The sequence below is a fragment of the Eschrichtius robustus genome, chromosome 13 (assembly GCF_028021215.1).
Source record: "Eschrichtius robustus isolate mEscRob2 chromosome 13, mEscRob2.pri, whole genome shotgun sequence".
NCBI lineage: Eukaryota > Metazoa > Chordata > Mammalia > Artiodactyla > Eschrichtiidae > Eschrichtius > Eschrichtius robustus.
Window position 1 is genome coordinate 8,409,728 of NC_090836.1, and position 144,179 is coordinate 8,553,906.

The 144,179-nt window shown below is 37.4% G+C and overlaps 3 protein-coding genes and 3 pseudogenes across 6 annotated transcripts; 3 read left to right on the forward strand and 3 right to left on the reverse strand.

The window, feature by feature from the left end:
• Window positions 1-20,193: 20,193 nt before the first annotated feature.
• CLEC2D (C-type lectin domain family 2 member D) lies at window positions 20,194-44,967 on the forward strand. Of its 3 annotated transcripts, none has more exons than XM_068561458.1 (6): window positions 20,194-20,261; window positions 29,767-29,902; window positions 37,415-37,534; window positions 39,974-40,149; window positions 40,723-40,829; window positions 42,334-44,967. In XM_068561458.1, exons 2-6 carry the CDS (start codon window positions 29,824-29,826, stop codon window positions 42,476-42,478), a joined length of 627 nt encoding a protein of 208 aa, XP_068417559.1. In that variant the 5' UTR covers window positions 20,194-20,261; window positions 29,767-29,823; the 3' UTR covers window positions 42,479-44,967. The 3 variants fall into 3 exon arrangements, with proteins under 3 accessions (XP_068417559.1, XP_068417558.1, XP_068417560.1); XM_068561457.1 differs by lacking the exon at window positions 20,194-20,261 and adding an exon at window positions 20,814-20,917; XM_068561459.1 differs by lacking the exons at window positions 20,194-20,261; window positions 37,415-37,534 and adding an exon at window positions 20,814-20,917.
• Window positions 44,968-68,668: 23,701 nt separating this feature from the next.
• Window positions 68,669-69,264, reverse strand: LOC137775534 (male-enhanced antigen 1-like; annotated as a pseudogene).
• Window positions 69,265-70,308: 1,044 nt separating this feature from the next.
• Window positions 70,309-72,514, forward strand: LOC137775245 (cordon-bleu protein-like 1; annotated as a pseudogene).
• Window positions 72,515-72,694: 180 nt separating this feature from the next.
• Window positions 72,695-73,282, forward strand: LOC137775246 (cordon-bleu protein-like 1; annotated as a pseudogene).
• A 15,726-nt stretch (window positions 73,283-89,008) lies between these two features.
• LOC137775324 (killer cell lectin-like receptor subfamily B member 1B allele A) lies at window positions 89,009-105,955 on the reverse strand. The gene is made up of 6 exons (XM_068561099.1): window positions 105,680-105,955; window positions 102,595-102,681; window positions 100,795-100,893; window positions 96,382-96,551; window positions 89,948-90,060; window positions 89,009-89,356 (listed from the first exon to the last, which is right to left on the reverse strand). The coding sequence occupies exons 1-6, from the start codon at window positions 105,750-105,752 to the stop codon at window positions 89,239-89,241; spliced, it is 660 nt and encodes a 219-aa protein (XP_068417200.1). The 5' UTR covers window positions 105,753-105,955; the 3' UTR covers window positions 89,009-89,238.
• Window positions 105,956-128,401: 22,446 nt separating this feature from the next.
• On the reverse strand, window positions 128,402-135,861 carry LOC137775508 (early activation antigen CD69-like). 2 transcript variants are annotated; one of them, XM_068561439.1, is made up of 5 exons: window positions 135,728-135,861; window positions 131,878-132,000; window positions 130,580-130,779; window positions 130,117-130,220; window positions 128,402-128,777 (listed from the first exon to the last, which is right to left on the reverse strand). In XM_068561439.1, the coding sequence occupies exons 1-5, from the start codon at window positions 135,789-135,791 to the stop codon at window positions 128,666-128,668; spliced, it is 603 nt and encodes a 200-aa protein (XP_068417540.1). In that variant the 5' UTR covers window positions 135,792-135,861; the 3' UTR covers window positions 128,402-128,665. The 2 variants fall into 2 exon arrangements, with proteins under 2 accessions (XP_068417540.1, XP_068417541.1); XM_068561440.1 differs by lacking the exon at window positions 131,878-132,000 and having other exon boundaries at window positions 135,728-135,842.
• Window positions 135,862-144,179: the final 8,318 nt, after the last annotated feature.

The window sequence follows — 144,179 nt, forward strand, 5'->3', positions numbered from 1 at the left end:
TATGCTTCACATTTGCAGTGGGGAGCAGATCATACCGCAAAAATTAAAGACTTCTGAACACCAACTGAACCTACTGATTAACACCAGACCAAATACAAACTCTTCCAAAGAGTAAATGTACTTTCTCTAGCTTGTTCCATAATGGATTATACCAATATTCAGAACATTTTCAACATTTTGATGAGAAAAAGATATTGCACAGAAATTTTTTGTGTTTAAGGTTCAGAAATTTCCACTGCAAACAAAATTAGGTCAGTTGCCTTTATGCACAGGAAATACTTACCACAAATATCTCCCTAGAGACATTTAAGTATTTACACCTATGGTCAGTAAGTGTGTCAGCTAGCAGAATCCCAATTTAGCATTTGCCTGAAGTTCAGTCACTAAAATGTGTATCAATAGTGTTAAAACTAACTTTTATAATCTAAGAATTGCATTTATTTTTAGAGTTCACAGTTCTCCTATTGTTTCTGTGTTGTTAAATACAGAGCATGTAAATGGAAGATAAGGCAGCTGCTAGAAGTTAAATTCTCAAAGTCCTTTTATAAAGTGCTATGATCACCTTCTCATGAGGTTACTCATACAGTCATTCAGTCTGTGTTCATAAAACATCTACTAGGTTACATTCCATATTATTTGTTGGGAGGGTTTTGTAAGTAAAATTCAAATATAAAGTGCATATACACAATACAAACTTAGCAACAAAAAATGTAAAGTACAATCTAGGTCTTCAGAAAATAATAAAAGGGTGGGGTGAATTTCCAGCTAATATTGTGTGGCTGCTGTGTTGGGGATGGTGGTAAAAATAAGAGAATTTATCTAAAGTGGAAAAAAAAAAGTCTTAAAGCTAGAGGCCAAGAGACTTGGGTTTTGAGCATCATGCAATGTCAAAGATTACATAAAACAATTCTCTGTGTTGTTTATCAATAAATATTTATAGTGAATGCATAAAAAGAATGCATGTAAGTTATCTGTACCAATCTCAGATTAGATGTTACTTCTGGGAGAGAAGAAAGGAGAAAAATGGCTTTAGTTGTATCTGTGAATTTTATTTGTTTATTTTTTAACTTGATATGAAGAAACTATGGGCAAAATTGTCAATATACGTTATATGTGAGTCACATTGTTTTGAATCACTTTATCTGATTTTTTTCATTTTAAGTCTCAAATATGCTCTTGGCCATAATTTTATTTTCAATATCTTTAGTCATTTTGCTTACATGAATTTCATGATTAGCAATTTTTATTTTATACAAGCATCAACTTCAACTAATGTGATCTTATCCCATTTATTTTAGTTGTATAACATATTACCCATTATTTTATCTCCTTATGTGTGTGTGTGTGTGTGTGTGTGTGTGTGTGTGTGTGTGTGTGTGTGTTAGACTTAACTTTTGCTATATCTTCTATATTTTCTTTGTGTACTATATAGATGTGCATTCTTCTTTTGGAAATTTGAAAGTTTTATAATCTTATTAAGGTCTTTAGTGGTAACTATTTATTTACTTATTTACATTTTTGGATTAAAATTTACATTGCTTTTATTCTGAGTGAGGTTGAGTATCTGTTCAATGCTTTAGAGCCATTTGTAGATCATTCCAGTAAATTTTCTGCTTTTGTCATTTGACTATTTTTACATTGAATATAGAGGAGTTCTTAATGAATTTAGTCCAAATGTATTTCTAAGAGTTTTTTGGTATGTACTCAAAACTGTTGAGTGTTATTATTTGACTCAAGCTCATACGGCACCTTTCTCCCAATTTATAACCTTTACATCAGGAATCAGCAAATATAGGTCAGTGGATTAAATCTATCCAGCTACCTGCTTTTTTGTAGCCTGCAAACTAAAAATATTTTTTAAATTTTTACATTTTTAATTGTTGAAAAAAATCAAAAGAAAAGTACCTTGTGATATAAGAAATCTATATGCAATTCAAATTTAATGTTTGCAAATAAAATTTTTTTGTTAGAGTTTAATTGAGGTAACACTGGTTTATAACATTATATATGTTTCACATGTACATTATATTTTGACTTCTGTATATACTAACAGTGTGCTCACCACCAAAAGTTTAGTTTCCATCCATCACCATACAGTTGACTCACTTTACCCATTTTGCCCTCCCCACCACACCCCTTTACCTCTGGTAACTATTATTCTGTTCTGTGTATCCATGTGTTTGTCTTGTTTGGTTTGGTTTGTTCACTTATTTTTATATTCTACATATGAATGAAACCATATGGTATCTGTCTTTCTATGTTCGACTTATTTCTCTTGGTTTAATACCCTCAAGGTTCATCCATGTCATCGCAAATGGCAAGGTTTCATCTTTTTTATGGCTGAGTAATATTCCATTTTGTGTGTGTGTGTGTGTGTGTGTGTGTGTGTGTGTACCATATCTTTAACCATTCATCTATCGTTGCGCAGTTAGGTTGTTTCCATACCTTGGCTATTGTAAATAATGTTGCAATGAACGTAGGAGTACATATATCTTTTTGAATTAGTGTTTTAGTATTCTTTGGATAAATATCCTGAAATGGATTAGCTGTATCATATGGTACTTCTATTCTTAATTTTTTGAGAAATCTCCATACTGTTATCCATAGAGATTAAATCAATTTACCTTTTCACCAACAGCATATGAACGTTTCCTTTTCTCCACATCCCTGCCAGCATTTGTTATTTCTGCCTTTTTGGTAATAGCCATCCTAATGATTGTGAGGTGATATCTCACTGTGGTTTTGATTTGCATTGTCCTAATAATTAGTGATGTTGAACATCTTTTCATGTACCTATTGGTCATCTATATGTCTTCTTGGGAAAAATGTCTATTCAGTTCCTCTGCCCATTTTTTAATTGGGTTGTTTGTTTTTTTGTTGTTGAGTTGTATGAATTCTTTATATATTTTTGGATATTAACCATGCATCAGATATATCATTTGCAAATGTCTTCAATTCAGTAGGTTTTCTTTTTTTTTTTAATTTTGTTGATGGTTTCCTTTGCTGTTCAGAAGCATTTTAGTTTGATGTAGTCCCAATTGTTTAGTTTTGCTTTTGTTTCCCTAGCTTGAGAAGACCTATCCAGAAAGATATTGCTAAAAGTGATGCCAAAGAACATACTGCCTATGTTTCTTCTATGGTTTTATGTTTTTGAGTCTTACATTCAAGTCTTTAATTAATTTTTAGTTGATTTTTGTGTATGGTGTAAGATAAGGTCTAGTTTCATTCTTTTGCATGTGGCTGTCCAGTTTTCCCAACAGCATTTATTGAGGAGGCTATCCTTTTCCACTGTATATTCTTTGCTTCTTTATTGTAAATGAATTATCCATATACCTGTGGATTTATTTCTGGGTTCTCAATTCTGTTCCATTGATCTGTGGGTCTGTTCTTCTGCCAATACTATGCTGTTTTGATTACTATAGTTTTGTAGTATAATTTGAAATCAGGTCATGTGTTGCCTAAAGTTTTGTTCTTTTTTCTTTCCATGAGCATGCTATATCTTTCCATTTCTTTGTGTCTTCTTCAATTTCTTTCAACAATGTCACAGTTTTCTTTTCTTTTCTTTTCTTTTTTTGGTCATGCAGCACGACCTGTGGGATCTTAGTTCCCTGACCAGGGATTGAACTCGGGCCCTCGGCAGTGAGAGTGTGGAGTCCTAACCACTGGACCACCAGGGAATTCCCAGTGTGACAGTTTTCAATGTACAGGTATTTTACCTCCTTGGTTAAATTTCTTCCTAGGTATTTTATTCTTTTTGTTGCAATTGTAAATGGGACTGTTTTCTCTTTCTACTTCATTGTTAAGTATAGAAACACAACAGATTTTTGTATATTGATTTTGTACACTGAACTTTACTGAAGGCATTTATTATTTCTAATAGTTTTTTGGTAGATTCTTTAGGGTTTTCTATATATAAAATATTTCATCCACTAATAGTGACAGTTTTACTTCTTTCCTTATCAGTTTGGATGACTTTTATTTCTTTTTCTTGCCTAATTTCTCTACCTAGTGCTTCCAATATGATGTTAATTAAAAGTGGTAAGAATGGACATGCTTGTCTTATTCCTAATCTTAGAGGGATAAATTTCAGTTTTTCACTGTTGAGTATGATGTTAGCTGTGGGTTTGTCATATATGGCCTATACTATGTTGAGTTAAATTTCTTCTATACCCATCTTATTGTTAGTTTTCATCATATATGGGTGTCAAATGATTTTCATTGATCTTTTCTATTGCTTTTCTAGTCTCTATTTCATTTATTTCTGCTCTCATCTGTTATTTCCTTTTTTTCTGCTAACCTTGGGCTTAGTTTGTCTTTCTTTTTCTAGCTCCTTGAGCTGTGAAGTTAGGTTGTTTGTTTGAGATCTTTCTTCTGTCTTAGTATATGCATTTATCACTAAAATGTCTCTCTAAGAACAGCTTTTGCAGCATCCCATTGATTTTTGTGTGTTGTTTCCATTTTCATTTTTTCAAGATACTTTAAAATTTCCCCTTTGAGTTCTTTTCTCATTAATTGTTTGTTTGGGAGTGTTGTTTAACTCCCAAATGTTTGTAATTTTTCCAGCTTTCCTCATGTTGTTGATTTCTCTTTTCACACTCTTGTGGTTGGAAAAGAAACTTGGTATGATTTCAATCTTTTTAAATTTGCCAAGACTTGTTTGGTGACCTGTCATATGATCTATCCTGGAGAATGTTCCATGTGCATTTGAGAAGAATGTATGTTCTGCTGCTGTTGGATGGAATGCTCTATAAGTGTCTGTTAGGTCCATTTGGTCTAAAGTATGGTTCAAGTTCAACTTTTCCCTGTTGATTCAGCAATCTGTCCATTGCTGAAAGTGGGGTTTGAAGTCCCCTACTATTATTTTACTGTCCCTGTTTCTCCCTTCAGATCTGGTATTTGCTTAATATATTAAGTGCTATTGATGCTTTCTACTGCGTTCTTCTTTTTATTCATTGAATTCTTCAGGTTCAGAATTTCTGTTTGATTTTGTGTTTTCTATCTCTTTGTTAAATTTCGCACTTTGTTCATATATTGTTTTTCTGATTTCACTGAGTTTCCTTTCTGTGCTTTCTTGTAGCTCATTGAATTTCTTCAAAACAGCTATTTTGAATTTTTTATATGGTAAATAATAAATCTCTGTGTCTTTGACTTTTATTATTGAAGGATTACTATGACTTTTGCTGATGTCATGTGTCTTTGATTCTTTTTTTTTTTTTAATAAAAAAATAAGAGTTATTAGCTTGCGTTCTGAAGATGCAGGCCAAAATCTGTTGAATGTTATAAAGCAAGTTTAAAGATTCCTAAAGGAGATATAAACTCTTATTCTTTTAAGTTGCTCAGTATACATCCTTACATGAAAAAAAGAAAAACTTCTATAATTGTGCAGTATCCATAATCTACTCATAAACACCCAATGTAATTTACAAAAATAATGCTTTTGAAACAAATAACCAAATCTTACTTAAGATACTCAACAGTAAATCTCTAATAAAAACTCTCAGCTTAATTAAGTGGCTATATCACCAAGGAACTCTTTCCATCACCGAACAAATTATACCCAATTCTACAATTTGCCCTCTATATTAAATAATAATCTTAAACAAGGAGAATCATAGGACATTGAAAAAAACAAAACAAAACAGAACAAAAAATCCTCTGTGAAATATCTTGTTTAGCATGTTAATGCTGCATTTGGAGATATAATCATCTTTCTTGAACTATAACGAGTAAACTGACACCTTCTAAATGTCTTTACACTTCTTAAAATCAAAGGCATAATTGACAATTAAGTATTTTTCCAAATTTGCAACTCACTGTTTCAGGCAGAGTTGCATTGATTAGGCTGGTAGAAGTACTGGTTTTTGCATGGACTGGTTCCTTGGCCACAACCAGACACAAAGATCTAGTGGTTTGTTGTAACAGTGCAATTGCTTGCTGTTGGGAAATGTTCTGACCCAGTGGCATGTATGTGATTAATAGCCAATATTTGGTCATTTTCCTTCAACCTTTGATCCATGCCAGCTATACTCCCTGGCTTCACTTCCTTCACGAAGATGTCAACTTCTCCCAGATTTTGACCTCTGAGGGTCACCACACTGAATCCAAGGCCTCCAGCTGAGGGCTGTTCTATATCTATATATTCAATTTGGCAGCCCTGAGCCATCTGTTGCATGATTGAGTTAAAATCTTCATTTCCCGACTTTGGGGTCCAAGGAAATAACCCAGACCCAGTCAAGTTATTAGAGGACCTTTGGGCATTCCCATTAGTAATGGCACCATCCATGATCATCAATAAGCCTTTCCTAGAAAAATCAAAGTTGGCTGAACAATCTGAGGGTATATGGCTGAGCTGCCCCTTCAGTTGTTTGATGGACTGTTGAAGTGTGAGTATCTGGATGAAGAGAGGACTAGTGTTTTATAAAACATAGATAGCTTCTCATTCTGCAAAGTGTCACCCTTCTCCTGCAATTTCATTTTCGAGCGATCAAGAACTTGCAGGACCTGCAGTTTATCTGTAACAGGATTTTCAGGCACTTTGAATTGCTGTCTTCAATCACTTTTAAAGAAACCTGGTCGGGCGGAGGCACCGGTGAGAGGGCAGGTGGCGGCGGGGGGGGGGTTCAGCGTCAGTCCTCCCTCCCGTCTTTGATTCTATGTTGCTCGGAGGTTTGCATTAGTGTTTTCACATTTGAAGTAGCAGTCACCCTCTCCAATCTTTACTAGCTGCCTTCAAGTGAGAGATACTTTTGGTTGGTCCTGCTTATATGTTGAGGCTTTCTCCCATCTTGTATGGACACACTTCCTCCACACTTCCTGCTCCCTCTTTTGGCAGAATTCTTAAGCTTCTATGCCTTCTCTCCACCTTACAACACACCAGGCTGACTGTTGGTAACCTCCTTTTTCTCTTCTAGAAGGTGGTGCTGTAGCTCAAGATTGTGGTTTCTCCCTTGTGCTCAGACCATGCCCTGTTTTCTGTGCATCCTCTCTGTCTATCTAAGCTTGCTTCCAACACCGCCCTCAGGAACACACACAAAGGACCAGGCACAGAGTGGGAGAAGGTGTGGGTTTGGCACCTGGGGCATTGAGGGTGCCCACAGGCAGTTGGGGGCATCCTCAAGTGAAGTTCTCCCAGCAGCTGTTGGGTGGGTCTCCTGCTCGAGTCTAGACCACAGTCAGTAGGCATCCCTTTAATGCCCTCTGATATTCTTATCTGCCTCTTGCTTTCATACTCTGTGTCAAGAGCCATCACGGCTGGGGAACCCCGGTGCTCACTCACCACTGTCTCTTTTCCCCTTGGGAGGGATTCTCAGCCTCCTTCTTATCTAAGCTGTGCCACCTTGAGGGAGGGGTGATGCTTGTAAAGTTCCTCTTACCCATTTCAGTGGTTTTTGTTGTTGTTGTTGTTTGTTTTTTGCTCCTACGGAGTTCTAGAACTTCTTTAGAAACCTGAACATCTATAAAGGCTCTCTTGTCCAGATGTATCTGTGCAAGTCAGCTTTTTCCAGAAGTTGGAGCCTGTTCATAGGCTCCTGCCTGTTCCACAGTTTTATTGGGGTATATCTGCCTGTTACCCAATGCAGAGGTAGTCTTCCTGAGTACCTTGGTGTGTGGTGCTGGGTACCACAGCTCCCACAGAGGCACTTTTGCTCACGTATAGATGCCAAATTTTAGAAGTTAAAGAGGGGACAGAGATCACGGGTGTCTTATGGCACCACAATATCACTCTGTAAGTTTTATAATTTAAATTAATGTTCTTAATTTTTATATTTGTTGGTTGATCAAAAGTCTATCAAATGAATTCCTGCTTTTGTCAGAGGAAGAACTTAGTCACATTTATATTTCTTATATTTGCATCCTTTTTGGGGGGTAATAATTTCAACTGTGGTTTAGCCTCAGGTCTATACTTCATCATATACAGTGTAATATTAATTATGTGTTTACTTAAACTTCAATATTAAGTAGAGTCATTAGCCCTAGTGGAGAATCTATAGTTCCAGTAATTTTGTACAATGTCTTTACATTTTTTGAGATTCTTATTTCCAACTATCCATTGGTTGTCGGATTTCTTTGTTAAGTAGTTTATTTTCAGAACGAGTCTATATATGTTGTATTCAGTAAGTTCCTAATGTTAGGTTTTGATTTTACATTTGCATGAGAACAGGAGGGTTGTAAGAGCTTGGCTCATTTACTGTTTTCCTCAGACAGGGTAGACATTATTCTTTTATTTTCAGCCATTGATGGGGCTGTGACAAAGTCTAAGGTGAGGTTGATATTCCTCATTAGAAGCAGGATACTTGTTCTTTATACCTAAAAATAAGGGACAGCACCAGGATGCGCTATTTTTTCTATTAATGCTCAGATTTAGTTGTCCTCTTATTTGGGTAGAGTTATCTTCTATTAATGCTTAACTTTTTTCTGTGGTGTTCTAGTCTTCAGAAATACTGATTTTATACTTGTCAGATCTCCTTATTCCTTCTTTCATAACAATCACCTTTTAAAGTGCTTTTACTTGTTTGGCAGAGTCAATTTTACTTCATGATGTTTCTACAGAATATCAGAAGGCATTCCTTTGTTTCTGATAAGGGACTTAGCAGAAGTTCCTTCAACTTTCACCTTCCTTTTCTGTGCTGAGTGATGCCAGCTCATTTTTCATCTCTCTCTTATGTCTTATCCTTTTAATTTCATCTGTTATAAGCATTTTTTTCAGTCTAAGTTGTCCATGATTTCTTAAAGAACGAAGAAGTATTTTTATGAAATTATCTTATTTTTCCTGAAACATTTATTCAAATAAAAATTCTTGATCTGCTTTTGGATTCTTTTTATCCTAATTGTGGTGGGGATGGCAGTAAAATGGTGCAAAGGGAGCATCTATGCATAGGTCCCCTGTAAATTATTTCTGGAAATTTGTTGTGTGTGGGGGAAGCTTTCTAAGCCAGTCATTTGTTCAAAGATAGTTTTGGAAGTGATGGGTATAGTAATATGGATGGGTCAGGAATTTTCAATTTTACACCAGGTGTAATATGAAACTGTCAAAGGGTTTTGAGGAATAGGTAAACTCTATATGCACACATGAAGAACAATGCAAGTAGAATCTGGGTGGAATACAAAAAAAGCGATTATATAAATAAATGTAATACCATTTTCAAATAATTGATAAGAAGAATCATTTGTCTGCTCTAAACACCCATGTAGAACTCTTTAATATCAGCTGATTTTCAGAAAATATTTTTCCGATGGTATTTAAACAGACTCCACCTTCAGATCCCTGAGTGAATTTTTAAAATACATAATATATCATTTACGAGAAAAATATTTTAAGCACTAACAATAATAATATTCTAATTCAGAAATTTCAGCAGTCTAGCTCAGTATTATCTACGTTTAATCCTCTCCTAACTGCACTCTACATTTTCCCTGTATTTGTTGACCCATGTTTGATGGTTTTATTGGCTTTATTGCTGTTTCAAAAATTACATCCAAAATTTCACAGCTTAAAACAGCAAGAATTTATTATATCACAGCATCTGTGGCTCAGGAACCTGGGTGCAACTTAGCTGGACACTCTGATGTAAGGTTTCTCAATCAAGGTGCTGGCCAGGAATGCAGTCATTTCAAGGTTTAACTGGAGGAAAATCTGTTTCTAACCTCACTCACACGGCTGTTAGTTGGCCTCAGACCCCTGATGGTTGTTGGCTGTAGACAGCAGTTGTTTCACACATGGACCTCTTCATAAGGTTCCAGGAAATAAAGAGTAAGAGAGTTCACACAAGACAGGATTCACAGTTTTTTTGGTAACTTAATCTCAAAAGTGGCATGTATTCATTTTGCTGCATTATATTCATCAGAAATTAGTTACTAGGGCCAGTACAGACTCAAGTAGAGGGGATTACACGAAGGCATGAACATAAGGACGCAGGATCATTGGGGACCCCTAGAGGCTGTCTAGTGCAATTCATTCTCTGACGTGCAATAATTCACATCTCTCCTACATGCAAAGTACATTCACCCTCCCAAGATTCCCAAGCATCTAATACCACTAAAACATTAGCTCAAAGTGCAGAATCTTATCAAATAAATCAGATTCATAAGTGGATGTTTCTTTGGATGTAGTTCTCTGAGCACAGTTTCTGTAGGAATATAGATCAGAGAAACTAAAGAGACAAGCTATCTGCTCCCCACACACTCAACATACAAGGGTGGGATATAGAATAAGAACCATAGACATTCTTGTTGAAAAAGGGATAAAGTGGTAGGCACACAGGAGTGACTGGTCCATAGCAATTCTAATATCCAGCCAGACAAACACCTGAAGCTCTTTGATTATGTTTCAAGATGTGGGAATGATGCTCTGTGTCTCTCACCTCCACCCTCTGTGTTCTTTGTTCACCTGCTATGTCATCCTTCTCTTATCACAAAAGGTAGCACATATTTATAGCTGAGAAATGTTCGCAGCCTACTTCACCAGAGTAATAATTTGGGGGTCCAACTTTATTGTCAAGAGGCAATAAAATGCCTCTTTCATTTTATATTGTCTCTGACCTTTCAATCCAAATTGGCAGTGTTTCTGCTGATACCATTCTCTCAAAAACGTTGTGCATCTCCTGTGACTTTCATTAGGGCAATTGCCATTAAACAACAAAAACAACTCAAACCTTTTTCTAACTTGGACCCCTGCTGACACACTGAGGGACAATGCTGTAAGCATCCTAGAAGTCCTGTTGTTTGGTTGAGAATATCTGTGGGTTATAGCCTTAAGCTCATTGAAGGACATTTAGTGTGACTATAGTTCTCTTTAGTGTGACTATAGTTCTATAGAACTATAGTTCTACAGTTCTCTAAACTAATTAAAATTAGTTTTAATTTTTCTGATATCTAAACAGTAGTTTTTACAGTAATATCCTAAGCTTCATTGTTAGCCCACAGTACTCCTGGTATTACCATTGACTTGGTCTTTGTGCAGAAACCATTTGTTAATGTTACCATCCTGTGCCATACGGAGAGGCTGGGAGTTTTAAAATCCATAAAGCCCTGGCTCCATTTTGTTTAAAACATGCCTTCCTCCATTTCTGTCTCTCTTCTCTCATTTCACTCAAAACAGCGAGAAGGAACGAGACTGTGCCTTCAACATTTTGCTTGGAAATTCCCTTAGCTAGATCAATCCATTCAATTTAGGAGATTTTCTGCTTTCCACATAACTGCAGATAACAGAATTGCTAAACTTTCTGACAGTATTTAACAGGAATCTTCTTTCCTCCAGTTTCCAATAACATGTTCTTCACTTTCTTTTAAACGCTCACTAACAGCCTCCACAAAATCCAGATCTCTATTAAAAGTCTGTTCAAGGGAATCTGGACATTCTCTAACACATTCCTCAAAACCCGTCCAGTTTCTGTTCATTCCCAGTTCTAAAACTACTCCCACGTTTTTAGGTCTTTGTTATGGCAACACATCCTGCTGCATACCCAAATATGTATAAATTACCAACTGCTGCCTAACCAATTACCCCAACCACAGCATAACAAAACAAACATTTATCGTCTCAGTTTCTATGGCTCAGGAATCTGGGCACAGAGTAATTAGGTGCCTCCGGCTCTTTTATAAGTCTGCAATCAAGGTGTTGACCGGGGTTAGTGATCTCAAGGTTGGCTGGAAAAGGATTTGTTGCCCAGCTCACTCATCTGGAAGTCGGGAGCCGTCAGGTGGCCAGAAACATCAATTCCTTGTCAGTGGGACACTCCATACAGCTATTCACAACATGGCATCTTGCTTCCCCTACAGTAAGGGCTCCTATAGTGTTATGGGTTGAATTGTGTCCCCCTAAAAGATATGTTGAATTCCTAATCCCCAACACCTCGGAATTTAATCTCATTCAGGAATGGGAGCATTGTAGATATAATTCATTAAGACAAGGTCATCCTGGAGCAGGTTGGGCCCTTAATCCAAAATGACTGGTATCCATATAAGAAGAGGGAAAACTGGACACTGACACAGACACAGAGAGAAGAATACCATGTGAGGAATTACACTGGTACAGGCCAAGGAATGCCAAGGATTCCTGGTGATATCAGAAGTTAAGAGAAAGGCAGGGAACAGACTCTCCTTGATAGACTTCAATAGAACATCATCTTCCTGACAACTTGATCTCAGAATTTTAACCTCCATAACTGTGTGAAAATAAATTTCTGCTGCCACCCAGTTTGTGCTAATTTGTTATGGCAGCCCTAGGCAGAAAATAAAAAGAGAAAAAGAAAAAACAATAAAAACAACAAGAAACCCAGCAATCCCACTCCTGGGCATATACCTGGAGAAAACCATAATTCAAAAAGATACACGCACCCCAATGTTCATTGCAACACTATTTACAATAGCCAGGATGTGGAAACAACTTAAATGTCCATCAACAGAGGAATGGAGAAGAAGATATGGTACATATATACAATGGAATATCACTCAGCCATAAAAAGGAATGAAATTGTGCCATTTACAGAGACATGGATAGACCTAGAGACTGTTATACAGAGTGAAGTCAGAAAGAGAAAAACAAATATCGTATAATATCACTTATATGTGGAGTCTAGAAAAATGGTGCAGATGAACTTATTTGCAAAGCAGAAATAGAGAGACAGATGCAGAGAACAAACTTATGGATACCAAGGGGAGAAGGGGGGTGTGGGATGACTTGGGAGATTGGGATTGACAAGTATACACTACTATGTATAAAATAGATAACTAATGAGAACCTACTGTACAGCACAGGGAACTCTACTCAGTGCTCTGTGGTGACCTAAATAGGAAGGAAATCTAAAAAAGAGGAGACATATGTGTATGTATAACTGATTCACTTTGCTGTACAGCAGAAACTAACACATTGTAAAGCAAATAAAGTCCAACAAAAATGAATTTAAAAAAAAGAACAAGAAAGAAAACATAGTCTTCTAACCTAATCTCAAAAGTGACATTCAAGATTTTTGCCCACAGCTTCTGGCTGGTGAAAGGCTCACTCCGTGGTAGTCCCAATATGTGTTGCCTACACTCTGTGTTACAGCCACTATAAAATAAATAATAAATAATGCGTACAAAGTAGGTATATAGCATTCTTTAGTCATTCAAAAATCATTGAAAAAAGTGTTATTATTTATTTTAAGTAATTTGTGAAGGAGGAAGAAAAATCATTATTCCTTATGTCGGGTTTTTGACCTGGAAGGGATTCTTATTTTTAGTTTTGCACAGGAAACACTAAGCTTTATCACAGCGTATAAGGCCTGATCTGCTCAGTCAACAACTTGGTTTTTGTCTGTATGATATAAAGGGAGGTAGTTAAGTGGACTTGTCATCTTGGCCACTAAAATTCCTACCTTCTCCTGTGACCTGCTCTCTGCAGACATTGTCTTACTGTTAAAAGATAAACTGAGGAATATTAAAAATTTAAAGAGTTTATTTGAGCAAAAATTGATTCGAACCGGGCAGCATCCAATCTAGCAGACAGAAAGGAGCTCCAAGGCACTGTACAGAATGAAAAACTTTCAGACAGAGGGGAGTAGCATCAAGGAACGTATACCAGGCAAAAAAAGTGGATTGGTTAATGCAAAGTTACTTTCCTTTAGGTGATGGCAAGATTACATAGCTATTGCTGGTCAGGTAATTCTTGATCAACTCGTGTAAGATTCCATTTCTGGGGGAATCAAAACTATAGTTAAGTCTCAGTTTGGTGAAATGGTTGCTAGTGACTTAGCACAAGCGACTGCATTTTGGGCTCATCTTGTTTTTAACACCATGAACACCATTCCATGAACCCCTAATTCCCTCCACCTACTCCTGAAGTGCATTTCCCTTTATTCACCTCCCAGATACACGAGAGGCGGGAGGGAAGTACCCAGAGCATGTAGCCATCCCTTTCCAAATCAAGGAAGTCACTTCCCGGGTCTCCCTAAGTCACTTTCAAAGCCACTAAGTTGTTCCTCTCCCCTTTCCACAAGGGCAGGCTCAGAAGAAGTGGAGTTTTAGGAAGACTATTTCCTTGGGCTTTGAAGAAGTCTGAGTAGAAATTCTGAAATCTGTCCCAGGTGAGTGGTCTGCCTCCCTTCTTATACCTGAGTTTTGCAAAATTAGGGTGGGGGAGGGGTGGGGGTGATGATACCTGAAAACAAGATCTGCTTGCTCCTGGGGGCTGGTCCCCTCTTTATGTTGTGTGGCACCCTCTTCTTTACCCGAAGCAAACTTCCCCTGATCACCTCCACGACCTCCTGCTCTGGGAGGAGACTCTTCTAAGGACTTCACGAACCTGCTTCTTTTACTGACCTGGCAGTGAGTGTTTCTGCCTGCACAGATGCCAGGGCTGGAAGTTGTTGGATGTCCTGTCACCAGCAGCAGAGGCCTTGCCTGGGAGATTGTTAAAAATACAGGACCTCAGGTCCTACCTCGGACCCAGTGAATTCCAACCTGCAGTTAACAGGATCTCCAGATGATTCTCAGGCAGCCATATTAAAGTGTTTAAGCCATGGCTGTAAATGACACAGCCAGAATCAGTTATTTCGAGGCTTTTATTCCAAAGCCCCCCTGGATATGTGTGTGTGTGTGTGTGTGTGTGTGTGTGTGTGTGTGTGTGTGTGTGTGTGTGTGTGTGTGCGCGCGCATGTGCACAGGCTGTGGGAGTGGGAAAGGGAAGGAGGTGAACATTGGGGCTGCTCATTAAGAGTTTGCATTTGATGTTTGTCTGCACATTTGAGGGTATTTGTACATAAAGAAATGGAATAGTGATTGCTAGAGTGAAACTTGTGTAGCTGCTCCAAAAACCCAAGGGTTTTTTTGGTTTGTGTTTTTTTTGTTTTGTTGTTGTTGTTTGTTTGTTTGCTTTACCTGAGTTCATTTACTAAGAGTTCCTACCAGGGGGCGCTGCAGTCCTTTCTTTTTTTTGTCCTTAAAACTTCTGTATACTTAAGTCAGAAAGCTCAAATTATTGGTAAATGCTTCAATCCACATTATTTCATTTGATACATCAATACCTGCATTATCCAGGTATTGGGTCTTTTGACTTTATGGATGAGGAAAGAGCAAGACTGATCATCTGTTTCCAATCTCCAAAACCCAGACTCCCTTTGCAGCCTACCGCACCACTTGTCGCTCTTATGATAACTTCAATACCAAGTTATACAGAGAAAGAAGAACTAAAATAAAATTTTGCCCAAGGCTGGGTAAGTAGTCTGTCTAAATTCGAGTGGATGAAAACAATATTTATTGTGTTGCTCTCCTAAGAGTCTTTTAATTGTTTGCAACACAAAATGCAACCCATATTGCAAACTCATATAAAATATTCTGTTAGGTCTTCTGCTAGAGATTTAAAGGGTATCAGGGTACCTCTGAACAAGATTGATGTCTGTATATGATGAACTGGACAGCCCTGATATTTCCCTAAATTTGTATAAACTTTAGATAGGTGTCTACCTAACTATAGATCCCTCACTTCCCTTTTCTTAGAGCATTTACTTTAGAAAACTTGCAATTGTAAATTCTTTCTTTCAGCCTGTTTGAGAGGTAAATCTCATAGCCTCTTGCCTGAGTCTTTGGGAAAGATCCAGGAACGTCTTTCCCAGAGACTTGGGAGCCATCTCTTTGAAATATAATCATCAAGAGAGACAGTTTCCCTTTCACCCCAGTCTCAGTTGGAGAATAGGAGTCTGATTTCCATAAAATATAAAAGAGCTATATATATATCTTTTGTTTTTTCCTGTAATGGTAAAGTTTTGTTTGCTTTATCAAGTGCGATAATCTGGATGGTCAGGATACTATTGTTACCTCTAATTAGGTACCTTCAAGAAAAGGAAGTCAGTTTTCCTTGCTCATGAAGATAATCTGTTCATTCTTCTCCTGACCTTCTCCTTCACATTATCTGTTGTCTGGGAACAGCCGTGTTGGTGCTTCTTCTGCTGCTGTTTGTTCGTTTACCCCACAGGTAATTCTGATACACTGCTTTGTAAGCTGGGCCTGTGTTGTAAAATAAACATCTGTAAAATTATATTTACCCTTCAACAAGCGTAGATGGATGGGTAAAAATTCTCTTTCAAAAGTTACTGTGGTCAAAGCAAAGCAAAAATACAGATTCCAGCCTCAATCTTTTTCTCTTGATGGGTTAGTGCTTTAATTTGTTCAGCAGTGTCTCCAGCAGTTTCTAAAGTGCCTTTTTCAGGGACTTCCCTGGTGGTGCCGTGGTTAAGAATCCACCTGCCAATGCAGGGGACACGGGTTCGATCCCTGGTCCAGGAAGATCCCACATGCCGTGGAGCAACTAAGCCCATGAGCCACAACTACTGAGCCCACGCACTGCAACCACTGAAGCCCGTGCACCTAGAGCCCATGCTCCACAACAAGAGAAGCCCCTGCAATGAGAAGCCTGCGCACCTCAACGAAGAGCAGCCCCCCCCCCCACACAACTTGCTGCAGCTAGAGAAAGCCTGCGCTCGGCAATGAAGATCCAACGCAGCCAAAAATAAATAAATAAATAACTTTAAAAAGTAAAAAAATAAAGTGCCTTTTTCTGATTTTCGTTTAAAGGATTGTGGCAGCAAATGATCTTTGACCCTTAACTCATGTCACGCGTACAGAGCACGCTCACTGGAGCTCTGTCCGTGTAACATGTATAACTTTCAGTTCTAGGTTAAGGATGAGTGTGGGGGTTCTTAGGTCACTGTGCGAAAAACAGTTATAATGCTGACTAAAAGTCATCTGCTTTTTAAAATTAACAGACTTCATTTTAGCTTTATGAGAAAAAAAGCAGTTTCGGTTTGCAGAAAACTTTAGCAGAAAATACAGAGAGTTCCCATATGCATTTCTTCCTCTTAACGTACCTTCCCCTATTTTTAACACCTTCCATTATTGTGTTACATCGGTTACAGCTGATGAACAAATTTTGCTACATTATTATTAACTCAAGTCCATAGTCTAAATGAGGGTTCACTCTTTGTGTTCTATATGCTATGGATTTTGAAAAATGTATAACGACATGAATCTGAAAGGGACAGAGTAAAGGGACAAAGTCGGTAATTAAATAGTTAATCCCACTAGGGGATTGTAAGTAAGAAAAGTATGGGAGACGCCTGTAAGTTAACGATCACTTAAGAAAGCAGGTTTGCTTAACCACAAAATGAAGCAGGCTTGTGTATCAACAAAACCATGCAACCGAAGCATGAGACGTGCCCCAAAACAATAAAACAATGGTGGCATGAGGCCCACATCCTGCTCAGTGAGCTCAGTAAGTTAATGACCTCTAGGACATGCTCTCTGCACATAAAAACAATGATTTATGGAAAGGTGACATTGCATTGCAAAGTGAAAGACTCTCATTGTACTGAGACCTGAAATAATTTTTCCACTGTGCCATGACAGTCCTGGATTAACCACGTAGGGACAAGAAAACTCCCCAGCTGGATGTGGAGGAGGAGCTGATGATGGAAGCTTGACATCTGCTCAGGAATGAGGAACAAGGTGGTCTTTTCCTTTGATTATAAAACTGTAGCCCACTAAGTTCTTGGACGCGACCTCCACTTGACAGCCCACTTGTAAGCCTCACAAGCACCCTGTTCTAATGAATCATTTCTTATCCATCACTTTTCCTTGCTGAATTCTTTCTGTGCTGAGACATAAAGAACTGGAGCTCTTCGGAGTTCCCCTGAAACACCACAGAGCGGTTTCAAATCCATCACTGCAGTATCATACAGCACAGTTTCACTGCCTTAAAAATCCCCCGGGCTCCACCTATTCATCCCTCCCAACCTTCCCACTTTGGCCCCTTAGACAGACCTTTTCATTGTCTCCATAGTTTTGCCTTTTCCTGAATGTCAAATCGTTGGAATTTTACAGTACGTAGCCTTTTCAGATTGCCTTCTTTCACTTAGTAACCTGCATTAAAGGTCCTTTTACGTCTTTTCTTGATTTGAGAACTTTTTTTTAAGTCTGTTTTGCCAGAAGTTTTACTTTTGTTTTAGTTTCGAAGAATTCGTTAACAAAGAGACACCACTGGTCACACAAATAGACAATTTCAACTTAACTTTAATAGAAAATCATTAAAAAGAAAGAACTAGAAATGAAAAGGGAGAGAACAGTAAAAGCGTGTACCTCACCAAACTGGGCCGACACCTACATCCAGACTCGAACGGCCCTGGGGAATCCCGAAAACAGCAATCTGGAGTCCCAACTGGGCAAGGTCCCGGGCAGTGCGTCCACTCCACGGGTGAGACTTTAAATTGCAGTTTAGGAGAGTCCTGCTTATAATACCAGGCCGCAAACTGATATCATCAGTTTGCCTGCAAATACGCAGCTTTGGGTTTCTTCAACGATGCTGTTTATCTCATTTTGTGCATCATAAGAATTTCTAGATGCCGGGGAACTGGCCAGGTCCCTGAGGCTCAAAAAATTGCACAATCCACTCCCTTCTTTGTCTTAAGTGCCGTCGGACTTGCTGGCCACAGCTCACAAACAGGCACGTAGTCCAGGCAAGGTCACAAATCAGTTGGAGGCCTAATATCGCCTCTGAAGCCTGAACAAGATGACTTCCATTTCAGTCCTCCTAACAAAGTCCCTGAATATTATACCATTGTTTGGAGAGTCTACAGTGTGTTTAGCCATGTATATATTGACAGGCATCTTGGTTGCTTCCAAGTTTTGGCAGTCATGAATATAGCTGCTATAAACACACCTGTGTAGGTTTTGCATAAACTTCAGTTTTCAACTCATTTGAGTAAATGCCAAAAAGTGAGATTGTTGGATCATATGATGAGTATATTAATTTCTTAAGAAACTGCCAAGCTGTCTTCTAACGAGTCATCTGCTTTTTATTATCACCCCTTGATGAAACTTCTAAACCATTTTAGGGATTAAAATAATCCACCAGAAAAAAAAAATTGTTGCTCAAAGACCGATTTCTGTATTGTTTTGAGAACATGTTCATAAACTCCTTTCCAACTGGACCAATCTCACTGTGGACAGGTCCTCAGCTTTGAAATCTGATCACCCCAAGAAAGTCCAAGAAAGTGTGATGGAGACAGGTGATGATATATTTAAGATCGTTTAAAAATCAAAATGGAGTAACTATGGTTCACACATCCAAAATGGAGCCAGGTGGCCATCGGTAGATGTGGTTTCAGATGCAGTCTTGCATCACTGAGAACTTGAACTTTCTCAACTGTATCTAATTCAAGAATACCACCAGCCATTTTCACAATATCTGCAAGCAGCTGCCAGCTGCAAACATTGTTTCAAAGTGTCCCCCTCCCCGACCTGCAACTGTATAACCATTTTGAACCCCAACAAATTCTTGTTTAAACAAGCACCCTTATTTCTTGCCAGCTCCAATCCTAATTCTTGACAATTTATGTAACCTTGCAGTTTTTTGCCTTTGTGAGCTTTCCCCATTTTGTAGTCCTGGAACACATGCAACTCAATGCATTTTGATCTGTGCCTCCTGAGAGCTGAGGTCCGAACAAACCACAAATCAACACTTTTTGTGTGTGTGTGGCCACAACCAGGGTTTTCTGTTCTCAAAAGTCTTGGTTAACACAGCTTGAACTCCAAGGAGACAGAGCCTCGTCCCCACCTCTGGTAGGCCAGGGTGCCAACCAGGCTGCAGAGCCTGCTGCAGACTTTCCCCCCCTTTGCCAGGAAGGCACCCGGTTTGCGAGACAGCCCGAGCAGCGGGCAGTCTTCTTTGATCCGCTGTTAGCCCACCAGGACCCCATCAGGCGCTCCGCAAGTTTCAGTGTCCTCGGGTGACTTTGGAAAGGAACCAAAGACCCCTAACCTGAAGGCATCCTGTTTACAACGGTTCTGACTTCCTCTTCTAACTGGAAGCCCTGGGAAATGAATAACAGGAAGCAAAACTGGGTTTAAAAAAAGCCGGGCGTGTGACATCGGGTCGTGGGATATCTATTGCCTTCTGGTCTACTGCCAGGGCCTGCTTCCTGGCCCCTACATCTGGCGCCTGCCCCAGGCGTTGGCAGAAGGTTGAGGCCCCAGAAGCCAAGAGACCGCCCAGGAGGGGCCGCGGATGGAGAGGGATGTGGGCGCGGACCCGGAAGCTGGAGCCGCCTGGAGAGCGCGTGCGCATCGCGGGGCAGAGCGTTCGCAGCCCTGAGACCAGCCGTCCCCACTGGGCAGCCACTGCTCCAGCACCAGGTCGCAGTGAAGAGAGGAACCGCCTGAGAAGAGGAAGAAGAAAACGCCTTCCTTGGTTTCACCCAGGCTGTGAACTCTCCAGGGCTTTCCCAACAGGGGTGAGCGTCTGGTCTAGACAGATGATTGCAAAAATTCTGACCTGATTTCTCCCCAGATGCCTGGGCCCCTAAGCCGCCCTCTTCGTGGGAGTTTGCTCAACTTTAGGGAGTGAGTGGGAGATTCCTTAGGACAGGCCCTGTGGTCTGGGGATTAAGGGCTTTGAAAGGCTGGGAGACTGCGGCAGGCGTTCCTAGTGACCTGGTTCAGGGTCCCTCCCTCTTTTTATGTCTCAGTGCACCGCGACCCCAGGTTGGTATCTTAACTGGAAAATAGAGATCCCTTTGGAACTGGCATGGCCCCCTCTGGGACTGGCCCCCTCCTTTCCAGGAACACACATTTCCCAACTTTCTTGGGGAGAATTGCCTTTAAGCTGGGTTTGAATATCCTCAAGTTCCCTCTGGCAGAACACGGGTATGTTAAAACAAAAAGTTCCCATCCAGGTGTCATACAGGTTAATTGTGCCACTGTTTTCTTAACATACTGCTCTTATTAACTGAAATTTCAGAAACAAAGACCTGGTTGAGATCAAGAGGCATTTACTGGGGAATTGTTAGAGCTAAAGCCTGGAGACACAGATTCAGGAAGCTCTGGAGTTGTGACCTGCCAGGCTAAAAAAATGGAGGAAGTTTATAAAAGACAAAAACAAGAAGCCACGGTTAGTTACAAAACTTGTTTGTCAAGAATTATCATTGGAGAAGTTGAGAGTGCTTGTTAAGCAAGGATTGGTTGAATTTGAAATAGTTGCATAACCACAAGGCCACAAGGCGGGAGGGGGAAACTTGAAACCAAAAGGAAGCAAGGGGGGGAGGGGGACCCTTGAAACCAAAGGAGCTGGCAGTTGTTGCTGTGTCCTTGGATCTGGTACAATACAAAGAAAGTTCAAGTTCTTTAGTTCTGAAATCAGGCCCTCAATGGCCTCCCAATTCCATTTTTGTATGCTGAACTGTGATTACTCCATTATAATTTCTTTTCTTTTTTTTAACATAAATTTATTTATTTACTTTATTTACTTTTGGCTACGTGGGTTCTTCTGTTGCTGCGCGGGGCCTTCTGTAGTTGTGGCGAGCAGGGCTAACTCTCTGTTGTGGTGCGTGATTGGATGATAAATGATTAGGAATACAAAAAACATGAAAAAATGGGGCTGCCACTCTAACTAGATGTGTTACACAGCTGCTGCAGTAAGTAACTCCCTAAATTTCATTGATAGCACAGTATATATTTACTTATAACTCATGGAGCTGTGGAATATAGGAGTTCCTGGTCAGAATGCAGCTTTCTTCCCTGGAAATTCAGGGACAAAGTTTTCTTTTCTCTTGAGGCTGTGCCACCTCTAAGACCTCCTTGATATTTTCACCTAAATAGAGAAAGGGGAAAGCTTTTGTGAAGACATGTCTGAGTGTCCTCAGCCTACAGCGGCTTGAAGCAGGATTTTGGTTCCTGACCAGAGAGTGAAGTCAGGTCGTGGCAATGAGAGCGCTGAATCCTAACCACTAGACCAGTGGCCGGTGACGAGGCCCTGGTCAGTACGGCTTTGCAGAAAATGAATTTCCACAAAGAAACGGGAAGTAGTGAAACACGTGAAGTGTTTATTAGGAGGAAAAAGAGTACATGTGAATACGCACACACGGGCGGGCTCAGAGGGAGAGTTGCGCCCTCGTGGTGGTTTTAATCACTTTTATGGGGCATTTCTTCTGGGTTTCCTTTGGCCAATCATCTTGCTTTGCCTGGTTCTGAGTCCATATTTGGTACACCTCAGGGCCCTCCCATGTGTGTGTGTGTGCATCTCTTAGCCAAGATGGATTCTAGCCAAGAGGCCTATGGGTAGGTTGACATCGCTCCCCTTTTTGACCTCCAAAGAGCCTCTCTGAGCATGTATAGTCGGGAAGGTCTCCTTGACCTTGAAAATGAGAAATGTATGGTCTCTTATCTAGGCAGGGCTGAGCTCCTTCTCCTCTTCATCTTGGGGTATCTGTCCACAGGGGACAAACTCCAGCTGTTCAGCCTGGGGCCCATCTGTCTCCTGCCTCAAGTCCATTTCCGGAAGGTCTGTGCCCAGTGACATAGCGACATACCTCACCTTGATTCACATTCACATTAGTGAGAATTATTTCTGTGGCCACACCTAGATGAAAGGGTTGGTGGAAATGTATATTTATAGTGTAGAAAAAATCCTCAAAACCCAAGAGCAAATATGCAAAGACTCTAATTACAAAATGGGCAAAAATCATAAAGATACATTTCACTGAAGAGGATAAACAGAACAAATAAACACATGAAAAGATGCTCAACATCTTTAGCCATTACGGAAATGCTAATTAAAATCACAGTGAGGCACTACTCCACAACCCTCAGTACAGCTAAATTAAAAAACCCTGGCATCAAATGCAGGGAAGATGTGGAGAACCTGATTCACTCATATGTTGCCGGTGGGAACGTAAAATAGTATAGTGACTATGGAAAAGTTTGGCTTTGTTTTTGTAAGTAAATGTACAATTACCATACAACCCAATCGTAATTCTGAGTATTTATCCCAGAGAAATGAACATGTATTTCACACAAATACCTCTACACAAATGTTTGTAGCCATTTTATACATGATAATCCAAAACTGGAAAAAAGAAAGAGATGGCCTTTAATAGAGGAATGGTTAAGCAAACTAGCATACATCCACACCATGGAATACTACTCAGCAATAAAAAGGAGTGAAGTCTTAATACACATAACAGTTTGGATGAATCGCAAGAGAACTATGCTGAGTTAAAAAAAGCTAATCACAATTTCCTATTCTCTTATCTTTCAGAGATGCCTTCTGCTGGCAGTCATTAGAATGACCAGCATTCCAAGTGTAAACGCCAAAAGAAAAAATGGACTTGAGAAGTTTAAAACTTAAAATATAGAAAAAGAAAAGAACATATGAAAATTTTTTGTTTTACAAATGAAGTATGCTTTCATTAACTTACGTCTAGTTCCTTCCACCTCTATTCCATCTTACAAGCCACTGCCATACTAGATCTCAAAGCACCATTCTGATTATTGATGCCCCATTGCATGACTGCCTTTCAACGGTCCCCAGTGGCTATATCCATGGCCATTTACTGTCTCTAATCTACCTTTATAGCACCAAACACCATTGTTATCAATATTTTAACTTCCCTTGTTGATGCACTCTACACCAGCGATTCCCAATATAGGCTCCCTTTTAGAATCATTTTGGTCGGGGGGGAACATCTCAGAAAATATGGATGCTCAAATACCACCCCCCAGAGATCCTGATTTAATTAGGCTCTCCTGGTGCATTAGAATCATTTTTAAAAAGCCTCCTAGTGATTCAAATGTGTAGGCAGGGTATGGAATCATAATTCTACCTCATTCCCTATAGCTGAAATAACAAGTTCAACTTTGTCTAAATCCTATCTTTCCTTTAAGGCTCAGTGTAAGTGCCGTCAACCCCCATGAAGTCTTTTCCCAAAGAGAAACACTCCCTGGCCCTTGGGCCACAAGCAGTGTAGTTGGTAAGTTAGTTACAGACCAAGTTGATGTCATACGGTCATTATTGACCTTTTAAAGCCTCTCCGGTTTCATTTATCCTCCTTTAAGTCCCATTTCTGTCCCTCCATAGGCACCTATTCTTGCGCATTTGATGTGCACTATTTTTTTAAACTGATACTGTTTTTCACACAAATATATTTAATAAATATTATTATTTTAGTATAGTGAACAGGTACGTATCACAATATTATACTTAATTTTCATGTAGCGATCACCACCACCCTAATCGTTAAATATTACCGGCCGCACTCAAGCCTTCTTGGGTTCCTGCCAATCACTATTCCCTTCTTGCTGCCAAAAGAATCTTCTTAACCTCAGAGATTATTTTTGCTTGTTTCAGAGCTTTTTATAAATTGAACAGTTCAAGGTGTATTCTATTATGCCTGTTTTCTTGTACTGAACATTATGTTTTTGAGATTCACCCATGTCGTTGCCTACAGCAAGAGTTTGTTCATGCTCATTGCTGAATAGTATCCCATTGTATTAATATACCACAATATTTTTCCATTCTCCTATTAATGGGCATTTGAGTTTTCGGCTGTTGGCTATTACAAATAATGCTGCTATAACGATTTTGTGTGTGTCTTTTTATGCACATATGTGTTTTTTTGGTGGGGGGCAATGTGAGTAAAATTTCTGGATCGTGGTTTAGTTATGATCAACTTTAGCTGTTATGTCAAAGAGTGTTCCAAAATTTCTATAAATACTTATACTCCCACCAACAGTGTATAAGTGTTCCAGTTGTTTTATATCATCCCTAAGAAATTATATACTGATCTTTTTCATTTTATCCATTATAGTAGATGTTTAGTGATATCTGTGGAATATTTTCCCTGCTAAATTTTTTTTTTCTATATCAAGGTAAAGTAAATATCATTCATGTTGTCTGGTATGGCAAAATTCTGGACGTTTCACAAAATAATACTAAGGAGTAATGCTTAATAATAAAGTTACTAATAGTAACTTCTGTCAACAGGGAATGATCTTCTCCTTAGGGATTCGGTGACAATTTGTTATGGAATTTATTCAAACATCTATTGCTATGTTTTCAAGGTCACCAGTCTTTTCTTCTGCAAGTCTAACCTGCCATTAATCTAGCCAGTGAATTTTTCATCACAAGAAATTGCAGTTTTTGTCACTAGAAGTTGGGTTTGTATCTTTTCTTAAATATCTTCTGTGACTGTACTTAATAGTTATAGAAACATTTTGATTTCCTTATCTGCTATTTGTAATATCTGTATTATTCCTGATGCTGAAAGCTCAGCCCTTTGTGCACTGGTGCCTAATCAAATCTCAGAGACAGAATTTTGGGTGCAGTAGAAAAGAATAGCTTTATTGCTTTGCCAGGCAAAGGGGGACACAGCGGGCCCATGCCCTGAAAAACTGTGTGTCCCAATCCAGGGGAATTTGGTGTGGAGTTTTAGCAATGGTTCAAGAACGGGGTTGCTGATAAGATTAGGGTGTGTGCAGGGACTGCACTCCTTTAATCTGGTCTCAGGTAATCTAATGAGTTTCTGTGGTTCCTTAAATCTGGCCTCAGGTTGTCTGCTTGAAGAGCTTCTCTGGTTACTTTAATCTGGAATGAAGAATGCTGACATCTTTCACTTGTTGGGGGTTTTAGTTCTATAAAGACCTTACAGATATTGTTGTGTGTATCCCTTGAGGCAGAACCAGGACCCTGCCCCAAGGCTGCACTATTGTTTCTTGACTGCTCCTCCCTTGTCTCCGCCTCCCCTCCTTTCCCTGATTAGCAACTGTTCTAATCTGCCTTTAGAACTCAGGGAAGGTCATGGAGGCTGGAGTCTATTCCCTACAAACAAGAAATGGGGCACAGAAAGACTTCCATGCCCAGGCGCCCCACAGGATCCTGCTCGGTTTCACTCCTGGGCCTGTTTGTATTGGCTCATTTTCTTCACATCATGGGTCATACTTTTCTGCTTCTTTGAAATCTTTGATAGCATTCCAGAGATTGTGAGTTTTTGCCTTGTTGGGTATTGGATATTTTTGCATTTCTCTAAGTATTCTCGAATTTGTTCTGAGACACAGTTAAATTATTTGGAAATGGTTCTAGCCTTTTGGGTCTCCCTTTTAAGATTTGTGTAAAGGAAAAGTCTACAGTCCTTCCTAATTGGTGTTTCTTCCCCGTGAATCTCCTTTACTATGCACACAGAACTCTTCACTTCTGTCACTTCTAGTCACCAAATGCACGAGATTTTTCCCCTAAACAAGCAATTCTCTATGACACTAGCCTGGTGTCCCATGATTTAACTCAATTCTAACACCATCAACCTGGAGATAGCATCAGATCCCACAGGTTAAGGGCTCAGTCCCACAAGATTGCTCCCCACTTCAGATGCCAGTGCAAGTAGTAGGCCCCCAGGTTACCCATAACTTCTGTTCAATTTGACTACAAATCGGAGATTACCATGACCCCCCTCCTCGATATTGATTAATTTGCCAGAGTGGCTCATAGAGTTCAGGGAAACCCTTATGCTTACCAGTTTATTAGAGGGTGTGATAAAGGATACAGATAAACAGCTTGATGAAGAGATTATATAGGGTGAGATCTGGGAGGGTCTTGAGGGCAGGAGCCTCTATCCCCAGGAAGTTGGGGGGCACCACCCTCCTCATGTGAATGTGTTCATCAATTTGGAAGCTCTCTGAATGCCATGCAATTGAGATTTTACGGAGGCTTCCTTGCATAGGCATGATCAGTGATTAACTCCATTTCCAGCTCCTCTCCCCCCTCTGGAGGATGGGGAGGATGGCTGATAGTTCCAAACTTCTAATCATGGCATGGTCTTGCTGTGACCAACCCCCTCCAGGAGCCCACCCAAAGTCACCTCATTCGAACAAAAGATGCTCCTAAGTGCTCTTATCACTTAGGAATTTACAAGGGTTTTAGGAGCTTTGTGCCAGGAACAGGAGCATTTTATATATATAAAAGATATATGTATTTTTCCTATTATCTCAATTTGTTAGAAGCAATCAGGTCACCATTTAGTCTATGGTTAATCATTCTCCACCACTGAAGCAAGATATTTATGAGTACTCTTTTTTTTCCCCCCAAGTGCAGTTTTTATTACAATTAAACAAAGACAGATAGTAAACTACCAGAAAGAACTTAAATCAAGGACCTAGGATTTTTTTCTCCATTCTTTTTTTTTTTCTAACTTTTTATTTTATATTGGAGTACAGCCGATTAACAATGTTGTGATAGTTCCAGGTGCACAGCAAAGTGACTAAGCCATACATATACATGTATCCATTCTAACCCCAAATTCCCCTCCCATCCAGCCTGCCACATAACACTGAGCAGAGTTCCCTGTGCTATACACTAGGTCCCTGTTTGTTATCCATTCTAAACATAGCAGTGTGTACATGTCAATCCCAAAGTCCCGAACTATCCCTTCCCCTCATTCTTCCCCCCTGGTAACCATAAGTTCGTCCTCTAAGTCTGTGAGTCTGTTTCTGTTTTGTAAATAAGTTCATTTGTATCATTTCTTTTTTAGATCCTGCATATAAGTGATATACAATTTTCCTCTTTCTCTGTCTGACTTACTTCACTCAGTATGACAAGCTCTAGGTCCATCCATGCTGCTGGAAATGGCATTATTTCATTCTTTTTAATGACTGAGTAATATTCCATTGCATATATGTACCACATCTTCCTTATCCATTCCACTGTCGATGGACATTTAAGTTGCTTCCATGTCTTCACCACTGTAAACAGTGCTGCAATGAACATTGGGGTGCAGTTATCCTTTTGGACTATATTTTTCTCCAGATATATGCCCAGGAGTGGGATTGCAGGGTCTTATGGTAGCACGATTTTTAGTTTTTTAAGGAACCTCCATACTGTTCTGCATAGTGGCTGTACCAATTTACATTGCCACCAACAGTGCAAGAGGGTTCCTTTCTCTCCACACCCTCTCCAGCATTTATTGTTTGTGGATTTTTTGATGATGGCCATTCTGACTGGTGTGAGGTGATATCCCACTGTAGTTTTGATTTGCACTTCTCTAATAATTAGCGATGTTGAGCATCTTTTCACGTGCCTCTTGGCTATCTGTATGTCTTCTTTGGAGAAATGTCTATTTATGTCTTCTGCCCATTTTTTGATTGGGCTGTTTGTTTTGATGATATTGAGCCGCATGAGCTATTTGTAAATTTTGGAGACTAATCCCTTGTTGGTCACATCATTTGGAAATATTTTCTCCCAATCTGTGGGATGTCTTTTCGTTTTCTTTATGATTTCCTTTGCCGTACAAAGCTTTTGAGTTTAATTAGGTCCCATTTGTTTATTTTTGCTTTTTATTTCCATTACTCTGGGAGATGGATGGAAAAAGATATTGCTGCAATTTATGTCAGAGAGTGTTCTGCCTATGTTTTCCTCTAGGAGTTTTATAGCGTCCAGTCTCACATTTAGATCTTTAATCCATTTTGGGCTTATTTTTGTGTATGGTGTTAAAGAATGATCTAATTTCATTTTTTTACATGTAGCTGTCCAGTTTTCCTAGCACCATTTGTTGAACAGACTGTCTTTCCACCATTTTATTGTTTTGCCTCCTTTGTTGTAGATTAATTGACCATTTGTGCTTGGGTTTATCTCTGGGCTTTCTATCCCATTCCATTGACCTATATTTCTATTTTTGTGCCAGTACCATACTGTTCTGATGACTATAGCTTTGTAGTATAGTCTGAAGTCAGGGAGCCTGATTCCTCCAGCTCCGTTTTTCTTTCTCAAGATTGCTTTGGCTACTTGGGGTCTTTTGTGTCTCCATACAAATTTTAAGATTTTTTGTTCTAGTTCTGTGAAAAATGCCATTGGTAATTTGATAGGGATTGCATTGAATCTGTAAATTTCCTTGGGTGGTACAGTCATTTTGACAATATTGATTCTTCCAACCCAAGAACATGGTATCTTTCCATCTGTTTGTGTCATCTTTCATTTCTTTCTTCAGCATCCTATAGTTTTTGGAGTACAGGTCTTTTGTCTCCTTATGTAGGTTCATTCCTAGGTGTTTTATTCTTTTTGATGCGATGGTAAATGGGATTGTTTCTTGAATTTCTCTTTCTGATCTTTGTTATTAGTGTATAGAAATGCAACAGATTTCTGTGTATTAATTTTCTAACCTGCAACTTTACCAAATTCATTTTATGTATATAAAAGATATATGTATTTTTCCTATTATCTCAATTTGTTCTAGGCAATCAGGTCACTATTTAGTCTATGGCTAATCTTTCCCCACCACTGAAGCAAGATATTTATGAGTACTCTTAAAAAGCCCCATAAATGATGAGGTTTCCCAGTCTGGCTGGTCTGAACAGGCACTATTCCCATCTGGATGGGAACACTGGATACTGCTTCCTCTAGTCATTTCATATGTTTTGTTCCCTCCATCCTCATACACAAGTGCTGATCAGTACACTGCTGAATACCCGAGGGGAACACTCTGTACATCCCCAGAATCCTCTCTCTGTGTGTCTCTTTCTTTTCTGATACTCTATCTGCATAGGCCTTGTCTCTGAGCTTCCCCTCTTCACCTCAGGGAATCTCTTGGCATTTCTCTGGTTTTCCCCTGCTTAGATCACACCTACAAAACTATCTCTGGGCAGTAGCTGGGGCAATTGCAGGACTCACCAAATTTGTTTTCAGAGGATCACTGCCCTTCATTGATTGATGCCCAGTGATTGAAAAGGATTTTTTTTCCACACATTTTCTTTTTTTTCTTTTTAGTTGATTCAGGCAAGAAAGTAAATCTGGTCCCTGTTATTCCATTTTGACAGGGAACAGAAGTCTGTGGAGTTGATCTTTCTAAGTTAAAAGCACTTTGCATTTTAAAATTCTAAAGGACTTAACTTCATTTATTTCCTTTACAGCCCACTTACTGGGCGGGGGTTTTGCTTCTCTTTTAGCTGATCGTTCAGATTAAAACTGTTTTCACTTCCCAGTTCCTGCTGTTGCAACTACTTAGAGACAGTGCCGAGTGTTCCTGTTGAAGCAGAAACATGACTCTGGAGGAGGCTTCTTCGAAAATCTTAAAGACAGACCCTACATCCAGAGAAAGCATGGAGGAGGGACGATCTGGTAAGGTAAAATTGATCAGCTTTGACAAAACGAAACAGCTCTTAATCCACTAACCACTGACAGCAGGATAGAAATTGCACTGCAGGAATATAATTCTTCACAGTTCATCTCCATAGAAGGAGAGGTGTTTTGAGGGACTAGAGGTGGGTGAGAGGACAAGTGTGTAATTGTTGCATCGGTGATTGTGTTACTGTGTATGTTACTTAAATATTTCTGCACAGTGAGTTAGGTTGCAGGAGGTTAAGAGAAAAATGTTGTTTGGGTTTATTTTATTAGTCCTTGTATTTCTCCCAGGTTGCTGGCAACTTGCACCCTGGCAAGTCACATTATGATATTAAATAACAGATCATTATATCCCAGAGTCATGGCAAACAGACAACAATAGTTTTGTTTCTTTGTTTTTATTTATTTATTTATTTATTTATTTAATATATCTTTATTGGAGTATAATTGCTTTACAGTGTTGTGTTAGCTTCTGTTGTACAACAAAGTGAATCAGCTATAAATATACGTATATCCGCATATCCCCTCCCTCTTGAGCTTCTCTCCCATCCTCCCTATCCCACCCCTTTATTTATTTATTTATTTATTGAGGGTTTTTTTTTTTTATATGTAACAATTTTGAAATACATATACTAATAAAAGTTGCCAGTACCTACTGTATAGACAGGGAACTCAGCTCAATATTAGGTAACAACCTAAATGGGAAAAGAATTTGAAAAAGAATAGATACATGTATATGTAAAAAAAAAAATTAACCATGACACCTATTCTATAGTCTGACTGAATCTAATAATCATATATTTAGAATCTGTTATTTGTTAGACACAGGGCTACAAAGACAAATTATATTTAGACCCTGATTTCTGGGTTTCATCATCTCAAGGACAGCCAAATGAGTTACTACAATTTGATGTGATTAGTGCTACAATATATTTAATGAAACCTAGGGAGTTGGAGATGGCTTCACTTCTGAAGTGACTTTTGACCTGGTGTCACATTTTCTGGAAGAAATAGGATTAAAACTCACAATTTTAAAAGAAATATTTATTGGAGTACGGTTGCTTTACAGTGTTGTGTTAGTTTTTGCTGTGCAGCAAAGTGAATCAGTTCTACATATACATATATCCCCTCTTTCTTAGTTTTCCTTCCCAGTTAGTTCACCACAGAGCACTGAGTAGAGATCCCTGTGGTATACAGTAGGTTCTCATTAGTTATCTCTTTTATACATAGTAGTGTGTATATGTCAATCCCAATCTCCCAATTCATGCCACCTCTCCCTTCCCCCCTTGGCATCCGTAAGTTTGTTCTCTACATCTGTGTCTCTATTTCTGCTTTGAGAATAAGTTCATCTGTACCATTTTTCTAGATTCTACATATAAGTGATATTATACGATATTTGTTTTTCTCTTTCTGACTTACTTCACTCTGTATGACAGTCTCTAGGTCTATCCATGTCTCTGCAAATGGCACTATTTCGTTCCTTTTTATGGCTGAGTAATATTCCATTGTATATTTGTAACACATCTTCTTTATCCATTCCTCTGTTGATGGACATTTACGTTGCTTCCATGTCCTGGCTATTGTAAATAGTGCTGCAATGAACATTAGGGTACATGTATCTTTTTGAATTAGGGTTTTCTCCAGGTATATGCCCAGGAGAGGGATTGTAGTTCTGTTTTTAGTTTTTTGAGGAGCTTCCATACTGTTTTCCATAGTGGCTGTACCAGTTTACATACCCACCAACAGTGTAGGAAGGTTTCCTTTTCTCCACACCTTCTCCAGCATTTATTGTTTGTAGATTTTTTGATGACGGTCATTCTGACCGGTGTGAGGTGATACCTCATTGTAGTTTTGATTTGCGTTTCTCTAATAATTAGTGATGTTGAGCATCTTTTCATGTGTTTTTTGGCCATCTGTGTGTCTACTTTGGAGAAATAAAAGTCATAATTTTTTGTTCAAAAAGTAATTCTAACTAAATACAAAAGTATATTTTCTTTCCCTTGGGTACAAAAGTGCCCCACAGAATTTCCTTTTGGAATCAAGGGTAGATCTGATATTCAGTGATATCATTAAATATTTCAGCTAAAATCTATTGAGGCTCATTTATGTGTCCAAATGATTTTCTCTTTGCTTCCCCCTTTGTCTCTCTCCCTCTTTATGTCTCTCTCTCTCTGTCTCACAGGCTCTGGTGTACTTTTGTGTTCTCTCTCTCTCTCTCTCTTCCTCTCTCTCTTTCTCTCTTTCCTATTCACTCCCTGGCCCTTTGATTATGGTGGGTCTTCAGCTAGCCTTATGTCATCCTATTTAGAGTACCTTACCAAAGTAGTTTATAAAATGTGTCTTACCAGAAATTTTCAGGAGTGATCATAAGAATGATATGAGCATCTTTTAAACATAACCATTTTAGTTAAAGAGTTTTGATTTAATGAGAACATCAGAGTATTAAAACAACATAGTGATTGATTAGTAAAAGCATTTGTTGAAATATAGTATCTATGTGTTTAATTTTGTTATTTATCAACATCCATGCATTAAAAAAAAATTGTAACCTCCTTCCCCTCTCCCCAGTTGATGTTAGCTGAGAATTAATTTCTTACTGTTCTCTAAAGAGACTTTTGTTTAATAAAACCGTGAATAGTTATTGACTCAAAAAGAAAGTCCCTGCAGAAACTGGGACTATTGGTATATAGATCCTTTGTCATTTAAAAACCGATGTGGGTGTTTGAGGGTGGGAGTTGGAGGCTAAACCTAACCACCAGCAAACCCTTTAGCATTCGTAGTTTATAGAAAATTTGATGAGAAAGAAAAAGAACATAGCTCACACGTGTTTGTATTTCAGTCCAGCAGAAAGAATACCTTTTACTGAACCTCTATTTTCTGCTAAAAACAAGCATTTCCTTCTTTCTTCTTTCCTTCTCCCCTCCCTGCATTTTATTTTTTATCAACAGGATATTGTAGTTCCTGAAACACAGGGTTCATGCTTAATGAAAAAGAAAGTTCTTAAAGAACGTTAATGTTTTTCTAGCTAAGTCAAGTGCTTACATAACTGAAATTATTTGACCAGTGCAAATGTGAAACCAATTTTTTTGAAATTTAAACTGTTCCTGTAAGTTAACTAAGTTTTCTAGAACATGAAAATAAAAGTTAAAACCAGTAGACCAGTAATATGGTTCATTTCTCTGTTCTTCTGTGAGATAATTCCTGACACCATTTTTCAAACTAGAAATTTGAAGGTGGTTGTGTTCAGAGTGTAATACAAGAGGCATATGAATTTAGAGGGAGACAAAAAGAGGACACACCAGAGGAGAGTGTCAGGAAGGAAGAAATTTTCCTCTGCTCTTCTGGCTGGTTTAAGAATTAAATTGACATGAGATAAATAACAGGAGAAAATTAAACAAAGGTTTAATAACATGTATACATGGGAGAGACACAGGAAAACTGAGTAACTGACTAAAATGGCCAAAAACTTCACCTTAAATACTGTCTCCAGCTAATGACAAAAGATGTTGGGGGTAGTGGCTTGGGACTTAAAAGGGGACGAAGGTCATTGACGTGGAAATGGAAAAGCAAATGTTTGGTGAATAAATGTTTGCTGGGCCACACAGAGACAAGGGACACAAGAGCGGACTCTGATCTTTAGGCCATTTCCAGTTTCCCCCATCACGCTCACCTCCTAATCTGCAGAGATCTCTGGTGATAGCTCTATTCCAGGAACAGGCCTTCTATCTAAATTCTTTTAGGCAGTTAGGGGGATGGTCAAAGATTCTTCCTGAGTCTTTGGGGTCTTGATGGTTTTCAGCTTGAAATAATCCACATGCCAAAGAGACATTTTGGGGTGGGAAATTTTATTCCCCTACAAAAAAGGAGAAGAGAAGTATTAATAAGTAAGCAAGAAAGAGAAATGGAACATGAAACAAGGGAGGGTGTTAGGAGCTAGATATAGGGAAATAAAGGAGAAGAAAAAGGGGGGACTTTTAGAAGATTAGTAAGGGGGCAAATAGGAGATTTATTGGAGAGGTGGAAGGGGAGATGTACGTCTTACTCTTCTAACAATGAAAAAAATGATGCAAGTCATAACATACTGAGTTTCTAAGACAGTTTTGCTTTAATGTAGAACCAGAAAGAATGAAGGTCGAGATTTTCTTATGGAGCCCAAATCCAAATGTCATTGTATACTGTTTAAACAAGGCAATTCGATATTTTTTTTCCCTGCCTAGCATTTAAACTGAGGCTTCCTATCATTCTGGAAGATATACGTGAAGTGAGTGAAATGTAGTGGTTAAAAGAAAGTCAGCAGGAACTTTTTCAAAGTATAGTTGACATTCAGTAAAATTCACTCTTTTGGGTTACATTTCTATGAGTTTTGACAAATACATATAATCATGTAACCACATCACAATCAAGATATAGAACAGTTCCACCCCCCCCCCACGCCCATGCCCTTTGTAAACATTTCTTTCCCATTCCCGCACCCTTTGGCAACCACTGATCTGTTTTCTACTCTTGCTTTAGAAGAATGTGTACGGAGTCTGACTGTTTTTCACTTGGCATAATGCATTTAAATTCATCCATATTGTACTGTGTATCAATAGTGTGGACTTAGTAAAGGGAGACATTATTCACAAGGACTCTTGCAATAGGAAAAGTGCTGTAGAAAGGTTCTCATGTTATAAATAGGGCAAGAAGGGGAACAGAACACGTGTGGGGAAAGAGAGCATGAGTGTGAAGAGCAGGTGTCACTTCCAGAGTTAATACTTCTCACTTGTGTTCCAGGGACACGTGGTCATGAGCATGCACGAGCTGTTACTCATCTCAGTGCTTTCTTTAGTGCTTGTTTGCATTTTCAGGCAAGCCAGAGTTTGGGGGTCTTTGGGAAGGAGAGGGGCTCACTAAAATTTATCAAGCCAAAGCCAAATAAGAAATGAAGAATTTTGAACATGTTACCGGGTGCCAGCTCGCTTAGCTTGCCGCATGACAGGCCAATGAATTGGAGAGGGGGTGCTGAGGCAGAGAGTACAACTATACTCGGAAAGCCGGCAGACCGAGAAGATGACCTGCAAGGTTTAATCAGTCCTGTTTTCAAAAACTTCTCCAGGATTGGCTGAATTCCCTTTTGGGCCTCTTGTCTCAGAGGATGCTGTTTTAGATTAGGCGTCCCAGCGTCCCTTTTTAATGGGATTTGCGTTGGTGTTGCATTTTTGGTCTTCCCTGGAGTGCCATCAGCCCACGCTTCTGGCCTTATCTTTTCATAGACCTCAGGGGGAAAGAGCTCTGTCTCCTTCTCTGGGGTTTCCATGAGCACCTTTTGTAGGCTTAAATCGTGCTCCAGTGGGACCCTGATGTCAAGCTGTTCTGGGGAAAAAGTTACTTGAGCATTTAATTTACGAAGGAGATCTCATCCCAAAAGGGGGATTGAACACTTGGCATGTATAAGAAGCTATGTTTCAGGCTGAGGTCCTCTAGTTGGCATTCCAGAGGTTGTAAAAACTAACGGTTTTGTACTTCTCCAGAAATTCCTGTGACTGGGATAGACTGAGATGTTTTCTGTGCCACTTTGGTGTTTACCACAGAATATGTGGCACCCGTATCTATTAGAAAGTCAGTCAACTTGTTCCCCACTGTCAAAGTGGGGAAATTAGAATCAGACGCCTCAAGTCCAAGGGAGTCCCTGGGCCTCTTCATTCATTATCAGAGTGTTCCTCTCTTTTTACCATATGAGAGGCTCCTGTCTTCCTTCTATTATTCTTTCGTCTAGGGTAATCTCTTTTCCAATGCCCTTCCTCCTTGCAGTAAGCACATTGTTCCTTCCTCAGTGGTGGCTTCCTTTAGGTTACTCACCTTCTGGGAATTCAATGCTGCTGCCAGAAAAGGTGCATTCCATTTTGCATCTTCTTGCTTCTGTCGTTGTTCCCTGTTGTTGAATACTTTAAAAGCAACATCTACTAATTGAGAAGGGTTCATTCCAAATGCACCATCTAACTTCTGTAATTTTTTCCCTATATCTGGGGCACTTTGCCCGATGAAAGTCATATTTATCATCCTTACATTCTCAGGGGCCTCAGGGTCTGCATCCGTGTAGCGCCTATAAGCTTGATAAATCCTTTCTAGGAACTCTGCTGCATCCTCATTTGGTTTTTGGTTTATCTCCTGAATCTTGTTTAACCTCTTTTGTCTAGGTACCCCCTTTTGAAGACCCACTAAGACACACCTCCTATAATGTTCTACGAGTGGCATGCCCCCACTATTAGGATCCCAGTTAGCTAGCAATAGGGACTGACAGATTTGCTTCTGGAGTTCCATTTGGATCCACTAGGTGGAGCTGGTGTGCTCCCTCTCTAGCCTTGTCAATGACCATCCTGCTTTCATCCCCAGTAAGCATTATATTCATAAGAGTGTGAATGTCCGCCCAAGTGGGATGGTGAGTGGCAAATATGGAGGTGAATGAAAAGTTCAGTCATACAGAGTGGGTCCTCTCAGTAAGCAGGCTTATGGTTTTTCCAGTTAAGCAAAGCTGAAGTCGAGAATGGATTGTGTATCCATAGGAACCCAGGTGGTTGGCCGTTTGCATTAAGGCCTCCTACAGGGTATCGGCGCAAGGGAAATTGCCCTGCTGTGGATGTGCCTCCCTGTTCAAATTCAGGAAGCCCTGTGTGGAAGCTGTCTGAGGCTGCTTTATCTGCCTGGAATTGCTGGAGTAGGCAGGAGCTGAGATGAGGCATGGGGGTGGGTGTGCCTGGAATCCTTGGCTCTTGGGAAGATATTTTCATGTGCAGATAATCTTCAAATTGATATTTCTACCGGGAGATGAGCGGATGTCACTTCTAGAGACACTTTCACTTCTTTCCAATCCGTATGCCTTTTATTTATTTTTCTTGCCTTATTGCCACTGATACAACATCTAGTAAAAAGTTAAATTGGATTGGTGAGAGCAGACTTCCTTGCCTTGTTCCTGACCTTTGGAGGAAGGCGTTTACTTTTTCACCACTAAGTATCATGCTAGCTGTTCTTTTTCTGTAGATGATATTTATCAGGTTAAGTCCTTCAATTCCTAATTTGTTGGGATTTGTTATCTTGGATGAATAATACATTTTTCACATTTTTTTCTATATTTATTGAGATGATCATGTGCTTTCTCTTCTCTTATTTTGTTAATGTGATGAATTATATTGAGTAATTTTCTAATGCTCCTTTCAGTATTTCTAACCAGATCTCTTATTTATGGAGGTAAATCTGGATCATTTGTATGTTTCTTTTTCATCCTGATTTCTACTCTTTTTGATTCTTATTCTCTCATTAGCTCTTCTTCCAATAACTGGAAGATTCTCTAGGGGAAATAAAACTCAGTTTCTTGGGCCATGGCTCTCATTTGTGGACCTGGACCTTTTGTGAAGGGGGTTGGCAATAGGGGAGTTGAGGTACAGCTGACTTTACAGGTTGATTCTGTGATAAATTTAAGTTTTTCTTCCTAATACCTTCATGAGATTGAGATTATGACATTTGTATTTATAGGTAAAGGCCTCCAAAGAAAATGCCTACCATTTACATCTCCTGTAATCCCGCTTTACTGTTGCATCATCATTATTATGGTCCTAGCTACAATTGTGATGGTACTTTCCACTTTTCTGGCAGGTGAGTTACCTGTTCTCCAAACGTTACATGTTCTCCACACATTTATGTTGTCGATAAATACTTATTGAGCTCCATTATGTACCAGGCACTGTGTGAAGTGCTTGAGGTATATCAGTGAACAAAACACGCAAAAAATCCCTGCTCCTAGGGAACTCATATTGTAGCAGGAAGACACAGATACTATATTATAGGGGTAACAGTTTGAGGAATACAAGTGGCCAGGGTAAGCCTCATTGAAAGGATGACTTTTCAGCAAACTTTTGAAGGTGATGAAGGAGCCATGTGGCTATATGGGGAAAGCATTCCAGGTGGCAGGAACAAGCAGAATCAAAGGAGGAATCTCCTTGGTATGTTGGAGGAAAAGCAAGGAGGCTTCTTCAGCTAGAGCAAAATGAGAATGAGGGAGAGTAACGGGCTGGGGGTCAGGGAGATAATAGCCTTATGAGTCAGTTGAAGACTTCAGCTTTTATTTTGAGTGTAGTGGGGAGGATCAGGAAGAGGGAAATTGTAGGAGAGGAATGCCATGATCTGAATTTCACTGTAGAATAATCATTTTGATAGCTACTTTGAGAACAGATTGTTAGAAGAAAAAGTAGACTCAGGAACACCTATTAGGGCAAACTTGTAGAAATCCAGGCCAGAGAGGACCGTGGCTTGGCCCTGATGGTAACAGTGGAGGTGGGACTAGGTGTCAGAATCTATCTACTTTGAAAGTTGAGTCAACAGTATTTCCTATCAGATTGGATAAGGGAGGAAAAAGTGAGGTTATGGAACAAAAACATCTATTCTTCCCATAGCCTACACTCTGAAATCTTGCTGGTTTCAGAGCATCTAGTTGACTTTCACTGTAGAATAATCATTTTGACAGCTACTTTGAGAACAGATTGTTAGAAGAAAAAGTAGACTCAGGAACACCTATTAGGGCAAACTTGTAGAAATCCAGGCCAGAGAGGACTGTGGCTTGGCCCTGATGGTAACAGTGGAGGTGGGACTAGGTGCCAGAATCTATCTACTTTGAAAGTTGAGTCAACAGTATTTCCTATCAGATTGGATAAGGGAGGAAAAAGTGAGGTTATGGAACAAAAACATCTATTTTTCCCATAGCTTACACTCTGAAATCTTGCTGGTTTCAGAGCATCTAACAAGGGCCCAAATATTTTTATATATATTTAACAGAAATATGTATAAAACAAAAAACTACATAGGAAACCCTACGTTGTATTTTTGGTACTAAAATCAATATTTGAACTGTGTTATGTTTTGTCTACTAGAAGGTTTTATACCTCCTAAGAAATGTACCATAGTAAAATCTAGGAAAGGCAAGGAGTTTGCCTTTCTTTTGTCAAGAGTAAGAAGGACTGATATTAAGGAAGATGTGGGAAAGGGAATCTGTATGATACTAGGAACGAATACTACAGAAATTAAATGCTACAGAAATTGATTTCCTTAAAGCCATTAGTGTCCCTGTACCCCTGGGAAGTCAGATACACAGGTACTCTGCTTGAAGTCCAGTGGACTGATGACGTTTGTGCCCGGGATAAGACTGTCAGTGATGACTTAGAAAGGCAACGATTGAATGTACGTACTTCAAGACTGACCTCAGGGGTAAAAGATCACCATATAAAATATATATATTTATTCACATATTAGTTTCTGTAGGCCATTCTGTTCCAAGGCAAATCCTCAATATAATAAAATCATTTAGGAAAAAACAACTACTGCTAGCTTGCACTCAGCAAGTGATCATGGATCTCAATATTGTATTCTCCCAGAAACCAAAAAAAGAAAAATGATCTCAGAAAGGCCTGCTGTTTTGGCAAGCAGTGAAATGCAATCATATTTCCACATACTGAGTAGCAGTTGGTATTTGATAAATGGCTAAGGCTGGTAGCATTCCAAGAGGCATTAGAAATCTTAGTTGGTAGCGCACTACAGCTCAGCAATTCTGCACATAACCAAGAGCTGGACAGCATCCACAGGGAGTATTTATTATGTAGCCAGGCACTTGAGAATATGTTTCTGGAAGCAAAATAAGATGATGATAAGGGAAATTATGTAATGAGTGGTGCCAAAATACATATAAAGGAAAACTATTCATTGGGAAAAACAAACGCATTTGGGCATGGAAGACATTTTTAACAATTTGTCTACCTATAGAAAGTAGCCCCTGTTCAGATTTTAAGAAAAACAAAATGCTACTAGCAAAGGCCATAAAAGTACAAGAGTCTGGTTGATATTTGGCCATGTTTTTCTTCAAATCCCTCATTTTGGAATTTGGTTATACTGTACCTACACATACACATACACATGTATATATATATATGTGTATACATACATATGTAAAAAAAAAGACTGACCTCAGGATGGTAAGTGGAAAAATAGATAAAAGGGATGAGAAAATGTATTTGTTATGATTCACTGTGTCTGTCCAACTTTTAGTGAGAAAAACAAAGCCGGTCTCGTATGTTCTGTATGTCACCTGCCCAAAAGAATGGATTGGATTTGGAAGTAAGTGTTTTTATTTTTCTGAAGACGCAAGGAATTGGACATTCAGCAAGACATTCTGTACTTCATTAGAAGCTGTTCTTGCTCAGTTCGAAACCGAGGAAGAGCTGGTAAGAAGTATTTTTGGATCATGTTCTTTGTTGAATACTTAAGCTCCCTGAGAAAGATATATGCTGCATAGGGTGAAAGCTGAAAGATGAGGAAGGACCCCATTCCAGGCAGACTTGGGGGCATGGGATGCATATTAGTGCCTAATATTTGTTTGGGGTATATTCTCTGCCTGGGACCCTGTGAGACAATTTACATGCATTCTCTCATGTAATCCCCATAGTTAACCTTCAGTTAGATGTATTGTTCCCATTGTACAAAGAAATATGGTAATCATGTAATTTATCATCCAAATTGGGACATTTTGGGAAGTGAAAGTGAGAATATTAATATTATGCTGGAACCACAGGCATAACCTGGGACTTTCCCAAATTGGGAGGTATGGTCACTTTAATGTAATTTAGGATTAGAGGTATTTGAGTGATTTAAGCTGAGAAGTGGGGACTAGTCTCCCTCCAAAGTCTAAGCTTCTCAATTATACCAGGCTGCCACCCAAAGACAGATGCTGGAGGGAAGAGAGACTCAAGAGTAATATGAAAGAGACACGTGTTCTTACTTTCTGTGTTTTATAATAGAACTTCCTGAAAAGATACAAAGGCCGTTCTGACCATTGGCTTGGCCTTAGAAGAGAATCATCAAAGCATGGTTGGAAATGGACAGACAGCACTGATTATAATGCCTCGTACGTTTTTAGTCTTCTTTTCCTTCTATTGTGTTTACATGTGGTTATGTGTGTGAGTTGTGTTTATGGGAAAATAAATTTAATATCATGGAAGGCTTACTGCTCTATGAGGTACAAAATAGAAATCCTTTGTATGCTCTTCCATTTATTAGCTGTGCCTTTGGAAAAACTTATTGTGATTTCATTGAAATCTTTAGCATGATGATGACATTTGACATAGTTTTTCCACTTTCATCCACTGACTTAAACTGTGCTGAAATCCCTATTTAGAATGTAGAGAGAACAGCTGATGCACAGCAGGGGTCCTACAATCCTAGAAAGCCACTGAAGCATTGATATCCACAGACCCTCAGTCCACTCTCCCAGCTGCTGCGTCCATTCACAAAAGGAAGGTCATCAGGGAACCAATGGGAATCCCCCCTAAATTATCTCTGGAAGGAACTTAGTAACATACCTCGGATTGTGAACACCTCAGTGGGGGTATTTTGAATTTACCCATTACATTGGAGCAGATAAAATATAAGGGCCCAATCACTTCCATCAATCAAAGCTAAGCCATTTTAAGAATTTACTATTAAGTAAATATTTTTATTTTCACACTTGTATGAAACAGGTCAGGAGAACACTGAAAATAATCTTCACCGAAGGCCACTGACAATGGAAGTAATCCATAAACAGTCAATAATAAGAATAGAAAAGAGTTTTATTTGAGCCAAGCTGAGGACTAGCCCGGAAGCCCGCTTCGCAGATTACTCCAAGAAACTGCTCAAGAGAAGCAGCGTTTCCAGCAGAGTTTTTTATTTTATAGTTAATATTTACTATCTTGTCAGAACAGAGAACATTAAACAAGTCAGGGTTACGTTTCTTCAAGGTTTCAAATTAAAAAAAAAAAAAAAAAGACCAGCACGTACACAGCCGGCCAGTATGGCCTTGGCCCCTGGGAAGGGAGTCTTATCATTGCAGGAGGACCAGTATTGGTGTCCCAAGAAGAGGGGCATTTAATCTTTATTTTTAACATGGTCATTCTTCACTTCTGGTCCATGTGCCCTTTTCTTTAATAATTAAAGCGGATGTACAAATGTATGTTTGTTAGGCCACAAACAGGCTATTTTAGATAGCGTAAAATTCAAGTTAACTCATGTATAAGCCAGAATGACTTCCCTATATCTCAATATGTGATAATTTCTTTTATCACCGCCGATGGCAGCAGTTCACTTGGCTACACCAGCAAGCACTAGTTAAATACCTGATAAACAACATAACTGGATTTGGTATGGATGACGATAATCTTCTGATATTCAAGCAGGGACTTTGAGAATAGAAAAGGAACGAAATACAGGCATGGTATATATTTACGAAGAAGCCACATGAATGACAGATTTTCACTTTTCTCTTGTTCACGTTAAAAATACCTGGAGTAAGGGTGCCGAAGAATACAGAGGAGGAATGAATGTAGATGTCTGCCCAACCTATGCTTTTTTAATGTTTTTGTGTTTGGTTTTAGGTTTGCCATCAAAGGAGTTGGGGAATGTGCCTACCTGAATGACGTTGGACTTAGTAGTGCCAGGAACTACACACATAGAAACTGGATTTGCAGCAAGACAAATAATAATGTCTCCATAGACTTAAATACTTTAAGGACTTTTTAGGGAATTTCACGCACCATCTCTAAGAGATGCATTATAAATTGTTATATACAGTTGCTGCTGTATTTCTTGGCCTGCCAAAAATATCACCAATGTGCATTTATAATACTTGTTAACAGCAAAAAGGCAAGCTATCCTTGAATGATGTAATACAGGGATTTGGAAGAGCATGATTCTAAATTAAGTAGGTGTTAAGTAATATGAGTTGATATTTATATTTTGAACCCAACAAATATGAATGAATTCCTCTTTTTCTATACAGACAGCCCTGTATTTGTACACATGGGACCATAAAAATGACTATGATAGCTGAAACGGTGCAAAATGATTTTAATAACCAATGAGAAAAGATACAATTGGTTAACACATTCAAAATTCTCTTACTGTCAGTTGAAAATATATAGGGAAATTTTTAAAAGTACTAAGACTAGGGACTTCCCTGGTGGTCCAGTGGCTAAGACTCTGTGCTCCCAATGCAGGGGGCCCGGGTTTGATCCCTGGTCAGGGAACTAGATCCCACATGCCGCAACTAAAGATCCCGCACGCCGCAACTAAAGATTCTGCATGCCTCAACAAAGTTTGAAGATCACAAGTGCCGCAACTAAGACCTGGCACAGCCAAAAAAAAAAGAGAAAGCACTAAAACTAATATTTATTTTAGACTTTGTATTTTAAAACATTAGAAACACTGAAAAAGTGCTTTTTACACTTTAATTCTTAGTGTTTATGTTTTAAATTACTGTGTGCTAAATAAATATTATACCTATAAACAAATACCAATCTTTTGTTTACCCTTTATTGGATTTTAAAAATCCTGTTTTTATCCCAATTAAATCACAAATAGTTAGTTACTTCTACTCATTAGGCATTCAATACCCAACCTCAGAACTGTTTATATACAATTGAATTTTAGAAACAAAATGTTTTAGATTTTTACTGCATTAGCTACACTGTACTGATGAGTCCCAAAAAGGACGAAATAGCAATTTATAATGCATCCTCTCTCTTTATGTACTTCCATTTCTCCCATCTCATTGGTGTATTTGTCAGCTGCTTCTTTCCTTTTTGAAAATTTTTATTGGAGTATAGTTTTACAATGTTGTGTTAGTTTCGGGAGTACAGCAAAGTGAATCAGTTATAATACACATATGTCCACTCTTTTTAGATTCTTTCCCCATATAGGCCATTACAGAGTACTGAGTAGGGTTCTCTGTGCTTTACAATAGGTCCTTGTTAGTTATTTACTTTATGTATAGTAGTGTGTATATGTCAATCCCAATCTTCCAATTTATCCCTCCCTACCCCCTTACCACCTGTTAACCATAAGTTTGTTTCTGTTTTGTAGATAAGTTCATTTGTACACTTTTTTTAGATTCCACATGTAAGTGATATCATATGATACTTGTCTTTCTTGTCAGTTTCCTCTTGTAATTCTATGCAGTTTTGTATATATTTAATTTTGTGTATATTTATATATATTGTATATTTTTATTATTATATATACTTGAGATTATGTATTGGATGCTTTCTGGCTTACAGTTCATTTTATCTCAGGTTTTCTAAGAAGCAGGGACTATGTCTAGTTCACTTCTGTGTCCTCGGAGACTAGTTAGTATTGGGTTGGCCAAAAAGTTCGTTCAGGTTTTGTGATATGGAAAAACCCGAACGAACTTTTTGGCCAACCCAATACAATGCCTCAAGTACAGCATATGTTCTAAATATACCTGTGGATATATCTTCATGACTATGAGATCCTGCCCTATTTGCTTAGCTTTGCTTAGTTTCTGCTAACTTTCTCATAAAGAAAGGTAAATTTCCACAGAAATCTGGAAAGTAAAAAAAAAAAAATTTTATATTGATAAACTTACAAATGAAAGTTTAAGTTAGTGTGACTAACTTACAAATGAAATTTGAGTCAAACTGTGACCCTAACTGACCTAGTATTCTTTTACAAACATTTTCCAAGCCATGTATCTAAAGCATGAATTCTGTTTCTTAGCTGTGACCTTTAAAAATTACATAGCCCCTCAAAGCAGAGTTTCTTCCCATGGAAAATATATATGAGTAGAGTTTCCTGTGCTAAATGGGAAGGAAATCTAAAAAACAGAGGATATAAGTATAACTGATTCATTTTACTGTACAGCAGAAACTAAGACAACATTGTAAAGAAACTATACTACAATAAAAATCAATAAAAAAAAGAAAACATGTTGAAATTAAACCTTTGATGGATATGAAACTATACCAAACTCACTTGGGAGCATGCAGACAAAGAAGTCTCAGAACCTTCACAGTTCCTGACAAAATTGTCAATCCTGGATGGGGAGGGGTACAAGTAAGTCTAAATAATATTAAGAAGGATATTCAGTACAAATTGAGACGACTTTCTGACATAAAAGAACTTTTTCTTCTAAATGCTAATGTTTCTATATTTCATAGACCTTAACTCTAGTTTCAATCTGAAATAAAATCACACTTCAACCAGAAAAAAAATTTATATATATGTGTGTGTGTGTGTATGATTACCAGTTTCACTGGCTAGTTTTAAGATTCAAAGGAGGTAACAGATGGAAGTCTCTTGTCACTATGTCTGACTTAGTAAATATTTAATAAATAGTTTTTCTTCCATTATTGCTCTATGGAAGTAGAAGTAAAAATAACAGCAAATATTCTGCTACCAGTGTGGGAACGTCTAAGTGATGATAAATCCAGTGTCACTTTCCTGCTGCCACCAGCAGGAAGTCAGCGAGCTGTATGAATCAGTTCCTAGTGCTTCAGTAGTAATCACTACTGGTTGAATTAATCATTCAAAGCTCATGAGGAAAACATTTCTTCACAGGAACAAGCCTGCAAAAGTACCTAGAAAAACATCTACATAATTTGGGACTTACCCATTCTTCCCCTTTAAATTCATTCTGATTCATTCTTTATATTGTAACCAGATGGATTATTCTAATCCAAAGTGTAATCGGGCCACTCCTTTAAATAAAATCTTTTAATGACTTCTCCTTTACTCTCAGTGTACCACCTCAACTCCTAATGCTAATCAGGGTCATGTAACATAATTGTGTCACTGTGTCTCCAAAATATAAAAAACAAAACAAAAGCCTCCTAGAATTAGTGAGTCCAGAAAGGTTGAAGGATACAAGTTCAAGACACAAAACTTAATCACTTTTTATATACTAACAATTAACATGTGGAAACAAATGAGAAACACAATAGCACCTGTCATTCCAAAGAAAGTGAAATATTTATGCACAAAATTAAAACACATTCAGGAAATGAATGCTGAAATTTTAAAACGCTGATAAAAAAATGAAAGAAAACTGGATAAATGGAGGTACAGACTGTGTTTGTGGATTTGAAGACTTAACATAGTAAAAATATCAGTTCTTCCCAAAGTGATCTATAGGTTTAATGCAATTTATGTCAAAATCCAGCAGGATTTTCATAGACATAGACTATAGAAAAACTTATTCCAGAATTCAAATGGAAAGACATAGGCCCTAGAATAACAAAACAATCTTGTAAAAGAACAAATTGAGGGGAATGATTTTATATGATGTTAAGGTTTACTACATTGCTAAGGTCATTAAACAACGTTGGCAGAGTGCTGGACACATCGATTAATACAAAAGAACAGAGAACCCATAAACAGACCCACATAAATATGACCAACTGAATTTTCACGAGGGTACCAAAGCAATTCAGTAAGTAAATGATGCTGGAGCACTTCGACATCCTCTGGCAAAAAATGAACTTTGACCTAAACCTTACATCTGAAACCAATATTAGCCCCAAAGGGACTCTAGGCTTAAATCTAAAACATAAAACTAGAAAGATTTTAGAAAAAAATATAGGAGAAAAATTTTTGGATATAGAGCAAGGCAATAAATTCTTAGACCTGACATCAAAAGCATGATTCATAAAAGAAAAAATTAATAAACTACACCTCATCAAAATTAAATACTTTTTTGTTTGCCTAATACCCTGTGAAGACAATGAAAAGACAAGCTAGGAACTGGGAGAACAGTTTGCACATAAGTTGTCTGACAAAGGACTAGTATCTAGAACATAGAAAACTCTGCAAACTCAATAATAAAAAATCCAACTAGAAAATAGATAACTTTTTTAAAAAAAGATTTTCTTTTAGGTAAGTTTCAGGTTTACAATGAAATTGAGATGACAGGTCAGAGACATTGCATATACCCCCTAACCAGACACATACATAGCTCCCCCATTATCAATAACACCCACCAGAATGGTACATTTTTCTCCAGAGATGAACCTACATTGACCCATTATAATCACCCAAAGTCTACAGTTTACTTTAGTGTTTATTCTTGGTGTTGTGCATTCTATGGGTTTGGGCAAAACTATATTGACATATATGCACAATTAGAATTTCACTGCCCTCAAAATCCTTTTTGCTTTGTCAATGTATCTTCCTCCATTCCCTGACCCCTGTAACCACTGGTCTTTTTATTGTCTCCATAGTTTTACCTCTTCCAGAATATCATACGACTGGCGTCATACAGCGTTTTCAGATTGATTTCTTTCACTTAGTAATATGCATCTAAGTTTTCTCCATGTCTTTTCATGGATTGGTAGCTCATTTTTTAATATCTCTGAATAATATTTCTTTGCCTGAATGTTCCACAGTTTATCCAGTCATCCACGAAAGATGTCTTGATTGCTTCCAAATTTTAGTAATTATGAATAAAGCTGCTAAAAACATCCTCGTGCAGATTTTTATGTGGACAGAAGTTTCCAGCTCCTTTGGGTAAATACCAAGGAGTGCAACTGCTAAATCATAGCGCCAGTATATTTAGTTGTGTAAGAAACCACCAAACTCTTTCCAAAGGGATGGTATCATTTTACATTCCCAAAAGCAATGTATGAGATTTCCTGTTGCTTCATATCTTTGTAAGCATTTGGTGTTGTCAGTGTTCCAGATTCTGACCATAATAGATATGTAGCAGTACCTCATCATTATTCATTATTCTAATTTCATTTCCCTGATGGCGTATCATATGGAACATCTTTTTCATATGCTTATTTGCCACATGTATATCTTCTTTGGCGAGGCGTCTGTTAAGGTTGAGTTTAAGAGTCCTTTGTATATGTACTTTGAATAACAGTCATTTAGTGGATGTGTCTTTTGCAAATATTTTCTCCCAGTCTGGTTTGCTTTTAATTCTCTTAATATTGCTTTTTTGCAGAGCAGAAGTTTTTAATTTTAATGAAGTCCAGCTTATTAATTATTTCTTTCATGTACTGTGTCTTTGATATTGTAGCTAAAAAGATACCATCATACCCAAGGGCATCTAGGTTTTCTCTTATGTTATATTCTAGGAGTTTTATGGTTTTGCACTTTACCTTTAGGTCTATGATCCATTTTATGTTATTTTTTTGTGTTAGATCAGTGTCTAGATCATTTTTTGGTTATTGTTGTATGTGGATGTTCAATTGTTCAAGCACCATTTCTCCATTGTGTTGCCTTTGCTCTTTTGTCCAAGTTCAGTTGACTATGTTTATGAGGGTCTGTTTCTGGTCTCTCTATTCTGTCCCATTGATCTATTTGTCTTACTTCACCACACTGTCTTGATTACTACAGCTAGATAGTGAGTCTTGACATTGAGTAGGGTCTGTTCTCCAATTTTCTTCTCCTTCAATATTGCGTTGGCTCTTCTGGGTCTTTTGCCTCTCCATATAAACTTTAGAATTATTTTGTCAAAATCCACAAAATAACTTGCTGCATTTTTAATTGTGATTATATTGAATCTATAGATCATGTTGGGAAGAACTGACATCTTGACAATATTGAGTTTTCCTATCTGTAAATATAGAGTATCTCTCCATTTATTTAGTTCTTTGATTTTGTTCTTCCGAGTTTTGTACTTTTCCTCATATGGAACTTGAACATATTTTGTTAGATTTATACCTAAGCATTTCATTTTTTAGGGTGCTAATAAAAATAAATGATATTTTGTTTTTAATTCCACATTTTGCTTGCTCATTTTTGGTGTCATGGAAAACAATTGACTTTGGTATAGTCTCCTCTCGCTCGTGAACATAAGGCTAATATCACGTGACTCAAAGCCCCAACCCTCTTCTCACATGGACTCACATGGTTGTTCTTTCTGGTATGACTATCCTCACATTAGCATAAACTATTGTTGACCGAAAAATATGTGTAACCTAAAAGTTGAGACATGTTTTATTCGACAGACTTACTGAGGACTATAGCCCACAGTTGGCAGCCTCTTAGATAGCTCTGAGGGACTGCTCCAAAGGGGTAAGGGGTAAGAGGTAAGGGAGAAGCCAGAATATATAGGAGTTTTTGCTGAAGAAAAAATACCATGTAGTTGAACATCAAAAGGTTACTGCTAACCACATAAAAACCAGACATCTCAAATGAATAATTTTAATGCTTTTCTATGTATGGGAAGATGCAAGAGTCTGGGCTCACTGAAATTATTCCTTTGATATGCATCTTAACTATCTAGGGCCAGTATCCTGTTTTTCTTCTTCCTGGATTCCTCTCAGGATGCACCGCTGGAGGCGGCTGCAGTGGCTGATGGATTTATGGGCACAGCATCCTTTGTTTACTGAAATGGCAAGTGTCATTCTTTGTTCACGCTATCTAGCCAGGAAGTTCCTATTACTTGGGAAAATCCAAAGGTTTAGAGGTTACCTCCAGGAACTGGGACAAAAGTCAGACCTCACTTTGAGTAAAGTTAATTCTTCACCACACAATGGGCAAGAGACATGAACAGATATTTTCCAGAAGAGAACGTACAGAGGGCAAATGAGACCAAGAATAGATGCTCATGGTCATCAGCCACTAGAGAAATGCAAATTAAAACAACAGTGATAAGTAACCATATACCTGCCAGAATTACTAAAAAAAGAATGACAATGCAAAATTCTGATGAGGATGCAGAGAAACTGGATCATACATTGCTGATGGGAATATAAAATATTACAGACACTCTGGAAAATAGTTTGACAATTTCTTTTTTTTTTTTTTGTGGTAAGAACACTTAACAGGAGACCCCCTTCTTAACCAATTTTTAAGTATACAGTATAGTATTTTTATCTATAGGCACAATGTTGTACAGCAGATATCTAAAAGTTATTCATCTTGCATAACTGAAATTTTATACGTGTTGATTAGCAACTCCAATTTTTCCCTCCCCCTGTTTCTGGCCATCACCATTCTGTTCTTTTCTTCTATGAGTTTGATTACTGTAGATACCTCAGGTAACTGGAATCATGCAGTGTTTGTCCTTCTGTGACTGGCTTAATTCAGTTCTCATAATGTCCTCAAGATTCATCCATGTGGCTGCATATTTCAGGATTTCCTTCTTATCTAAGGTTGAATAATATTCCATTGTATGCATATACAGTGTTTTAAACTTTTGTTCATCCACACCTCTGTCTTTGTTCTTGGTGGCCCCCAGGAGTTCAGAGGATGCTAGGTTCCAGCGGGATTAGCATATGCTGAGTCTCCTTAGTTCTCTGAGATAGGCAAATTAGAAACCAGATCCTTGGGTAGCAGACAAAAAAGTTGTGGTACAAGTTGTGCAGTCCAACTGCTTCTAATGAAAAGCTGGGAGTGGGCTTTATCATTTTTTCACTCTGTACTGAGCTGAAGGGAGGAGCTGTGGGCAGTGCCCTCATGCTCATTTAAAACAGCCCCTTTGGGCTTCCCTGGTGGCGCAGTGGTTGAGAGTCTGCCTGCCAATGCAGGGGACATGGGTTCGAGCCCTGGTCTGGGAAGATCCCACATGCCGCGGAGCAACTAAGCCCATGCGCCACAACTACTGAGCCCGCGCGTCTGGAGCTTGTGCTCCTCAGCAAGAGAGGCCGCGACAGTGAGAGGCCCGCGCACCGCGATGAAGAGTGGCCCCCGCTTGCCGCAACTTGAGAAAGCCCACGCACAGAAACGAAGACCCAACACAGCCAAAAATAAATAAATAAATAAATAAATAAATAAATAATTAAACAACAACAACAACAACAACAAAAAAACAGCCCCTTTGCTAGAGTTCCCATAGGATCCAGCGACCCCACTTCTGAGCATCTATTCAAAGAAAACTCCAATTTGAAAAGATACATGCACCCCAATGTTCATAGCAGCACTATTTACAATAGTCAAGACATGGAAGCAACCTAAATGTCCACCGACAGATGAATGGATAAAGAAGATGTGGTACATATATACAATGGAATACTACTCAGCCATAAAAAGGAATGAAATAATACCATTTGCAGCAACATGGATGGGCCTAGAGATTAACATGCTAAGTGAAATAAGTCAGGCAGAGGAAAAACAAATATCATATGATATCACTTATATGTGGGATCTGAAAAAAAAGGTAAACATGAACTTACTTATTACACAAAACAGAAAGAGACCCATAGACATAGAAAATAAACTTATGGGTACCAAAGGGGAAGCAGGGGGAGGGATAGATTAAGAGGTTGGGATTAATATATATACACTACTGTATATAAAATAGATAACCAACAAGGACCTACTGTATAGCACAGGGAACTATACTCAATATTTTGTAACAACATACGAGGGAAAAAAATCTGAAAAGAATATATATGTGTACAACTGAATCACTGTGCTGTACACACACAACATTGTAAACCAACTATACTTCAATTAAAAAAAAACAACACCCTTTCGTTCTTTGCAGTCCTCAGGGTATTCGGTGTGCCCAGCCCCTCAGGCAGCACCTGGAAAAGTTGGGGTACTAGATGTGCAGACCAAACCCTTTGCTCCTTGGGGGAATCTGGGAGCAGGACATGCCCTCCTGATTACATGTAGAGGCTCGTGGGATGGGGAATGTGGTGAAAAAGTGTTGTCAGCATTTTCTACCCGTTTTGATGTGATTAGTTTCACACTCATCCAGGGTAAAGAAGCCTCTCCAACAGCTTCTGGATTTCTCACAAAGGAATTAATCTATGTGTGCCTGTTGAATTGGTGTACTGTGGCAGGAAAGAAGAGTCCAGAACCTCCTGTTTTGTCATCTTGTTGTGACACTGACAGTTTCTTTTAATACTAAACACGCATCTTTGTTTGTAATAGCCAAAACCTGTAAAGAACCAGATGTTCTGCAATGGATGAATGATTAAGCAAATGTTGTTACAACCATACAAAGGAATACTACTCAGCAATGAAAAAGGAATGGACTGTTGATACATGGAACAATATGGTGGAATCAATGTTAAAAGTCAAAAAGCCAATCACAAAAGTTTACATACTGTTTGATTTCATTTTTATAACATTCTTGAAATGACAAAATTATAGAGATGAAGAACAGGGGCAAGGGACAGGTGAAGGGAGAGGAAAGGGGAGTGTGGCCATGAAAGAGCCAGAGGATGGATCTATGTGGTGATGGAATCATTCTGCATCTCGACTATGTCAGTGTCCTCATCTTAGTTGTGATTTCATACTGCAGTTTTTAAGATGTTACCATGGGGGACACTGGGTAAAAAGGACATTGGATCTTTCTGTAGTATTTCTTACAACTGCGTGTGAATCTAAAACGATCTGAAAAGTTTTTTAAAGTTTAATTAAAAAATCATGTTACCAAATTAGGCCCCACTGCTCACTGCTCCAAAAACCAATACCGGACAGAGGCAAATGTTGGTAGAAAGGAAAGTTGCTTTTAATCAGAATGCTGGCAATCTGGGGAGATGGTGGACTCAGTGTCCCCCAGAACCACCTCCAAAGATTCTGTTTGGCCACGAAAGTTTTTAAAGGGATACAAGGAAGCAACCTCGTTAATCATTGAGATGGAGGGTCAGAATCATCACCATCCTCCACTGTGTGCAGACTTGTCAGTGCAGGCTTGCTGACTTCTCGTGACCTTTCTTTCAATGCTATCTTGTTCACACAGTTTGTTTCCGAGATTACTGAAGGGGAAACTAGGGAAGATATCTGATCGTCTGGTAATTTGAGGTTAGTAATCTGAGGTTAGTGATAAGACAGAGGGGTCTCCTGCACGTAAGCAGCTCTTTGCAGAAAACAGCCCTCAGGAGGAAGCTCTTTTCCTTGTCGTTTTATCAAAGCCATATTGTAACTAACTTTTAATCGGACTCCCCCATGCTCTACTCATCTCTGACCCGAGCACACATTTCAGATCTGTTAATCACACAGTACCTTGCCTAACTTGTGGGTTCTTTCCATAGATCAAAGAAGTAGAAATGAAGAATAAGTCATCAACAGATGATCAGATCTCTTCCCTTGCTTCCCCTTCCGTGATCTCCCAAACAAACTGTGTGACCAAGATAACATCTAGAGGAAGAGCACGAGGAGTCGACAAGCCTGAACACAGTAGGGGATGGAGACAACTCTGACCCCCCCTATCTCAGTGATTAACTGACGTTACTTCCCTCCTTTTCTGTAAGACTTTCACGGGCCGAGCAAAATCTCCGGAGGTGGCTCTTGGGGGACACTGAGTTCACCATCTCCTCAGATTGCTGGTATTCTGATTAAAGAAAGCTTGTCCCTCTACCAACGTTTATGAGTTTGACTTTGTAAGCGGCGAGCAGCAGTCTCAATTCAATCGGTAACATGCAGAGGGCCCTTTTCTGCAAAGAACACTTTCCTGCCAAAAGCTGCTCACAATACAAGCTATATTAGATGAAGGAAAAAACCAATTCATCTCTTTCATGCACATGGAGTCAGAACCCGCTACGTAATTTGCAGGGTCAAATGCAGAATAATAAGGGTGGAGCGCTTTGTTTAAAAATTATTAATCGTTTCAAGACACTGATGGTAGGGCATTAAGCCAAGTATGAAACCCTTTTCAGCGTGGAGAATTGTGCAGCCGGATGGTCTGCATGTGCATGTAGCTGATACGGCACACGCAGAATCACTTTGCTTCTTGCAAAGGAAGGATTCTTGCTTCTTGAGGAGGGTCATTTTCTCTGCTGAGCTACCTAACAGGAGTTGCTTTGCTTAGCATGAGGCAGGAGACAGCTGGGCTCCAGCCTAGACATTTACAACTAGCCTCCTGTTTACATTTCTTGAGAGAGGAGACAAGTGGGCTCCAGGCTAGATATTTATGACCCACTTCCTGTCTGCACTTTAAGACAGGAATTACAACAGGAGCAGGGTAAGTAGCTGGACTTTGTTTCCTGTGGACACTTTAAGGTAACAGTCATGGCAGGGACAGAGAGGGGCTAAACCCTGTTTGAGCAAAAGATCAAGAGGTCACATATTTCCCAACCTTGGGGCAAGGGAGACCTCCCCAACTGCACATGCACAGAAGGGGTCTTTGGCAGTCAAAAAGGAGGGGGCACCACCCCATAATATGTGATGCCAAGGCCCCCTGTAGGCCTCTGGGCTGGAATCCATCTTGGAAAAAAGTTGCGCATGCGTGTTGGGGAGGGTCTTAGGGCAGGTCAGGTGTGGAAAAAGAAACAAGATAATTGGCAAAAGATAAACAAAGATCCGGAAGAACTGCCCTATATTAATGACTTAACCGCCTCTTTACTGCAGCTCCTGCACATTAGGAAGGATGCCCACACCCTTCCTCTCAGGGTGTGCAGCTCTGTCTTGCTTCTGTCGTAACAAAACAAACGGTTTCTCTGTGTGCTCTCCCACTTGTGCTGTGTCTCTAATAATAAACTTTGTACCTGGTTTTACAGTTTTTGCCTCCTTGAGAAATGCATTTTTCACTGGGGGCAAGAGCCAGGGGAATTTTGCTTTTAGCCTCTAGCCCCTGGTGGACCAGCGGCTAGGATTCCTGGTTTTCATCCAGGCTGCCCAGGTTCAATTCCTGGGCAGGGAACTAAGATCTCGCTTCAAGCCATGGCTCTCTGCTGTCTCTCTGAGATCAAGTGGGCTTCACTCATTTCTCTCAGATCCTTTTCATGATACACTAGGATGAAATATACCATTTCTCCTACCCTTGAAGGAACACTGGTATTCAGAACATTTAAACCCAGGCACTGGCCAATCAAAAGAGTCTCTGGCCAGTGTGCTATTCTTGAGGGATATCGCTTTATCTGAGCCCTGGAGAAAAAGGTTGTAGATATTCTCCAAACCAAAGCTTCACCGGGAGTGGTGGGATGAATTGGGAGATTGGGATTGACATACATGCACTAATACGTATAAAATAGATAACTAATAAGAACCTGCTGTATAAAAAAAAAATTCAAAAAAGAAAAATAAAGTTCATAATATTTCCTTAAGCCAGCATGAATAATTGTGACTGAGCAGGACATTATGGGGTCTTCCTGGGACAGACCCCTCCCCCCATGTCCAGTGCCTGCCTCTTGTTTGGAGAAAAGGTGGAGTCTCCCAGGCCTCTCCTGAGTCACAAAAGGCTGGCTCAAGAATTAATGATTGAAAGGACATGAACATGTAGTGACAAAAATAGCAGTTGCGCCAGGTGACAATTTAGACAGTAATCAGCCATATGGTAGTCATAGAGTCTTTAGCCCCTCTCTGAATTACCTAGATGGTAGTATCTGATGCACATTTCCTGAGCTGTTTTACAGATGCTTACACCCCCCCCACCAAATGGCAGAAATTAACTACTTGATGACCGTGACTACTAGCCCCCAGACCTACTGGAGCCCAAGGACTGATAATGTTAACCCCTGTGACACCACCCTGTTACCTGACCATCAACCAATCAGAATCAAGCTGACCACACACCCTGACACCCCCCCCCCCCCTTTAAAAATGCTTTTCCCAAAACCCATCAGAGAATTAGGGTTTTTTGAGCACTAGCTGTCCTAGATTCCTTGTCTGGCACCTGCTAAAAAATTTTTTTCCTCAGTGAAATTGAAACAACACTCTGTGTACTTTCTCCCCGCACACTGCAACTCCCTAGGAACCATGTAAAAACATGTCACTGTATCTTACGCATGGTATCAGGTATCGGATATAGGTTTTCATAAGAAAGTAAACAGGACGATAAGGTGTAGGAATTACAAAATTTGCATAGTTTAATAAAGAGCCTTTGTGTTATTTGGAAAGTTCTTTTCTCATACTTCTTCTTTTATAATTTGTGTTTGAGCCATCTTAAATTTCAGGGGGTTTTCCAACTGTGCTATATATATTCTCTTCTCTTTTGCAGTTCCCTTCAACTGCAACATTTCCCCTTTCAAACTCAAATGCCTCACTTTTTCATTTAGCCAACGCCTATTCAAGTCTTCAGTTTGCAAATTTATTTAACACTTCTTTGGGAAAATTTCCCTTGGTTCGGTATCTCATTAAGTGCTCTCGTAATAACTTATTCCACTGCCTTTTGTATCAATAACTTGTCACAATGAATCATATATGCCCACTTAACTATTCAGTTTTCTATCAAGTTCCTCAAAGGAAGGGACTATATCTTTTCATTATTCTACACTCAGAATCCACCATGAGGCCTGGTGACTCAAATGTTTTAAGCTTCAAAAATATGTGATAAATGGCAAGTGAATAACCATGTCATTATCCGGGCACTTAGTTTTCAGTTTCCTTTTCTCAGAATGAGGAGCGGTTACAGCACTGTGAAACTGAGAGATTTTATATTAACAGATTCAACACTGAGTTAACACTGACCTTTATTTACTGCCTTAATTTCAAACTAGTTTCCAAATCAGATCATTTAATTGTGGACTCTGTCACTAACTGTGAATTTAGAACAAATTTACTTGGTCCCTCACTCAAGGAGTTCATCTTAAAAGTAATAATATCAGCCTCATTATGTAGTTTGACCAATTAAATAAGACATATTTAAATCTTTTGTCCCTGTTTCTGGATCACGGTAAGTGATAATAAACTGTAGCTTTATGTTGTCATGCCATGATAATAATGGTAAAAGTAATGTTATTAGTTCTGTCAGCTGTTTGGGAATTCCAAGAAAATGTGAAATTTATTAAGGTTACTTCCTTTTCTCTTTGACAACAAAATCATGAAATGATGTAAAAAGGATAAACTTGCAAGTTCAAATGTACTTCTGTCTATAATAATGCAAGTTGAGAGAGAACAACCTGATGCTGAGAAGAATTAGAAGAGCCAGATTCAAACAAGCAAACAAAAAAATTTTAAAGGCACTGGAAAGTTTTTAAGGTAACTGGAGGAACAGGAAAGATTCAGAGAAGTGAGTAAACATTTTGGGAGTCACTCGTCTCCTAGAGGTATTTTGGTGAAGGGTCGCCTGCTCAGAATCTGGGCAGAGGGCCATGGCTAGCAGGCACTCTCCTAGGTGAGATAAAAATCTCTGCCAATGCACTTGAAAGGCCAAAATCCTGAAGGCAAAAGAGGACCAAAGCAGTGAGATTAATATTTTTCCTTCAAGCCATTTGCCAAATTATTAAACTTCACAGGGAAAGAGACTAAGAAGAAAAAAGTGAAAAGCAGAGTGGAGTTGTGACAGTCATGTGGTGTTGAGGAGAAAAAAATTTAGATTCCGTCTCCAACAAGGAAAAGGAGCCTTAGTAATTATCCAGGATCTCAGATGGAATTTCTAGAAGGTTTAGTCATAGGTGCTAGGATAAAGAAGAAGTGGTGAAATGGTAGGAAAAAGGTAGATAGAATTTTGCAGAAACTGCAATTTAGACTTAATCCACTCAGTCACTGTTGGATTAAGACAATATCTATAGAATCTAACACTTACCAGAGGATAGTGTGAATACTATCCGGAAGAAGGTTTCATATTTTATATATGTATAATTACAGTGAAAACAGTCAAGCAAAAATTCTCTTATTGTGCCAAGAGGTAAAACAAACAAACAGACAAATGAAAGATGCTGCAATGAAAGATCCCATGTGGTGCAACTAAGAACTGACGCAGCCATAAATAAATAAATAAATAAATGAATATTGAAAAAAAAAAAGAAGCTTGACAAATTTAAAACAAGATAGACTTTTGAAAATTATACCTAGGAACGTTATAGTAAAACTACTGCAAATTAAAGGCAAAGTTAAAAAGAAAAAACAGCAAAAAGAAGGAGGTATAATAAGAATGGCCAGTGCCTTTATAATGGAAACAATGAGAAAATAAATTTTTTTTAAAGTGGTGAAAGAAAACAACAGAAAACCTAGATTTTTATAACAAGTGAAGATACGTTTCAGAAGTGAAGTCAGCACAAAGACATTTATGTAAAACATAAAAGGATTTATCACCCTCAAATCTACACTGAAAGAAACATTAAAAGGAATTCCTCAAGCAGGAAGAAAATGATTTCCGATAGAAACATGGAAATGTGGCCAAGAAATGAAAAGCCATGGAAAGGGTAATATAAATTAATATCGATTATACAAAGCAGTAATAAAAATACCTTGAGAATTGCAAAGAGTAAAACTAGAATTAGATGCACGACAACAATAAAATGTTGGGAAAGAAGTAATTTGAGTTAAAGTGTTCTAGGGTTCTAGTATTTCTTGGGAGTGGTAAAGTACTAAAATATATGAGACAACATGAAGTCAAGGATATGATTTTAATCTTAGAATAAGCACATAAACAATAGTAAAATAATGGTTGACTAATTGTCATATAGAGAACATACTAACCAACGCTGAGTGAATACACATTTTTTCTATGGAATTGGAAATGCTCAGAAAAATTGATTACATGCAGGCTATCATTTGGGCCCAGGACAGACTGCCCCCAAATATACCTCAATGGAATATTGACTATTTTGAATTAAAGTTACTTAAGAACAGTCTGAATCTCCTGTCTGTCTCTGTGAAAGCAGAAAATAAATCTCTCATATGAAAAGTGCACTCTCTGTGTCTGGAGGTAGGATGTACTTATCACCAGAGATAGGGAATCTTGTTACTTCTTTAATTTATTACCCCAAGCCCAAACTCTGTCTAGATTCTTCACTAATTAAGCCTAAGTTTTTTTTTTTTGTCCTGTCAATTCCTCACAAATTTATTGTTTATTCTTCTAAAAGGTATAAAAGCCTGCTTTGGCCCCTTCTTAGGTCCCATTTCTATGAGATCTCTGTGCATACAAATTAATATTTGCTTCTTTTTTTTCCTGTTAACCTGTCATGTGTTAATTTTTATTATTAGTCCAGCCACAAGAACTCAAGAGGGGTAGGAGGGAAATTTCCCTCTCTCTGACACTATAAAACAAATTTTAATGTATTTTAAGGGAATAAAATAATTCAGAGTGTTTTATCATCCACAGTGGAAATAAGACAAATATCAATAATGAAAGAATAATTTAATGATACAAATATTTGAGCCACCAAAAAACTATGAGAGCTCATCAATGAATTTGATAAACCTGCAGGATACAAAATCAATACACAGAAATCTGTTGCATTTCTATACACTAACAATGAACTATCAGAAAGTGAAATCAAGAAAACAATCCCATTTACCATTGTATCAAAAATAATAAAATACCTAGAAATAAGTCTCTCTAAGGAAGATTATAAGACACTGTACTTGGAAAACTATAAGTCACTGATGAAAGAAACTGAAGATGACACAAACAGATGGAAAGGTATATAACGTTCATGGACTGGAAGAATTAATATTGTTAAAATGACCATACTACCCAAGACAATCTACAGATTCAATGCAATACCTATCAAAATATAAATGGCATTTTTTTTTTTTTTTTTACAGAACTAGAACAAATAATTCTAAAATTTGTACAGAAACAGAAAAGATCCTGAATAGTCAAAACAATCTTGAGAAAGAACAGAACTAGAGGTATCACACTCCCTGTTTTCACAGGGTACTGCAAATCTACAGTAATCAAAACAATATGGTAGTGGCACAAAACCAAGCACATAGATCAATGGAACAGAGTGGAACACCCAGAAATAAACCCACACTTATGTGGGCAATTAATCTATGAAAAAGGAGGCAAGAATATACAATGGGGAAAAGACATCCTCTTCAACAAGTGGTGTTGGGAAAATTAGACAGTTACATGTGAAATAATGAAACTGGACTACTCTCTCACACCAGGCAAAGGAATACATTCAAAATGGATTAAAAACTTAAATATAAGACCTGAAATGATAAAACTTCTAGAAGAAAACATAGGGAGTATGCGTTTTGACATTGGTCTTTGTAACATTTTTTTTTAATATGTCTTCTCTGGCAAGGGAAGCAAAAGCAAAAATAAACAAACAGGACTACATCAAACTAAAACGCTTTCACAAGCAAAGGAAACTATCAACAAAATGAAAAAGCCACCTACTGAATGGGAAAAGATATTTGCAAATAATATAAGTGATAAGGGATTAATATCCAAAATATACAAAGAACTCACACAACTCAACATCAAAAAAAAAAAAGACACAATTAAAAAATGGGCAGAGGGCTTCCCTGGTGACGCAGTGGTTGAGAATCTGCCTGCCAATGCAGGGGACACGGGTTCGAGCCCTGGTCTGGGAAGATCCCACATGCCGCGGAGCAACTAGGCCCGTGAGCCACAACTACTGAGCCTGTGCGTCTGGAGCCTGTGCCCCGCAACAAGAGAGGCCGCGACAGTGAAAGGCCTGCGCACTGCGATGAAGAGTGGCCCCCACTCGCCGCAACTAGAGAAAGCCCTCGCACAGAAACGAAGACCCAACACAGCCCAAAATAAATAAATAAATTAATTAATTAAAAAAAAAAATGGGCAGAGAATCTGATTAGACGTTTTCCAAGGAAGACACACATATGGCCAACAAGCACACGAAAAGATGTTCAACATCACTTATCACTAGGGAAAAGCAAAAATGAGATAGCACTTCACACCTGTCAGAAAGCCAACAAATAGCAAGTGTTGGCAAGAGGCTGAGAAAAGGGAACCTTTGTACACTATTTATGGGAATGTAAATTGGTGCAGCCACTATGGAAAACAGTATGGAGGTTCCTCAAAAAATTAAAAATAGAACCACCATACGATCCAGCATTACCATTCCTGGGTATTTATCTGAAGAATACAAAAACTCTAATTAGAAAAGATATATGCACCCCTATGTTCATTGCAGCATTATTTACAATACCCCAATTATGGAAGCAACCTAAGGGTCTATGGATAGATAAATGGATAAAGAAGATGTGGTATATATAATACAATGTATTATTACTCAGCCATAAAAAAGATTGAAATCTTGCCATTCATAACAACATGGATGGACCTAGAAGGTATTCTGCTAAATGAAATTAGACAGAAAAAGACAAATACTAGATGATTTCACTTATATGTGAAATATTAAAAAAATGAACATAACAAAACATAAACAGATATAGATTATATAAACAGTTATAGATACACAGAACAAACAGGTATTTGCCAGAAAGGAGATGGGGAACAGAAGGAAAGAAATATGTGAGGGAGATTGAGAGGAAAAACCTCCACTTAACAAAATAAATGAGTTACAGTAAGTCCTTTACATATGAAACTTCAATTTGCGAACTTTCAGAGATGCAAACGTGCATTCACATGTCCAATCACATAAGTTAGCTCACGTGTCTGGTATACATTGTTACATGTGTGCATCCTCTACAAATGGTTGTGCTTTTATGTATTTTACTGTATAGAGTACAGTAGTACAGTACTTTATTTCAAGCCCAGGATGTCCAGAAAAGCATAAAAGTGGCAGTGATGTAGCTGGTACAGTACTACCCAGACATCACTGGATCGTTTGTTCAAGAGGGTAGATAGAATTGAACCCAGCAAGGAACCAGAACCTGTGCCATCAACGTCAGGCGTGAGTGAAATTGCAGCTTGCCCTCCGTCTCCTATTGCTGACGATCCTTCAGCTCTACCATCTCCCACCTCCTCTCCCTCCTCCAGTCAGTAACTCTTCTTGCCTGTTCACTCGATGCCAGCCCCGGTATGCCAGCTGTTGTACTGTACTACTGTACTTTTCAAGGTATTGTACTGTAAGATTAAAAATGCTTTTATTTTTTGTGTTTGTTTTTTTATGTATTATTTGTGTGAAAAGTATTATAAACCTATTACAGTTCAGTACTATATAGCCGATTGTGTTAGTTGGGTGCCTAGGCTAACTTTTTTGGGCTTTGGACACACACTCAAAACTGAGTTCGTTTGTATGTAGGGGACTTATGTATTTTTTTTGTGGCAAGTTGCCTTCTGACTAAAAATGTGTGGCTCACCGTGTGCCTCTTTCATTACCCAATTTAACGTTGACTTGACATTTTCATTTACTGAGGAAGTTCTGACCTCAAACCGTTGAGTGTAGTTTTGGTTCTCTCATGAAAAGTGCAAACTGCATGACACGAATATTGTAGAGAAAGACTTTGTTCCAACCCTATGGATTGCAAATCGAGATAAGAAGTTGGGCTGTATAGAGTGAGTGTGGGAATTGGAGTGATAAGGTAACAACACTGATGGACTCTAGTTTCTACACAGGGAAAATGGTTAACAGGCACAGAGCTCTCGAGGATGAGAGATGGAGTGCTAGAGGTTATAAATTTGTTTATAATTTGTGTAAAAATAAGCAGATATTGAAATTCTTGTCCTAACAAGAAAGGAAAGGGAACTCTTAAGAGAAAGAGGTAAGAGGATGGAACCAGGTTAAATTTATGACTGAGAATGAAATGATTAATTTCACTGAGAACAATACATACTGTAAAGTGTTACACAGATGCAACATATTATATTATTAAATAAAGTAGAAAACCTATCATGGAAGCTCATAGGAGAGAAAACATTAAAAGGTAAGTAAAAGACATTTACAAATTAAAAAAGTGAGCAAGTCCAAGTAAAAACTTAGTAGAGCATTCAAATGAAATATCTTACATTGGATGCACTGTAAAATGAAAAATATTTGTATATATATGCATATATGATATATATATTTAAATGAGCTTGAAATTAACAAAAAACCTTGTATTTGAGATTTTGCATGATGATTTAATAAGTGTAAAAAAGTGATTTTTACCTGTTGGGGAAAATTAAGGTGTCATAATTTAGGATGGAAAAATTTCTTTATCCTTAATAAAAGTAGTAATCAATTTAGAGAGAAGGCAATTCAGATGAGGAAAAGATGATTTCTAATTCTTGTTAAATGATTTCATTTATTTCTTCATTCATTTGGTATTTTGAGTAACTTTCTAATAGCTGATTATAATATTTGCTAGATAATTCCAACATCTGTGTCACTTCAGCACAGCTTCTGTTGATTGTCTTTCCCCATGCAAGTCAAAATTTTCATGGCTATTCGTTTGCTGGATAATTTTGGATTGTCTTAGGGACATTTTGAATAACTATTTTGTTATGAGACTCTTGACCTTGTATGAATGTTTAGCGCACATTCAAATTTTTGGTTTGTGCAGGCAATCACTCTGGCTAGGTTCAGGCCTTCTGTGGGCTCTGGTTCCAGTTCAGTTTTCAGAGCCTTTGTAGAGTTATACAGATATTTCTTGCAAGTACATAGCCAATGGCCAATCTGGGATTTGGGCAATGTTCTATTATGAACAGTTTAGGTCTCAAAGTCTTTGGTACATTAGAGTCAGGTGTAGGCATGCACAGCTTGTGTGTGTGTGGGCAGGGGGAGTCCGGGAGTTTGCTAATAAGATTCAAGCGTCTCTTTACAAAGTCCCTCCCTCTTTATCACCTGCCCAATACTTAATGGTTCCCAGAAGCTTCTTTTCTCCATCCTCCTGCCAGAAGTTTGTGACGTAATTACCCTGCTCTACCATGCACTTCTCAATTGTGTCTACATCTGTAAGACCATATAGCAGGAAGAAAGAGAGAAAGGAGGGGGAAAAAAGCAGAGGGTTTGGTCCCACCTTCTTGGAAGCACAGCTCTACCAAATGGAGAGGATTGTTCACCTCCTTCAGGGTTTTGGCCATTAGGTGTCATAGTTGCCGCTGTGGCTACCATCTTGAAATTGACAGAGGTTTGAGGCACACAAGAATGGAGAACAAAGAGAGAAAAAATGGGGTATTTTCATATTCTCCCTCTGTGTTAGGAGCTCACTTTCCTACTCAAACCAGACTGCTTCTCCTGGAGCTCTCTATGTCTGTGACCTAATAGATGCTCAATTCCAGGTTTCTGGGTGTGTTATATTCAGGACACTGATACGGGGGGTTGGAGGGGAGGTAAATTCAATATTAGTTTTTGTGGTACCCCGAATTCTGGTGTTTTGCATAGAATTACTGCTACTATATAGAGTTTATAGTCCTCAAGTAGCTGTTCTATGCATTCTGTCCAGGTTTTATAGGTACATTTAGTAGGAGAGACAGTGTGTGGTGTGCTAACTCCCCTTACTTGGAACCAGGATCACCCATTTGTTGGATGTTTATTGAATACTTTCTATTTCATAGGCACTGACCTAGATACTAGAGGGAACATGGCAAGCAAAAAGACAATGTTCTGTTCCTAAAAGAGCTAACAATAAAATGACAGAAGGTTTTTATTAATCATCTTTCCTTTTTTTAACCCAGCCTATTTTGCCTTTGGTCCATGCTTTTTCAAATTAGCTCCCAACTCCCATTTAAGGCCTCTTGACTGGCCTACCCTCTTGCTCTCAGAAATGCTCATAGATGCCTAAATGTTATAGTTTAGGCTTAACCTGAGGCCCCTCTTCTGTCCTGTAAGGCACATGAATTTAGAATCAGGGCCAAACAAAGAAAACTATCTTCTAAAGAACTTCAGATTTCTGGTTTAGCATGTAACGGGCTTTGAAGTCATTGCTCCCAACTATACAACAAGAAAAAAACTGAAAATCAACATCTCTTTTTAGTTTGATCAGAGAACTGAGGTTACATGGAAAACCATCACCCCCAAATTGAAGAGAGACACTGGTGGATTCAGAGACCACAACTTACTGGAGCAGAAGCCCAGGAACAAGAAACTCCACAGGATCCAGTATCAGGCTCCTCTTACGCAGCATATCTTCTCTGGCTTTGTTTCTTATACCAACTGGGTGTCCTACACTTCAATTCATTTCTGACACTAACTAATCGTAGTTTCCATCAGATCCCCCAAATTAAAGACCAACTGTCAGACACAGGTGAGGTCCCCAGGCTACTCACACGTCTGCCTGGCTGACTACAAAGTTAAGGCTTCCCACAACCTCCTCAGGTTTGATAATTCACAGATACAACTCTCAGAACTCACTGAAGACACTAGACATGTGATGACAGTTTTATTATAAAGGATACAACTCAGAAATAGCCAAATGGAAGAGGCACATGGGGCAAAGCAGAGGTGGGGGTGAGAGTACAGCACTCAATGCCCTCACCTGATAGAAACCAGGTGCATCGAAATCCCAGCATGGAGTCTGTGTCTGGAGTTTTATCCAGGTGTTACTATATAGGCATAACTGATTAAATCATTGGCCACATGATTAAATTTAATGTTCAGCCTCCCTCTCTCTTTGAAGATCAGAGGTCAGGTAGCTGAAAGTCTCTACCCTCTAATCACAGGGTGGTTGACTTTTCTGGTGACCAGACCCACCCTTATGTTATATAGAACCTCCACAATGAGTAATCGATGCCAGTCCTTGTATGCCAGCTGTTGTACGGTACTACTGTACTTTTCAAGGTACTGTCCTGTAAGTTAAAAATGTTTTCTCTATTTTTTGTGTTTTTGTATTTTTTATTTATTATTTGTAGGAAAAGTATTATAAACTGATTACAGTACAGTACTATATAGTCAATCATGTTAGTTGGGCACCCAGGCTAACTTTGTTGGACTTAACGAACAAATTGGACTTACGAACGTGCTCTCGGAATGGAACTCATTCATATGTAGGGGAGTTACTGCACTCCAATTTTATTTCAATTAAAAAAAACTATTCTGGAGTGACACACCTACAATGTGGAAAAATCCACATTTAAGGTGAGTCCACAATAGAAGACAAAAAAACATTGTCTGGGAGAGTCAACAGAAGCAACGAAAAAGAGGATTAGGATCAGAAGAACCCAAGATCACGTTGTAAGTAATGAACCAAAACAGAGTATTACAAAATAAAGGAAACAAAAATAGATACTTTTTTTTTTTTTTTTTGGCAAGGAGTATTCTTGGACTTTATTGCTGGACCAGACTCTATCTTGCTGTGAGATCTTTGGCTTCACATTTTTAAAATAACTAAATAGAACGTTTAGAAATGAACAATCTGTTAAATTTTTTAATGAATCAAATAAATAGCTGATTAAATTAAACCATATATACAACGGGATATTACTCAGCCATAAAAAGGAATGAAATTGAGTCGTTTGTAGAGACGTGGATGGACCTAGAGACGGTCATACAGAGTGAAGTAAGTCAGAAAGAGAAAAACAAATATAGTATATTAATGCATATATGTGGAATCTAGAAAAATGGTACAAATGAACCAGTTAGCAAGGCAGAAATAGAGACACAGACATACAGAAAAAAATGTATGGACACCAAGGGGTGAAAGTGGGGAGGTGGTGGTGGTGGAATGAATTAGGAGATTGGGATTGACATATACACACTAATTTGTATATAATAGATAACTAATAAGAACATGCTGTATAATAAAATAAAATAAAATAAAATTCAAAAATAAAAGAAGTGAACAGTCTGCTAAATTCTTTAATGAATCAAATAAATAGCTGATTAAATTAAACTGAAGGAGTAATTAATGTACTGTAACTTAAAGCTGAGGATAATAAAAGATTAAAAAACATAAAACATTTTAAAAACTTGGATGATAGAATGAGAAGATGCCAGAAATCATTTAATAATAATTCTATAAGAAATAAATGAAATAGACGCCAGAGGCAATATTTGAGGAGTCAATGACAAGCAATTTTCCAGAATTCTCATTATTGGGAAATGAAAATATAAATTGCTACAATTCCTTTTAAGAAAAATTTGTCAATATCTAATAAAGTTGAAGAATGTGCATATTCATTCTATAAGCTTGTAGTTTTCTACTGGAGAGAAATTCTCAGAATAAGCACCTGTTTAGTAATGTACATTGCAGCACTGTTTGTAATAGGGAAAAAATAGAACCACACTAGATGAGTCTTTCACAGGGAAAGTCTCTTGACATACTCTACTTTCATACATTAGGAAATCTGCATTTCCTCATGGGGGACAGTGAACTACTCAAAAATTAAACATTATGCTAATTAAACTTAACTGAGGAAAAAATCTCGTTAATAGAGTTTAAAATAAAATATATGAATAATACATAAGCCCGTAAAGAATTTATTAATTTTATAAAGATCTGCTGAAACACTGTGCTCAGAATAAAGCTAATAAATACTATACAGAAGCATGCCCCACTCTGATCCTGATTCAAAATCAGTTATGTAGTTACATTATGCACAATTCTAATGGGTTTGATTATTTATTTGAATAGTTCACAAACTATAAATAGTAGATTAGAAGTAAGGGATGAACATAGGCCTAGAGTGGAACATGAGGCTACATAGCAGGGAATGACAGCTGGGAGAAAAAAACAAATGATGGAAAGAAGAGGTAGTTAACAAAAAGCTTGTCAGTTTGAGTCCCTCACTTTGGAGGTGTATAGTAGTAGGTATTTCTATTTGTCTTGAAGTCTTCATTATATTACAATATGGTTTAAAAGTCCATGTTCATGGACACAATCTAAATGTCCATCAACAGATGAGCGTATAAAGAAATTGTGGCACATACATACAATGGAATATTACTCAGCTATTAAAAAGAATGAAAAAATGCCATTTGCGCCAACATGGATGGATCTAGAGATTATCACACTAAGTGAAGAAAGGCAGAGAAAGACGAATATCATATGATATCTCTTATATGCGGACTCTAAAAGAAAATGAAACAAATGAACTTATTTACAAAACAGAAACAGACTGACAGTCTTAGAGAATGAACTTATGGTTACCTGGGAAATGGTTACAGGGGTAAGGGTGGGGGGAGGGACAGATTGGGAGTTTGGGATTGATATATATATATATATATATATATATATATATATATAAATACATATATATATTTTTATATATATATATATATATAAATATATATATATATATAAAAATATATATATATATATATATATATATATACACTGCAGTATTTAAAATAGCCAACAAGGACCTACTGTATACCACAAGGAACTCTGCTCAATATTCTGTAATAACCTAAATGGGAAAAGAATTTGAACTAGAATATATATATTCTTTTATATATTTATATAAACTGAATCACTTTGCTGTACACCTGAAACTAGCACAACATTGTTAATCAACTATACTCCAATATAAAATAAAAATTAAAAAAAATAAATTCACGTATAATACCAACAAATAGAAAGTCCATGTAATTACTACTCAGAAAGCCCTCCTCCACTTCCTGCATGTCCTCAATCCACTCTCAAATCACCTCTTCTGGTTAACTCCTACTTGATTCAAATTCACCTTAGGCTTTATTTCCTCAGGTAAACTCATGCTGACCCTCCTCAGTACTTTGAGTGGAGGGAACCCATCTGTTTTATTTCCCAGGAGCCAAAACTAGTAACAAGCGTGTCATTGCTCAATGAATGACTCAAAATACCCTTCTTACAGTGGATTATTTGATTTTTTTTTTGTTATGTCACAGAAAGGAATAACATAAAAATATAATTGCAAAGGAAATTCCTTTTCTAATTAGTTAAATAAAATTCATGTCTTCAAGTCCTCACCATCTGGATCATGACCAAAGCAGTATGTTTTTCTTTACAGATTATTCTGCCATGTTTCATTTTTCTTTGAAAACTCTTAGTGTGTCTCTTGGTAAGATTTCATCTCTGATGGACAAAGTTGAACTCCAGAGACTTCTGGTGGCAAAATCCAAATGATAATGAGAAAACTGTCAACATGGTGTGCCTTGAGAAAAATTGGGAAGAATGTTGTGTCTTTCTGTTGTTCTTCAACACCGTTTGCTCAGTGTTCTACTTTCCAGTTTCAAGTACCCACTTTGAAATTCCTCATGCTCCAGTCCTGCCTCTGTTGTCCTCTACCTGGCCCACTCTTTCTTTCTTTCTTTTTTTGGCTGTGTACATAGGATGCTTTATTCTCCACAGAATGATACTTGCTATGGTGGGTTGGGCCTGGGCCGATGTCCCCATATGTACAGAACTGAATAAAGTGGGTCTCTGAGAGGAAGTCTGATTTGCCTTGACGTGGAATGGAGACGGGGAGGATGGAGGTGAACATTACAACCAGGATGTGTTCAGTCCTGTGTTGGTTCTGGCCTGGAATGCAGGGAGATAAAGCAACTCTCAAGGTGGTCATTTCCAGGTAGAGGCGGCCTGCCCGGCTTGGAGGACCTTCTGTCCTACATCTTCCCGCAGGACATCTGATCTCTCTCGAGCCCAGGACGGAACCCCTGGCACAGGCAGGCTTACTCCAGCCATCGTCCTTTTCACCAGCTCTACGCGTTCTGGGTCCATGGGAATAGAGCTGTGGTTGCTCAGTCCTGTAGCTCCCTCCTCTTCTGCATCCTCGCTTTCTAATGGTGGGTCTGGGAAATGAAGCCCCAGGGCCTGCAGAGCCAGAGGTCCTGCAGGGACTCCAGCTTCACCTGCCCAGGAACAATGCCTGCTCCACCATACCTGGCTCCGACACTGGATATCAGCAACTACATCTTCTCCATCCCCCACTGGTGCCGGATCCACCTCCTCTTGTTCAGGATCTTGGTTCAGGGGCTGGTAGGAGTAGCCAGCTGGTCCTGCCCCCGTTTCCTCTTGCTCTTCCTCTGGTTCCTCACCGCTCCAATCCCCAGGGCCTTCTGTACCACCCTGGTGTGGCCCGAGTTCCTCAGTCTGACTGGGGAAGATACCTTCAGGACCCACGGTGTCTCCCCCCGTAGAACTACTGCTGCCATCGGGCAGAGGCCGCTCAGAGCCCGCGTCTGAACCCCTGGCCCACTCTTTTCGACAGTGTTGTGTGCCTGCATCAGATCTTTCTCCATCATGAACTATTTCATCCAAACTCACTTGTCTCATTACCCAAGAGCTTGGCTCTCTGGCAAGAATAAAACAGTCAATGGTTCCAGGCTAGCTGATTTAATTCTTAAATAAGTTAACAAAAGTAGTGTCTAGAACTAAAATGAAGGATCCCTTTGAGTGAAATAGCTTTAATCACAATTGCACTGTAACGATGAAAATTTTCAGCTGTTTTGGTGCCCCTTTTACAGCATACATCTTCGAAAGTGTTGTCTATAATAATCCCCTCTTCACTATCCTCCTAGTCTCTTCCTTGAACCCATTTGGATGTCTGTTTTTATTTGTGTATGGTGCGTTTTTTCTTCTCTACCGCTTCACCAAAACTACTCCTATCAGGGTCACCAGTGACCTCCCCTAATCCCTAACCCTCCCTGTGGCCGGATGCCTCCCTTGCCGAGATGCAACCCACTTCGCCCCCACTTCCGAGTGATGGTCAGAGGAGGTGAGATCAGGTCGTGAGTTCTGGGTAGGAGAATGCTGCAGGGCGGGGGCGCGGGGAAGGCTTCGCAGTGCCTCGCAAGAGCGTGAGAACCTTAGGCTCTGGGCTGAGCTATGGAGAAGGTGCCATTTCTTCTCCCTCTTCAAATCGGGCAGACACCAGGAGGGATGAGTAGGAGGAGAGAGGGCTGGCACAAACACCTGCAGGGCGAAGGACTGTTGAACACCACAAGCACAGGATGTCGCCACCTCCGCCTCTGCAGCCCCATCCCCTGCCCGCAGGCACAGGCAGAGTTAAAACAAGCACAGGAAGCGTCACCTCTGCCCCAGCAGCCCCGTTCCCTGGCCGCAGCCACCGCAGGCGAAGACTGAGGTCAGTCTTCTTATTACCATTTGGATTTTGCCACTAGAAGTCTCTAGAGTTTAACTTTGTCCATCAGAGATGAAGCCTTACCAAGAGACATACTAATGATTTTCAGAGAAAAATGAAACATGGCCGAAGAGCAGAACAATCCTCCAGTGGAGACGGAATAGTTGTTTCTTCCGTTGACAGCTCTGTGAAATGGCCTTTCATCATGGAACAGAAGGAGAACGTGATAAAGACACTGGCCTCTCTACAGGAAGTCTTAGCAAATCTACTGCTCTTCCAGGTAGTAAAGACTTGCTGATATTCCTGGATGCACAACCTCATGAAATCCTTCAAGCTGCATGCTTGATCTGCTGCCAGATGTAAAAACCTCACTATCTATCTCTAAGCCAAACACTCCAACTGGAATGTTGGAAGTGGAGAAGGTAATTTTAAAGCAAACGATTTTGGATTAAGAAAGAGACCTGCACCTGTAATAGGAGGACACTGTGGGAGGCATGATCAATTTTAAGAAAACTCAAAACAAGTCCTGCATCTTGGTGGGGTGATGCGGTTCTGTCTCAGCCCAGAATGGGCAGATGAGGTACCTTCATAAAAAGTAACCTTGCCCCCAAAGGGGTGCTTTTTCTCATGTGTACAAAGGGCACCACATGGCTAGCAGGGAGCTTGTCTCAGCCCCTCAGCGTTCACAGTGGTTGACCTTGGAGTTAAATTTGCTCCAGTCAAATCTAGCAAGACAGCTTCAAAGCATGGGCCCCACGGGGCTTACCTGAGGCAGGGACATCGACAGCAGCCCCTCAAGATGCCACAGGGATGGGTTTTGATTAAGACAGGGAGGGCTCCTCTGACTTCGCTCAGAAGGTAAATGGCTTTGCCAGGAGCACCAGCACACAGGTGTGCGTGGGGTGGGGGACAGCGGGGGTGCATCCCACTTAGTAGTTTGGGATTACAGTGTAGGAGCCAGGCTGCCTGGTGGGAATTCTTGACTTTTTGCTTATTACTTCTGTGACCCTGGGCAAGCTACTCAACTTCCGTGTATTCCAATTTTATCTTTTGTAAAATGAGCATAAAAACCCCCCAAAACTGTTATCTGTCCATCTACAGATAGTTTTGTTTTACTCTGATGCTTGTCCAAAGGGTCTGCAACCAGCTAGAGGTCAGAATTTGTGACTTCAATGAAGAAGGACCACCTCTGAGCCCCACAGAAAAGGACGGCACCATGCACTCAAACTCCCTACAGCCCCGCTCCAAAGGACAGACTCTTGGGGATGTCCTTACTTGGACAATATTCAGATCTTTCCAGTGTATTGATCAAGATTTCCAGAACTCTTTTTAGTTGAGAAACAACTCCATGAGACTGCCGACCCAAAATCCAGTGGAATAAGAACTAATGCCTTAAGGCTAAATGAACTGATGAGAGAGATTTTACTGTGGTTGTTTGGAATACTGTTGATGTTTTTTAATGCTTGATTTTTCTGTATCTATAAGGAAGCCCTTTTTTGCACTGTCTGTAACTCTTAACAATCTCATAGATTCTTTGGTAAACTGAAATGAAACATTTTAAAATGATAGCTGATTTTTACTGTCTGCCTTGCTTCACCCCAAGTTCAGAAATATGTTGTCTTTACTTTTCGTGGAAATAGAGTAATTGCAAAGTTTCAAAGAAAAGAAAACCCAGAAGACAATAGTGAGGGTTAGTTCACATGTCACTTCAGGACCTTTTCCCTGTTATATGCAGCAAATGTGAGTTTGATCAACACACTGTGTTGTTGAGGGATTATCAAACTCAGGAGCCTTTCTACTTGACAACATCCCTTAATGACCTGGGACCAAAAGAATGGTATGCCATAGATGTCAGCAAAGAGTCCTGCCAGGCATCCCAGATCCTAGACATTATGAAAGAGAAGAAAATAAAGGGTTTTTCAGCTTTTTCCAAAGCAGTAAGAAAAAGCAGGAGGAAACTGCATGCGCCCCTTCAATACTCCTAATAAGTAAGCCTTGTCTGACTTTTATGAGGTTCAATATAATTTCCAAATCATACTTTTCAAACTCCTGCCATCAGATCCACCTAAGAAGACATGCCATCCATTGCCTTCAGTGCTAGAGTTCTAGAGTGCCCCACAGGAACTTGCCCACACACAAGGGAGACCAGCTTTTTGTGTAGTGAATTTCATGAGTGTTGATGAAACAAATTAGTTCTCTGTGGAGTAGATATAGTGAGAACAGGCTCCCTACACCTCAGTACCACATCCTTATAGAATTCGTCTTTGAGAAGAATAAAGCAAAAAGCATCATCTCCATCCTCTGAAAACCTCCTTGCATAAGAAGAGCCATGTGAATGCTATGAAGTCTGTAGAAGCTATGGATGCAAATAGGGCTTCAAAGCAAACTCTGCTGAAAAGTTACCCAACCCAAATGCCTGCCTTGGCCTTGGGATAACCAATCGTGAAAAGTGCCCTGCCCCTATACTGACAGGTGCTACTTCTGTTTCTGAGTGCCCGGAAATGACTGATGCAGTCGTAGCATTACTGCAATCTGGAATAAGCTCTTATTCAGACTTTGAGAGGTGGATAAAAATAAGCTAAGTACAAAGCCTAAAAATGAGGCTGAAAATAGTCCTGTGAAGTCACAAGACATTCCCTTTGTATCTACTGATGTAAGATATATGCCAAAATGATCCTGACTCAGCCCTTGGCAATGGTACTGCAGAGTCCTCACAAAACTCCATGGGAAAAAAAGAAAGAAGCAAGAAATACAGATGGAGAAGGACCACATGTTATGGTATACCATACAAACAATGATAAGATGGCAGCTGGCTGTGCAAGAAAATTGGAGTTGTTGGGCCCAAACAAAGAAAAAGATAATATGAAATATTTCTTTCCAATTAGCACAGAAGATAATATGACAAATGGAGTGAGGAGAACAGAAATCAGTGTAGGGATGTTGGCAAAAATAACTACACGGTCGTGAAGTTGACAGACTATCAAACTATCAGGCCTGTGAAACTGGTATTTCAGTTGTTACAGGAAAATGCTCTAGCAGCTTCATTAGTATTGGATAAAAATTTGAATCAACTCAGTGTAGAAAGGTAGTAAGGCAAGATGCACAGTGTAATGATGATCGTTTGACTCCTTTATTGAGTCCTTTTTTGACTCTTTTATTGAATTGATAAAAAATCAACTGCTTCTTATGTAAAGAATCATCCATTTTATAGACAAGACTACAAACCCGAGTCAAAACCTTCAGATGAAATTACGGGAGAGTGTAGATCCAGAATTGGAATGGTTACTCACTTAAACTGAAATCTCACCTGGTAGCGGGGTAACAGGGTCACAGTACAATGAGTGTGACTGATGGTGCAGTGGCAAATTTCTGAAATCGACTTCCGGGTCGATTAGAGATACTGGTACAAAAACCCATTTGTGGGCTTCCCTGGTGGCGCAGTGGTTGAGAATCTGCCTGCTAATGCAGGGGACACGGGTTCGAGCCCTGGTCTGGGAGGATCCCACATGCCGCGGAGCGACTGAGCCCGTGGGCCACAACTACTGAGCTTGCGCGTCTGGAGCCTGTGCTCCGCAACAAGAGAGGCCACGATAGTGAGAGGCCCGCGCACCGTGATGAAGAGTGGCCCCCACTTGCCGCAAATAGAGAAAGCCCTAGCACAGAAACGAAGACCCAACATAGCAATCAATCAATCAATCAATTAATCAATAAAATAAATCTTTAAAAAAAAAAAAACCCATTTGTGCCAAATTTGGAAGATATAAAAACAATATTTAAACAATATTTTGGAGTTAAAACTTAGATCAAAGTTTTCAGATCTCCAGGACAAATCAAGTTTTTTGTTTTTTGTTCAACATCTGGAAGAAAACTATTATCTTTATTCTAGACTAACACCGTTGAATCAGCTTTCAGCAACGGTGGAAATATTCCACATCAGTGCAACCAAAACTATAGCCACTAGCCACAATGGGGCTCATAAGCACTTGAAATATGGCTAGAGTTTAAAAATTTTATTTAATTATAATTGATTTAAATTTAAATACTCAAATGTGATTAATGGCTACTATATTGGAAAGCAGCTCTAAAGGTATGGTTTGGATTTAGAGATGAACAGGAGCGTGTGAGCCTTAGCTTGGCCACTGTTAGCTGTGTAATATAGGCAAGTTACATAGACTACAAGATTCATTCATTTTACTCTTAAAGTAGGAATAATAAAAATAGTTTCATAACTTTTAGGATACACTGCCTTGGATAAAATAAACACTATACATGTTAACTTTTCATATAATTAACTTCGCCCTGCATGTCTAAAGCGTAAAATTGTACAAATTCAGAAAGATGTGAATATTTAAAAAGAGCATCCTTGGTATGCAGGGATGTGAATATTAAAAAAGAGCATCCTTGATATGCAGGGAAAAATTACTTTGCTAATGAACAATTAAATCTTCAACCTTCCCAAATCCAGAAGAATGGAAATAATGTAACTATTTATTACAGATAATCTGTGAATATAAGTTCATACCACTGGGAGGCAGTATAATACATTAGATTAAACAGGATTTTAGTACAGAAAGATTTGGGTACAAATCTCAGCTACATTATTCAATGATTCTGTGAACTCAAGCAAATTGTGTAAGCTCTCTAAGTCAAGTATAAAGTGGAAATAATGATGTCTGTCTTGACTACATCACATTAGAGCTAAGAGAATCACTTAAGAATTGTGTTAAAGCATCTTCAGTTTTACCATATTATACAGGAAGTCCCCATTCTTCACAGAATCATTGCAGTTATGAGGTTGTATAAGAAAGCAATAAATGTTAAAAGCAATAGAAGCAAAATTATTTACTGATGAGCTGACACTTGCAAATTGCCTGCCACTCACTCACCCTTCCTACCTGGCCTTAGCCTTCCTTCATCTGTGTCATGACATGAAGGACATTGTGGACTGCCTTTCACCAGCTGTCAGACGCTAACACTTGATAATAGTGAACACAGTGTGTACTACGGCAATTACATTTACTTTCAAAGTAATTCAGAGTTTACGAAAGCCATGAAAGTAGTAGTAGAGATTTGTCTAAGTTTGTCTAAGGCAAAGTTATTGCCTTTGTCTAAGGCAAAGTTATTGACAAATGGGAGAACATCAAAATTAAACAAGTTAATGATTTAAATATAGAAAATCAACAGGGACACTAAGAAGATTGGCAGGTGCTTCAAAGGAGGATGAATTGAAGCACGAAGTATTAAGAGATGCTCTGGGTAAAAATAAAATCCAAAAGTATTCTGTTATTTTTGCAAAAATGACACATTATACATGTTACAGAAGTCAAACAAGAGGTAGAGTCTTGCTACCCTGCTACTATAAAATTAGGTTGAGAAATAATGGCCCTCTCAACCCTTGATTCTTTCTCAGTCTAATAATTACTGCATATACACAATTGTAGCTTAAATCTTATTTATTGATTTTTCGCTGCATTGGGTCTTCATTGCTGCGTGCGGGCGAGCGGGGGCTACTCTTTGTTGTGGTGCACCGGCTTCTCATTGCCGTGGCTTCTCTTGTTGCGGAGCACGGGCTCTAGAGCACGCGGGCTCAGTAGTTGTGGCCCGCGGGCTCTAGAGCGCAGGCTCAGTTGTTGTGGCGCACGGGCTTAGTTGCTCCGTGGCATGTGGGATCTTCCTGGACCAGGGCTCGAACCCGTGTCCCCTGCACTGGCAGGCAGATTCTTAACCACTGCGTCACCAGGGAAGCCGCTTAAATCTTGGAAGTATAAGATAAACTTATTTTCAAAACTATTTTCTTTAATTTTTCAAGATAAAGTTTACTGAACCCCCCTGCCCCACCATTTACTATGAAATGTTGGTCTTTCTTTTACATTAGTTTGTACAAGTGGACTTCATCTAGTATCAATTATACAATGAGGACTTCTAGTACATATTAAGGTGACTTATTTAGGAAAAAATAAAATAAGATTTGGAAATTGCTGAAATAATTTGATGTGGTTAGATACATACTTTGGTGGGTTTTTGTTTATGTTTTTGTTTTTATGTTTAATTCTGTGCCTTTGTATCAACTGTGCCTCTTCTCACAAACAAATGGAGAGACAGTCAATGCTCTCAGATGGGCTATTTATTTATACAAATAAGAATTTTTTCAAATGTTATTGACAGTGTATTTTCTTCTTTCACATATTGTTACTTCATGTTTTCTTCCACTTTTCTACTGCTGCTCTTTTTAAGCTGAAAAGAAAGAGCCCATTATATATCAAGGCTATAACTCCTTGTTTTACATATACATTGCAAATGTTTTCCATGTTATTTATCTTTAAATTTTTATTATGGTGTAAATATATTTTGCATGATTGTCAATAAATCCATCCATTTCTTTATTGTTCCTGTCTTTTTTTGACAGTTATAGAAAATTATTCTCTATACAATTTATTTCTCTTTTTGAACGTTTTGGTCAAGTCTCTAGATGACTAAATTGTTCTATGGTTGTACAAAGACCACTTTGCTCTACTCTCTTGGTCTTGGAGACCCTAAATTTCCTAATCAAAATTTATTTTGATTGTTTTACCTATCAAAATGTTGCTTCCTCAGTAACAAGTAATTAGGAGGATATTATTCTTGGTTGAACCAAATTCACAGTAGGTGATTAAAAAAGATGATTATTCACACATTAATATTCACTGATAAAGTTTCTCACAGGATAAAGGAAAATTAAATAAAGACACTTAGGTGGTATAGAATAAGTATCTTTGGGAAAACTTTTTTTTTCAGGAAATGATGTATCCACATGTTGAAGAGTCCAGGCTCTGCATCAGACAACATGGATCCAAATTCTAGTTCCAACACTTCATTAAATGACTTGTTCTCTCTTGGTTTCCTCATCTATAAAATTGGGATAACAACCCTCAGAGAGTGGTTTGAATGGTTGAAGAAGATACTGTATCTCTGTAATATTGTAAGCATGCATTACAATTTTTAAAATAATAACATTATTTAAATAAGTAATATAAATCATGAAAATATTTATTTTTCTATTTCTGAATAGGTGAATACCTCACTCATCTTTTCTATGATTGATGTATAACTGACATACAACATTATATTAGTTGCAAGTGTACAACATAATGATTTGTTATTTGTATACACTGTGAAATAATAAGTCTAGTTCACATCTGTCATAACACAGCTATAAAATATTTTATCTTGTGATGAGAAATTTTAAGATCTACTCACCTAGCAACTTTCAAATATGTAATACAGTGTTATTAACTATAGCCACTATGCTGTACATTACATTCACAGGATTTATTTGTTTTATAACTGGAAGTTTGTACCTCTGACTTCTTTCACCCATTTTGCCCGCCTTCCACCCCTGCCTGTGGTAACCACCAATGTGATCTTTGTATCTGTATCCAGGAGCTTTTTTTTTTTTTAAGATTCCACATATAAGTGAGATCATATGGTATTTGTCTCTCTCTGTCTGCTCTGTCTGATTTATTTCACTTAGCATAATACTCTCAAGGTCCATCCATGTTGTCACAAATGGCAAAGTTTCATTCTTTTTTATGGCTGAATTATATTCTATTGTGTATATGCCACATTTTCTTTATCCTTTCAGCCATCAGTGGACACTTAAGTTGTTTCCATATCTTGGCTATTGTAAATAATGCTGCAGTGAATATGGGGGTGCATATTCAAGTTAGTGTTTTTTTTATTTTTTCTTTTGGCTGTGTTGCGTGGCTTGTGGGATCTTAGTTCCCCAACCAGGGATCGAACCCTGGCCCTCGGCAGTGAAAGTGCGGAGTCCTAACTACTGGACCACCAGGGAAGTCCCTCAAGTTAGTGTTTTCATTTTCTTTGGATAAACATCTAGAAGTGGGATTGCTGGATTGTATAATAGTTCTATTTTTAATTTTTTGAGGAACTTCCATATTGTGTTCCATAGTGACTGCACTGATTTACATTCCCATCAACAGTGCACAAGGATTCTATTTCCTCTACGTCCTTTCCTGCACTTGTTATTTCTTGTCTTTTTGATAATAGCCATTCTAACAGGTGTGAGGTGATAATCCTTGAGGTTTTGATTTGCCTTTTCCCTGATGATTAGTGATGTTAAACATCTTTTATTGTATCCATTGGCCATCTGTATATCTTCTTTGGAAAATGTCTATTTAGATTCTCTGCCCATTTATAAATCAAATTGGACTTTTTTTTTTTTTTTTTTTTTGCTGTTGAGCTGTATGAGTGCTTTATATATTTTGCATATTAACCTCATATCAGGTATATAATTTGAAAATGTTTTCTCCCATTCAGTCGGTCACCTTTTTATTTTGCTGATGGTTTCCTTTGCTGTTCAGAGGCTTTTTAGTTTGATGTAGTCCCACTTGTTTTTTTTTTATTTCCTTTGCTTTTGGTGTCAAATCCAAAATATCATCACCAAGGAGCTTATTGCCTATTTTTAACTCTAAGAGATTTTTGGTTTCAGGTCTTACATTCAAGTCTTCAATTCACTTTGAGTTAACTTTGTGTATGAGGTAATATAGTGGTTCGGTTTCATTACTTTTTATGTGGCTGTCCAGTTTTCCCAACACCATTTACTGAAGAGATTGTCCTTTTCCTCATTGTATATTCCTGGCTCCTTTGTCACGAATTAATTGACCATACATGTGTGGCTTTATTTCTGGGATCTCTATTATGTTCCATTGATCTGTGTGTCTGTTTTTATGCCAATATCATACTGTTTTGATTACTATAACTTTGTAATAAAATTTGAAATCAGAAAGTATGATGTTTCCAGCTCTGTTCTTCTTTATCAAGATTGCTTTGGCTACTCAAGGTCTTTGTGGTTCCATACAAATTTTAGGATTGTTTTTTCTATTTCTGAAAAATGACATTGTAACTTTGACAGAGATTGCATTGAATCTGCACATTGTTTTGGTAGTAGGGACATTTTAACAGTATTTATTCTTCCAATCCATAAGCATGGACTATCTTTCCATTTATTTGTGTTCTTTAATTTCTTTCATCAATGTCTTATAATTTTCAGTGTATAGGTCTTTCAGCTCCTTGGTTAAATTTATTCCTAGGTATTTTATTCTTTATGATACAATTGTAAATGCAATTGGTTTCTTGCTTTCTCTTTCTGATTGTTTGTTAATAGTGTATAGAAATGCAACAGATTTCTGTATATTGATTTTGTGTCCTGCAACTTTACTGAATTCATTTATTAGTCCTAACAGTTGGTAGACTCTTTAGGGTTTTCTGTATATAATATCATGTCATCTGCAATAGTGTCAGTTTTACTTCTTCCTTTCCAGTTTGGATGTCTTTTCTTTCTTGCCTAATTTATCAGTTACTTATGTTGAGTTGCTCTCAATGTCTTGAAGACTATAGAGAAACAGAAAAATTTTTCTAATGATGTTTTCTAAGAATGCCCTTGTTTAATGGTTCCCTCTGCTGGAGAGAGTCTGCACTGCTTGTTGTTATCAGCTACAACTTGTGCAGGGACAAGCTAGCCAAGTTCCTAGAAATATCTGGAATTTTCCAGGAAATGAAATTTCCTGAAACCACTGTTAGCTGCATTGTGAGGGGGCTGGAGATAGGGTTGTCCTGCGTTTTCAACATCGCAGACATCTTCTGTTAAAATGAGGGCACTGATTGGGAAAGAACGAGATCTTGAAAACTAGAATGGGGACATAGGGGAAGATTCCAATCAAACTAGGCATATGAAACTCTAGATTCTATCGAGTCCTTTTTGCCATTAGAAGTATCCCTGTGACCCCTGTGTGAGGAGATTAACTTTGTTTTGCCTGAAGAAGTTGTAATGGCCTCCCTTAAGCAGAAGAGTCCTGAGGTGAGTGAACAGGGGGCTAACTTGAATCAACAGACCACTGTCCCCTCAATCAATTCCTAGACATGAGTCAGTTTACAGAGCCAGAACCTCTTTAATTAAGGGTCGGGGGACAAGTCCCTTGAGGAAGGGCCCTGCTAAACTGGCAAACTTTTTATAGTTAATCTTTTCCCCACGTTTCCCCAAAGAGATCTATGACAATTTACCTGGGTGACTGTGCATTGCGAAAAGAATCAGACTTTGGGGGAGTTATGGGCACTGACTCTGACTTGACACTAATTTCAGGAGACCAAAGACATCACTGTATTACACTAGTCAGAGTAGGTCAATATAAGGAGATCAGATGATCAATGAAGTTTTGGCTTAGATCTGCCTCACAGTGAGTCCAGTGGGTCCCAGAACCCATCGTGTGGTTTTTCTCCCAGTTCTGGAATGTAAAATTGGAATAGACCTACTGGACAACTGGCAGAGTCCCCACATTGATTCAATGACCTGTGGAGTAAGAGTTGTTATGGTAGGAAAAACCAAGTGGAAGCCACTTAGAACTGCCTCTTTCAAGGAAAATAGTCAACCACACTACTGGAGGGAACACAGAGACTACTGCCACCATAAAGGACTGAAAGAAACAGGGGTGGTGATTTCCAACAAACTCTCATTCAATGCACCTATTTGTCCTGTACAGAAGAAAATGAATCTTGAAGAATGACAGTCAATTATTGTAAACTTAACCAGGTGGTGACTCTTATTGCAGCTGCTATTCCAGATGTGATTTCATTGCTTGAGGAAATTAACACATCCCCTGGTACCTGATATGCACCTATTGACCTGGTAAATGCTTTTTTCTCAATATCTGTTAGTTAGTAAAGACTACCAGAAGTTGAGATTACATAGCAAGACTTTAATGCCATTTGGGCAGGTAAGCTTCTGCACCTCTGTTGTGCTCAGCTGTATTTTCTTCTTCCTCTCATTTCACCTTTGTCTTCTCTTTTTTCCTCTCCCCCTCCTCCTGCCTCCTTCGTGTTGGCCTCCTTTTATCTTTTCCTTTCTCAGATTATCCTTCCAGGTATTCATAATAAATTTATATTTTGTACAAGGATTTTGTTGTATCAGGTTTTGAATCCTCACTGAATCTGACTGGCTTTTATTTTCCTCTCCAAAATCAGGTTTTTGTTCCCAACATCTTTCCCCATCATGTCCAGTCACTGTTTTGGTTTTGGAACCATCAATATCAATTGTACAAATGGTTTTTGCTAACCAACACCAGGTATATCTGATGTTCAGATGGGTTCCAATAAAAGCAATAAAAACAAAAGTTTGCTTTCAGCTGGCAAGGCCAGCAATACATCTTCACTGTCCTACCTCAGGGATGTATCGCCTCTCCAGACTTATAATTTAGTCTGCAGAAATCTTGATCACCTTTCTGTTCCACAAGATATCACACCAGTCCATTTTAATGATGATGTTTTGCTGATTAGACCTAGTGAGCAAGAAGTCTCAGCTAATCTAGACATATTGGTAATTTGCATGTCAGAGGGTGGGAAATAAATCCAACAAAAATTCAGGGGCCTTTGACCTTAGTGAAATTTCTAGGAGTCTAGTAGTGAAGGGCATGTCAAGTTAACTCTTCTAAGGTGAAGAAGAAGTTGATGCATCTTGACCCTCCTACAACCAGTTTTGGAGGCAGTATATGTTCTAAATCAGAATACATGATATCATTCTGTTTTTCCCATAGCCAGGATTCAAGAACCCAGGAATCAAGGAGTGGAAATGAGAGTGGCACCACACTATTACCTCTATCGATTCACTGGAAAAACTTTTGCTTCCTATCCCTGTGACCTTAGTATGCTTTACTGGTCTATAGGTCTTAGTTCCAAAAGGAGGAATGTTTCCATTGGGACCACAGCAGTGATTCCATTAAACTGGAAGTGACTACTGCCACCCAACCAGTTTGGGTTTCTCATGCCTCTGAATCAATGGGTGAAAAAGGGAGTTACCATACTGACTGGGTTAATTGATTCAGATTCTAAGGAAAAACTGGACTGCTACAACACATTAGAGGAAAGGAAAAGTATGTCTGGGATATAGGAAATTCCCTAGGACATCTCTTAGTACTACCATATCCTGTGATTAAAGTTGAGGAAAATTACAACAGCTCAATTCAAGCAGAATCTGTGGAATGAATGTTTCAATCACTCTACCAGGCAAAGAATTACAACCAGCTGGGGTGCTTGCTGAGGGCCAAGGGAATATGGAATGCATAGTGGAAGAAGGTAGTTGTAAATACCAACTATGGTCATGTGACCAGTTGCAAAATGAAGACTGTAATTGTTATAAGTATTTCTGTATTATTTTGCTATGAATATGTGAATGTATGTATATGTATATTTACACATAATATTTGTTGTTTTCCTCCCTTATCTTCATATCATATGTTAAATAAGATGTATTTATAGTAGTTAACTTTCATCTCAGTATTTAAATTACATGATTAACAAGGAGAAGACTGAACATTGCCCAAGGACTTTGCATCCTCTTCTGTGGAAAGATTAACATGTTTTTAGTTGTATGCAAGATAGTTGTATCATATTAGGCAGAAGCATAACTTTGTTATTGTCTTTATTTGGAGATTAAGTATGGTTTAAGAAGATTAAATATGGGTGCCAAACTGACAAAGCATGGGATGTGATGGTAAGTTTTATGTGTCAACTTGGCTATGGCTAAGGTATAGCACTCCGTTATTCCACAAACACTAATCCTGGTGCTGCTGTGAAGGTATTTTGTATATCTCATTATCATCTATAATAAATAGGCTTTAAGCTAAGAATATTATTCAGAGGTAACCTGGGTGGGCCTGATCCAATCAGTTGAAAGGCCTTAAAAACAGAACTGAAGTTTCCTGAGGAAGAAGAAATTCCTACTGTGGAATGAAGCATCAACTCCTGCTGGAGAGTTTTCAGCCTGTCCTTCCAATGGTCTGGTTATAAATTTTAGATTTGCCTAGCCGGCCCCCATAATTGTGTAACCTAATTCTTTGCAATCTATCTATCTATCTATCTATCTATCTATCTATCTATCTATCTATCTATCTATCTATCATCTATCTATCTATCTATCATCTATCTATATCTTAAATTATCTGTCATCTATCATCTGTCTATTTTTAGCTCCCACAGTGCATAAGTAAATTTCTTGCAATAAGTTTCTCTGTTTCTGTATAGCTATCTATCTATCATCTATCTATATCTATCCTACTAGTTTTGTTCCTCTGGTGGTACCCTGGCTAATTCAACTCTCTTCATTGAGAATTCTGGTGACGCTTCTTCACCACAAGAGGAATGTCTCCTGTCTAATGAGTGGCTCACGGATCCCTTCTGCTGTTTACACAGGGCCACCAATTGGGAACAAGTAAAATCCATACCTCGTAGCAATCAGGCCCCATGAATCATGAGGTCCTAGCCATGGGGCCCCATGTATCCTTTCAGGCTGCCACTAGAGGGTGACATAGGGTCTTTGAATAAATCAAATTTGATTATTTATAGTAATCTTTTTATATATTCATAAATTAGTTGGGATTTTTTATCTATGACTGAGGTTGACCTTTATTTCTTTTCTTTATTTATATCCTTTTGGGTTGAGCGTCACAATTTTTTTGATGTATAAAACAATTTGGGATATTTGGCTTCTCAAATAATCTCTGAAAGACATTGTGGAAGATTTGCTTTACTTTTTTTTTTTTTCCAGGGCCTGGAATTTTGTAGAAAGTTATAATTTATAGATTCAATTTTATTATAGTTAAGAAAAAAAAATTTGTTTCTTCTTGTATGAAGTTTTGTAAGTTGTGTTTATTTTTCTAGAAAATGTGCCATCTAAATTTTCAAGTTTATTGTCATAACATTGTTTATATTATCCTTTTATCTTTTTAACGTGGACAAAATCTGCTGAAATGTACCCTTTTTATTTTTGAGATTGCTTATATGTGTTTCCATCTTTTTATCTTTATCAATCTAAAAGTAGCTTTAACAATTTAATTGGCTTTAAAAAATGCAACTGTATTTCATATCTCTATTTCATGTTCAATTTATTATTTTTGCTCTTAATTTGGTAATTTCTTTCTCCTTTATCTCGGATATAATTTGCTACTTTTCATATTTTTGTACAAATGTTCAGATCATTGATATTCAGCATTTTCAGAATATGCATTTCTTTTTTTTTTTAATTTTTTAATTTAATTTATTTTTTTATACAGCAGGTTCTTATTAGTTATCCATTTTATACATCAGTGTATACATGTCAATCCCAATCGCCCAATTCATCACACCACCACCCCTACCCCCTGCTGCTTCCCCCCCTTAGTGTCCATACGTTTGTTCTCTACATCTGTGTCTCATTTTCTGCCCTGCAAACCGGTTCATCTGTACCATTTTTCTAGGTTCCACATACATGTGTTAATATACGATACTTGTTTTTCTCTTTCTGACTTACTTCACTCTGTATGACAGTCTCTAGATCCATCCACGTCTCTACAAATGACCCAATTTTGTTCCTTTTTATGGCTGAGTAATATTCCATTGTATATATGTACCACTTCTTCTTTATCCATTCATCTGTCGATGGACATTTAGGTTGCTTCCATGACCTTGCTATTGTAAATAGTGCTGCAATGAACATTGGGGTGCATGTGTTTTTTTGAATTATGGTTTTCTCTGGGTATATGCCCAGTAGTGGGATTGCTGGATCATATGCATTTCTGATATATATTTTCCTATAAGCACAACTTTAGATATGACCTCCAAGTTTTGATATACATTATCACTCAGTTAAAATTATTTTGTAATTATTATTGTGATCTTTTAATATGATCCAGACTATTTTCAAACAAATAAATTTTTTCATATTATATTTTTGTTACTTTTTCCTTTCTTAATATTGCTTAGTGATATTGCTAAGATACATATTTTATGATTTCAATCTTTTGTAATTTGTAGAGCTCTTTTCTTTTTTTAATAGCCCAGCTGAAAGTCCATTTTATAAATGTCCTTTGTATAATTGAAAAGAAAACTGCAATTGTTTCATGTACTGCTCTTGATAGGTCATTTCTGTTAGACTTGTTAATTTTTTTTCAAATCTTTCACATACTTTAAAATTTTTTGCTTGTCTTAGCCATTGTTGAGAGACTAGTTTTTGTTTTCCTTGTTTTAAAATATACCCTGACAATCTTGTTTATTTGTAGCATTTGTTGACTTACATTCAACATAATTACTTTTATATTTGGGTGTAAATCTCTTAGCAGTTGCTTTCTTAAAAATGAGTATTGAGAAGTCAAAGGGAGTTTTTGTTAAAAAAATAGAAATTATATGAGAACAATCAAAGAACTCTTCTTAATGGAATTAACCAAAATGCATTGTTATGTATAACACTGACTGCTCTTGTAAGAAATTGGGTTATGTTAGTGCGGGTTCCCAGATGCTCTCCAAAACATGGTGGATTTGTGGGGTCAGACTGGGATAGGGACTTGACAGAGGTGGATTTCTCCTTAAAATGAATGAGAATAAAAAGTGTTAGGAGAAGGGTGGGTACCTGAGAGAGCGGCACCAGAAAAGTGAGGACCTGAATGGTTGGAGATGGGGGAGAGTTGAGACCATCAAGGGCAGAATACAAAAGAGTCTTGGGGGAAAAAAAGATCACACTTGGAGTATGATGTGCACTTTTTTCTCTATATGTCACCTTTACCCTTACTGTATCAGTTTTTGCTAATATTTGTGAAAGACGTCAATTAGGTAAGGGAAGTCTAGGCTCAGCCCCCAGCAGATATTGATTCTATATTGGTCCTGCAGTCTTCCCACTTTTCTACATCGATTATGTAAACTCAGAGAGACAACCAAGACAGAAACTCTTAGAAAATAATAGGATATCATTCTTCTCAGGGGATAGATTGCACAAGGCAGGGGTAGTATGGATAGGAGCTTTCAGACCATCTAAGTATGGTTTAGGGCTCCAGAATGAAATCTAAACACAGAAGATTCAATGGCCATGATTTATTACAAGAATTCAGGATACTTGCAGAAAGAGAGTATTTTACCAATATTAATCAGTCACCCTCCCATATCAGGTGTAATTAGAGGGAGAAGTTGACTTGGATTTTGGACAAGTGGTTTAAATTTCTTATGTCTTTGATTCCTAATTGAGAAAAACAAAAATAAAAACTAGACTCCATACCACACAGAATTATTGTGAGTTTCACATAGGATAATGTATATAAAATCACTTTGTGTATGATAATACAACACATACACACACACACACACACACACACACACATCTCACCCTTTTGGCATTGACCATTTGATCTTGTATGCTAAAGGTTGGAGATACCAAAGTCTAATCTCTTAAGGGTTTTCCCCAAGGACTAGTTCTACTCAGCCTCACATAAGATGATAACATAAGTGATTTGAACACTTGTGATAGATTCTCTTGATTTCCAAGCTTGGAGAGCTTGACCCAAGACTGGCTTTCTTTTCTAAAAAAGTGATGAATTTACTTTCATTCTTTCCTGTATCCTTTTTCCTCACATGATATGTGGAGTTCCAGGGCCCCAGCACAGCTTGGGTTGACATTGAGTAGGAGAAACCACAGGGAAGGCAACATGAAGAAAGCCCTAGGGCGAGAGTAAAAGGATGTGGTGAAGTCAGGGATATCGGGAAATATGAATCCTGCTAGGATGGCTGGGTCCTCCAGTTCCTGTTCTGCTTCTGGCTGGAGCTTGTATCTTCTGTCTCTTGCAGCCACCGGAACAAGCTCTACCTTAAGGGCGCCTGCTGGCAGCTCTTGCAGCAAGACCTCTGCTGTAGCAATGGTGGAAGCTGGGCTGCTGTGTAAGGAACTTGTGGGGGGAACTTCTTTGGCCTCCACAACTCTGTGTCTTTAGCTTTCTCTAGCTCTGGTGTCCACCCTCTCAGCAAACACTTCGAAGTCACTAACCACCCCTGCTGAGCACTCTCTAGTTCTGGTCTTTTTGTCCCCTCTTTTCCTGAGTGCTCTATAGGGCTCTTCTGTCCTTATTGGTTCCTATCTCAGCTCTGATCTATTCTCCCTCACTATCTCCCCTCTTCTCATTTTGTCATAACTTCAGTCTGGGTCTTGCTCCCAAAGAGCTCCTTTTACTCAATCATTGGGCTTTCCCAGCCACCAGACACCACTCTGACATTGGTCAGCACATACTGACAAATCAATTTCCTTGTGCCCCACCAATGGTCTTATAACCTCTGCCTTGAGTCTTCTTGGACACTGGGTTCTGCTAATCTTTCATGTGTTCTTTGTTGACCTTCATAATTGTTTTATGAACACTACTGTGTCCATAAAATAAAACATGTTTTTTTGTTGTTGGGATGTAGTACCGACATCCCACAATGTAAATGCTTTGCTCACCAGTTTATATACAATGTCCAACTCAGCATATATAAAGTGGTTTGTGTTATGAGATAATATGCAAGAAAACTTGTAAAGATATAATCAAGGTAAAGAGGTGAGCATAAACATCACAAAAATGTTTGTCTCTGAAGCACTTAACCCTTCTTATAAACTCCTTCAGTATTTATAGGATTCTCTTTCTATATGAGTCACAGAGCAGACAAATACTTGGGTTTTCAGTTGACTTTTAATGACCTAACAATTAGACCTCCATCATCTGAGTCTTTTTCTTTTGCACCCCATCTCCCTAGCCACGTATCAGCATTTTACTTCTGTGATCTCTTAGAGAAAACTTAATATAATAAATATTTTTTGAGTTGTTATTATGTAGTAGGTAATTTAAAAGGCACTAGAAATATAAAAACAGATATTGGGTCTTTATGTGATTTACAGTCAAGTGAGGGCAGAGGACATTAATCAAATATTCACTCAAAAGACTGGTATAGGTAAGACCTAAAATGTGGTAAGTGCTGGGGAGGGGAATATAATGTCAGAATATTTGACCTTGTCATGGAGCTCAAGGAAAAGCTCTTAAAAACTGAGCAGAGATATAGAGAATATTTGGGAGGTAACCTGATGGAGAAGAGAAGAAGGAGAATTTCAGATCTAGAGAACAACTTCTGTGAAGGCAATGTGGTGAAATACAGCATGAGTTCCAAAAATTAGTTTAATGGAGTTGTGGTCCTGAGAGTTTGGGTGTTTGGTGTAGGAAGAGACAGAATAAGTAAGGAAAGGTTAAACCTGATAGGGATTTCTAGGCCATGTTATGGAATTTGGTATTATTATAAGGAAGATATTGAGGTATTTTTTAAAGGGAAGATTGCATTGTCAGTATATATTTTTTAAAATATCACAGAATTCAAGGCAGGGAATGATTGAAATGGAAGAAAAGTAAAACAGGAAAATGTTGTTATTGCAGTTATTTAATATTTTAGTACTTTTGTATTAAAATCATGAAAGGGGTGATGGAGAGAGGAGGACAAGTTTGAGAGAGATTTAATAAAAAAATAAATAAAACTTGGTGATATGAGATGGAAAGGGGATAGCAGCCTAGAGGTGTATGTGTGAGAGAGGGTAATAACAAGACCACAGCTGGTTTATAGATGGCATAATTGTCTTGTATGGCATACCCTTTATTGAGATATGGAGTGCTGGAAGATGGTTCCTTTTATGATGAAATTTGATGAATTATTTTTATATGTTGAGTTCGGAGTACCTTTGGGATGGTAGATTTGCTGTGTTAAGCAGGCAGGACAGTATACAGGTCTAGTGATCAGGGGATGATCTGGGCTAGAGATATAACTTTGATAGCATTGCATTGTATGTGGTGGTTGAAATCATGAGAACGTAGGTGATTAGCTAAGGATATCATAGAGGGAAGATGCAGAAAAGATAAAGACTGAAGTTCCAAAAATACTGGCAAAACGAGACGGATGATTGAATAACTACATTGATCATTCACGTGCAAAAATCTATTCATCATATCTACTCATTTTCTAAAACATTTTATTTTCTCTATTGCCCTTTACACACTTCTGAGAAATAGTACTATACCCACATGAATCATAAATGGACACACACACACACACACACACACACACACACACACACACACACAACCCTCTAGGGCACAGGCAACCCTCTGAACTTTCTTATGATCTGAGCTCAAGCTTCATGTGGTGTCTCTCAGTCAGACAAATAGAGACCAATTTTCTGCCGAGTGGATTACAGTTGACAAATCCACTGATGAAGTCTCTCACAACTTTCTTCAGCTATCTCAATATAAGACACCAGGACACATTTCATACTCCTGGTCCGTGGCTTATTTTCTTTCTTTGAAAACCTATAGAAAGAAAGCAAATGGTTACCTTTACGTCAGCCATGAATATATGCATATGTCAAGAGACTTAAAAGGAAATATTTTTTAATTTTTTGATGAAAATATAATCATTCAAACAATTTAAATACACAACAGTATGATGGGTAAAACAATTCTTCCCACTTTTAGCTTTATTTCTCCAAACCTCTCTCCAGAGAAGTTAATAGTTCATTAGAGATAGCTAAAATATTACCTCTGACTTTTTTATCATTTAAAAATTGATCACTGTAAGAAATAAGCAGAAAGTTATGTTTTGTAAACTAAACATGTGCACTCATAAGAGAGTTTATACTTGCTAATTTACCTTTTAGATAAAAAGACAAAATCAGGCAGTGGGGCAAATCCTGTTTCTCACATAAATCTTCTGAGTGGCTGGAGGGAGATTTCTTTTCTTTCTCAACTTTCTGTGTGAACCATTTTATAGAAATATTTATCAGACTGTAAGAGTCAGGAAATTTATACCTGTTCTATCAGTTCAGGGCCAACAATGTCAAACGTCTCTATCTTGTCACATACAATATGGGATTAAAACCACAAAAAATGCAACAAACTTACAGCTGGGGGTCAAAAGTGCTATCGTCCACCCAGGTCCATAATTCCTCTCCAGGAGGGATCCTCAGACCAACCCAATAAGAGGCTGAAGCGTGTAGGTTCTGCCATAGGAAAGTCTAAAGAGAATAGGAAATGTTACATGAAACAAAGTGATTCTGACAGATGCAAGAAAAATATCGCAAGTGCACCTTCTATGTGCTTGGCACTGCACTGGAAGCTGGGAATGAACAGGTTAGACATGCTTCATGCTTTCAAATAGATCACAGTGGAGGGAAAAACTACTGCAACTCGATGGGATGACCGTTAAACAACGATTACGTACAATGTTAGTAGATACCAAAGCTGTGGAGTCCAGCTCCCTGATTTGAGTCTTAGCACTACTATTTACTACTACACATCTTTGCACAGTTATTCAATCTTTTTACTTCTGTATTTTTCCAATCACTAAAATTCAGATTGTAATAGTACTATCTCAAAGAGCTATTATGGTTTTGTTAATAAATAATAATATTATTAAACTCTGCCTGGCACATAATAAATGCTCCTTGCATAAATGTTAATGATTACTACTAAATACAAGTATGAAATAATATCTAGAAGCAAGAGAATACACAGGGAAAGTTACAGAAAGAAAGCAATCTCTGAGCTGATGGGACACATACTGTTCATAGGTTTTTTTTGTTTGTTTTTGTTTTTTTTAAAGATTTTTTTGGTGTGGACTATTTTAAAATCTTTATTGAATTTGTTACAATATTGCTTCTGTTTCATGCTTTGGTTTTTTGGCCACAAGGGATGTAGGATCTTAGCTCCCGACCAGGGATCGAACTCACACCCCCTGCATTGGAAGGCGAAGTCTTAACCACTGGACTGCCAGGGAAGGCCCTGTTCATAGGTTTTTAATGTCTCTTTTTGTACAGTGACATAACCCCTGAGCCAAAGTATATGGCCAGCCATAATAAAGGTGATATTTCCCAGCCTCCCTTTTGGCTAAGTGTGACAATGTGACCTAATTTCTGACTAATAGGATAGAATGAACAAATACTGAAATTCTAATTAAGCATTTAAAGAGTAAGTTCATATCCTTCTATTCATCATTTTCTTCTCCCCTGATGGCTAGACTGTGAACTGTGATTGGTTCCAGTGGTGAACCAATCAGAAACAAGTAGACACAGCACCCTACTGATGGGAGCAGAAATCTCACAGCAGTTTAGACTACAATGTGAGTGACATAACTTATTACATATATTCTAAGCTAGATCTTTCCCCTATTTTAACACTTCGACTTTGGAAACATTGAGCAATCTATGGCTTATGGTAGTTTAATTGGCAGCTTAGTTTTTGCTTTTTAATTGCACTATTTCTTTTAAGGGTACTAATGATACATCTTATAATTGAAAGTGTCTTAGATTCAATGAATAAAGTAAACATCCATTTGTTTCAGCTACAGCAATTCTGGAACTCTGTCACATGCAGCTTAACTCATATGCTAAATGACAAAGCTGTTTGTTGGAGAATAGTCATTAGGCATATAAAAGAGAGAATGGTGTTTCTCCACTGAATTATCTTTGCACTATGGTCAAAAGAAATCAGTTGACTATATTTGTGTGGGTCTATTTCTGGCCTCTCTACTCAGTTTTGTTGATCTATAAATCTCTTCTTTGCCAATACTATACCATATTTATTAATTTAGCTTTATAGTAAGGCTTGACATTGAGTAGTGTAAGTCTTCCATTCTCCTGCTTTCTTTGGGTTAGTTTGCTCTTTTCGTAGGTTTTTTTTTTTTTTTTTTTAAGTAGAAGCTTAGAGTAATGATTCTACATTATCTTCTTTTCAAATATAAGCATTTGATGCTATAAATTTCCCTCTAAACTGCTTAAATTGAAACCCATGAATTTTGACATTATATTGTTATTTTCATTCAACTCAAAATATGTTTTAAAAAAATTTGCCCTGATGCTTCCTCTTTGACCCATACATTATTTAGAAGTGTGATGTTTAACTTTCAAAAGTGTGGGATATTTCCAAACATCTTTGTGTTTCTAATTTGCAGTTTAATTTTGTTATGGTCTGAGACATAGTCTGTGTGATATCTGTATTTGTAAATTTTTAGATCCCAAAATATGATCTGTCTTTATGAAAGTTCCTTGGAAAAAAATGTGTATTCTGCTGTTGTTGGATATATTCTGTAAAATCAGGCAGGTGTAATTGGTTGATAGTGTTGTTCAGATTTATTTATTTATTTATTTGTTTATTTATTTATTATCTACTTGTTTTGTCAGTTACTCAGAGAAGAGTGTTGACATCTCCAACTATAATTGGGGATTTATCCATTTCCCCTTTCAGTTCTATCAGTGTTTGCCTTGTTGCATTCACCTGTATAATGGATCACTATAATGGGCTTTAAGGGCTAGAGGGTAGAATATTATGGGCTAAATTGTGTCTCTTCAAAATTCATTCATTGAAGCTCTAGCCCCCAATACTTCATGTGACTGCACTGGGAGACGCAGCCTTTAGAGAGGTGATGAACCTAAAATGTGGCTGTTAAGGTAGATCTTAATCCAATCTGATTGGCATCCTTATAAGAAGAAGAAATTTGGACACACAGAGAGACACAGATGCATGCATACAGAGGAAAAACCATGTGAGCACATAGCAAGAAGGTGGCCATCTACAAGCCAAGGAGAGGGACCTCGTAAGGAACCAAACGTGCCAACACCTTGATCTTGGACTTCTAGCCTTCAGAACTATGAGAAATAAATTTCTGCTGCTTAAGCCATAAAGTCTGTGGTACTTTGTTTTGTTAACTTTAACAAACTCATACAATCCCTTTATTATTATGTAATACTCCTTTTTGTTCTTGGGAGTGTCTTGTTTTTTCTTATATTTTTATATACCTCATATAGATTGTTGAAAATTGGACATCTGGTCTAGAAGAGTAGAGACTGAGTTACATAGTTTTGTGCTTGGAAATGAACACGCAGTTCCTCCTCCTAGGTCTTTAATGTGGAGTTTCAGTCAATCACTAAGTGACGGGCTAGATTTCGTATTTGTTGTTGCTATGGTTACCCTCACTGTTCCACAGGTTTCAAAAATCCTGTAATGATATCTGGTGTTTCGCTGGTTCCCAGCCCCCGACTTCCACCCACAGAGCAACGCCTCCTTAACCTTGACCATTTAATTTTTCCCTGTGCGGGTCTATTCTAATTTTTCTACTGTGTCTTAGAAAGGATCTCTGCACATTCTTATTTCTCTCTTGTCCTTTTCCCAGCAGTATTCTTCTTGACTTCTTATTTGAAAGTTGTTGGCTTGGTAGTAAAATGTGGTGAAGGGAGTGGTCTTTTCTTGTTCCGATTATGCTTCGGTTTTAGGCAGGCACTGAATCTCTGTGTCTTCAATGTGTGGCTTTTCCAGTTCTGCTGTCCCTACCCTGGCTGTAGCTGTTGACCCAGTGTGTATTCTTGCCCCTCCCACAGGAGTATTTTTTCCCCTAACCCTCTTTGTCACCTACAATGACATTTCATCAGTTCCCTAAGGACAGCAGTGTTTGTCGCCCTTCTCTCCCCACACACACATTAAATTAAGCTTTTGTTCATAGTGCAGATAGCAGACAGGGAGAAGGGTCTTGGTGGAATTTCTTGCTACTTCGGTATTACTGCTGTTTTCTTTTACCAGATCTGCACCACAATGAACACTTTCTTATGGTTCTTTCCAATCTTCCTTTGAGAGCCGTTGGGGTCTGTAGAGAAATAGCCCTCAAGAGATTGTAGAATTCCTCAATTTCTGCAGACCTTAGGAGCTTCACACTGTCCTGCCACCCTATACTCCTCCTTAACCCATTTTTTTCAGTTATTTTGGCTGAACTCTTCTTTCCCATGTCTGGTGTCTGATTTTTCAATCGCAAGTAAGAGAGGATGTGTTTCCTCTCTCCCACAGGTGCCTGCTGCACCCTAGATTTTGGCTCTGCAACGTCAACTCTCCAATGGATTTGAAAAAAAGCTGGCAATTTAAAGTCAACTTAGCTTTTATTCATTGTAAAAGAGGTAGCAAAATTACTTCCAGATCTTTGCACATGGAGTGAAAGCTATAAATCTCCCTTGCTTTTTTTTTTTTAATGTAAGCTTCTTTATTTATTTATTTTGGGCTGTGTTGGGTCTTCGTTTCTGTGTGAGGGCTTTCTCTAGTTGTGGCAAGCGGGGGCCACTCTTCATCGCGGTGCGCGGGCCTCTCACTATCGTGGCCTCTCTTGTCGCGGAGCACAGGCTCCAGACGCGCAGGCTCAGTAGTTGTGGCTCACGGGCCTAGTTGCTCTGCGGCATGCGGGATCTTCCCAGACCAGGGCTCGAACCCGTGTCCCCTGCATTGGCAGGCAGATTCTTAACCACTGCGTCACTAGGGAAGCCCTCCCTTGCTTTTTAAAATACTTTTTCTCACCTCCTCTTGTTCTAACTCTCTCCCGTCCTCCTTCTCTCCTTTCTTTTTTTTTTTGCCATGTGAAGATGCACGTGTATTCTAGATGGACTAATAATTTTTTTGGTCACCTTATCTTTAACTTATTTGGGAGCTGGAGAAGTATTTCCTAGAAAATTATTTTCTGTTTCATAGAGTAATTATTCTTCTGTAATAGATATTTTACCTGACTTTGGACTTTGGAGAAGTTTCAAATGGAGATACTTATGCAGTAATCCTATGCTGATTCCTTTTGTGTTTGCATTTATCTTTGAAAGGGAACAATTGTGTCTGGCCCATTCATTTGCTTAAGAATGTGAAGAGGTGTAACCTAAATTGGAGGAGGAAAATTCCCATTAAACTATGTTGTCTCAGTCCCACTTTTTTCCAAAATCTGGTTTCTTGATTGCCCAGGAGACATGTTTTTCCTGCATTTCAGCATTTTTCCCTTTGATGGTGAGCAGGAAATAGATAAGGTTTTTATGAAATCTTTCATCTACTCTTTCTCCATGCAGTGATTTATTGCCTATTCCTTTCAGGGCATTCATTTTTTTTTTTTTTTAACATCTTTATTGGAGTATAATTGCTTTACAATGGTGTGTTAGTTTCTGCTTTATAACAAAGTGAATCAGTTATACATTTACATACGTTCCCATATCTCTTCCCTCTTGCGGCTCCCTCCCTCCCACCCTCCCTCAGGGCATTCTTATCAGATGTTTTCCAGCTTCCCCTTTTAAAAAATTGACCTCTAAGAGAAGAAAAAAGTCTCTTCTTAGTTCTTAATCTATTTTTGGATTTGGTTCATAACTGAACCAATTTGGACTGCATGTGACAAAGAGTTTTACAGTTTGATATTTGGGGTTACACTGGTTACACGGAAGATAGTTTACTTCTCTTTTTGTTTTTCTTGTTGTTGTGGATTTCTGTGAAACTCAGGATTTTTTTCTTCCCCCCTCAAAAGTTTCAACAGCTGCCCTGTTGTAAAAAACTCCAGATGGCTGTTGTTCAACCGGGATTGTAAAGCACTGCTAGTCATCGAGTTCTCTGAAACTGAGCCTTTGACATAGCTTGTGATTCCAACATACTAATTCTTATGTTGAACCCTTATTTGATGTTTGCCAGTCGTGGTGGCGCAGTGGTTGAGAGTCCGCCTGCCGGTGCGGGAGACATGGGTTCGAGTACTGGTCCGGGAGGATCCCACATGTCGTGGGGCGGCTGGGCCCGTGTGCCACAGTTACTGGGCCTGCGCTCTAGAGCCCACGAGCCACAGCTGCTGAGCCCTCGTGCCGCAACTACTGAAGCTCATGTGTGTAGAGCCCGTGCTCCGCAGCAAGAGAAGCCACTGCAATGAGAGGCCTGTGCGTCGCAAGGAAGAGCAGCCCCTGCTCGCCGCAACTAGAGAAAGCCCGCACGCAGCAGCGAAGACCCGACGCAGCCAAAAAATAAAAAATAAATAAATAAATTTATAAAAATGAAATCAATACTGGCCTTATTTAGAAGGTTTAGTGTCCAACCTACTTGTAGCAAAATTTCAATCTAAATTAAGCCAGAGCTAGAAAAATACTACTTTTCTTCAACAAAGAGCAAAACCTAATGAGAAGGATTATGCTGTATTTCCTTTCCCCCAACATCATTTTTAATTTCAGCTGCCATGCAATCTGATTACAACCCTTGTGAGCAATGGATTAAACATGGGAGATGAGATAGATATTTTATGTCATACATTTAAAATGAAATCTGGTAAACAGTGGGGATCCCTTGTAGAGAAGAACTTAGGTATATAATACCAAATGAATTCCTCTTATACCTAGCCAAAACAAAAAAAGAAGCCTAAGATAATAATATAGTTCAATGATTCATTCAACCAATAATTGTGTAGTTAATAGCAATGAGGTTTAAAAAATTTATTTCACAGAAATTTTCAAATTTGTAACACAAAGAAGGTATTGCAGTTGCGAAGGATGCTATAATCTCCAAATTTTATATCTCACCATATCAATGATGTCTCGGATCACCATGAGATGTGAATTTTTCATGACACAGTCATATTTACTTTCATTCCAAGATTTCTCAGTTTTAGCAACCCAGTAACATTTCCCCCCATGTAGCTTCCAGTCTTCAGAGGGGCATGATTTACTAGCAGTAGAAGAGTTGAAAGATACTGGAAGGAAAAAGGATAAGTAATTAAAAGGAACTTGTGACTGTATCCCTAATACTGTGTGTATACTAATTAAAGCTTCTCAAAATGTGTTAAATTATGGCCTAAGCTTTCTTTGACAAAAGTAAGTGCTTTTCTCTGGTGGATTTTGAAAAAAATAAAGATTAACAGAATTGCAACATGTGTATATTGTTTCTTTCTCTCTTTCTTGTTTCTTTTTTCTTTCTCCATTTAGTTTAATTCTCTTAAAAATATATTATGCTTTCTATCGGCTAGGCAATGCACAGACACTAGGATAAAGCAATGGACAGACACTAGGATAAAGCAATGGACATCCAAGCCTCAGGGAGATAAAAATTTGGAGGAAAAGTAGAAATTAGAGAATTTAATTAGTGGTCCGCCAATGAGCCAGACCTTTTGAGAATTATATATCACACTGGAAGAATTTTTCTTGGGCAAAATTTGTTTAATAGATGTCCCCCCAAACTCAGACAGATTGATCTACCCATGTACAAATGGATCTTGGCATCCAAAAATGTGCTGGTAACAGATAGATCTAATTTATAATATTTGCCAGTAGATTTAGATGATCACACATAGGTATCCTACACATACCAATAATTTATTGTCCCCTGAAATAAATATTCTTTAAAAACACACATATACATACACACAATGACTTGAAGCCATTGAAGAGTAAAAAAAAAGCAGGCAGATTTTGGAAAGTAGCTGACACTTGAAATAAGGTATGACAATTTAGAAATTTCCCATTTGTACAACTTTTAGCCTAAGACAGACCAATGTTGGTGCCATGTAGAATGAGCAAAATTTTGGTAGACAATTTGAAGTCTCTCTAGTCTGAATAACCAAAGAACAGAATTTGGGGCAACTACAGATGTTGGAAATAAAGAGTAAATCCCATAAAAGAAAAAAACAAAAGGTGTGCATCAACTGCTGTGTATAAAAATTTTCTAAGTCCCTGGCTGATGAATGTGGAAGCTAGATTACGGCTAAAGATAAAAAAAAAAAAAAAAAAGAAAAAAGAAAAAAGAAAAGAAAAAAAAACTGACTTGAGACTTAAACTTGAGATTTAAACTGCTGCCCCCAAAATAGAAATTTAAATGAACCAAACCGTACCAAGAAAAATCAACACTTTCTGGAGAAATGTATCAGAATCAGTCAAATCTTAAAAAATCAAATACTTTAAAAAACAAGCCAACATTTTTTAGCAGGAAATACAAACAGGAGATTTGGTCACTGAGGACTTTGGATATTTAAATAATTATATATATCATAAATAATAATGTTTACATTATTTTAAGAAATAAAAGAATAAATTAAAAAATGATCAGATAACAGGAGACTATCACAAGCTAACTGGAGGGTTTGAAACTAAGTCCTTAGGTCTGAAAACTATAATCATTGAAATTAGACTCAGTGAATGAGCCTACAGCTTAGAAACAGGAACAGAGAGAATTTGTGAACCACAAGGTATATCTGAAAACATTGCCAAGAATTCAGCACAAATTGACAATCATGAGGACAAAAATGAGAGGTTAAGTGAAATGGAAGATAGAAAGCAAAGGCCTATCAAACATCTAATTTAAGTCCTAGAAATAAAATACAGAGAAGGTAGACAAAGAATTAGGAATGATGGCTGACTAGTTCTATTAAGTTTTACTTTACATATTTTAGTCTATTCTATTGTTTTATTTATTTTTTATTTTTTATTTTATTTATTTTTTTATACAGCAGGTTCTTATTAGTTAACCATTTTATACATATTAGTGTATATATGTCAGTCCCAATCTCCCAATTCATCCCACCACCACCCCCCCGGCCACTTTCCCCTCTTGGTGTCCTTACGTTTGTTCTCTACATCTGTGTGTCTATTTCTGCCCTGCAAACCGGTTCATCTGTATCATTTTTCTAGGTTCCACATATATGCGTTAATATACGATATTTGTTTTTCTCTTTCTGACTTACTTCACTCTGTATGACAGTCTCTAGATCCATCCACGTCTCTACAAATGACCCAATTTTGTTCCTTTTTATGGCTGAGTAATATTCCATTGTATATATGTACCACATCTTCTTTATCCATTCGTCTGTCGATGGGCATTTAGGTTGCTTCCATGACCTGGCTATTGTAAATAGTGCTGCAATGAACATCAGGGTGCATGTGTCTTTTTGAATTACGGTTTTCTCAGGGTATATGCCCAGTAGTGGGATTGCTGGGTCATATGGTAATTCTATTTTTAATTTTTTAAGGAACCTCCATACTGTTCTCCATAGTGGCTGTATCAATTTACTTTCCCACCAACAGTGCAAGAGGGTTCCCTTTCTCCACACCCTCTCCAGCATTTGTTGTTTGTAGATTTTCTCATGATGCCCATTCTAACTGGTATGAGGTGATACCTCATTGTAGTTTTGATTTGCATTTCTCTAATAATTAGTGATGTTGAGCAGCTTTTCATGTGCTTCTTGGCCATCTGCATGTCTTCTTTGGAGAAATGTCTATTTAGGTCTTCTGCCCATTTTTTGACTGGGTTGTTTGTTTTTTTAATATTGAGCTGCATGAGCTGTTTATATATTTTGGAGATTAATCCTTTGTCTGTTGATTCATTTGCAAATATTTTCTCCCATTCTGAGGGTTGTCTTTTCATCTTGTTTGTAGTTTCCTTTGCTTTGCAAAAGCTTTTAAGTTTCATTAGGTCCCATTTGTTTATTTTTATTTTTATTTCCATTACTCTAGGAGGTGGATCAAAAAAGATCTTGCTGTGATTTATGTCAAAGAGTGTTCTTCCTATGTTTTCCTCTAAGAGTTTTATAGTGTCCGGTCTTACATTTAATCCATTTTGAGTTTATTTTTGTGTATGGTGTTAGAGAGTGTTCTAATTTCATTCTTTTACATGTAGCTGTCCAGTTTTCCCAGCACCACTTATTGAAGAGACTGCCTTTTCTCCATTGTATATCCTTGCCTCCTTAGTCATAGATTAGTTGACCATAGGTCAATACAAGCCTACCTCAAGAAACAAGAAAAATCTCAAATAAACAATCTAACCTTACACCTAAAGGAACTAGAGAAAGAAGAACAAACAAAACCCGAAGTTAGTAGAAGGAAAGAAATCATAAAGATCAGAGCAGAAATAAATGAAATAGAAACAAAGAAAACAATAGTGAAGATCAGTAAAACTAAAAGCTGGTTCTTTGAGAAGATAAACAAAATTGATAAACCATTAGCCAGACTCATCAAGAAAAAGAGGGAGAGGACTCAAATCAATAAAATATTATTTTATTAAGATGAAACAAATTTAGAGTTGGTATCCTTTCCTGATGGATTGAAACTAGGATTCTAGGACCTGGTATAGATAGGATTATCTGTAACAATATGAGGATTAGAAAACAAGTTAGACAGAATTTAAAGCTAGAGGTTTATTAAATACCACTGTTACCACCTGTATCAAGGGTATAGGAGTACAGTAATATGCTTTTGTTCTGGGGATAATGTCCCACAGAATTTGCCCTCATAGTCTCACTAGTTAAAAAAAATTAAAGTTTTTAGAATGTGGTCAAGGGAGCTTGGGAACCTCAAAATCTATTTTAAAGTTTTAATGAATTCCTAGAATTTGAATGTACACTATAACATGGACTGGTAAGTCTTTCTAATAGAATTATATATGGATGTTCAAAAAAAGAAAGGTATATCATTTTTCAATATAGAATTAAATTAACGGATTAAAAATAATAAAGAAAACAGCTGGAAAGAAAAAGAAAACAGAAAGGACAAATGACTGAGTGCCTTCTTGACTTTAAAAAGTAGGTAAATACATTCAGATCAGAAAGCAAGATAAAGATGACCATTTACAGTTTTTTACATGTAATAACATTAAAAATTGACAAAAAGCTACCTGATATGATCATGAATTTGAAGAATGAAAATATTTTGATCACACTCTGCACCCGCACATGTCCCAAAAGAAGTTAAAAAAAGAAAATGCAATTATTCCAATATAATACCTCTATATTCATTTACATCTCATTATATAAGCTTATTTTTCTCATTTGTCTTGGATCTTTAAATATTTTTGTCAAGGACTGTAATAGGTCCCTGAAAAGCAATGATCTAAACCATCCCTCGCTAGGGGTAGAGGAATCTCCTCTTTATTCAGATATACCCAAGTAAACTCCACACTACTGTCCATACTTGTTTACCCAGGAATTAGGCAATATAAAATAACATTACCTATTGAGGTGCTTGTTTCAGATTTATTTTGCCCAGTACAGTATTTCTCTTTTGATTCATTATTTACTTTAGTATGTCTTGCAGATTTGAACTGGATAACTAATAAAAGAAGAAACATATTTTCTGTATTAAATACAAAGCAGAAAATCATTGGGCTCTAGAGACTCTGAAGTTCATTAATGTGGAAACTCCATAGTAATTTAAATGATTAAAAATTTAGAGGGAAAAACAACATTACTTTTTCCAAGATTTGGATGTTCCTTTGCAAGCATTCTTGTTAATCTTATTAATGTTAACTTTAGGGGAATTGGAAAAATATGATCTGGGACCAGAAAGATACTCACTTGTTTTTTTTCTGGAGTTTTCATATTTATTTTAATAAACACAAAATAACCAGCTCTGGATATAAGCCTCATTTGGATAGTTTGTGCTTTGTGAGTTCTTATTAACTGTATCAGGTATCATTTGATTCATGGAAAGGGTTTTATGTGTTTTGATTTCAGTTCATGATTCTGTTCCTTTTGAGATTGTGCATGTAAATCCTACACATAGAAGGGTAGGTTGAGCCCAGAGTATTTTTCTACCATGAAGAAGACAGCTGTCTTTCTGATGGCCACTTAACTGAAATTACTTTTGGTAATTTATAATCTCACAATAGTGTGTATTAGGCAATTAAATCTTTAAAATCTATTGTAGTAACAAACAAATCTGTTTTACTAACAAAAAACTGTTTTGATAACAAACAAATCTATTATCTTATAACAAAAAGAGACATAGCAGAGATAGTTTCTTGTTTATTGTTTTGGCCCCACTGCCTGGCATGGGGGGATCTTAGTTCCCTGACCCGGGATCGAACCCATGCCCTCTGCAGTGGAAGTGTGGAGGCTTAACCACTGGACCACCAGGGAAGTCCTAGCAGAGATGTTTAATGTTAAGTATTTTTGCTTCCTCCCCCCAATGTTAAAGCCCCAATTCAGCTATTGACTAGTTACATTAAACTAGTCAAACCACTTATCACTCTGGGCTTTGGATTGTTCACCTCAACTGGAGGTTTGACCTTGCTGATTTCTAGAGCCCCATTCAGTTCTAGAATTCTATGACTCTGCCTACTGACCTCAAATTACTAATGACATCCATAATGACTAATATCATTCACAAGGGCAACATAGGCAGACACGGCCTTTGTCTGTTCTAGAGTTTGGTTTAATCTGGAAATCTGAATTCCTTAGAATATATATATCATCTGGGAGTTTTTCTCCAAGCATTTATTCAATAAAATATTAAAATAATTGTCACATGAAATTGGGCTATGTTTAGCTATATCCACAGTATATGAGTATACTTTTAAAATACTTGATTGAATTGATTGATTTTAGACAAACTTCCCATCCATGAATACAAGATTGATGATGATGTCCAGTAGTAACTAATATGAATAAGCTTAAACAGAAATATGCTTCGTTATTTAATTTGCTTTCACTGACCACAGTTTCAGAGAAGATGGTGTATAACTCAAGATCAACTGCATTGGGAAATGCATTGTGCATAAAATGCACTTTATGATTTTGGTCATAAAATATAAATCTAATCTCTTTCCTTTATCAATGAAATGAATCCATAATAGGTATTATATCACAAGCTGAAGTTCTATGGAAAATCTCTAATTTTAATTGTGTATCAAATTTCATGCTTTTTGTGAAGTTATAATGTATAGGAACCAGTTGAACAGCAAACACAATTACAATAGGTGGTGCTAAAATAATACTTTGGGATAAATAAATGTTATTGATAATTACTTACCAAAAATGCTCAGCACAATTACTATTACAAGAAGGATGATAATCATTGCACATCCAACTTTCAGGAAAATTCCATGGTGGTGAGAATCTATAAAATTGGATAGATTTCACTAATAAGCCCAGTAAATAATTCCTTAGGTAGTAGGAGGTAGAGAAGGGCTGAATAAACTTTGTCAGTTATGCTCTTGAGTTACCTTCCTTTGAAATGTGTAGATCCAGCTTCCTTTTACACACACACACACACACACACACACACACAGCATATTTGGTCCCCTGGTTTGTGAAAAGGGGGACCTAGAAAACTGTGAATAGATGTAAATTTTTCCTTGTTGATTTACCATACGTATTCCTCAGTATTAATCTTAACTATGATTTACTCTCTGTATCCCTAAGTTTTTATATAAGACTGTGAAATTCTCCAGTCTCTAATAAGCTTACTGACAACACTCACTTATTTGGATTGATCCGTTCTTTCATGCCTCGTCCTTTATACAATACAGCTATTTCCTGTGACATGTAATTGTAATTTCATAAAATCATACATTTTAAAATAAAAGTAATTTTAGGGCTTATCTTGTCCAACATTCGCACGTTAAAAATGGGGATTTCAAGTCCACAATCACACAGTTACTTGATAGCAGAGCTGAGACTGTACCTTGGATCTCTTGACTACCAAAATTAGTACTGTGTTCACTATCTACTCTATCCCTTGTACTCGAAAGATAAATAAATCATAAAAAGAAACTGGCATTTTTAGCTTTGGGTTGATAGTTAAAACCAATAGGCTCTTATCCCAAATAGTTACAGTATATCAATTCCACTAGATATGTGATATATATACACACATACATACAATATACTGAGAGTGTACTACTATAACTGATGTTGAAATATAACCAATTACAAAACCAAGTGTCGAGACATTAACCTGAGTGTTTATTTAGTGGAATCCTATTATAGAGTGTTTTGTCCACATTATTATTGTTATTAAGTAAAACATCTTTAGTGAGAATTTATTAATTCTCAAAACACTAAAAGAAGTCCATGTATTTTCTTTCATTAGGCAAAACAACGCAAAGTATACCAGTCAAGGCCATCACCAGAAGAATGTGATAATATCCCAACACACATTTCTAGTGTGAAGAACTGAGATTACAGACCTAAAAAGCTGGAGAATAAAGCATCAGAGTTCATGAAAGGATGAATATAAGGGGTACTAAGTCATTCTTTTAGGACCCTGAAGTAAAGGTTATAAAAGCATGAATTTCTGAATCTTAGCCTGGGATATTCTCAGTGGAATCACACTTTGTTACTGAGATTTCACTCAGTGTCATGGTGATAGCCCTCTTTGTTTTATATCTTGGAGAACTGATGAACCTACAATATTTAAAGTGTTTAGTATAAATGAGATCCATTTATTTAGTCATCCATTTATTCATCCGCTTACCAAGCATCTATCGATGGCCTGCTATGTACTTAGTACTGTGTGAGGTGCTGGGTATACAAAGATTAAGAGATTAGGGAGAGGGTTTCCACACATATGAGGCTCTGAAATGGGAAGGAATATGGTAATTTTAAAGAGCAAGAGGAAGCCAACAACCAGAGCAAAATAAGTGAAATTCACCAAGTTTAGAAGAGAAAGGCCAGGGATAATTGTGTAGGACTCTGTAGGACATTACAATCCAATGTATCAAACAGTTCTTTCCCTCTTCAATGATATGACACATGCGAACAGAAGTTGTGTTTATCCACAACAGAGACATGCAGTGAAAGAATAATAAGATATTTGACTTCTGGTCATAAGCATGACTGCAGGTAGATAATTTAATTTTTATATATTCATATTTCTTCATTTTTAAGATTACAATATTGGACTGGACAGCATTAAAGATGTTGTCCCAAAATCTTTAAACCAGGAAAAGAGTAATGTTCTTCCCATAAACAGAAGAAATTAAATCCTGGAATGTAGAATCAAAAATACTGGTTTTGTTGCTTGAACTGAGTTAAAATAACCTCTAGAAAAACGGACCATTTATATGAGATTTGGGGGGAATGGGGGAATAAGAGTACAGTTCTAGTGCATGTTATTTTTCAAACGAAGTTCCATTAACTCATATAAAATGAAAGCTCCCAGTCTATTGAGAAAAGAAAGCAGAAAAGCCTCTATTGCGCAAGTTAGAGAGAGAATATTTAAACACAGGAAATAACAGACTCTTGCAACTGGAGAAAGCAACTCATCAGATCCACTTGAAAACTGCAAACGCATAAATATAGAAGAAAAAATACATTCTTGGGAAATAATAGAAAAGCAAAACATCAGATTCACTCCACAAGGACAAAGCACTATGAGGAGACTTTAAGTTATTCAAACATTTTAATAAACTTTACAGTATAAAAATTCTTACCCTAGATAAGAGAATATAAATGCAACATGGAAATTTCCCTAAAGCTTCATGTATAAATACACTGGATTTGAAAATCTATTATTTCTGAGGTGGTTTGTGATTAAGGTTACAATCTTATCTTTAGCTGTGTGCCTATCTACTCATGTTCCAAAAATATTCTATTACTCAGACAGGCATTAATTCTAAACTTCAGGAAATGAAATAGTAACATCATATGTCTCTTTAGTTTAGCTTAACATTTTTATCTTACCAATATGCAAATTCCAAAAGGCTAAATAACAATGTGAATAATTACCAGGGATATTTTTCTCAGTGTAAATGAGTTGGTCATATTATTTTAAAAGGGCAGATTTGATTGGCGATGAGTAAGGCAGTAGAGCAGAAAGGGGTTACGAGTGTTGATGTCACCATGAGAGTATAATAAATGTTCACCACAAGAAATATAAGGAATAGAGGGTCTATGAAAACCAAAAGCCAAGTTCTACATATTAAGACTAAAGTTACAATTAACTTTATAACACTTGGTGTCATTAAAAACATTCACTCTTAGTCTTGCATTCAGTAAGTTTTGCTTTGAATCCAGTCTCCTATTTCCAGTAAGACAAATACAGACACAGGACAGAAATAAGGGAGATTAAAAGCAAAACTTGAATTTTAATAAGAGTTCTAAATCCAACTTACCAGATCTCTGACGTGAAGATGAATGTTCTGAAGATGAATGTTTTATATCAGCATAGACTATATCTCCAGCCATTGCATATATTTAAAAGAGAGAAAAGTCACAAGTAGTAGTCTGCTGAAGGAGTCTCATATTTTTGCAAACTTCCTGTAAGTGAGATAAATTGAGATGGATGATTTCCTTCCCCTCTCCCAAGTTTGGTGGGTTTCCCCAGTGAATAAAAGATAAGAGCAATGTGTTCAGCCTTTTCAATCAAAGCAATAGATTTTTGAACACTTGCATGATATAGAAGAAAACTACTATCCATGCAGTATTTTCTTGCTCTTCAGTTAGTTTTCTGCCTACATTTGGAATAATTTTAACTTTTAATAATACTACAGAAGATATTGCATCACTTTCCTCTATAAACCACTTCCTCTTTTAACTAAGAAATATTCTCTGGCAGAGGCTCTTTGACCTTCTATCATTTTCTCCAAAGTGGAATAGCAATTTAGAAGGGAGGACAAGAAAAAAAGAGGGTTTTTAATATGAATGTAATAGAAAGAATTGATAGACTCCGCATCTTGAAATGCACTGTAATTACCTAGGTAATACTTTAAAAATACCCTTAAAGCTATTTCTTCTCTTCTATGCTTTATAGTATTAACGTCAAAGTAAGTTGAGGCATAGATTATGCAGTGGATTTCCAAACTGAAAAATAATCTATATGAGATAGAAATAACTCTATGTCAAAATAATTCAAGGGTCTGTCATAAAAGAAAATGAATCTCATTTTTAAATGAGGTTCACAGAAACTTACCATTGAATGCAATGTATTAAGCATAGATTTTAATCTCCCATTTCTTCTAAAACTCCACTAAAATTATATTAAAGGAATAAAAATGTATAAGTTCAAAACAATTAAAAAAATGAACGGGTTCTAACAGATGAAAAAATTCAGCGAATTCCTGGAAAATGGAGAGTAGATGGAGATGTGATAATTGATGGAACAAAGCAAAAGAAAGTGAAGCCTAGACTATTCAGAGGTAAATAACTGAGGAGATAGCCCAGCTACCCATGAAGCCCTCATAACACTCAGAGCTCAGAAATGGCAGGTATGAAAAATGACAGGAGACATTAGCTGATAGCCAGTAGGGTTGATTTCCTCAAGATCCACCCAAATGCATTGCATAGAATTATTTAAACTGTAGTCACCTCTCCAAGACCCCAGTCAAAGTAATTTAACCTACATTAATCAAATAGCTAGAGAACATATCTTGGCTTCTTGACATGTAAGGGGTCTCTCAGTATAAAGACTAACCCCACAAGGCTTCTGACCTTGAAGGTCAGCCTTGAACACCAACCTCTGTCTCCTAACACCACTTTGACACTCCCTCTTTTCTGGGCTGTTATAGCACTTTATATGTTGATCTGCATTTTATATACGAAAAACTGACTTTGAGAAGTTACATGCAGATGGCTTGCATAACCATTTTCAGAGTGGGGATTTGAACTCATCACAAACTGAATCCAAAGCCCAGGCTGTAATACAATAATGCTTTCTAGATTTTGAGGGTAAGAATCATGTTTTATTATTCTTGCTATTTCCATCATCCAATCTATGTCTGAAACATAATAGACACTTAGTAATTATGTGTTGGATTACCAAATCAGTTAATGCTACACTGAATTTTATTACTGGAGTGTAACATTCCATAATGAGAGCAATTACCTTTGACTAAAAAGTAGACTTCCAATCATATGAAAAGTAATATTGATGATCTAGCCATATACAACTAGAACAAATACTAGCATGTGGAGAACCTATTATAAGTTATATAATAAATCCTTGGAATTTACAAATTTAATATTAATGATCCCTGTCTCCTCTCTCTGCCCCCAAGTAACAAAGGGTATGCATTATGTAGTAATCTATAAATTCGATGAGATATGGCTTTTAATTGAGTGTCATTATCCCTATAGGTAGAGCTCGTTTAGCCAGAAAGACCATTTATATAAAGTCAACTTGTGGATGAATTACATAATGGAATGTTAAAAGTAGCAATGCCTTGGAATGCATGTTATTAAGTAATCCAAATAAAACACGTCTGGAAACAAAATAAAGCTGTTTAGTTAAATAGTCTAAACTCATCAAATGCTCATCAGCAAAGATGTGAAAGGGTAACAGATATTTAGTTAAGCTGCTGTATTTTAGGTATTATGTGTCCACAGTGATATTCTCAAATTTGGTGACACAACTTTCCTGGGTATAACTTTTTTGAATGTCAAGTTTAAGCATTAGTGATTTAAATATGTGGTGTTATCATTATTGGTAGATACTACTTCTAAATAATGGAGTAATATGTACTTGAAATAAGCTTTATCACTGCCCTAACATTAATAATAATTTTGTCAATCACTTTTCTGTGCATGGATTCCAAATCGAATCCTCAATCCTAGCCTATTTCCTGGAGTACAAGTCCTCATTTCCAACTGCTTTTCGGTATGTCAAACTCGAAACAATCAAACAATCAAAAGTAACCCAGACTTTACTGCTCCTTCCACTGTGTCACCTCTTTCTTTTGTTGGCTCCCTTCCTTTGGAGAAACTCGGGCTTAATATCTTTCTTTTGATTCCCGCTTCTTTCACTTTTCGAAGTTACATGTGGGTGAGTGATGGAGGGTGGCAGATAATAAGTCATTCATTTTTGAGTTGAAGGAGTCTTTTTCAACTTAGATGAACTTGTGACAAAGAACATGCTCAGAGAAGATAATGCCATCTGGAATCAGGAAGAACTTAGTGAATGATTGAAAGTTTACCAATCAGAAAAGTAATTCCTCCTGTGCTTGCTGGCAAGAGAGGAAGGTAGAAAGTGTTTTCTCTGAATACTTCTGAGGGGAGAGAAAATTTTACTTTGCAGATAAATATCTACTTTGGAATATGGAGACAGGAAAAGAATTATGTGTCCTATGCTATATTTGTTTTCGTGTGTATGTATGTGTATACATTTTTAAGGTCAACAATATATGATATATGTTTTTTAAAAAGCATATGCTTGTATGCATGCATGAAAAGATTTAATTTTATATAGAAATGACATGTCTTTTGCCCTTTTCAGTAACCTACAACACTGTCAAATATTCTAGGCTAGTGGTTCTCAACCTTGACTGCACATTGAAATTTCCTGGAGAGTTGTGTGTTTTTTTTTTTAAAATACAGATATCTGGACTTCACATGAGACTTTAAAAAAATTTTTTCATTTGTCTGCATCAGAATTTTTAAAATCTCTCCTATATATGATTCTATATATAGCCAGAGTTGAGAACTGTCAAGCTACCACACATGAGTTTAGAGTGATGTACAGGTTCAGCAATAAGGAGAAGAAAAACTCAGGCAGCTGTAACAGGAGCAGAAATAGCAGCGCTGGTGAATAAGAGACCACATTTCCTATATGCCAAACCAACAACAATGACAAGGTCCATCATTTTTCCCACACCAGGGCAACTCCTTAGTAGTAGAGGCCAGATCTCAGGGAAAAACATGACTCAAAAGCTGGCTTTGATTTCTTTTTCAAAACAGGATCCACAACTCAATGTGAACTGAAGGAAATGCATCTATGGATTGGTTTTGGTCCATGGGTGCCCAGGTGTCTCCATGACCTAGAGAGTGTGTCTTGGAAATTCAACCTACAGAAATAAAACAACAGAGGCAGTGTGTATAGAAATAACACTTACCTTACACTGGAGGAAAAGTAGATAGATGTTTGAGAATTTTCATTGGTTATTACAGCACATTAATTAATTTGAGAAGTATGATGTTGCATGTTACAGGTCCTAAATCTGGAGATTCTACATTTAGTAGGAGTACAGGATAGTCAGTATTTTCTTATTTCAACCACCAATTTGTGCTCTGTTGTGGCACAGCCATATTTTTGGAAGTAACTGACTATATGTTAACTTAGATGGGCCTTAAGGATCTGTTTACTTAACGTTTACTTAGGGACTTTTAAAGAAAAGATCAAGATGTTTTGGTGTGTTGCTTACTTCTGGAGGAGTTCACTATATCCCTAAAATAATGGAGGTGCTGAAATCTAAGTTAGCATCCTTGAAAGAAAAGAAGAAACAGAAGCCACGTAAGAGATGTGGCTACTAATCCCAGACAGGAAATATTTACCAATGGTGATTTAGAACAGTGAAAAAAGAAGTTCTTCTGAGAGGACAAATAATAGTACAGCCAGTTGCATTATATTTACGTAACATTTTCATACTGGTATAATTCGCATGATGTGTGTATTCTGGGCATTTCATATAAATGGAATCATACAATATGTAGCCTTTTGTGTCTGGCTGTTTCATTTAATGTTTTCAAGGTTCATCCAGATTGTAATATGTATCAGTACTTCATTCTTTTTTATAGCAGAATACTATTCCATTGTATGGATATACCACATTTTGTTTATACATTCATCAGTTGATAGACATTTGATTTATTTCCACTTTTGGCTTTCATTAATAATCCTGCTATGAGTTTTTGTGTGAACGTGTCTTCAGTTCTTTTAGATATATACTTAGAAGTGGAATTGTTGGGTCATTTGTGAACTCTATGTTTAAACTTTTGAAAAATTGCCAAATAGTTTTCTGCTGAGGCTGCACCATTATACGTTGTCATCATCAATGTATGAGTATTTCATTTCCTTCACATCCTCATCAACACTTGTTATTTTTCACCTTTTCAATTATAGCTGTCCTACTGGGTGTGAAGTGGTTTTGATTTACATTCCCCTAATCCTTTGGAGCCCCTTTTCAGGTACTTATTGGCCCTTTGTATATATATCTTCTTGAGAGAAATGTCTTTTCAAATTTTTGTCCACTTTTCAATGGGGTTATTTGTCTTTTTGTTTTCAAATTGTAAGAGTTCTTTGTGTACTCGATTCAGATGAATGATTTGCATGTATTTTCTTTAATTTCTTCTATTTTTTTATTTTCGTTTTCTTAATAGTGTCCTTAGATGCTATCTTATAAAATTAGGATAAGCATGCTAATTTCTGCAAAAAGACAACAGAGGTTTTGATAGGGATTACATTGTATCTGCAGATCAATTTGGGGGGTTATTGCAATCTTAATAATATTAAGTTTTCCAATACACCTACACAGAGTCTTTCCTTTATTTAGATCTTCTTTAATCTATTTCAACGATGTTTTGCATTGTCCAGGGTAAAACTCTTGAACTTCTATTAAATTTATTCTTCTGATGCTATTGTAAATAAAAAAAATTAAAATTTAATCTCTGGATCATTCATTGCTAGTGTACAGAAATAGAATTGATTTTTGTATATTGATTTTGCATTCTGTAATTTTGCTGAACTTATCAACTCTAACCATTGTTGTGTTTTTGTGGATTCCACAGGATTTTCTTTATACAAGATCATCTCAACTGCAAATAGAGATCTTTTTACTTTTAGCTGGGTATATATCTTTTCTTTTCTTTTCTTTTTTTTTTTTGCATCATTGCCCTGGCAAGAACCCCCTGCACAATATTGAATAGAAACCAGGTTGAATTATTATTAAGGATTTGCTGTCCAACATTGGGGCAAGGAGTTCTTGTTACATGTAACATAGAGACTTAGTCTCTAGATTGGAAACCACTAAAGTTTGTTTACATAGTTCTTTTAGATAAGAGTTTTTTTTCAAGGTTATCTTATTTTATTTCTTCTCTGGGTTAGAGGTGCTTAAGTTATCATTTAAACATACATTGATGGGCCATAAATGTGACTTAGAGACATGTACACACTTCTGAGATTCTGGAGGTGAAGAGAAATACAACAACTGTGTGGAACTATATTTCCCTTAATCAGGGGAAGGGGACTGCGTGCTTTATGATGTATACATTTTCAGTTATGGTTTGCGTAGTTAAGTTTTTGGAAGGGAAGGTTTTTATAGTTAGTATGAGAAGGAGAATGTGCTCATATGGCCCAAACATTTAACATCTTTGTATGCTAGCTGCATCATTTCTATCATTTCAGGGACTGTTTTCATTTACACAGTTACTTCGCATTGTTCACATTTCCTGCTTTTTGGCATGTTAGGTAATCTCTGATTAGATGCTGGATGTTGTGATTTTATGTTTAGAGTTGCCTCATTTTGTGCTCTTCATTTAAAGAATGTTAGTTTTGTTGTCTTCATTTGAAGAATATCAGGCAGTTGAATTACCTGCAGATAAGTTTAACAATTTTGAAACCTGGTGTTAATTTTTGCTAGGTACTGGCTAATGTAGCCTTCCCTTCAGGGATAGTTTATTCCTATTACTAAGGTCTGATGCTTCTGTACCGAATAGCCCTGATGATCACTGATGACTCTTCATTTTGGCTGTTACGAGCATGAATGTCTCCCCATCCTGTCTGAGCTCTGAGAATTGGTCTGCAGATAACTAATTCATTGTTATGTATCCAGCTTTGCGCATTTGCATTCTATGTATAAGCATAGCAGTATTCAGCAGAATCAGCAAGGATTTTTTTTGGGGGGGGTGGGGGGATGGGGGGGAGGGTGGGGAACTCTCCCAACAACTTACAGCTGCCTCAGGCTCCCAAAGCCCTTATCTTTGCCTCCTCTTTCATTGAGGCTGCTAGCTCTCTTTGGATGGTCCTTCCTGCTTCCATGTTATGGAAAATTACCCCCAGTGAAATCTGGGGTCATCTTAGTGCTTATCTTTTTTGTTTCCCTTTTCTGAAGGAACACAGTCTCGACCTCTCCATCGTATAATGTCTGAGAGCATTTTTGCATGTATTTGCTAAATTTTCTAATTGATTATAAGTCTGATTCTTGTTGATCCATTGTGGCTGACGGTGCTATACATTTTAAACACATTTTCTTTCATATTACATTCTATAAGCAAGTGTTTTTTAAAAGTGTATATTACATGGGTAAATCGTTTTGTTTCATTTTTTCTATATTATTTGGTTACAAATTTCCAACACAGTCCATTGCAAGCATGCTGGATTTGGGATTTTAAAAGCCTGGGCCTGAGTCTTGACTTCAAAATGTAGTAGCTAAACAACTTTGGACAAATTTATCTCTTTAATGCCGAAGTTGTAATCTACAACAGATATAATAATATGAAAGTACTATTGTGTGATATAGAACACTATAACATGTAATAAACTATATAAATATTGCTATTTTTCTCTTACACACCACTGGCTTCCTTTGACATTTACCCTACTATTTCTCTAACTTCTTCCTTACCCTTTTATGGTGCTTTATTTTATTTTTCCCCTTCCATTAATCTGGTGTTCTAAAATAGGCATTTTTGTGTTTAGAAAAAGAGACTAAAAATAATAATGCTTAAGGAAGAATGGTTATTTAATAATAACTTGTATGCATTTTTAAGAATTTGGAAAAGTCCCTTTTTTCTACCAGTTATTAAAGTACAATGAAGGAAAATAGGATACAACAGCACAATGAAAGATGAATGTCAATAATGGTAAATGTCAAAGACACAGAACAGATAATATAGTGCGTTAAGTAATTAACCACATTTCGGGGAGTAACTAAGAAAAGGAAGTTGTGCAAATCAGGAATGTCAGACAGTCACAAAAAGAAGAAGTATGTTCTAAAATAAAGAGCAAAATTTTACCTTAAAAGAAACCATTGAATCATCAATTTCAAGTACACACAGAGAGATTGAGTTTTAAGCAAAAGTGGAGGGACGACCAGTAGTCTCAACTAGTAAGTAATGTCAAAAATACCTGAGACACTAGTTATCAGCACAGAAATTTGATCAAAATAAGGTCAAGAGATTTTTGTCAACAAAGACAACATATGTATCAGAGAGAGAGAAATTACAGTTTTCAGTAATTTGTCTGAATGTGTTTTTACACATGTGAGCTTGAAATACAGTTTGACTGAATATAATTAGATTGGTATCACATTTCCTCTGAATTTTAGTGGCACTTTCTGTCAGATGACATACTGTTATTAAAAAATACAATATCTTTCCAATTTCTGATCCTATTCCTGGATTTATATGTATGTTGAAGGTACATATCTATTTGTAGATAGATAGACAGATATCTCCAAATATTTTCTGCTCAGGGAAACATTGGGTGTATTTCTATTAGCAGATTAATTTTCATGAAATGTTATATAAAGTTTTTACAATTTTAACAAGTTTATTGTAAAGATATTCACATAAATACAGTAACCTCCATTTACATTAAATCTGTAAATATATTCTGGTAATTGTATCAGCTAAAAGCTAACACTTATTTAGATGATTTTGTGTTTCAGACATTAGCTCATTTAAACCTCATAGCATTACAACAAATATAAAAGCTAGATGATTTTATTATCCCTATTTATTGACGAGAAAGCAAAGTAACTTACCTAACGTCACACAGAAGGATAGGAGCTGAGCAGAAATTTGAAACATTATTTGACACCAGTGCATGTGAACTCAATGGCTAAACTCACGGGCTTCTCCTAGAACTGGAAGCTGAGATTTTAGTGAGTTAGACACCCATTTACTAACATTTAATATGTGAAACAAAAAATTATCCAACAGAGCATGCACGAGGTTCTATTACAGCCTGGAAGTGAGTCCCAGAGAAAGTGAAACTTGCAATGAGATGTGAACATTGAAGAAAAAAGAGCACTTAGTTTTATTAAGAAACAAACCTGATGAATAAGTGGACTAACCACATGGAAATGTGCCATAAAGAAGTGCTTTCAGGATATGCAACAATTTGTGTTAGGCCGGTTTCCCTTGTCATTCCAAGCTTTCAAAAAGTTTCCAAAAGATAGAATCGTACCGTTTGTAGTCTTTTATGTCTAGCTTCTCCCCTCATCAGATTTTCGGTACTTATTTGTGCTGTCGCAGGTGTGATGAGTTCAGAGCTCCATGGTGCAGCCGCACCACGATTTACCTGTTTTACGGTGGATAGACATCTCCGTTGTTTCCAGTTCGGGGCTGTGATGAATAAAACCGCTGGGAAGTTTTTGCACCTTTCTTTGGATGCATATCACATTTATTTTTGTTAGCAGATAAGTGGAATTTCTGGATGAGGCATCTATATGTTCAATTTTAGTAGAGACTGCCAAACCAAGGAAGTAGTCATCAATTTACACTCCCTCCAGAAGTTTTTTTTTCCAACTGATGTAAATTCTCACTGGCATTTAGTATTCTCAGTCTTTGTTTTTGTTCATTTCTTTTTTTTTTTTTTTTTTAACTTTATTTATTTATTTATTTATGGCTGCATTGGGTCTTCGCCGCTACACACGGGCTTCCTCTAGTTGCGGCGAGCGGGGGCCACTCTTTGTTGCGGTGCGCGGGCTTCTCAATGCGGTGGCTTCTCCTGCTGTGGAGCACGGGCTCTAGGCGTGCGGGCCTCAGAGTAGCTGCGGCACGCGGGCTCAGTAGTTGTGGCTCGCGGGCTCTAGAGCGCAGGCTCAGTAGTTGTGGCGCACGGGCCCAGTCGCTCCGTGGCATGTGGGATCCTCCCGGACCAGGGTTCGAACCCGTGTCCCCTGCATTGGCAGGTGGACTCTTAACCACTGTGCCACCAGGGAAGTCCTGGTCATTTCTTTTTATAAAAAAAATTTGATGTTGTAGTAGGTGTGCAGTCACTCCTTTTAGCTTTGATTTCCATTCCTCTGATGACAAACTTGAGGGTTTTGAAAAGCTGATGTGCCATTTTGATGTCCTTTTTTATGCAATGCCCTTTCAAGTTTTTTGCCCCTTTAAAAATTTGTGCTGTCTGTCTTTTTCTTATTGATTTCTCAGTTTTTTAAGGTATAAATCTCACAGTCTTTACTAAGGGAACCTGGTGGCTATTGAGACACAGCTTCAGCACTCAGGCACACAGTTAAAACTTTTCCTTAGCCTTCACTTCCTATTGCTACAGTCTCAAGGTCAGTCAGAGGTGAGACCTTTGGGCCTTTTCAAATCATTCCTGGACATGCACACATTACATGTGTATGACATTCCAGATTCCCAGGAATAGGTTCAAAGCCCACTTTTCAAAATCCACATGCAACAACACAAATAGGTATCAAAAATCTACTGATGAGCAAAGTTTTTCCTTTTAAATGTTGGTCAGCTTTTTGTCTCCACTGTTACTATTGCTGCTTTAGAAAGTGAAGCAATAGTCACTGATGTTTTTGACAAACACTTATAGGAATTAGGGAAAGAGTAGATGGTTTTAAAAGCATCTCATCTGAAGATGAACAGGCAAGCTTTAGCAACAGGGTGGAAGTTGAAGGAAAAAAAATGTCATGTCGGTAGGGGGCGCTGTGTGATTGCGGTTGCCATAAACAGTAACAGCAATGAAATCTGATATATTCAATTTTAAATATTCTATATTTTTATGTGCCTAAATAAGCCATATTTTCTCAGTGTCGAATTGTCTGGGTATGAGTCCTAGATCTGAAATGTAAAGGCTTTGGGCAAAATACTTCGTTTCCTTATGACTTGGTTTCCTTGCATATAAAATGAGATCTCAAGTAACACCTAAATCCTAGGGTTGTTGTGAAGATTAAGTAAATTGATCATATGTAAAGTATTTAGTCCCTGACATATAGAAGCACCAAATAATGTTGGTTATAACCATAGCTATATTTTTATTATGTTTATTGGAACAATATCATCATTCAGTGCAAACTTGTGTTACTTTTATATTTTTGGCGCTTTGGATAACGCAGGGAGCAAATGTCCTCAAACTTAGCAAAGTAGTGTGAGTTGAAGACTGCACCACATAGAATCAGGTATAATTCAGCAAAACGTAACTAATGGAAAGCCTGGAACAACAGTTAAGAGTGAGAGATATTAAGCAGCAAACAAGTTATTAAGCACTCCCCAAGAACTTTGGGAATTATTCAGAAGAGATTTCTATTTTTTTTTTTTTTTTAGATCATTACAAAGATATCTTATTACTCCTTTTTAAAAAAAATTTTTATTTATTTATTTATGGCTGTGCTGGGTCTTCGTTTCTGTGCGAGGGCTTTCTCTAGTTGTGGCAAGCGGGGGCCACTCTTCATCGCGGTGCGCGGGCCTCTCACTATCATGGCCTCTCCTGTTGCGGAGCACAGGCTCCAGACGCGCAGGCTCAGCAATTGTGGCTCACGGGCCCAGCTGCTCCGCGGCATGCGGGATCTTCCCAGACCAGGGCTCGAACCGGTGTCCCCTGCATTGGCAGGCAGACTCTCAACCACTGCGCCACCAGAGAAGCCCCAGAAGAGATTTCTTAAAGGCAGCAGGAGACTTCAAGTAGTCTTATTTGGATAATCATTCACTAGGTGATACCAACCCTGTCCCCACTGAGAACAACCTGTAAAGTAGGTAAAATATTTTAAACCATATTAAAGGTATCAGTGAGATAGAAAGTAGTGAAGAATAACATAATGCAAGTCCAAGAGAAAGTTGAAACCTGAAAAGAAGAGCTGCTTTTCCTATAGAAGATTTTCAAAGACAGACAAAGAAGCCGAGTTCCTGAACAGGGCTTTGGTGTCTTAGAAGCAAGGGTAACTCTGGTCTTCAAGCAGGGGTAAGGGACTGAAAAATCAGTATATCTCGCTGGGTTCGTTCACCAAAATCTATACCCAAGGACAAGATTTTCCAACCTTGGAACTACTGACAATTTGAGTCAGATTATTCTTTGCTGTTGGGGGGTGTCCTGTGCGTTGTATGACGTTTAGAAGCATCCCTTCATCCCTTACTTCTACCTTCTAGATGCCAGTAGCAAGCTTCCTTCCACCTTTACTCCATACCATGTTGAAGAACCAAAAATATCTCTAGACATTGCTAAATATCCTTTGAGGGACAAAATCCTCCCAGGTTGAAAAACACCACCCTAGGAGTAAGGTTGATTTGAGAGTAGACTGGTCTTTGAAGGAGGCAGAGCTCAACTTCAAATTCCTTCAGTCTCTAAAGAGTTAAAGGAAGTGAGCCCAGATTGTTAGTGACCGCGATGATTTGCTGGACGCAAATTTAACTTCTGCAAGATGTCAAAGAAAAATTGTACTGAATAAGTTGAACAGGAGAGGAAGACTTTATTCAAGACTATTGCAATAAGTGAAAAAATTGAGGTCAATTCTGTTGAAACAAACGGCAAGAAGATTTTCAAGTGCTGGGGTCAGAAGGTGCTGGATGATGTTAGGGGAGCTGGTCAATGTGCTTAGGCCGTTTGTATTTGCTAATTGGTGCTCATTTGCTCATTGGTATTTTGCTCTTAGTTTAGGTCCCTACCCTCCTGCAGAGACTGGACGGTAGGGGTGCTCTCTCCTTGGTGATTACATTTCGAAGGGATGGCTCACAAGTCCTTGAGAAAAACATGTCTGGGCCGTCAAACTGGCAAGAGGCCGGAAGAAGATTTACATCTCAAAGGGACAGGGAAAGAATTTTCAATTACAAGTTTTTTCAAGTAAAGGCTCTAAGAAAAGGGAGGTCAGGAGCCTGTAGTCAGGAAGAAACCTAAGATTTAGTTACAGTGAGAGGAACATTAAGTCCAACTTGGTCAAATAATATAACCTTATTTCAGTTCTCAGACAGTTATTACCATGTTTCACAGACAAGATCTAGCCCTCAACAACAATGACAGAAAAATGGGTATTTAAGTAAATAAGGCAACATGAAAAATAATAAATAGAAATAATAGACAGCTGTTAAAGACCTTCAAGGGCTCCCGCAAGTGCAAAGTGAGACACAGACTTTGACATAAGAACATTCAAATATAATTTAAAGAAAATTAGATTTATATATATATAATTTCTAAAATATACATTTTTTATATTTTAAAAGTAAATATAAATATTTTGAAATAATAACTTATTTAAAATGAGCTCAAGGAAATAAAATACGTATATTAGAATTTAGGCTGAAACTTGGAAATTATTAAAAAAAAGACGAAAATGGAAATTCTAGAACTAAAGACTATAACAATTAAAATTAAGATCTCAGAAGAAATAGGAGAGATTTTTCTTAATATGATAATATGTATCCCCACCACCACCAAAAAAAAAAAAAAAAAGAAAAAAGAACAAAACAAGCAAAGAAAACTACAGTAAACATCATGTTAAAGGTAAAATGTTGAAAACTTTCCCTCTGAGATCGAGAACCAGACAAAATGTTCATGATCATCATGTCTATTTAACATTGTTACTGGTGGCCTTAGCAAATACAAAGTTATAAAGATCTGAAAGGAAAAATCATAGCACATATCAGCCGTAGATACAATTCTGCTTATAGAAAATCCAAGGGAATCTACTGATAAATTATTAGAATTAATAAGTGAGTTGAGAAGGTCCCTGGATGCAAAATCAATATAAAAAATCAATTGTATTTTTATTTAGCTGAAAATGAAAATTTAAAAATACTTTGTATTAGTTTTCTCTTGGTGTCATAACAAATTACTACAAATCCGTCATCTTAAAACAACACGTATTTCTTATCTTGCTGTTTCTGTAGCTCAGAAGTTCAGGCTCAGTGTGACTCGGTTAGTTCTCTGCTTAGGGTCTATGAGGGCAAAATCAAGGTTTCAGCAGGGCCTCCTTTCCTTGTGGAGGACCTCGGACAGAATCACTTCTAAGCTTGTGCAAGTCGTTGGAAATGCCAGTTTCTCTGGCTGAAGTGTCTTGAGTCCTCACTTACTGGCTGACTGTCAGTCTCTCTCATCTTCTTAAGGCCAACAGCCTTCTTTATCCTGCTGCCTGCTCCATCTTCAAGCCAGCAAAAATGCTTCTAATTTCTTTGACCTCTTTTTCGGTAACTCTAGCTAGAGATTTTAAAGGCTCATATATAGGCAAACCTCAGAGATATTGCAGGTCCTTATTCCGGTGGCCTCGGCCTGCAGCGGCTTGAAGCAGGGTTTCTGTTCCCAGCCAGAGGTTGAAGTCAGTCCTCGGCAGTGAGAGCGCTGAAACCCTAGCCACAAGACCACCAGGGACCAGTGGCCAATGCCAAGGCCCTGTACTGTCTGTGTGTAGAAATGAATTTCCACATAGCGATGCAAAGTAGTGAAACAAGTAAAGTGTTTATTAGGAAGAAAAAGAGTACGTGTGGATAGACACACGGGTGGGCTCAGAGAGAGATTCGCACCCTCGTGGTAGTTTGAATCACTTTTATGGGGCATTTCTTCTGGGTTTCCTTTGGCCAATCATCTTGCTTCACCTGGTTCTGGGTCCGTATTTGGTTTGTCTCAGGGTCCTCCCGCATGTGTGCACACATCTCTTAGCCAAGATGGAGTCTAGTGAAGAGGCCTTACTAGGAGGTGGCGCCCCCTCCCTTTTTGATCTTCAAGGGGCCTTTCTGCGCATGTGTAGTCAGGAAGGTCTCCTTGACTTTGCGCGTGAGGAATATGTGGTCTTTTATCTCTTATCTGGGCAGGGCTCAGCTTCTCCTCGCTCCTGCTATTTTGGAGTATCTGTCGACAGGGGACAGACTCCGGTTGTTCAGCCTGGGGCCCACCTATCTCCTGCCTCAGTTTGGTTCCAGACCAGCACAATAAAGGGAATATCACAATAAAGTGAGTCACACAGATTTTTTGTTTCCTAGTGCATATAAAATATATGTTTAGACTATACTGTAGTCTATTAAGTGAGCAATGGAAATGATGTCTAAGAAATCAACAAACATACCTTAATTTAAAAATACTTTATTGCTAAAAAATGCTAACCATCATCTTGTTGCAGCAGGCAGGTAGCTAGATGTGAGCAGAGAAATGGGGCAGGGGGCAGGTGGCAGGAAATCACGCATCTTGTAAACGGCGGGGGTCCATGGGTAGACAAAGAAAAGCAAGAACCTCCAGACTGCAAGGAAGCCACACATTTTGGGTGGTAAGTGTCCTGGAAGTAGACGAAGAAATGTGAGGAAAGTGGGAATCTCCTGCATCCGAGTGTACCTGTTGCTCATTTTGCTCTCATTACAATAGAATTAGCCTTGCAGATAAGAAGTACCCATCATGCACTGACGTCGTGACACTTCTGGTCTAAGCTAAATAAGGACAAAAATCTCTCCTCCCCTCAGGAAGAAGGACCTGGGATGAAAATCAGGGAATAAGACCCCCAAACTCCTCCTTCCCCAGTGAATATTCCGCTCCTTCATTTGTAAGCCCCTCACGACTGGCTTGCCAAAGAAACCCAGGGTAGCAGCTTCTCACCTGTCTGCTCCCTCTCCCTGTGAGAGCGTATTCTTGCATAAGTAAATAATCACTTTACTTTCTTAACCTCCCTGCTTTGTCTCCGAATTCTTTCATGACAAGGCAAGAATCTTAAATTCACCGGGAACGATCTGAGGCATCAATGAGTCATAATCTTTTTGCAGTAGTAACACCAGAGATCACTGATCCCAGGTCACCATAATATAATGAAATATTTCGAGAATTACCAAAAAGTGATAACAAAGATGCGAAGCAAGAAAATGCTGTTGGAAAAATGGCACCGATAGGTTTGTTTGATGCAGGGTTGCCACAAACCCTCAATTTGTGAAAAATGCAATAAAGCAAAGCACAGTAAAACTCCAAGGTATGTTTGTAATTAGTTTGGGACTACCTGGACAATTCAGGAGAATCTATCTGAAAGTCGGTAACATTAATTCCATCTGAATTTCTTTCCATGTAATGTTACATATTCACATTTTCCCAGTCGTGAATCTTTTGGGGTGACTATCTTGTCTACGTGGGGGAAGGAAAATAATTTTCCCTCTACCCTTCTAGGTTCTTGGCTGAGACACCTCCTGTAATAAAAGGCAGATTAATGGGAGAAAAGCAAGCAGAAGTTTAATAACATGCATACTTCCTGTGTATGTGGGAGAGAACCAGGAAAACCAAGTAACTCCTCAAAGTGATCCAAACCATAACCTTAAATAATATTTCCAGGTAAAGACAAAAGAAGATGTTGGGGAGGGAGAGGGCGGCCAGGTATGGAGGCCACCAGGAAAAGCACTGTGAACAAGGGTAAGGTTGTTACACAAATTTAAGTTGTCGCCTTCTCCACTAAGATTTTCTAGACATTTAGGGTCCCTTCTCTTCCTGTACAGAAAGGGAGACACACTTACCAATGGAGATTTCCCTTATAAATGTAAATGTCTCTTACAAAAGGGTAACTTCTATTCAGTTTTCAGAGCTTTACCTGTGAATGCTGTTTTTTATTTATTTTTAAATAATCAGCGTAATATGATCCTTAAGCCAAAGAGACATATTTTGAGGTGACAAATCCTGCTCCCCTTCACCTACCAGATACCATTTGCAATGGTAATAGACACATGTAATATATACATGTATATATACGTACGTAATATACCTAGGAATAAATTTAAAGAGATATATAGGAGTTCTATACAAAAATCTATAACATATAGAAAGAAATTAAAGATAGAAATTAAACAAGACTAAAACTAAAGAATTTAATGGAGAATTAAATCATGGCATGGAGTAAAAGACTTAATAAAGATGTCAATTTTTGCCAACTTTGTTTATCAATTCATTGAATCTCACTTAAAATCTCAATAGGTTTGTTGTGAAAATTGTGAAAACAAGTTTAAAACTTATATGGAAAAACAAAGAATCAGGAATAATCAAGACACCCATAAAGGACTACAGAGTGGGAAAAGTGGCTCCGCTAACTATCAAGGTTCATTATAAAATGATGGTAATTAAGACAATGTGGTTTGGCAGAATAGAAAAATACATCAATGAAACAGAATAGAAAACAACCACGCACACAGAAAAACTTGATTTTTGACTAGAGTGGCTCTAGAGCACTGGAGAAAGGACAATGTGTCAAATTATACTGGCACAACTAGATATTCATTTGAGAAAAAGTAGAACTTGACTCATACCTCACACCACACACACACAAAAGTAATTCCAGATGGATTATACATGCAAATGTAAATTAGTCCTGAAACAATAAGGCTTCTAGAAGATAACAGGAAAACACATAACCTCAGGGTAGGAAAACATTTCTTTAAAAAGATAAAAGTACAAAAATAAACAAAAATGCATAAACTGCATTTCCTTACAATCAGAGACTTGTGTTCCTCAAAAGAAACTGTTAACAGAATGACAAGGCAAGTTATAGAGTGGAAGACATTGTAACACATGTAATTGATAAAGGGATCTATTTGTCTCTATCTATCTATCTATCCATCTATCATCTATATCTATCTATCTGTCATCTATATCTATCCATCTAGCATCTATATTGATCCATCTATCATCTATATCTATCTGAAAATCTCCTCAATAATAATGTCAATAATAATGTCAATAATAATAAAGTCAGTAATAATAAGCCTGAAAGAAAAATATTCAAGAGATTTGAAAAGGCACAACACAAAATATAATATGAATAATACACCTGTGAAAAATGTTCAAAGGAAATGCAAAGGTAAAGGAAATGCAAATGGTTTAAACTATTTAATACAATTAGATACATTTATCCACACACTAAAACAGCTAAAAAGTAAAAGACTGTACTACCACATTTTGGCAAGGTGTATGGAGCTACAGGAAATGATATACCATCAACGGGAATGCAAATTGATAAAACTCCTTTGGAAATCTATTTAGAATTATCTATTATAATTGAACATGCCCACACTACATGATGCAGATATATAGTCAACAGAAATTAGTACTTACATATATCTGAAGAAAAAGTACAAGAATATCAATAGTAACATTATTTGAAATAGTCAAACAGGAACAACCCAAATATCTATCAATATGCCCTATTCACACAAGAAAACACTATATAGTCAAGAAAAGTAACTAACTACAGCTACATATATGAAAGTCACCCACATAATGTTGAACTGGAGTTTGAATTTAAGATATTATGTTGAAGGAAACTAGACACAGAGGAATGCATACAACATGATTCCACTCACAGAGGGTTCAGGAGCAAACCTCAAACGTCAATTTTAGAGATCAGGAAAATAAGAATCTCTGTATTTGTGGGGGAGATGAAAATGATAGAGATTGAGAAAGGACAGGAGGGTATCTTCTTTGGTGCTAGCAACTTTCTGCTTCTTCTTTGGGTAGAGGTTTCATAGATGTTTGCTTTGGAAAAATGACCCTACATTTATATTTTGTGCATTCTGTATATGTTGGTGGCAATTATATATATATATATATATATATATATATATACATATATATAAAACACATATATATGTATATATATATATGTATATGAAGTATTTTATTCTTTTTGGTGCTGTTGTAAATGGGATTGTTTCCTTAATTTCCTTTTTGGATAGTTTGTTGTTGGTGTATAGAAATATAACTGATTTTTGTATGTTGATTCTGTATCCTGAAACTTTACTGAATTCACTGAGGTTAGATTTCATGTGTGTTCTTTGTTTACATGTTGTATTCTTGAAACACAACACAAACAAATAAAAAAATCTCCCAAAACCCAAGGAAATTTTGGAGGTGACGGGTATGCTTACTATCCGGATTGTGGTGACGGTAACACGAGTGTATACGTGTGACCAAACCCACCAAATTGTATACATTAATTAGGTGCAGTTTTTCTTTGTATAAAAATTATACCTTAGTAAAGCTGGAAAACAAACCAAAGCAGAACAAAAATACATGTTAGGAATTACTATCTGTGGTGCAAATCATTTGCTTGGTCTGTGTGTTGGGCAAAAATTAGATGCAATGTCTCTATAATGAAACACAGAAACCTGACTATATTACGCATAAACTTTAAACTGTGTTTTAAAAGAAAAAAAAAAAGGAGCTACAATTGTCCCCAGGTTAAATATATCTTCTAGACCAAGAAACAACAAAACAGACAAAACCAGACCAAACCAAAACTGCAGTGATTTTATCCAGCCACTAGATGACACTGCAGCTTTTACATGGCCACACCGTGTTTTGGGGAACAAGACATTTCAGCATAGGGGAGATTCTGGAAGCAAACTTACCTTTAATATTTGTAATTGTGTTACAGAGCAAGAGCTTGTGTGCCAATGGCAGGCAAAGAAAGCCAAACTCTGACCGAGGGTGTTTGCAGCAAAGTAAAGGTTTATTTGCAGGGCACCAAGTAAAGAGAACAGGCAGCTTACGCTCAAAAGACCCGAAGTTCCTTATGCTTTCAGGCAAGGGTTTTTGAAAACGGTGTTAGGGGAGAGGATTTGGGATGTGTGATCAGCTCATGGACCTTCTTCTGATTGGTTGGTGGTGAGGTAACAGGGTAATGTTTCTGGAATCTCAACCTTCTGGTTCCAACCAGTCTGGGGTCTATGTGCTTGTGGTCAGCATTTGGTCACCATCCTCTACCTGGGTGGAGGTCTTAGTTTCTGCAGAACAACTCAAAGACATGCATCAGATTATCTATATCCCTTCAGGAGGAACTAGGGGTCCTGTGACTCTATTGTCCTAATCGTTAACTGCTTGAGTCTGCTCTTTGGAACTTGGGGAAGGCCTTGGAGACTAAAGCCATTTTTTCTACAAACAACAAATGGGGGACATGGAGGGAATTTTGTACCTGGGAGGACCCCACAGGATCCTGCTTGCTTTCAGTGCCCCCTTTTCTCTGGTACTCCTCAATCCTGAGGGGAGTAGGGGCAATGAAAAGAACAGGAACAAAGTTTTGGATAGAGAGGTTAATCATAAACTCAGCAGGGGAACTCTGTTTTAATTGCTCACCAGAAAGTAGAGCTGTAGTTTAAATAATGAAATTATTTCCTTAATGCTACAATATTTAGGCTTATTTAAAATAAAGGGTTTTTTAAACTTAGGAGTAAAATAGCTATTCATTATCAAATATTTTGAAACTATAGAGAAACATGGAGAAGAAAATAAATATTATCCATACTCCTACTACACAGGGGAAAACCATTGTGCTTACCTTTATAGTTTTTCTGTCAGCATAGAGAAACATGAAACATAAATATTCAATATTTAACAGGATGAAATCTTATTGGATATATTAAGTATTTTAACTGACTTAGCAATAATACTTTGTATATTTTCTCATATCCATAAACATTCTTCTTAGTTATTATTTTTCAAAGGTAGCACATTATTTCATAGTGCAGTAAATTAATTTAATTCTCAGTTTTGGACCATTAAGTGGCTTCTGATTTATCACTACTAAAAATAGCCCTTTGATAAACATATTTGTGGTTATGTCTTGAACAGCCAAGATTATTTCTTTAAAGTTCCACCCCCCCAAAAAAAATGTTCACATCAAAGGAAAGACATAAATATTTTTAAGGCTTTTTATAAGTATTTTCAACTGTTTTCCAAAGGTTGAACTAAACCAATTTATATGATCACTAACAGTCTTTTTGGTCATCTATTTTCCAATATTTTCTCTAGAAATTTTATTAGCATTTTAATCTCATTTATGATAGATTTTCATGTGTGAAAATCTAGTCGAAATTTTGAAAATTGAAAACAAGCTTAGAAAGATCATGTCTCTATTAGTATTATAAAAACTTTGAATCAATTGAATACTGACTGTAGGATCTGACATTTCAATGGCTTTTATCCTTTTAAAAATACTTTTAAACTTATTGAATCCCTATAATCATCTGAGATAAGCAGGTAAACTATTATTCCCCTTTCCAGAGGAAGAAATTGAAATTATGTTGGAGAAGCCAAATAAAACACAGAAAAGCGATAGTTAAAAGTTTGAATACAGGACCAAATAAAGTAGGATATCTGTGATATATTTCCACAGCATCCTACATATTCTCTGCTATAAGGCTCCATCACCACCATAATATAACCCTTTACTTTACTGTTTGTTTTACAAATAGACCATAAATTCCCCAAGACTAGTTTTCATGCCAAATTTGCTTAGTGTTTTAACTTTACTGTCCACCACAGTGTTGCTTAATAATCACTCACTGAATAATTAAAAAAAAAAAAAAACCCTCAAAAAATGCTATGTAGAAATAGACACATCATGTAGAAATGCTGCTTTTTGCTAATACTTACTTTGAGGGCATGGCGTTCCCATTTATAATGATCACCACTAAAATTTAATACATCTTTGGGGTTCACTGTGAGCCACATGCTCTTCTAAGTCCATTTTCATGTATTAACTAGCTTAATTTCTAGCTAATTTTAATGAAATTTCTACCTAATTCTAACTAAAACAGCTGGTCAACTAGAGAGAGGCAGAAATGAAACTTGGACAGTATTTCTCTTTCACTCCAGCTCTCAACATCTACACTTTCCCGTACACATTTCATAGTGCATGGATCCAAGACATTGCTTTCTAACATGACCCAGGAGTAGATTGTTGTTATTAATGATAGGATATCAGAGTTTGGAGCCTGTAGGAACTGAAGGACACTGAGATTAAGAAACTCTATATTATTTATCGCTAAGCAGTGTCTGGAATCCAGATTTCTTTTCAATATGCCATACTAGTGACAACAGTTTAAAGATACTGCATATAGCATACATTTCCAACTTTCAGAGAAGGAGAATATTGTGAAATACATTCATAAAACAATTTTGAAGGTAGTATTATTTTTCCTGATTGAAATATCTCATGAAGATTATGTAGTGCTTTATTTCTATTGAATGAATTATTTTATGTAAATAGCTACGAGTATAGCATTTCAGAAATGAACAAGATGCTTTCAGAACATCAGTTATGAGGACGAATTATCCTCTCTTTTGGAGAGAGGACGAGCTTATAAATAAATCCTTTCAAAGTGACTTTAGACGTCTCCAAATTTCTCTGTGCCTCTTCAGGGTGATAAACAATAAAAGAAAGAAAGTGATAGAGTCAAATATTTTTACATGACATAAATTCCTCTAAAGTCAATTAGAATATTTACTGACCTTTGGCTGTTTACAGCAAAGTAGATACAGCCCTTTGAAAACACACATGGAAACAACTTACAAAGTACAAACCATGTTATAAATCTAAGGCTTTACAATAGAAATGTCTTTGAAAAAATGTTACAGTATTCTGTTTCTTCCTTTCTAGCATGAGATATGTTTTAATATATTTTGAAGGAATGACCACTTTTTAGAAACCATTTTGTTTATTCTACTTTTATTTTAACATACATAAAAGCAGGTTATAATTGCACTGGATACAAAAGACAAACAAATAAACACACATATTGCACTTAGAAAATACTTCACATGAAGTATTGCACATGATAGAATAGATAGGAAAGGAGAATAGATCAGGAAAGGCACAAGGTTATAATCAGATAAGACTAGTATTATTCCAGATTTGAACAATACAGACTTTTTCCTGATAGAGATTTGCCACATCACATATTGCACATTTTCCAACACTTTTATCTGTTTTACAACTATTCCTCATATTCTTTGTTTTTGTCCTTATCTCTGTAAAACACTGTGTATAAGGCAATAAATTATGTACCATTGAAAAAGACAAGTCTATGCTGAAGAAGTGAAAAAAAAATATGATCACCCCATTCTTTGGGGGGCAAATGACAAAGTAACTTGACAAACTTCTTTAAAAAGAGAGAAACATTACAAAGCTTCATTTCATAAGCATTTGCCCATTTATATATGTCCTCTGAGTTCAAAAAAAAATGCATTTAGACTAAATATCTCTGTTGCCGGTTAAACTTTCCTTTGTTTACATTCAGTTTTTAATACTACTATCTAATTCCTTCATACAGTGCAAATGGGTGAAGGGCACACATCGTTCACAGTCATTCAACAATAAATAATAACTCTAAACTTAGTTACCTTATTATTTCTGAATTAAAAAATTATAAAGTGCATTCAAAAGCTTTGAAGTCATTTTTCTCATTCTTGGACAAAATTATCAGTCAACCTGTAACATTTTCAGCTCTTGGAAGAAGTATTCCACGGTGCAGATATTCCTGGAAATTTTCTCCCTCTTCTCCACAGTCTTGTTTGGAAGAAAGTTTCCAAAATGGTAAAAAGTTTTTTTCGCAAAGTCTTTATGGGAAACTTCTAACCATAGAGCGCCATTTCGTCAACACACATTTCCTTGAGTTCCATGATAGACTAGTATATCAGCAAATATGATTCCTCTTTATTTGGAGGGTTTGCTACATATCCAGTGTAAATTCTTTTCACATTCTGTGCTGCTGACCTCTGTGCTGTTCAGAAATGCACAATAGTTCTCAGATCCTGTAAGGTTGAACCTGTCAACGATAAAGAAACCAGAATTATTTTCAGTTTATCATTTCCGTTCAGTTACATGAGAATCAACTTTGTGGTGGTGGAGGTGGTGGTTTCTGCTTTTTTGTTTTCTCTTAGTAGGAATGCACGAGGCAAGTGTGCCAGTCAAATGATCACAGAGTAATCTGCAGAGACAGTAGACAAAGATCCAAAAGAATAGTAATGTGGAGAGAAGATCCAAAATTAAGAGTAGAGGGCTCCATTTGTTTGGTTGGTGTATCACCAGAGGAGTGACTCGTTCATTTCTGAGTTCACAAACCATTCCCAGAAAGTATAAACATTCAACAATCATGTACACTAGCACATACAGTTTTAGAGGGTAACAGTCACTGGTGCCCATTTGTGGGTGTGATACATACCAAGGATTCCTTTTCTAGAGATTTAAACTAATTTTCTGTATCGTTAATTTTCATACAACTATTTAGGGAGCTAGAAATTCTTTCAACTCTGAGTTTTCAGATGACAAAGATTAACACTAAACTTATACAATGTCCTTCAAACTTTAAAATGTACAGCTAGGGCTTCCCTGGTGGCGCGGTGGTTGAGAATCCGCCTGCCAATGCAGGGGACACGGGTTCGAGCCCTGGTCTGGGAAGATCCCACATGCCGCGGAGCAACTAGGCCCGTGAGCCACAACTACTGAGCCTGCGCGTCTGGAGCCTGTGCTCCGCAGTAAGAGAGGCCGCGATGGTGAGGGGCCCGCGCACCGCGATGAAGAGTGGCCCCCGCTTGCCGCAACTAGAGAAAGCCCTAGCACAGAAACGAAGACCCAACACAGCCAAAAATAAATAAATAAATAAATTTATAAAATGTACAGCTAATGGAAATAAAGTCAGCGTCTTTAATTCCGGGGCAGGTTTTCTCTCAGATCCATAGAAGCTTCTAATTAGGTATTGAAAATATTGTTCTCTATCCCTGTGGAGATGAGAACTGGGAAAGCAAAAAGGGAATTACTAGCTTGTCAATAAAATATAAATATGAGATAGGAAATGTTGGATTATTTTCCCATCATCATATCTATACCTGGAATATTTCTGAGTCTTATTCCACTCGAATTTGCTGAGATCAAATTACTAGAAGCATTGATCGTATGAATTCCAAGCAGATAAAAAGAAAAGAATGATAATATTAAAGCCCTTCTTTAAAGAAGTCCGTAGAGTATAGCATACAAAAGAGATTGTTAAAAGTTCTGCTTATAAAGAGCTCAACCTTCATATAGAACAGTACTTCTAAAGGAAAAAAGGAAAGTGGTTCCCTTGAACTGCCATCCTGGGGAGGATAAAGAGATATCTTGAAACTCACCAGTTATTAAATTTTTTGCCATTTGACCATTTCCACATCTGGTCGGCTTCATTTTTCAGCCCAATCCAGTGTTCAGTTCTACCCACATGTTGTTTTAAAAAGATCTTGAAGAAAGCACAAAGGAACTGAATGTTAAACCACCCCTCCTGATAAGTATGAATAAATCTTGTTTCTCAAATCTGCAACTCGTAGGCATGATAGCTAAGCTGATTATTTACTAGTTCTACATAGGTTCAGCTCATGTGGATTTCTGGCCTCTGAGTCTAAACAAATCACATTTAAAGACTGAATTGAACTCTCATTTTGACCTCAGACTGATCATGTGGCTTTCTGTGACTAAATTTTCCTGCGTGGGAGACAGATACAATGTCTTCCCTTAGAAGGAAACAAAAGGAAACCACAGATTAGCTATATAAAATAGAATAGCAATATCTTATGGAATTGTTTTTGAATACTATCTTACCATGTCCTCTTCAGAATCAATGACAGCAAGAGTGGCACTGTGTTTGGAGCAAAAGTTTTGGGCCAAGGTCCAGTTCCTTGTTTTCTTGGAAATAAGGTAGCATTTCCCCTGGTATAGTATCCAATCATCTGAGCATGAAGAAACATGGGTGTTTGGTGACACCGAGGACATATATTGGCCTGGACAGTTGTACTGGCCCACTGTGAACCGGAAAAGGGTTTGTTTTAGTAACACAAGAAACCAAATACCCACAGTGTGCAAAACTAGTTCAGGGGATGCTGTGCTGTGCTAGGTGATAAACGAAGAGAGGAAAGAAGGTGAATTCTTTTTTTTTTTTTTAATGAATTCTTTTTTTAAAAAAAATTTTATTGAAGTATAGTTGACGTACGATGTTATATTAGTTTCAGGTGTACAACATGGTGATTCAAAATTTTTATAGATTATACTCCATTTAAAATTATAAAAAAGGAAGGTGAATTCTGGAAAGAGTAAGAAGAAGGCAGTTTCTCACTTTATCTGATCTCTCATTGTGCCTAATCATCATTGTACTCGGTATAAGAAATAAGAGGGAGTCACTTTGGTCAGAAAGTGGAGGGTAAATTTAAAAATCTTGAAAATAGTCTTTGGACTAGAAAGGCTAAAATACATTAAAATTCCAGGTAAGGTTTTGCATCTGAATGCAGATGGGGAAGAATTTGAAGATGTAGTATATACAGACCTATATTGGAAGGTGGAGGAGAGAATACTTTGCAGAGGAGCAATTCAGAATGCAGAAAAATTTATGGCTGGGGATGTATCATAAAACTGCAAAATTTCATGTTTGTATAAAACACAAATGTGTCTTGGTATAGCTGTATGTTTCGAATACCATGACACAACTGACTCTCTGGGAGCTTCTAGATATATTCTATATCTATATATATATTCTGTGGCTTTTGAGATAAGAGACTGACCGATTCCTGATTAATCTATGGCTTAGATATTATTTTTTTCATCAACAATGAATGTGCAGCCCACATTTTTCCAGTTAAACGTCTATATATTTAGACTCTAAATCGGCCCCTTTTATTCCAGATTTAAACATCTGCTCACATGTAATTTTCTCCCACAGTATTGTATAAATCATAAGCACTTTTAATATTTCTAAAGCACTAGAAAACTAAAAAAACGTATGGCATCAATTATTCAAGGAATGTGGAATCATATTTAGCATTTCCTAGGAAATTGGCCATGTATGAAAAATGAGATTGTCCTAAATTAATCAGAACTTTTGATGAATTCATGAAGTGCAGACCCACCTGATAAAGCAACGAGAGCTATGATTAGAGAGGTGATGAAGACCACGTTCACTACAGCACATGGGATGGGAACTTGAATGGACCCTTCATGATATGCCGCAAAATGGGGCCTGGTGGCATTATCTGAAGACAGAAAGTAGAGGATGAATTCAAGAAGGCTATAGAAGTAAGAAAGAGACATTTGATTTTCTCTTGAGGCATTTAAAATAAAAAAATAGCTATATGTCTCCCCATCTTCTTATATGAAATTTATAAGTTAATTTCCCTCAAGTGTTGAGTGAATTTGGATAGTTTATTTTTGGCTAGAAATAAAACAATCCAGTCACAATAATGGTATCATAAAATATCTCCCCCAAATATGTACTCAGTAGCTATGAAAATTCTAAATATATCATAATTGTATTGTTTTAATCACAATAAGAACATTTAGTAAATACCTGATTACCCTAGAGGACATATAAAAAGAACATCCTATGTACAATCCCTTAACTTCTCTGTAGTTACTGTTTAAGGGAGATGGTATAAATGTGGGTGATATAATAAAATATGTTGAATTGATATAAAAATATATACAACTGGAATGACTAAAAATTAAAAAAAAGATGGATGGTACATTTTTGTGAATTTGGTAGATGTGAAGCATTGAAATTTCCATATATTACTGAATGGGAGAATAGAATGGAAAAAAATACTTTGGAAAACTATTTCTTACATAATTAAATATACACTTATCCTATGATCCAGAAATTCTACTCCTATTATTTTCTCAAGAAAAATGAAAATACATCTTCAAAATGTTTTATATAAGAATGTTCAGAGCAACTATATTCTTAACAGCCAAATCCTAGAAATAAACCAAGTATCCATCAACAGGAAAATGGATAAACAAATTATGGTATACCCATACAAGAAATTCTACTCAGAAATTTAAAAAATGGAACAACTGATGCATGCAACAAAATGGATGAATTGCAAAAAAAATGTTGAGCGCAAAAAATCCAGCCACAATTATATACTGTGTATATTCATTTATATGACATTCAGGAATAGCTGAACTAAACTTGATGATAGAAATGAGAAAAATGATTGCTTTTATGTGTTGGAAAATTAATTTGACTGGAAAGGAACACAGGGAAACTTTCTGGGGTGATGGAAAATGTCAAATGTTGATTGGAGTTGTAGGTATATCTCATTAAACTGTATATGTATGATCTGTGCATACACTGTATGTCAATTTTACCTCATTTAAAAATAATAGGTGAGTGAAAAATAAGATGTTTGTTTGAATTTTCCAAGAGAAGTTAAAATAATAGAGGAAATTTAACAGTACTATAGACGAAATATTGGGTGGAAATCAGTTTTTTCATTTATCCTTTGTATAATGCTAAAACCAAGTAAAAGTTTCATTTCATCAATGAGAAATATTTTTGTGGAAGGATTTAGAATATGAATATGATGTGAATGATGATTCTTAGTTACCAAAGAAAACCCTCCACCACCAACAACAGAGCTAGAAGGATATCTGTTCTAGGTTAGAAATAAATAATTGAGAAAGGAGAGAGGGGAATTTTGTGACTCAGAGTTTGAATTTGATTTTTGCTAGGATGAGCTTTCAGGAATTTTTAAAATTTGGCCTCACAAGAAATATACAGATTCCTATTATGCTCTCAAAAACTGAAATGTAAAATAACTACTTGAATGATATTAAAACTTACCATGAAAAATAGTCTCAATATGCAAAAATATCCTATTTTTCAGTATGGGTGGCTTTCATAATTAAAAGGATGTCTATACAGACACACCTTGAAATTCATGTATTTTTTTTCCTTAAAGCATTTCTTTAATGTTAAACTAGGCAAAGAGATGTTGCTTTCTTTCACAGTAATTTTGCTATGTAATGGATGTCAGCATCAACTGTTGCTTCTTCTGAGGATTGTTTTTCCCAGCATAGATCTGCATTCAGGTTTTGCAAGAGAAGACTTTACTTCACTCCTATCTGGTTCTATTTCTCTCAGCTTCTTAAAGCAAACCTTCCTTTTTTCACCAGCATGCAACTGTCACCGGAAGTAGCCTTTTGTAGCTAGGATAGCAAGTTCAGAACTCTCTGTGTAGTTTCACTTCTTACCATGTGAGACTCAATCATGGGGTTCAAACTCAATGCAGGGACAGCTCTGGCTCCTCAGCAAGTACCAACACATCCAAATAACTCATGCATGCCAGAGCCCATTGGCTTATCCATTGGACTCACTCTATTGGCTTATCCAGTGGGTAAGCTATGGAGATGATTCTCAGACTGTACTTTATATCCATTAGTGAGGGCTATTGTTACTCACGGTTTGACTCATCACCTAGGTAACAAAACACTCCCTTAAAAGCGTACTTCCGCTCTGATTACAAGCCCTGCCCATTAATGGAGAAATTGAAAAGAAATCCACTAGTACATATTGAATCACCAAGGGTGGTGCTCAATGATTGTTTATACTAACAAAGCAAGTACAAATAGCAGCGTAGTCTAAACATTCATAAATTAACTATTCAACAGAAAATTGGAATGATCTCAGGAATAGTTAAGAATTACTACAATAGTTCCTTCTTCTTTCAACTATGCTGTTTATTGAGTGGTTTTATTCTTAAATATATTTTTTCTTTTGGGCAGCTCAGCTGAGCCATCAAGTTATGGCTATCTGGTTACCAAAAAATTTGTGTGGCTTGTACTTGCTATCCACACTTGATTTTGTGTCCTTAAGTGAAAGATGGGTTTATCAGAGGTAATGAATGCTTTTCTAAAGCAAACCACTCTAGTAGACCCATACTCAGAAAACAATCCCTTCCTCTAGATGTTTTTAGCTCTGCTGTTCACAACACATTCTTTGGTACTGGTTAGATTTGCTTACAAGTAAACTCTAGTTCCTACATGCTAGTGTTTTGGGCACCTCATTAATTAGAGAGGAAGAGAGAGATAAATGAAACAAATCAAGAAAACCTCACCAAAACAAATTATTGTAAAACAATGGGAAAATCCTGGTAATAGAAAATAGAAAGGTCTGAGGACAGAATAGACAAATAGAAAAGAAGAAAAAGTACATAGCAAAGATGATCATATTTTGATGAAAAATAAAAGAAAGGAAGAAAAATATCTGATTCATGTAGAATTTGAAGCCCACGATTAGAAGGGTGAAATAGAAGAGCGAAATGGAGGAAAAGAGTCCCATAAAGAATACAGATGATTTCATTTTCAAGAATTCTTTCATGACTTTCTCCTAATAAATTACCATTGGACACTGTAAATGTTCAGATGTTTATATGGATATTCTCTCAAAAATTAGAAACCTTTGTTCCCAGCAACTGGAAGATGCTGTCTTGAGAACACAAGATAAGGTACACACAGAAAGCACAAAATGGTACAAGGTAAAGGCAATCAAGAATGTAATTGTTTCTGTGGAAAACAGAGTTTTCCATAAAGAGAGGCAGTGCTTCCTAGAGGATGGATATGGGAAAATGATGGACAGTTCACTGGGCTAGGGCAGTGAGATTTCTAATTAAATCTGAAGAATTGAGATGATATAAACTAAAACAAAGAAACAAACCTTTAGAGAGCTTCTGAAATTCACCCTTGTGATTTCCTCTCAAGCTTCTATTTTGTCTTCTCATAGAAAAAGAAATATTTACTTCTTCCCCATTTTCTCCTTTATCCCAACTGAAATAGAATGTAACCAAGTTCTTCAAAAGACAAGCTTCATTTTCCCCCTAACTACCATTATATACCATAGATAGATAGGTAGGTAGATAGATATAAATATAGATATATTGATAGATGCTACCAGTATATAAGGAGTAAGACCTGACTTACTTTGTTGTCTTCTTTTCAGATGCAAGGAGCTGGTCTCTGTTGCAGAACAATCTTCAGAATTCATCTTTATCCTCGTCACGATCCCTTGGTTAATCCCAGGTCAAGCCAGTCTGTAGTGAAAGTCTTTGTTGGAGCTCTTGTTCAGTCTCTGAGTCTCTGAGATATCTCAGCCTTTATATTCAGTTACGTTGTCTCCACCCGCTTCCTCTCACCTCCGGATCGTTCAGCTACTCCTGTCCTCTTTAATTCATGCTCTAGTGGCCCAAACAGTTTACAATGTGGTGTTGTGGTGAGCTACGGGTTTTCCCTGCTGTCTGAAATGTGCTTTCTCACAACTGTAGGTGCAGCGTGAAGAGACAAGCGAGACTTTCCCAGAACCTGAGCTATCCTTTCTTAAATTTGTAGAAAACAAATAATTTAGGAAACAGAATATCTAAGCAAAGAATTAAAAGTTAGGGATTCCTATCTTTGAGATGGAAATAATGTGGGGAGTAATATTTCCCTGGAATCCCATTCATTCATATAATCATATACTTAACAACTATTATTTTATTGAACATCTACTATGAACCTGACACCGTTTGGGGTTAGAGGATTTATTGTTGAATAAGAAAGTTACCATCTCTATTCTCACGGATCTTTCTCCAGTCTGGAAGAGTTTAATTTAGCAAGCTATAAACCGGCTTTCAGAAATGTGTCATTCGATTCTTCCCTGGGGACTAGTTTTTCAAGGTATCATTTAGTAAGTAGCTGGTTTAATGGAGGAAATAGAAACCTTGTGGCTAGAACTTCCTTTCTGTGTTCTAAAACTGTTTATCTTAAATGAGCTGTTTCATTTATCTCCTGTTAATTTTCATGTCATATTTTACTGTCATTTAAACTGCCCTATTTTTCCCCTCAGTAATACCTTATTCTAATTTTCTCCAATCTGCTAGATTATTGTTTTCATATATCTCTGACACTTTGGATATTTGAGAATGATTGTTATAAAAATATATTGCTGTAGTATCAGTATCATCCAGATAAGTTATTAAGGTCAACACAAAATGAATGCAGAATATCTGTGTCTAGTGATTTAAGGAGGGAATAAAAATATCACTCTGGTTAATAATCTTAGTGCCCTCAAATGTTATCATTAATGTGACTTTAGAGTACAGATATTCTGTTTTCAGAATAAAGCCTTTGTGAAAATGTTATGGTTAAGAGGGTAGAAAATTACCATCTACTGTAAGCTAGTCAGACCATCATATTTATTTGCTTACCTAAGACATGAAGAGGTACACGTTGGTCCTAAAACTCTCTATGTTCTTCTTTATTTTTCACTCAGTTCCTAGTATGTTTTCCACATAGCAGCTAGAGGGGTTGTTCTACAATTAAGTAATATCATTTTGGTGAGAAGTTCACTTCTTCACTTCTCCCACTCGACACAGCTTCTTATCAAAATTACCGTACAATCCAAAGACCTTCTTGTGTATTTGAGAAGACTTTGCTTTATCCATGATCTGGCCCCTGACGACCTCTCCTACCATAGCCACTGCCCTCTCTGATAGTCACGGCTTTGCTGTTCCACAAAAATGTCAAGCATCCTCCCACTACAGGGTCTTATGCATTTTCTCTAAAAGTTTCTTCCTCCATCTAGTTGCATGTTTTGCCCTCCCTTTAATTCAGTTCACTCACTGTTCAACTATCATTTACCCAGAGAGGTCTTCACTTGCCTTCTCTATGTAAAATAGAACCTCCTACTCTATGACTCCACATGACTTTATATTTCTCTATGTCACTTGTCAAGATCTGACATTACATTATTGTTTATCACCCACTTTCTTTACCAGACTGTAAGCTGCTTGGGGGTAAAGACTTTTTCTGACTTGTCCCTTCTGTGACTCTACCATCTGACATAGTAACTGGAACCTAGTATGTACTCAGTACATACTTGTTGAATTTGTGAATAAATAGATATGAGTTAATGAAAGAGTATGTATAGAAAACATGAAAGTTCCAAAATATAGAGAGCTGCTCAGGGAGGTTAGTGGGATAGTAGGGTTGAGAAATGAATGCCTTTACATTGCCAGTGGGTAGCAAGGGCATACTTGAGTACTGCTGATGAATGACAAAGGGGAAGTGAAGTTTGGTACTTAAGGGAATAGCTGATGTTTTTACTAATTTCTTTGGGTTAAAGAAACTTCGATCTTTTAAATGTTTATTTCATCTCCTAGAGTTGGGAATCTGGGTTAATGTCCACACTTTGACACTAATTACACACAGCGCGTTGTGAAGAATGCATGAGATAATATATATATATATATATATATATATATATAAATCTGCAATCTTTCAAGTCCATGGGATATAAAGAGAAGGAAAGAATACATACTTACCCACACTGATAACCTTTGCTATGTGTCTCTTCCAGTGCAAAGCAGGGTGTTTCAACAGCTTATTGGACTGACATAAAAGCCATGGTCCAGTTATACCATTTTCCAATGTACGTTTTCCCCTCTGATGATTCCCATATAAGTGTGAAACTCTAATTTTCTTAGCTGGACACCGACTCCCTGCGAAGTTTGAATGTTTCAGAACAATTAGCAGGCTAACAGGCACGCAAAATAGTGTAGTTTTTACAGATAGTTAGTTATCTCCCACAATGTTCCCTCTTACTTCTTATAGGCCAGCTATGTTGACTTTCACTCTGTTCCTCGAAAAAGCTGAGCTTATTTTCATTTTATAGGCTGTGCTCTTGCTCTTATTCCCTCTGATCTCAGATTTTTCATGGCTAAGTCTTTCTTCTCATTTATATCTACCTTACATGTTACCTACTCAGTAAGACCTTCCATGACCACCTGCACAAATTACCTCCCATTAGTCATGACTTACTACCTCACTCTTTTATTTTATAGAACATAATATCATCTGAGACTTCGTAGTTCATTTGTATATAAATATATATATAGTTTTTAAGGTAATAATTATTAATATTTACTTCCCTTACTGGAAAGTAAGGTCTTTAAGAGCACAGACATGGCTGTCTTATACAACAATGAATATCTTGTACCTATAATAAGGCTTAGAACATAGAAGGAGTTCAACGAATATTTGTTGGATATATACATGAAATAATGTATGTGAATATCAACTCAAGCATTTGTTAGCTATGCAGATTTGGGAAAGTTATACAACTCCACTGGATTTTGGCTTCGTTATGTGTACAGTGAAAGTATCAGCATCCAACTTATAAAGTTTTCGTGAAGAAAACATCATAAGTGAGAAAATTAATTTTCTACCACAGTGTTTGTGTAGATTAGGTATTTAACAATAAGTAAAGGAATAACAGTTTGATTCAGGTCATGAGAAAGAAAAGTTCCTCATTTCATGTAAGATGTTAACAGATAATAACTGAGCAGTCTCAGCATAACTGCTGATATGATGTAATGTGACTCTTGTCTGACTAGGGTACAGACAGACAGAGGAAGCTGCAGTCTCCTACAACCAACTTTAACAGCTTTCGTGACACTAAAACACTTGTTTATGTGTTCAAGTTTTCTTGCTTCCACAGCCATAATCAGGTGAATGGATATTATATATATATATATATTTACATATGTCTATATATACAAACACATGCATATATATTTATATATTAATGTATAATATATGTAATAATAAATGTATAATATATGCAATATATGTTATATATGCCATTATGTAATATATGTAATTGATGTTATATATAACATATATATGTATAATATATGTAATATTTGCTTTATATGCCATTGGACACAGGAGAGTGATGTCTAGAGATCTTACTTGATGAAAATAAATATTTTTAAACATTATGCCATTGATCAAAATCTATTATTTTTGTTCTGAAATCGTTTTTCTCTACTTGTTTTTATGAGAGCAGCCAAAGTATTTTGTTGAAATCAGCACTTATACAGGTGGCAGTAAGCAGACTATGAAAACATAAAAACCAGTCAAATTACCAAGAACATATGCTATCAGTGGGCTTTGTAGGTATCCACTGGCCCTCATGCTATTCAAGTCCTCCACAACAACTTGAACTTTATTGCAAAATTAATTATTTTCTTATTACTCCTCCATCCCCTTTCACAATCAATTTTTTAAGTGTAAGAAATCTGCCTGAGATCTGAGAAAGCAGTCAACTTAAATCTATGCAGAGGCATGAACAATGAATAGGGGTTGCCCAGCACAGTACTGGTTGATACCTGTTGTCCTGATGTGATTATTAAAAGCATGTTATTTCACTTGCAAGAGTGTCTTCTTGTGTATATATAATGAATTACATGTTTATATTACTAATCAGTATTTGTTAAATCAAAGGAAGGTATCTCACCTGTGAAATTACACTAAATAGGACAAAGCAAAGTGTAGAGGGTCAGGATGCAGTGTGGTAGAGATTTTGGGGTCAGAAGGTTTTTCGGTTGCTCCTTATTTATCTAAATGTGAAAGCCAACTTCCTGTGTGGTCAGCCCTGATGGCTTCAATTCTCTAAAGCAAAGAAACACATCAAGAAACCTAAAGAAAGAAAACTTGTGCAAATAAACTCTTTAAAATCTCCTTACAAAACACACATGGTCATAATACATAACTTTCAAATTTTTCGGAGATATTTTCTATGTTTTATTTCATAAAGAATACATCAAAACATTAAGGGATATCCACAGGGCAAAGATGATCATTAAGATCTCATAGTTCAGTTGAGAAAGCTGAGATTTAGAGAGAAATTAGTGCCTGGACAAATTTGGAAGAAGTCACTCAGGACACCAGAACTCAACGCAGGTCTCTTTCATGTTTGACCTTATATGAAGAATCCGGGGAAAGGTTCCAGAAAGGAAATGAAGTAATGTGAGCTGCATGCAAAGTGACACAAAGAAGACAGGATATACAGTCCTTATCAGGCAGCAGCTCAGCAGGATGTTCTGGTGGCCCACGTTCACAGAGACCGCAAACTTCAGACCTGATAGAATTTCCAGAGGCAACCTCTTCATCTTTTTTTTTTAATTTCTTTTTTTCTTTCAATGGGTGAATTAGGTTTCTGAACGGCTTTTAATCTCCTTGGAATCAAAGCTGCCATTTCTAATGTCTCACCTATTGAATTATACAAATTATGTAAATTGGTAAAATTTATTTTTAAATCACAGATGTGTCTGTGCTCTCCCACTGGTTATCGTAGAGGGTCAGAAGAGGGAACCATGAGTAAGTAAGTGGGGAATTTCCACTTCTAACCACTTTCCAACCTTCTCTCCTCTTTGAACTCACCCTTTGAACTTTCTAATTTTCCTCATTGGTGGAACATCTCCTAAAACATAGAAATGAGTTGGTTTGGAAAGTGTGAGCTGGTATGTTTCTTCTTCCTAACTTGACATAGTGAAGGTAAAATACAATGTTCATGAATACATAAACTTGGACTCTGAAAAATCTGACTATTTTTCAAAGTAAAAGGCATAAAAGAACTATACCAAAGATGAGATATATCTTTATGTGAATTAATTCCAGGCTTCTTACATGTAGGAAATATTTTGGGGGAGTATTCTCAAAGACAATAGTGTTGAAATGGCAAATATAACACGTAGAAATTTTAGGTAGGTAAGGGCCTGTGTCACTAAGTGATGAAAAAAATATATCCATTTGTATCTGAATCTTGATAGATACACAATGAATTTGAACAGACCTGCTCCTCCCACCTCCTGTGGATATGTTTGTACCTACTTACATAGAGAAAAATCTCCAAGTAGAAGACATTCAGGGGTTATTACCACTCTTTTCCCCAATAAATTTGAAGTTTGAATGTATGTATTAAAATAGTTCTTGATAGATTGAATTGGCCTTTACTGAGGCAAGATGTTAGGAAAGGAAAATGAAACCCATGGAAGGGAATTTGCCAGAAAGTGGGAGAAGTCAAGGCAGACATGAAAAGTCATAATAGTTTATTATGTATCATTTTAAGCTAACATACTCGACAATTTAAGTAAAATGGACACAGCCTAGATAAACACCTCTTGCAAAACTGAAACAAGAAGAATTTTTAAAAATCTTAATTGTTTTATAAATTTTTAAATAAATTGAACCCATAATTAAATACATCCTCCTTGGGAAATAAATAAAACATGAAAACATAAGTAAAAAACACCATGCCCAGATAATTTTATGTTCCCACCTACCAAACATTTAAGGAAGAAATAAGAAATTTCAGATTCTTCTAGAGAATATAAAAAGATCAAGTCAGAAAAACACTGCATTCAGTTCAATGTCCTTTTAATTTTTCTTCAGATTTCCCATTTGATCCATGAATGATTTAGAAATGTGTTGTTTCATTTGCAAATATTTGTACAACCTAACACCACTGGGCATTGGTAAAAGTCCTCCTCTGACACCAACTGCTGGGTAGGGGAAGAAGTCTAGTTTTTGCACAGAGTTGCCAGTGACTCTCTTGGGAAGGAGGGCATTCATTACTGCCCAGTGAGAATGAATGTCTTGGGTCCTTAGGTGGCTATCTCTAACACCATCCCATTAGGAGTGCGGGCAGTTGGAGTGTCTTGTTACAGATTGGCAAGTGTGGAAATTCAGGTTTGCACCTTGGAGTTTGCTGCTGTGCATGACAGAGGGACCATGTTTTTTTTCTGTGGTGCTTGGCTGGAGTAGAGTAGTTATTAGCTAAAAGTTTTCTGTTTTGCTAGGCTGCCCTTTTCCTGGATTTTTGGTGGAGAGCAGGGTTTTGTGGTGTGGATGTTTTTCTGGCTTCACTGGTTGGCATTTCTGGCTTGCTGGCTTCTTCAGCTCCGTGTCAGGGATAAATGAGACAAAAAGAAAACCCATGGCACTCACCACCGCGCCATTTTTCTAGTCCTGAATTCTCCAGTCGGCCTTATCCTCACCATCTTTCACTCTTCTTATGGTTATTTCATATGTAATATCCAAAGATTTTGTTGTACTTAGTGGGGAGAATAGGGAAAGTACTTCATATCTTCTCAGAAGTAGATTCATAAATTTTAGTTTTCACAGTTGATATTATTGAGTACACAAGAAACCCCAATGAATCTATAAACTGTTAAATAAACTATTAGAATATTTAAGACAGTTTAGCTAATTTTCTTGATAGAGAAATAAATGTATATATAATTGAATTTATATAAACGAATAAGAAATATAAGATAAATTTTTTAAAAGAGACATTCTCAACTGTATCAAAAAATCAAATATTAAGGAATAAGTCTAGCAAAAGACATTTAACAAAACTATGAAATATTGACACAAATAATGGACATATCCTGTTTAAGGATTAGAGAACTTAATATTGTAAGCTTGACCATTCTTCTCAAATTGATTTTTAAATTCATTGTAATCCCACTCAAAAATCTTAACAAATTTTTAAATGAAAGTTGACAAACTGGTACTAAGTTTAGTTAATTCTTCAAAAGTCTGTAAGTGATCCAGGCTCTCCTAACAGAGAACAAGATTGCAAGACTTGCTTTACCAGTCATCAATAGTTATAAACCTACAGTAATTTAGAGAGTGTGTGTCATGGTACAGATAGAGAAGTTGATGTACAGAGCAGAGTAGAGATACCCATTCGTACGTAAAGACTATTTTATGATACAAGTGATATGGCAAGGTATTGACTAGGTGATGCCCTTTCCAATAAATGTGCTGGGACATTGGATGTCCATGTGAGAAAAAACTAACTTGATCCCTATGACACACACACAAATTAATTCCTCATGGATTGTAGACCTAAATATGAAAAGCAAACTGACAAAGATTTAGTATTATTGTAATATTTATCCAACCTAACTTTGTGTTTATGATAAAAGAAGGATGTTATAGTTCAATATGATATATTTACAGAAGCATAAGCTAAAAGTCCCTGCTGTGAGAATAATCAACCTCTCCTGTTTCTCCTGCAATATTTTTCTATACCAAACACACAATTACACACACATATAATCATTTTGAAAGTGAATATATCTGGCAACTATAATTCATGGATATAGCGTTTCTCACTATATTCAGTCTGAACTTTATTTGACTGCTTTCTAAAAGCCACCTCCGAACTAATTATCCTCTATTGCCAAGCCCATAATTTTTATTTCTTGTCTACTGACGCTACTGCTTAACTTCTGATTCTCTTTTCTTCTTCTATCTCCTATGGTTTTTCATAACAAATCCATCTTCCCCACTCCTATGAATGGTTTAATCTTCCTAATTCTTTTGCATAATATCTTTTCTTCTAAACATCTTACAGTATCTATGGCTAGAGAAATAGTTCAACTATATGACATAAATCTATATCTAAGAATAGTTTCTATAATAAAGAGGTAACTGTAAGGGGACGAAGAACAGTGAAAGGGAAAATATGAGAAATATTAAAAAAAACACAAGCTACTTTTAAATAATCACATTTAATTCAATATTTCAGAATTCATTCAGCCAG

Excerpts from the sequence above, each read along its gene's own strand:
- LOC137775508 (XM_068561439.1), bottom strand. The coding sequence starts at position 135,791 with ATGAATTCTGAAGATTGTTCTGCAACAGAGACCAGCTCCTTGCATCTG. Across the intron at positions 130,780-131,877 it reads AGCTCTCGTTGCTTTATCAG|TGGGCCAGTACAACTGTCCA; the intron begins GTGGGTCTGCAC and ends TCCGGTTCACAG. Across the intron at positions 128,778-130,116 it reads GGCAAAAAATTTAATAACTG|GTTCAACCTTACAGGATCTG; the intron begins GTGAGTTTCAAG and ends TATCGTTGACAG.
- LOC137775324 (XM_068561099.1), bottom strand. The coding sequence starts at position 105,752 with ATGGCTGGAGATATAGTCTATGCTGATATAAAACATTCATCTTCAGAA. Across the intron at positions 100,894-102,594 it reads AATTGTGCTGAGCATTTTTG|TTATCCAGTTCAAATCTGCA; the intron begins GTAAGTAATTAT and ends TTCTTTTATTAG. Across the intron at positions 90,061-96,381 it reads TCCGAGACATCATTGATATG|ACTTTCCTATGGCAGAACCT; the intron begins GTGAGATATAAA and ends TATTCTCTTTAG.
- CLEC2D (XM_068561458.1), top strand. The coding sequence starts at position 29,824 with ATGACTCTGGAGGAGGCTTCTTCGAAAATCTTAAAGACAGACCCTACA. Across the intron at positions 40,150-40,722 it reads TCGAAACCGAGGAAGAGCTG|AACTTCCTGAAAAGATACAA; the intron begins GTAAGAAGTATT and ends GTTTTATAATAG. Across the intron at positions 40,830-42,333 it reads AGCACTGATTATAATGCCTC|GTTTGCCATCAAAGGAGTTG; the intron begins GTACGTTTTTAG and ends GTTTGGTTTTAG.